Here is a 121,896-nt window from a genome sequence, read left to right on the forward strand (position 1 = left end):
TGTGGAGCCAACACCAACACCAGCTCAGCAACACGCTCAGGTCTCCATGGGGTAATTTGTGCTGTGGTGTCCATCCATGCGCTGGTCCCTGAGCTACCCCTTGAGAAACCCAACTTCCAGACCCTCAACACCCACCTCCAAGATCCACAATCACTTCAGATTCCTCCAGGAGTGTAATTCTGACAGTGTGCCCACATTAACTATTTCCCAGCAGAGACTGGGCAACATTAAAGAAAAAACAGCTAAATCACTCCATGAAATCAGCTGGAAAAAATCCCACATTTTTTGCCTTTGAGTCAGACAATTATTGTAACCTGCTTTTTGTTTCCTGGCCCCTGTTTTGCCTGTTCACCCATGTAATGCCTCACTTACAAATTGTTTCCCTGCCATGACACAGGCAGGAGATTCAGAGCAAGGAGCACAGCCAGCAAGTGATGCCTCTCCACAGCTTTCCTGGCAGCTCCATTGCTTCCTGGGAACAGAGATGATGTAGCACAACCTGCAGTAACATTCCAATGGTGGCTATGATGGACAAAGAAAATTTTAGAAGTGCAAGACAAATCTCTCTGACACTCATCACTGTTTCCCTCTTGCTCTCCTTCTCCCTTCCCACACTCACTTTCTCCTCTGCACAAAGTCACTCGTGAGCAGTCGCTGTTCCTGCACTGCTGCTGCTCCTCTCTCACACGTCAGCTGCCCTGTGCTCCTCAGGGATTCAAGGAGGGTGGTGAGCTGTGTTTTACCCCATGGCATTGGACTCCCAATATTACCAGCTTAGCCCAGAGATGCACCAAATGGAGCCCATGGATTTCCTGTGGGTACCACAACAGTAGATGGCAGAATCCTACATCCGAGGCAGCATTTCCTCACTTTTTCCCACCTTGGACTTGCAAAGCTTTCCCCCACTCCTTTCCCATAGATGTAAGTGAAACACAAATGACACAGCATGAAACAGTGCAAATGGTTTCTAGTTAAACCCTATTTAAAAATAAATGGCATCGTTGCTTTTAGTACATTAGCATCCATTTTTTAAAACAAATCTTGGGGAGGAAGCTATTATACTTTGTTTGATGCAGTCCACAGAGTATAAAGCAGTTTCTTCTTCCTCTGTCCTGCCAGGCCACTGGAATGCTGCAGCCCAGCAGCAATCCCAGCAGGCCCACATCAGTGACAGCTTTACAGGAAGCTTTGGATGTGCAAAATCCCGTAACACAAGGCAGAGGGCACTTCTTCAGCCAAAGTCATTTCAAAGAACGAGCCAGGGCTAAGGGGAACAAGGATGATGGTGACACATGATTTGCAAAGAGCAAAATTACTTTGTCTTCCCCCAGAAAATGCCTCCATCCTCCCACAGCAAAGCAATGTCCCAGGTAGCTCGAGTGCCTTATCACCCTTGGACTTCTCCTGGCCTCAGACAACTGCCAAGTATTTTAGTCTCACATGCATTACTGCATAATCACGTTTGGGAAAAAACTGGTCACTTCAGGTGTTCCAAGATCACCATGTGCATATAAATATATAGTTAGATAATGGCAATTATATAAAATTATATGAGAGTATAATGATAACATATGAGTAATGGGGCTTATAATGACACCTCTGCTGCTGAGGTCATAAGCAAATCCTGGTTGTCACTGGTGCTTATCCTCCCAGTGTGACCTCAGTTTAATGACAATTGCAGATGTGGACTGACACCAAACCCTGGGTCTGAGAGGGACTCCCCTTCCCAGAGGCGTGGAAGCAGGATTACTGAGTACCTTGCTGCTCCTTTACAGACAGACCTGGGGCAGAAGAGGTGAGCTGCAGACACACCTCCCTGCCAGGTTATGTGTGGTGGGGTCGCACACTTCCTCCAGGCCACCAGCACAGCCTGTGCCAGAGAAGCCCTTGTAGATATTTACAGCTGTAACACCCCCCCATCCCAGCCTGCATAGGCTCCAGGGTCTGCTGGAGTCACACAGGAGAGAAGGTGTTTACTGTTCATTTAGAAAAGCCACCAGTCTAGTTAAAATCAAGCCTCACCATGCCTTAGTAACACCCAAAATACATGGATGCAGGATCAGGGACACGAGGTGCTTAGGAAAGGAAGGAGGCACCACCCTCCATTCCCTTGGGTGGTGTCAGATGAGGCTGCTAGTGGGAGGCAGGCATGCAATCCTGCCAGTCTCTGTGCCCACTGCCATTCTGGGCTTGTCTCCTGCAGAGCTGTCATCCCACAAAAGTTTACACACAGGCACAAACTTGGCACAGACCCTACTGGCAGCAGTGGGACACACATGCACACATAACACTAAGCACAACCACAAGCCCAGGCACCATCAAAATCCAAGCCACAGCTGGGAAGAGTGACCAAAACCCTTAGAGGGATCATGAACCATCACAGGCTTAGAATTAGGGGCTTGCTTTTAATTAACAAATAAGTACATGCTTGATTTTTGCTGAGTTACCCCCTGTTGTTTACATACATGCTCTTGTCTTTGAATACTTTTTATTGATCCCATATGCCTCAACTCTGGTAGCTGAACCAAGTCAACTTACAAAAAATAAAAATAATGTAGTCTTACACATTACTCCCATGATGGGTTCTCCTACACAGGCATTTGCCTTCTTTTACTTAGAAAGTGTTTTTCTCTTTCTGCAGTCAGGCTTCTTTTTTCTCTGCATTATTCATTTCCAGAGGAATTTGGAAGGGCTCAGAGGAAGGGTCTTGCCACACCAGGAGCTGCCAGGAAGTACAGTAATTTCACGAATATAAGGCGCACCCTTTTGAATAAAACTTTAGTCCAAACTCATAAGTGCACCTTTATAGTCTGGTGCGCCTTATATAATGTACAAAGTTGCAAAATTTGCCAACCCGGAAGTGCGAGCTGCAAGCCGAGTCAGGAACCGCACCACCGGGCGGGGGGATGCTGGGACGTGGTGCGGCTGCCGGTCGGGGAGAAGCAGAGAGAAGCGGCGCGATCGCTGGCCGTGGGAAAGCGGCGAGAAGCGGCGCCGCCACGGGGAAGCAGCAACAAGCGGCGCAGCTGCCGACCACGGGGAAGCGGCGACAAGCGGCGAGAAGTGCCGCTGTGGGAAAGTGGCGAGAAGCAGTGAGAAGCGCCGCCGCCACAGGAAAGCGGCGAGTAGCGCTGCCACTGCTGCCCGGGGGGAAGCTGGGATGCAGCGCGGCTACGCGGTGGGAGCCGGGAGCCGGGAGCCATGCCAGCCGGCGCCAGGGGCAGGCGGGAGTGCCAGGGCCCATAGCACGGGGAGGGTGCCTGGGGCTGCATTTAAAGGCTACACCAATCTTTGAAAAATGTTTGTAAATTGAGCACCTGACAGTAATTCGTTACTTTGTTGCGCGCCACACGGCTCCTCGCTGCAAAAAAAAAAAGTGCGCCTTATAGTCCGGTGCACCTTACATGATCTACAAAGTTGCAAAATTTGCCAACTTCCACGGGGTGCGCCTTATAGTCCAGTGCGCCTTATGGTCGTGAAATTACTGTAAATGTGAGCAGAGCCCTGGAAGGTATGAGAGTCAGGGGCAGTCAGGTTTCCCCCGGGTCCCTAAACCTGCCTCCTCTTCCAGGCTCTTGGAAAGCCCCTTTCATATGCCCTGTTACAGGCCTAAGCTGGGATTCAGGACGTTGGACAAAAACCTTTTACAACCATGCCCATTCTCCTTGTGTTTCCTCTACAAACATCTCACCTTCAGCACATAGATAAAACTCAGAGTTTTACTGGCTCATCTAAGATGGGATTAGGGCATTGTTGAAAAAGTTGACTTACATGGAGAAGAGAGGTAAAAGGACCAAATTCATGACAAAACTCTCCCTTCATCTCACCATGATAGGACCCTATCCAAGTTCCCTACAAATGATGAACAGGTCCAAGCAGCAGCATAGCCCTGCAAAGGAGACATATTTACCACCTCTCACGGTGCTCAGGCAGAGAGATCCTCTGGAGTGGCTGTACCGGGTGCCAATTCAAACAATCACATAACAGCATGAACAGCTGTGCCATTTGTCTGGAGGGAGTAGGCAGAGACAAAACCCACAAGCATCACAGACTGTAATGAGGGATGGGACATTATGGGAAATCACTCATCTTCATAAACTGAATTAGTAAGAGGATCATATTTACCAGCTGAACTTTAACCAGGACACCTTTGGCTAACTAGTGCAGTGTCTTTTCCTCCAAAAGGTACCTGCAATACGCACTGAAGTCTTTGATTAAACACACATACCACCATGCCAAATGTTATACATTTGGTGGAAGAGAGAAGAGGAAACTTTTCTTACTGGCAGCCTAAGCCTCTCCTCTGTCTACCAGAATTCTCCTGCAGCCAAGAGCCCTAGACCACATATTGGGTGATGTGAAGACAACATAGCTCAGAGGTGGTAAAAATGAGTGTAAAACTCAGCCAACCCACCACTACCACAAGCATTCTTCTGGTTTCTGAGCTATCACAGTTGTATCAGGCCCTGCTGCACTTCTTTGCTCAGCCAAGAGGGACTCAGGTCTGGCTACAGCCCAGAACATCCCTGTTACCACTTTGAAACCACTGCCCCTGCAGAGCCACAAACTGCTCCCTACTGAGCCTTGTGATGACATAGGATGGAGGCCCCAGGGCGTATCACATTTTAGTTGTTTGTAGTCATACCCTGAGCAAAACTAGAAGTTTCCTTTCCATTCTGATTATGTTTTTTTAAATGACACTACCTCACTTGGTGCTGCTGCTCATGTCAGCCAATTTCAGTAGCAGACATGCCACAAGGCTTCTCCAGCTGAAAGACCATCAGGAACACTGTCCCTTCCAGGCAACGGCTAAACAGGCAAAGCACAGGTCAGCAAAACTGAACAGAGCGTAGCAGAAAACAGATAAATTCCCCTCTCCTGGCAGTGCTGAGGGCAGAACAACAGAGCTTAGTCAAGCTTCAGTATCCCAGAGAGTCAGATATCAATCCCTTGATCTTTCCCATTGCATATCTCACTGTCTGCTCTGACTGGGAATCCTAGAGAGACCAGGAGGAAAAACCTCCAAATGGGAACAGGTACAATGAAAAAATCCCCAAAGCTCTCTTAAGAGACATTCATCTGAGCAAGGCTCAAGGTACTGAGCTACCTCCTCCAGAAACCAGAGTGTTGCTTCTGGGTACTTTCACAGGGCACTCCCTGGAGTCCTCTTCCTAAGGGCCTGACCCATAGACTGCCATACCACAAAATGGTTAGGGTTGTAAGGGTCCTTAAGATTATCTAGTTCCAAGTCCTTGCACAGGCAGGGACAACTTCCAGTAGACTAGGTTGCTCAAAGCCTTATCCAGCCCAATCTTGAGCACTTCCAGGAATAGAGCACCCACAACTTCTCTGGGCAACCCAACCAAGCAATAGGATGCTCAGACACACTCACATGGGTCAATCCAACAACTCACAGAGCAGCTTCCCCACTAGCTGTGGTGCCCTGGATGAGCAGGAGCAGCTCTTATCCTTCACAGCTGGGAACCACAGACACTACCACAAGCACCTGTACCCACCTGGGCTTACATACAAATTTTTTAGCCAATACCCAAGGAAACACAATTACCTTCTAATTTGCCAGTCCTCCAGGTTTCTCAGAGTCTGACCTCTTGATCAAGATCTCAAGAAGGTGAGACTGAAATTACCGACTGTGCTTGATAATGGATTATGCTAAGAAAGGGTCAGCATCAGGAAGAATTTTTCATTTCTTTGCTTTGTGACACTACTAAGGAAAAAGACATGGGGTGCTCATGCTTAGAGGCTTCACCCTTCTGCAGACACTTTTTATAACCCCATTTTGGAAAACTGGAGATCCTGCAACCTTCCCCTTTTGGATGAAACGTGAGCACATCTTCAGGCAGGTGTGTACACAACACTTGCTTCAAAGCCCTTCCACACAGCTATTCCAGCATCCCTGCTGAATTTTAAAGTGCACCTATTGCTAGGTGCACTGTTTGCCAGCACAACTAGAGCTCAGATTAGGGAATGACCAAAAAGGATTAAGGTTTTTTTAACATTGATTATCACAGTACAGATTTGAAGGCTTGAGTTTTCCCATTGGACACCTGTGAGACTCAGCATGGCAGTGGCTGCAGACATGGCTCACTACAGAGATGTTAACAAGGTGTTCTCTGGGCTGAGAAGCTCAGCATGAGATGTCCCATGCAAGAAAAAACCCATGGCACCAAGGGGATAAAACTTCCTCTGAGCAGTATGATGTTGTGGGTGGTATGGGATGTTGGTTTGGTTTTATATTGGTTGTGGGTTGCTTTGGGGTTTTGGATTTCTTGGTGGTTTTTAATTATGCGATATCCATGGAAAGCTCTGTAGAAGGACAAGCCTTATTGTTCCAATTTTCCAAAACCTAAGAAGTTTTCCGACTATAAAAGCTGTAGACCTTGAAAGATAAAGGAGCTGCCAAGCAGGCACCAGGACCAAAGGACATTGGGAAAGGTAGTTGCAAGGGCAATCCTGAGAGGCAGGCCATCACTCCCTAAGAGGAGGAAGGATTCCCAGGAGGAGTCACAGGCCCCACAGGGAAATGTGACTGAATGATGATGGAGTGGGTGGCACCACCCACAAGGTCTCCCCAGAGCAAAAATGGGAGACCTGGAAAGGTGTTTTGAAAGGGTGATGTGGGTTGTGTCTGTCAGACTGGAAGGATGGATCACACTGAGGGTAGTGTAGAAGGGGCTGTGGGTGGGTGGAGGGATGTGCACACACAGACGTTGAGAAGATAAATTACATCTTATGTAATCTCAAAAAACATGGAGAATTTAAAATCAAGGGATTTGGTTACAAATAACTCTGAACTAAAAAGTTTTTGAATAAAACTAGTCTTCATGACAACTGCAGGAGCTGGGAGGGGAAATTGCACCTTGAAGCTGGGATCGAATCAAATTTGAACCACTGACTTTTTTTTTTAATTTTCCAAAACTGGCCGGAAGATGTTTGGGTTGCTTAGACTAGTCTGATTTGGAATTTTAAATACTGGAAATTTAGAAATGTGTATCTTTTCCTTGGAAAAGATTTGTTGGTGTTTTTCTTCAAATTTGCCAGGTGAGGAGTTGGCAGCTCACTCATCCACCAGGTGGGAAGCCGGGCAGTTTGCCCACCACTGGCAGCTGGTATGCTGGCAGGGTACCAGGCACACTGGCTGCCAACAGCTGGTGTCCATCACAAGCCTGACAGAACAGACATTCCCATCAGAAAACTGGTTCCTCAGTAAGCAGGAAGATCCTCTGAAGGAAAAGTGCTGTGCTGGAAACCTTCAGTCTGTTGCAAGTCACCACCTTTGTTAACGTGAGGACTGGTAAGTTGCTCCTGCTTTGCTGCACAAGACCAGAGCCTTGAACACACATACACTAAAAAAAAAAAAAAACCTTTTAAAAAAATATACTGTGTTTAATTGGAATAATATCAGTGCTGAATTTATTCTAAGCAATGTTGAACTCTAAGTGAAAATGGTGGTATTCTCAATCTTCATCCTGAAAATATGTTCTCAGAGGCAAAACTATCAAGACCTTTCAGATAATGTATTGAGGTGAAAAGCTTCACAGATGACACACAGAGTTTTCAAGGATGTGTCAGCCAGTTGGAAAATTCTACCTTCAGATGCTGAGTAATTGTAGTTGAGCTAGAAATATTTAACTGCAAACATTGCCTTCATGTGTGATGCTCAAAATCACAGCTGTGATTGTCTCTCGTGGGATTGCACTGTGGGATGTGGGAGCGTGGGGAACCTAAGGAGCACGGATGTCTGAAAGCGCACGGCAGGATGTAGCATTCCATTAGGTCCTTTGGAAACTTGGAGCAGGAGGTCCCATTCTGCTGCAAGGACAGGCAGGGCTGAGGGAGCAGACTTTGCTTTGTGCAGCCTGCCACGCATTCCACGTCCACTTCCTGGGGTAGCTCCAGCTCCTCACAGCTCCCAAGCCACAGTCTCCACCAGACTTTGGAGGGGGACAGATCTTTAGTAATCCTGCATCCCACCTACAGAAAGCAAACACCACTGTCTGCACACCACTGCAGCAGCTCCCAGGGCTAATCCAGACCTTGCACCACACTCTTGAAAAGGATTTTAATGTGAGTTATTATTGAGAAAGTAAATAAGAGTCAAGACTCTTGATGCCAGCTCTTTTAACTTCTTTTATCCTCAAAATTTCCATTAAACACATTTGATGTATTTAAATTCTTTCCATAAATTTTCTGTTATCTTTTTAAAGGCAGTTGAGGATTACAACAAAATGAGACAATGTCTTTACATTAATTTTTTAATGTTGCACATACCGCATTTTATAACATCAGAAGAAAAAAAAAACCCTGAAGTAAACCTTAAAGACAGAAAATAAATATAATTTTATGAATATATGCACAGAGAGAGTGCAAAAAACTGCATCTGTAAAACATTTAAATGCTGAATCATACCACAAAAAAAAATTTACAAAAGCACTTATTTCTTTATACATGTCAGCTTTCTTCTTATAAACACAGAAATATTTTAACAAATCTTACAAAGATCAAACCCTTTTGCCCTTCACCGGAAGAAAAGTGGTGAAGAAAGTGTATTACCTGGAGGAAAAGAAAAAACCCAAAAAAACAGACAAACAGAATGTAAAATCTGCAAGGGGCAGGGCAGGGGTCCGTGGCTGCTGCTGGTTCACACCATGTGCACAAACACACCCAGTGCCAGAGCTGGACACTTCCATCTACACACATTTAAAACACAGGCTTTTTCAGAAATAAGCAATGCTGGGGCAGTTAAAAGAGCTCACGACCCTTGGTGCCTATGATGCCAACACCAGTGTATGGAACAGTTCTGCTTCTCTTCATTCCCAAGCCTTGTTCACTCTGGACAAGTCCCCTGTGCACCACATCCACTGCATGGGCACCAGGAAGCCATAGAGCTCGGGCACCTTCTCGAAATTCAAACAACTCACTGCACATGTGCTGCAGCATCGCACATTCAACCTGTCTGGGATCTCCCGGCACGTGGCCACCAGAAGTTGCAGCTTCTGTCTGGACATCCAGAAGGCACAAGCAAATTACTGACATCCTTAACTTTCATCCAAGAAAAGAGAAAGTTTCTTGGGAAGAAGGGAGAAGAATGAGGTTATGTCCTCGAAAGAGCTGGTGGACCTTGTCAACCAGTATCATCTTTTATAGCTGAGATTGTGATGGTTAATACAATTCACTGCTAGGAAATTACCTTTCCTAACAATAGAGATTTGCTCAAGTCAAAGAATTAACTTGAGGGATCATAAAAAAACCTGATATAACTACAAAATAGTAGGAAACATTTACTGTAGACTGCACTAATCACAGAAATTTACCTGGCTACGTGCACCATGACCTTCTCTATGGGGAGCAGCAGAGAAAAGCCTTCCAGTAGGAATGTAATTAAAATAAATCTATCATACGATAAAGGCAATGATACTTCATCCTTAGTATTTTATAATTACTAATTATAAATTATATTTTCATTGCATAAATTATAATAATAAATTATAAAACCACATTGGTTATGAGAAACTTGAGTGTTATGACACATGACAAACCTTTGGGCTTCCTGGTCAGCAACACCATTCAGCTCTCACTTCATTACTTTACTAACTAGAGGACAAATGAAAATGAGACTGAAGTTCTCCAGAGTCTTAACAGTAAGTTAACTTTTCAGAAAACTGCAGAACCAACTCTTGCTGTTCCAGGAAAGGTATATTTTCACATCTTTATTTCCAGCCATGTAAATTACGATCTCATCCTACACACTCATGGGTGAGAGATGTCTGACAACTGTTTTAAAACTAGCACGCTCTGTTCAACTGCCTCAGCATATTTATAAGATTATCTTCCTGGGTAAGTATACCTTAGAAAGCCTCCAGAGAGTTTGAATCCCTAAATTATGAATCTATACAAGAGAATTTTTTTATTTATATAATAAAAATATGTATACAGGATGTAGATTTTTAATCCCCCCCCCAGCACATTTCCAAAGTCTGCTTAACAACAGAAGCATCTCTTCTGGGAAGCTCTAAAGTTGTAGGGCTCTATGAGCTCTAACAAAGCAGCCTTTATTTAGGTCTTACAAGAGAACTTAAGTCTCAATAAGTTTTTCTAAACAAGCCAAGTCTGGAATTTCTACCTTTGGTCAGGTAACTCGGCATCAAATTTCTTTTTAAAACCTGGGAGAAAACGGCTAGATGATTTTTATCCTCATACAAAGAAATCTACTAGCTTTGCTGTAAGAATCTTTGGCCTAAAATACAGGGTGAAAAATAAGATCATAAAAGGAACTAGCTTGAGAAAGAATGACTGGGAGATAACAGTACAAAACAGACTGCAAATTTTTAAAGCAGCAAGCACCACTACAGCACAACCACCCATTGTGGTATCAAAAAGTGGAGTGGCCAGAAGAAGATTTTATTGTCCCACTATGAAAATGCACTTGCATTGTCTACTTGCATTTATTTCTTCATGCAAATATGGAGACAATATCCAGTTTCTCTCAGTTCATTCAAGTAAAATTTGTGTACATTTCAAACTTATCTTTGGACTTCATGCTGTGTTACTGGACAGACAAGATGTAGCATTTAGCATCATTAACACATTGGGAAATATTCATTATTGTTACCCCTCGTGCCCTCCTTTGGGGTAAGTAACCCCATGCACCAAAAATAAACCAACACTTACTGAAGGGCAGCACTGAACACCCACTACAGTTCTGGAATAAATACTGCAGAGATGCACTCATGGTGTAGCTTGACAAATATCTTCTTTTTATTAAGAGATGGATTTGGAAGCAGGTATGATCATCCTTATTTTAACACAAGGACATGGAATGCTGAATGGGATCTTCAGCTGTATTTGACACAGACCCAGTGGCTGATGATAAGTGATGTGGTACGTGGCTATGAAGATCTGTGGCCAGATGCAGTACAAATCCACATTTCTAACACTGGTCTCTTAAGTTTAGGAACTGACCTTTAAACACCTACTGCCCAGTTTTCATAAGGCCTGGTTCAGAAGGAACAGAGTACTTTCCACTTCTGCCAGAGAGACATCTGTGAATGCTCTCAATGTGACATTGAAGGCCTAAAACCCCCAAGGTGTCTATCGGGGGTAAAGGTCCAAGAATAATCTGGTGATGAGTCCAGGGTGGCAATGTGCTCCTGTGTGGCACCTGCACTGCCACAGCCCTGAGCTCTCCCCTGGCTGCTGCCCCCACACCAGCCACTTGCCACAGGAGCAAAAAGAGAGATGGGAAGAGCAGTGAAGCAGTAACGTGCACCAACTACATCACACAGATGGAGCTCAGGAGGGTAGATTTACAGATTAAGAAGAGTCAGACGTAGTCAAGAGTCTTGATTTTTTTCATTCTCCCTAATTATTACTAGTATTATTTGTCATGCTTTCAGTAAATCTTCCCTAAGGTAACTTTAACGTTTCTTGTAAAATTAAAACAACGAAAACAAAACAACACAAAGGCAAAAGCCAACACTGTAAAAAGATTCCTGCTAAAATGTTTCTCTGGAAACTCTGTGAGCACAGCCAGTTGGTGCAAAATAGTTGCCTTCTGGAAAACAAAGCAACAGGGCTTTCGTGCTCCCAGCACTTCAGCACAGGTATGGCTTGATTCAGCCAAGCCAGGGTCTACTTAATGCACATGCTCAAGTATTCCCATGCAATGAAAAACCAGGGCACTGGACACAGACTTTTAAAGAAAATCATTGCTGTAAAGCTTTAAGTTCTGAAGATGTCTAGAGGTTCTTTCTTGGTCCATTTGTTGCACCTATACAGCCAAAGGAAGGGGTGCCTATAGCTCATGCTCTCCTTATCCAGTTTTAGTGTAAAGACCTCCAGCAAAAGCCTGGGCTACCAATCCACATCTAGATTTCTTGGATGCCTGGACTGGCACTGAGACTGCCAGTTAACTCCTGCATGATTAATTTATACCAGTTTTGGTACACCTGCCAGGCACCTAAACTGGTGCAAGAGAGCTGCCTTCAGCTGTGTTTCTTTAACAGAGGGAAGAACCTCATTAACAGTTTCATTAACACAACAGTATTCATGAAAAAAAGATCCAACACCTTCATTCCAATAGGCATTTTAGCAAGAACAAGCCAACAGAAAGGGGGAGAGAACAAGGAAAGAAACCAGACCAGCAAAGGATGCATCAGTCATGGGTAAGATCACAAAACATGAAAAACCCTCAAAGTTTAACATGCAAAGGATATTGGTATGTTGCAATGCTGGTTATGGTTAAAAGAGACTGTACAGCTCCTACATCTTTGTCCTTGAGGCTTTGTTAAAGTAAGACTTGCAACTTCAAGTTTATAAATAAAATGGAAATGACAGCAGTGCCATAAAGACGTAGGTAGAAAAATAGTGCAAAGCCAAGGGCTGGACACTTTAATCTGTCACAAGTACCCCAAAGCACTACCATTAGTGCTCTTCAAGAAAACACACACAGAAAACATTCTTTATTTATTATAAATGGCAGTTGCCTGCATTGCACTCTGTATTTAGAATGTACTGTCTACCGTTCTGCTTCCCTTCAAAGCCGAGGATCAAATATAGCTTTTCACACTGGAAAACACTGCCTGCCCTCCAGCCACGACTGGTAGCAAAGTCAGACAGTATTTATAAAAGGAATCAACTAAAAAGTAAAACAGACAGTATCATTTAAGGCCTCTGTCCTTGCTAGTCTGCTCAACAGACTACACTTTCTCCAAAGAAGAACACCTGCCATTTTTATTACAGTAAGCAGAGAGCAGAGTTAAACAGCAAAAAGGTTTCATTTCCAGCTGCCAAGTGGGCAGAGTTCCCGAGGCTGGGCCAAACACCCCACACAGAGGCCCTGGCAGCATCTCCGGGTGACCGCGCTGTGTGCTCGCACTGGGGCAGAGCCCAGCACCATGCTCGGGATGAGCATCTCCTTCAAAGCACACAGCCCTTATGGAAAGGGGTTTGGAATTACAACCAATTACATAGTGCAAACTTGTATCTGTTCCCACAGATATAGAATGCACAGACAGGAGTCCAGAACAAAAGCGCCACCGGCCCCGGCTGTGAGGAGCACCATCCATTAAGGAAATAAACTACAGGAAGTAGAGCCTGATCCCAGCTACTCCTGACTGAGCCTGGAGTAATTCCAGCTCTTCAGTGAGCTTTCAGTGAACTTATACAGGTGTAACTGATACCAGGGTCTGAACTGGTTTGGTGGTGAGGCACCAAATTAAAATGAAGCACTTATTAAATGACAGCCTTCCAGATTTAGAGTAACTAAGAAATATCAGTAACAGAGTTTGTTAACCCTGAGCAGGACAAAAGAAATACCCCCACCAATGGATGGAGCTCACATTTACACAGCATTTCTCAAGTACTCACTTCAGCAGGTCCATAAGGTTTTGAAGGAGGGCTTGGCTTAGCCTGGTTTCAACGACTTTTTAACAGGGTTCTTACTGCCACCTCATGTAAACTGTTGAAAAAAATACACTGACTGTCCGTATGTACTTGGTACATCTGCACCCATGCCACCACTCTGTACACACACAACCAGGATCCCAATGCTCTGCACCAAATGGGAACTTTATCACAGTCTTTCTAACAATATTACCTTCACTGTGATTTGCTACACCCATGGTACTGACAAAAGGCATGCCCAATGGTAGGAAAATATGCACATTCCTAATACTTAATGGTAGATATGTCATGTTTGATGTGAAAAAATAGCAGCTTTCTCAGGTAGTCCAGTTGCTCAAAAGAAAGCCCTATCTTATGAACAGTTTTGTTGTATTTTTAACTTCTAGTTCAGCTCAATGGTAAAAATCAAATGGATTTCAATGCTGAAAGAAATGCCATGGCAGCCAATTGACAGGAAACTACCAAACATATTTTCTTAATGGTATGTTACACATTTAACTGGACACAAGCTAGCAGACAGAAGAACCTAATCAAGCTTTTCCCTCTCCCAAAACTTTCTGAGAAATCTGAGTGTCACCAAGAACCAACAGCAAGCATGACCGTAATGAGTGGATCTGCAAAGACAGAGTAATGCAGCACCATCAAGTCATGTGCAGCTGATGGAAAATGGGAATGTTCTATCAGTCTTCAGTGGTAGATCATATTTATGGTGTGGAGTACTGAATGGTGTCCTGTTTTCCTCATCAGAAAGCAAAAACTTACACCATACGTACTGCATAATAACCTAGACTTTTTCCCCACCAGGACTGGTTAGTGATAGAGTAGCCTGTAAAGAATAGGCACTTATCCCAAGAATTGGCAAAAAAAAAGGGAGCATTATTTGGTAGGTATGGCACCAAAACACAAGCATTGTGCTTTCTCACATACAGATGTTGTACAGATGGAGACTCAAAAAGACACTGAGTTTTAGGTTGTCGGCAGGCTGGGTTTTTTCTTTTTGCTCCGGCAAGATTTGCAAATGCAACAGATGATGCATGGAGATGCCACAAGCAGCAAGGGGGAGGTCACCAATGCTATGATACCTAGTCCAACGAGGATCCCCACAACCTGAAAGACAGGGTGGTGAAAAATACATATTCAGCATGGAAAATAAAATATATGTGTACATGCATAAAGATAGCATAGGTTAAAAAAAAAAAAAAAGAAAATATGAAAATAATCATCTTAGTTCTTCTCTGAAGGGTAAAATCTCTTTGCTTCATGCATGCATGAGAGCTCTGCCCAGCTGGCTAGGAACACACCTGTGTTCTGTTCCACATCACTGAAGCCCGTGAATGGCCCAGCTTGTTTCTGCAAGGGCCTCTGTCGTAATGTCGCAAGAAAATATCATTCTGAAAAACAAAAGGAGAAGCTATAAGAGCAGGTTACAGAACTGCAGGGAGAGGTTCAAGACCAGAGTGGAAACACAACCTTCCTGGCACTGCTTCGAAATTGCCAGCTGCCAGCAGACAAGTTCACCTGTCTTCTAAATAATTACCCAGAGTAACTTCTCGCAGTTTCAGAAATTGGCATATGTTTGGCACATGAGCTATCATACGGCATCTTACCTCCTCCACTTTTAAAAAGCATAAGCACAAGAGTTTCACTGATTGCACAAGTACCTGGTCTATAATTTGGTTATGATAAAGGTGACTGAAAACAACAGGCATTTCTGAAAACTAGCAGTGTAAGGAATCATCTTCCTGAAGTATTCTACCTTCTGTTCTCCTGCTGTAACTACTCACAGTCATTTCCCTCTTAGACTTAACACGAAAATATAAAAAGTACAAAAACCCTGTTTCATTTCTCTTTTACCATTAATACTTATTAAACTACCCATTCTTTTCTTCAGAAGGTGACTCATGCCCTGCCTTACCCTCCCTAAACCATCATGCTGTAACCTGATGCTGCTTCCCCTTTCATTTTTCAGCTCTGCTCTCTGGCTTTGCAGGTATTACCTTCATCTACGCCTGGAGGTCCTGTAAGCCCCACACATTTAGAAAAGTTACATTTGAATCACACTACTACAGTTTCTTTCTCTCTTTCTCCCTTTGAACTGACAAAAACTCGATAAGGGCATGTCTGCAGAGTCTGCAAGAATGTGACACTCTTCTGGTTCAGTACAATGTTAAGCAATCACCGTGTACTGCATGTACTCTGAGGCAAGCCCTAAGACTCGTGTTGAAAAAGCACGTTCACCCACACAGAAAGGGGACATAACACTAAGGGAAACCTGTTTAACGTGCTGAGTTAAGGATGAAGACTGAGGAAGTCTCATTGTTTGCTGGCTGTGGAGTACAAAAAAGAAGACAAGAAAAGCCACACAGCACATAACATTTTATTTCAAGTGCTGGTAAAGTCCTTTTCACTCTCTCACAGTTGTTACTGATGACTGTGCCAAAAGGGCAGGCTGCCATATATACAAGTGCATTACTTCCAGGACTCTTCATGCTGCTAGGATACTTGAAGTCCACACAAGTTGAGACTGGTTTGCAACTTTTCAGAAATAGCAACATGCACTTCACAATCCATGTTGATGATCCAACGTTTTTATCCACAAGCCTAATAACCAATCGTTCTCTCCAGCAAACACAGCACTATAGATGTGACTAGTAAAGGAGACCTAGTCCTTCCTAGCAGGGAGCCCTTAAGCCACCATACCATGGAACAATCTCCTTCACCCAGTACCATACCATTTTTTAGACAGGCTGCGTCCTTTGCTGTTAAAACAGGGGGAAGACATTTATTTCCTTCACTCTCAACCAAACTGTTTTTAGCTACTGGAAGAGGGAATCTGAGCAAAATACTGCTGGAATAAACCTCCAGAAAACAACATGTTAGTCCGGTTTCCCTTAAAGAACTAACATGGACATGGCTATAACCCTTTATGGAACAAATAAAACCTACACTGATATAATTAAAAGCACTGAGTGAAAGAAGAGAAAGAAACTGAGTCAGAAGGTGAATTGAGCCAAGAAACTTGCTAGAACAGCAATGAACTAACAGCTTGCGCAGGGCCTCAGACTAACCCTAACCCCATTATTCTTCATCCTGGTGTGTTTTCTGCAGCACTTACATCCAGGTTCTGTAGACAATACCAGCAAAACGTGTGCTTGCAGTTCTTGCACATCATCTGAGCACAGCCCTCGTTTCTCTCAATATAAATTCGACAAACTGGGCACTGCTTAATTGGTGCCTCTGTCTCTGCTCCAATAAGGAATCTAGAAAAGCAAGGAAACATTCAAGTAAGATGTGAATATAACTGTTGGTATTCAGGTCCACTACCTGATGTGTACCATGCTTATTTTTCAGAGCATCTAAAGTTGTCCTAACGCACTCAGCTTCTTATATTCAGAACAATACATTGAAGTATACTCACTACTAGGTGTAAGACTGTTAATATCATATAAAAGTGAAAATCCCTTGCCTTGTTCCTTTATCCTATATAAAGCCAACACTCACTACACCCACTATTAATCACCTACAGCTTTAAAACTCAGGACTTTGTTACAGAGACCTTACACAATTCATTTAACAGGACTGGATTATGCAACTCATAGCACTGTCCTAGTCTGAATAAAATAGGCTTAAACTCCGCCATAGCCAGAGATCACACCTAGAAAAGAAAAACCATAGCAAGAGTTTTTTGGCAACTCCTATTCAATGGAGTCTCTAGCAAGCAGAATGCTCAAGGTTTTAAGTCTTTCATTTCTTGAAAAAAAAGATAGAAACTTTCAATACATGACTCAACAACCTGATTCTGAAAACAAAGATGGATAGCCAAAGACATGATATGATTTAAACACAAAAGTCTCTCTTCTACAGATTAATGACTTTTACAACCTGATCTGTAGGTTGTTTGCAGTTAAGGAAAACGAGCATAAATCAGGCTTCTCACACCAAGTGAAATTTACACTCTGTGTAGGAGTTAAGGTTTTTCAATGCAGAGAATTCTATAAATATTAAGTAGGGATGATTTCTTAATCACAGGATAGGCAAAATTTGGATGCTGAAATATTGGTATATTGGATTTTTTAGTAAGGGCACTGGTCATAATTCTAGCATATGAACAAAGCCTTTAGGCAGATTTAAAGTTCTGAAGGGTTTCACCTTTCAGCAGCATCAGTTGCAACCCAAGCTCGACAAGTACACAAATAATATTAAGTGTTAAAAAATAAAATTTATCATTTAAAGTAATATTTAGACTGGTATTTAGGAAACATCAGTCTCTGAGCTGAAGCTGTGGACCTAAAAGGAAGCTGCTCCATGAACCTGATGTGAGGCCCTATGATGAAAAGAACCAAAAAACTGCATGGCCATCATGGATTCCCATCTTACCCCTGCTCGGTTGGTACTGGAGTAGTTTGGTTTTCCTGGCACAGGTGCTGCCCGTGCCAGGGCTCCTTGCAGGAGGAGCAGAAGGTCAGGTGGCAGGCAGGGCACTCCACTGGCACCGGTGCTCCCGACTCGCTCGGTGCGATGTGGCACACTGTCTGGCAGTCAGCTGTGGGGCACCACGTTCTCTGGGGGTCCAAGTGGACTTCTGAAATGCAACAGAGAGAGAAATAAAACTCTATACAGTTCCCTTGCTGTTCCAGTGACATGTGTCTAGGTATACAACACTCAATTCTGCACAAGGGTGTGGGAGCCAAAGCGCTCCGCACCCATGCCCATGGGCATTTGGGCCCTCTCTTCTTTAGGCAGGTCTGAATTTGTGGTCTGCTAAGCAGTTGCACTGAAAGCATTGCAACAATAGAAATACACTACACAGAATGTTTTCCTTGCCTTTTTATAAGGAGGCTCAAAATATGAACCTTACTGCTGCCTGCTGAGAAGCACGTGTCTTTTGTAACATTAGGCCACTCCATATCTTCCACCTGTGCAAGCCATGCTGTAACTTCCATATAAACAGCAGGACTGTAATTACATTAATGTCAAGTCACTTTCCTTGTGTCACATGCCTTGTTTACTCTCTTCTATCTATAAACTGCAGTTCATATTCACTGTATCATATCATCAGCTCATATTCACTGTATCATATCATTACAGGAGTCAAGATTCAGGGTGTAGACGCTGAGCTACAATCATCCCCACATGGCAGAGAATGACAAATGTTGATCCTCTCTCTCACTTCCCAATCTTTATGCAAGGAATTGGGAACAAAAACCCAGCAGGGACATATTCACTGTTTCTTATTTGCTACTCGATTTCATGAGATGCAGCTGAACACTCACACCCTGCAGAGCCTCCCCAGAAAAGGGCTGTTGTGCCTGCAGGAGCTACCTTGTCCCTCCTCCTTCCCTGGGAGCTCTCTGGTACCACCACTGAAAATAAATAGATGGAGGGCATGTCTCCAAAGTCAGTGGAAATCCTGAATGTGAGATGGCAAAAGCCATTACAAGGTACCTCCAGCAGATACAATTAGTTGTCCAACTTGAAACAAAAAGCTGCACTAGGACCTCATATATATGTTCTCTGGCAAGTTCTGCTGAAAGCACATATGGATGTTCATCTTCTCTGTTGGCTGCAGGACACACAGGTACACAGCGCTCTGACGTCAGGTAATTTTTCAGTCTGTGTCAGAGTGCTCCAACAGATGTAGAGAATTTCTATATCCATGCAAAGGTTGTCACTTACCATTTAGGCAGTTACAGCAAAACACCTCTACCATCTACCTTCAGGCATTTCTTTTCTCTTATTGTCTCACACATGCTTTCTTTGCCTCCCAAAACCAAACAAACATTTTGCTTTCTACTGAATGAAAGCAAAACCAAATTAGGTCTCAGCTTCATATGTAGGGAGAAGAGAGCCATGGTCAAACAAGTATCTTTTCATATTTACATACTTTTAAAAAGTATTGCCCTGACTGAGAAATCTTTATTTCTCTAGGTTCCTCTGGTGTCTCTTAAAAGAAACCCTGAACTGGGTAAGACTGTGGCCTAGTACTTGGTATTGCATTTAATCCTTCACACAATAGGTTCTGTATGTTTTCTGTTGAAAATTCAGCTTTGGAAACCTAAATTCCCCTATCCTGTTTATGGGTGAAAGACAAGAATGTCCGGTTTTGACATCATTGGGCGGAGGGGAGCGGGGTTGTAAACCTGTATTTTATGAATTTGTTGCAGCAAGATGTAATGCATGAGACGAAACTCCCTCCTCTCCCACTTCCTCCATTTTACAAAGAACCTACAGATGGTGTTTTGCAATCCATGCTGTCTCACACTGTTTGGTTTACCATGGAGTAAAAGCGAAACCAGAAAAAACTAAAAGGGCACAGCCAAAAAAAGGAAAGTAGCATTCATCCTGCTCTGGCAAGTTGCTCCATCTCTTGGTTAGGGCCACTTCTCTTCCAAGGTTTTCCTCTACTTCCCCTGCAGCCAGTTCAGCTACAACTCCCTCCACTCTAGGGAGGAAAGCCTTCCCAAACAGTGCCAGTTTTGGGCAGGGATCTGGCCAGTTTTTATAAACATGCAAGCAAGCAGGTGAGATGTGGATTATTAAGAAAATAATTTCTGGCTCAGAAGAGGTACTCACTGCAAGGATAAGACTACGACTGTATTTCACAGAAATCTCTGTTTAAAATGGACTACTTTTGAATCATGGAGACTCTCTTAATCTACCACTCAGCCTACTGAGTAGTTGTCACAGAAACAAACATTATGCATGTGCCCTAACCACTTACCTTCCTCTATTTCTTTACTTCTGTTGACTACATCAACCCCACCCTAAGCAGACATAAAGCAACTCTTGTTTCTTCTAATAAATATGTCCACAGAAGCTGTGTGGCTTGGACCTGACTGGATGCAGAGAAGTTACATATATGCAAAAAAAGATTGTTTTTAAAAACACATTTGCATTCTACGAACACAAAACTCACAAGAGAATCGCACATTGTCAGCGCATCTATTATTAAATTTAATGATTGTCTATAGATACACCATTCTATACCAATTACTTCTCATTATGTTTTCACACAGTATTATTGGCCCATTAAAAAAAAGAAAGCAATGAAATTGAGAAGAAATATATTCTATTAACACAGCTATCACAGATGGGGGATGGGGGAAATAGCTGTTGGATATATAAGTCCTTGTTGGGGTGTCCCAAATTTTCCAAATTGAAATTTTCAAAATTCATCTCACAATGGAAAATGTCTGGAAGGGCTCTAACAATCACTTGAAGATCAGGAAGGAGTCTCTGGGCAGATTCTGGGTAAGAATTCATTCCCAGCAGATGCCATCAGTGAGGTTTACTGCTAGTTTCAGAAAAAGTGTCAGACCAGGGCAAGCAGGCTTTGCCAGGTAAGGCTCAGGTCTGAAAATGGAGCTCCAGGCCAGCAGAAGCTAATAGCCAAGTCCCACTGACAAGTGCAGAAAGGTTAGCTTTGGGAACAGCACTAAATCCAGGACAGGCAAAAGGTCTTGGCTAAGGCTGGGATTAGTGCTGGGCGTCCAGGTCAGAGCTTTAGCCAGCAGGAATCATTGTTCCCAGACATCAGTAAGCTGGATTTATTGCTGAGGCCAAAAGGCAAGGCAAAAGGGCTATGTCTAAGTCTGCTGCTTGGACACCAGTTTTATCATAAAGGAGCAAGGACAGATCTTAGAATCACAGAGAGATAGCAGAGGTGGAAGAGGATTTGTCAGACTTAGGCAAGAAAGAAAAGTAAAGGAGGATTTAAAAAATAGACAAGTTTCAGGCTTCTCTGTGTGGGAGGCAGTATAAAAAAAATATGTACAGTGAGTTAGACAAAAGATCATGAGTTCAGCTTTGGCTAGTTATAGAGGAGGAGATACCAGGAAACCAAGTTTCAGATCCTCAGTTGAAAAAGGTTTTACATAATACAGATTAATGTATTGCATGAAACTCTTTTTCTTAACCCTTTAATATGGTGATTTAACAAGCTCTGATTTCCATTGTCTAGAACTGCAGACAAGCCACCGATTGAGAGACAAGCCAATCTCTCTTATGAACTGGAGAGACTTCCTAAGGGAATTAAGAATACATAAGAAGGTGGTAAAACAGGAGAAATAAATAAAAAAATTAAAGCAAGGTTTGGGATTTTTTTTCCTTTTTTGACCTGAGTGCTTAAATATCATAGCTACAATCTGCACTTGCCCATAAACTCTGGGGCCTATTTGAGTATTTTGCTGTTTTTGTACTTTGTGGTCATTCACAAGGACTCATGTCAGATGAGATTCTGTAAAAACCCATATATTCTTCTATCCAATTAACTTTTCAAGTGCATTACTTTGCCTAATTTTTATAGTCCTCTGCATTGTCTTACACAACCCACTGCATCTAAGCAGGCATGCAGAGCACACAGTCTTTCAAGGAAAGTTTGAGAAGCTGGCAGAGTGGGGCAGAGTCTCAGACACAACCACTCTGCATGCTACCACGCACTGAGTTCTTGGAAAAACACTGCACCTTCCAGCTGAAACTTTCAAGCTGGTGACAGTCTTTAAAACCAGGAATGGGATCTCATCTTTCTGGCTAGAAAGTTTCTTCTTCAGCCTTGGCAAGGAACCATGTCTTGATGCAGGAGGGTTACCTCTGGGCATAGGAAAGCTTGGCCTCAATGAGACCTTCAGTTTCAAACTTCTTTACAAAGTAGGCCTTCCTTAGGAACGAGGGGACGTACTATTCCTTGGGAAGAAAAACTCTACTAGATGAACACACATGAGACTTCTACATAAGCAAAGCTATTTTGCAGGGATGCTTGCAAAAATTCACCTTGCATTTCAGAATATCTGTCCCCCAGAAGCTCTGAAGATCCCTATGGATGTGTACAAGGACTGTGTCCCCTGGCCTGCACCAACCTCTAGCACCTTGACAAGTTCTGCCAGTAAAACCACCTCAAGGACACAAGATGAACGTGCCATCGGAAGAACAACGGAGCCCCAGGCACACAATCTGAGAGTGCTGCCCACAAACTTGAGTAAAAGCCTGATAATTCATTAAGATGCTGCTTTTTTGATTCTGCGAAACACAGAATTTCAAATTTGTCTGTGGAGCACAGACAGACCAAGTGAATGCTCTTAAACTATTTCAAAGCAAAGACAGCATCTCTGTTCCTTAACTCACTCAACTGGCTCTGTCTCTGCCATATGTAACAGTGCTGCCTCCAACGACAAAAGAGAAAGTAACAGAAAAGGTTCACACCTCGTTCAAACTTCAACCTCTTGTACAACTCAAACTGGTCAGCCGGAACCAAACAGGCAATCTGAAATGAGAAATACATAAAATAAGCATTAGAAATATGAACTTTAAAAAGTTAATAAGCACCATGTTTTACACACCTGCTTTCCTGAGTTGGCTCTCTTTTTGTTCCTGCTTGCTTTCAGCATCACGTTCCTTCATACTCTGATTTCTTCTCCAATACTCAAAAATGTAATTCTTAACCTCCCCTATTTCAGCCACACAGCCCAGTAGTTCAGCCCATGTCTTCCTTACCACGCACACAAAGACCTTCTCTGTGGATTCTGTATTTACTTCAGGTTTCCCAGTTTTATTTCACGTTGGTTTTGTGTAACATATTGCCAGCCCTGGAGACTGCAGCACGCTGTTCATACACAAGACTATAGCTCAAATGAATGGTTCTTCGTTTATGTCTCCCAGTGTTAATGGCATGGGTCACAGCTCTCAGGAACTGAAAGCCAGTCTGGTTTCCATTTTTTATTCTTTTCATGGGGTTTGGACCAAGACAGCTAATGCCATTGCTGTTGGAACTTGCCTTAGACACGGAGCAGCCTACTGGGAACCCAAGTGAAGTTAACAAATTTAGTTGGCACAGGCAAACAGGCTTTGCTGATACATTTTACACATTACCGTAATTAAACTCGCAGCCTAAAAGGCTGAATGCTCTAATCTCCAATTAGCAGTCCACATAAGAAGACCAAGTGCCCTATTTAAAACTAATAAGCAAACCTGCATACATGGTACGGAGGGGTTTAAAAGAAACTTCACAGGCACTTCAGGAGTCATGCATTTGTCAGATTCAGAATGTGGGATCATTCTCTTTATCTGATCAATTTGTAATATTGTACCAGCACTGGAAATATTTTTCTCTTTTACTGAAAATAAACCTAGACTAATATAAGACCTGGGACCTGATAATATGAAGTACTGTGAGACAGTGTAGAACTGATAGCTTCAAAGTTACAGGCTTTTAAATCTCACATCCAGTATCCAACCACAGTCCTTTGGATTACTGTAAAGGGCAAAAGTTGCCCCCAGTGAAGCAGACACTGACCCTTGCTGTCCTCCTCAGATGTGGGGTACAACACCCATGAGAAAAAATATAATGACAAAAATCCAATATATAGTCAACATCATGCTGTGAATACATTTTCTTTCACAGATGGAAAAAAGAAAATAAATTTGTACTATAAAATACAAAATTGCTTTATTAATATCTCAAATCAATTGGACATGATTGCACACAACTGTATTTTGTAGCAGATGCTTGGATCATTTATTTAACTTAAGCCAGAGTAATACAAAAATGAAAAAATGAATCCAAATTATGTCAAGATTTAATAATCTAAAGATTCATATGGCTGTAATTAATTAATATGACTGTAAGACACAGAGATTTTTCTGGGAAACTCTTCACCTGTTCATCAGAAGTCAGCTGAAACACTCATAGAAAACACAAAAAAACTAAATCAAATGGGTAGAAAGAGTGAAGTTTAACAATTTCAGCAATGACACATCATTTCAGTTTTTCCCACTCCTCCCCAGGGCAGCTTCACATATAAATAGTTTGAAAAATGAAAAGAGTCATCTGCATTTCTCTAGCTGGGTGAGCATTGGCAACTACTTTAAATTTTCCTTCATTACAACTAAATTAAAACAGTGAGTCTCAATGCTGGAAGAGCCACTTGAGTGAATTGTTTAGTTGGCTGGGGTCCTTCTGTACTTGCTTTTTCTTCTAGCAAACAGTTTTTTCAAGAGCAGTTCTATTGAGTCCAGAATTTCCCATGTATTAAAAATCAGCCTTTTTGATTACAGTGGGAGCGGAGTTATGCATCTTAATGCAGATTTCAATAGGAAGCAGAGGTAGTGCTGAAAGCTTCCCATTCTCCTGGGGAAAACTTGAGCTTACCATGCCAGCATTCCCCACTGGCTTCACTCAGCTCCACTCTTTTTCCTGTGTATCCTCTTCACAGCTCAGCTTCCCCCTCCCTGCATGCAGCTCTGGGTGTTGAACTTACTCAACCCATCACACTGACTCCCGCAGGCTTGCAAAGACCAGGTCCTGATGGCACCCACACACAGGTCAGCCTGAGAGGTGTTCAGCCAAAGCCTCTCACGGATTTAGTGTCTTTAGGCATGAGGAAAACAATGCACAAATTCCTGCTGCCTGAATTCAGTGCCACGTGAAAGCTGTGTGTGCATACTTAATTGAAAAAAAAAAGAAAAACCAAACATGACTATCAGGTCTCCATAAAAAAACTGCAAATCCTTTCCTCAGTGAACTTTTAATCTCATTTACACCTAATCAAGGACAGTCATAAGTACAATAAGGGGATTAGGTGTTTATCTCCTCCTACTTGGCATCAATCTAAATGTTCATTTCTAGACAACTTCTCAAACCCCACCTCGGTGTCTGTCCATCCCAAACACCTCCTCTCCTGCTCAACCACCCATGTCTCTGGGATGGTCAGGGCATGGAAATCTGGGGAGGCAGCAAACCAGCAACCCAGCCAAAGGCAAAGAGCCAAAATAGAAAGACCAAGAGCAGACCAGAAAGCAGTCTTTTCTTATTCTAGGTTGTGAAATTATTCAATGTAGGAAGAAATGCAAGAGTTTGGTAAACTTTTTTTTTTTTTTAATACTTGAGGTTTTAATAAAAAAATTTCAGGCAAAAGCTCTCCTCTCCTGCAAATATCTTCATCTGAGACTTATCAGGCTGTTAGGACTTGAAATTAGTTTTCTGATTTCCCATACCCTGTAAGCAATACTTGCAATTAAAACACTCTTGCTATAGAGCACAAGAACACACAAGAGCTATTGCTAAGAACAGCAGCATTCACCTGAAGTAAAAACATCCACGGACAAAAGCAAAATTTTGAAGGGTTACTACCACAAAGGGCTCCAGCTGGACCCTTGTCAAGCTTCCAAAAAGATCATGTCATGAAATGTGTCACAATACCAGAGCCCATGAGACAAAAGAGCAAAGAAAGGAAACTGAAACAGTTAAAAATAATTTGGTTCAATCTACACAGTAGCAAACTTTTCCAGGCAGTGCAGTAACCAGGACCCAAGGAAGAACAACTCCCCTGTTTTTAAACACTGGCTACCACAGTGGAAAGGGAAAATCACTACCCCACCTATTCTCCAGCTTTCAAGGGAGATGCAAGGAGCAATCAAGCAAATTGAATAGATCTTACTTCCTTTCACACCCATATGAATCAAACCTTGATAATGCCAAGGGAGGGAAGTTCAGCAGGGCAAAAGCTTCTCCCTTTCTCACAGCAAGGCAGCAAGGACAGATCCTGCACTGGCAGAAGTTTGCAAAGGGTGGCATTGCCCACCTCTGCCAAAGCCCCACTCACAGAGGCAGTCTTGTTTTGCAAGCAGTGTAAAACAGTTTCAACAGGGGCTCTGGTTTGCTTTTGAAAGGGCTATGGGAGCTTGATCTCTATGTTGTTGGAAATTACACCCACAACTTTCTTCATCAAGCTACCATGCTCAGGAGAGTCATAATGAAATACTAAATTATTCAGGTTCTCCATTAAACAGCTCTTCTCTTTTTTAGTGACAAATAAAAACAAAATTAAGGCTCTCTCACTTGCTCCCCTCGGTTTTATTTGAAAACAAGTAAACAAGAAGAACAAAAATTTTTATTTTGACCCTGAAAAAGATAGGTCAGCCTGCAGCATTTTCTCACGTTCCTTCTCATTTTACCATTTCAATCTCTTCTGCAGCAAAATGTCAACCAATTTTGAAATTAAAAATAAAACTGATATTTTAAACCGAGTCCCGGTGGGATTTTATGTTTGGCTATGTATGGAATAAAATGCAATTAAGAATTCTAAGATCTAGGTTACTGTCCTATTTCAGCATCGCTTTACAAAGTGCTGACAACCCTCTGTCAGGTTAGCACTGGTGTGGATCACGGATTTACACAGACAGAGGGACAAAGGGCAGAATCTGCACAGCATGCAAAGGGGTAATTCTTGACAAACTTGACAGCCCAAAGCAGTATCTCCTTTACTGACTGCTGCACAGTTTTAATCCAAATCAGATTATGTGTACATGGATCACTGCATCAATGTTATAAACCGTAGAACAATACAGAAATCAGAAACAGCAAAGCACAATGCCCTAGATATTATCCAAGTGAGCAGTGCATTAGAAGTCCCTGTATGCAGTGAAGATTTACCCTGAATCACGACTGACACTGGTGACTGGATTCGCACCAAGCAAAACCATTTCAAACCATGATAAATTATCCCTCATTCAGATTAGGGATATTAACTCCTCCAAGTAAATCAAAGGAGCAAGTTCCCAAGAGAGACAGGAATATTCTAGACAGAAGAAGTCTGCATGTTTAAAGACAACTGCATTAACATAAGATGTTCCTTCTACCTTCTGTTTCCAGGAAGGAATCCAAATAATCTTTGTTTATTGTACCATTAGAGCTTGAAAGGGCAAACATTTTGTTTAACAAGACTGCTTTGGAACTTTCCTTGTTTTGTGTAATCAGCTATTTGAAAGAGAATCTGCAGCCAAAGCCATTGCCTTAGCACCACCCTCATTTATTTCTGATGAAAGACAGCTATATTACAAGCAGCTGCTATCTAGATGGAACAGGTCAAGATATGACCTAGGATTGCACTTGATTTCAAGCACTTCAGTGGAACAGTTCCTTCTGTTTGAATGTACTATTTGTCAAAACAAACAAACCAAAAAAAAAACTACTGGGAAGAATACCAGTTTCAACTAGATTTTGTTGAAGGAAAAAGAAACCCAAGCCAGAGGGGTTTCAGAAAACATATTTTCAAAGTACTGAAAAGTACAATTTTCTAGTTCAAATGACTTTTCAGTTTATGCATTTTAAAAATAAAAAATCTGCAATTTTTTTTACCAAGGTCCAGAGGGACCTCAGAAAGTAAAGCCTTACTTCCCAACATCTCCTATGCTCTATGAATGAGCAGTTTACTCCCCAAGCACTGATGAAATATTCAACTGTTTTAGAGAAACACATTCTTACTATTCACACTTGCTCGTTTCTTCATGAGACATACAAGAAGAAATCCTATTCTGTGTTTAAATTGTTAACCAGAGTTTTTGCCTCCCTCTATCCCCCAAAAGCAACAGAAGAAGAACTTGAATCAGAAATAAGGCAAGAGCTTGGGAAAGGCTCTAGTAATTTAGTACAAAACTAGACAAACTCTTCAGAATTTTATTGAGAAAATAAACAGGACTTAATTCTGATTTGTCTAAATGAAGACAAACAGGTCACTGGAAAGCACTGAAGAAATGTTATACACCTTGGATAAGGACCTTGAGGGGAGAAGAATAAGAATTTTCATAGTTATATTGTGTTATATATATACTTAAAAGCTTTGTTATTAATTGTTCCATTTCCTTAGTGAAGAAAGCTCAATCCAAAATGCACTGAAGTCAATGAAGAGGCTTTCCTTCACTCCAAATTATGCCTAAATTCACCTTTATCTCCCTTGAGCAGGCTATGACAAAAGGCATTTTAAAAAGCAAACAAAACAGCTGCTTTAGCTAACATAATGAGATGCTTTTAGCCCAAAGTATGGGAATATGGGAACCAATTTAGCACCATGTCCATGACACAGTTTGAACTGCTATTTTTTCTCCAACCTGTAACAGTACCTGATGAACAGCAGTCACAGCAGGTCTGTGTGAACTGAACATGACATGAAAAATGCACTTTTTCAAAACACTGATGCCAGTTTAGAGGAGGGGGAAAAAAGGACCTTTATTTTTGTTTTTCTCCATGGTACAGGCAACTTGTCATTCCTCATACCACAGTCCTGGTGAAGAACCTTGTCCTGCCAGAAACAAAACACCCAGACCCCCCAGAGGTGAGAAGCCTCATACTTTTACACCAGGGGAGTGTGTAAGGAATAAACTGTAAATCTAAATAGTACTTCCACGCCAAACAACAGCCCTATTTAAGCATATTCTGTATAATATGATAAGGTTCTGCTTTTTTAAGAAACAGCTTTAAAAGGTCACATTTTCACAAAGAACAGCCTTTATCTATAGAGGAAAAAAACATTAATAGAGAGTGTTCATACAAAAATCTGTAGTTTACATACTGTTCTTTTAGACTGTGAATGGAGCCAATCTATTCTTTCTGTCATTATGGGGTTTTGTGGGTGGGTTTTTTTCCTTATATTAATAGGTATTTGGTAAAATACATAAGCAGTAATTTTAAGCAGGCTGTGGATTTGTTTGCTATTCAAGCAGAAGGCTTGTATTTCAAGCCCATCGCCAAAAGGGAGTGTCAGAACATTCAGTCATCCATGGGACACTAATGCACATTTGGGCTCTTTAGTCATTCTGCTGTCAGCCCAAAAAGTACCCAAGGATTAGGCCAGTGGTCCATTAATACATGCCCCTGGAGTGTCCTTTACTAAGGGGAAATATATCTTTCTTATTTGCTGTAGCATTATAACCCTGGTTGAACAGAGCAGAATTCTTCCAGTCATTTGGTAATTTTCCTTCAAAAATACATTTTCAATAAAGGTTGGATGTCTCCAATATGGTGCAATTGGTTGAAGGACATTGCTACACCCTCTCTGTATCTTTGCAGAAAGAGGAGGAAGGCTACCTTTCACAATAGCTGGATTCAGCCAAAAAAAAAGGCTCTACCACATGCCTGCACACCATAACAAACAGCTGAAAGTCCTTTGCCCTAATTCAACTAAGCATTGCATTTCAAATATATGCTGGAGAGCAGATCCAAATTTTTTCTGGAGAAAAAGTAATTTTTGGTATAGGGAATCTCACTATCACTGATGGCATTTGAACAGGATTATCATAGGGGGTTTTTTTGGGGTTTTTTTCTGTCCTACTTGTATTCTCAGGCCCAGCAGGGACATTCCTGCCTCACAAAGCAAGCAAGCAAGCATCCCTTGGGTGTATCCCAAGAGACACCTTCCATATCTCTTAAGATCTACCTGGTGTTGTGCAGGTACCTTTCTTTCCATATAATTATACAGCCCTGCATGAGTCTATTGGACTGCAAATTGGTTGTTGCACCCCAAGATCAACATACACAAGGAAATTCTGTCCTTGCACACCATCAGAGTTCCTGCTCTTAAGAAAGATGCAAGAATTTCAGTGTTTGCAGTCGAATTAAAACTGACTGAACTGACAGCCTAATGGAGGCTCAGCAATTTTGGGATACAGGGTATTCTGGTTAAGTCACCTGCATGGGTAATTCAGAGGCTGTCCAGATGCCAAGGGAACTTCTCCCCCAAGGCAGAGAGGGAGAAAAAAAAGAGCAAAACCCTTGAAAAACATCTGTTTGTTTCTATCTACTCCTATCAGTCATGCCTCCTGCCAAAAGCTCATTAAAAGTAATTAAAGGGAGGGAAAAGTATATGATTATATTTATTATTATGCAGATAAAGAAATTCAGGGGATATATTTAAAAATTAAAAAAAAGAAGAGGGACAGAGAGGAAGAAAGGAGTATGAGAAATACAGATACCTCTGCTTCTTGTAGTGTCCCATGATTCAAGCACACCATGTCTGGACATGTGATAGGGGAACCACAACCTTCTTGAATTGCCAGCTCCATGTACTGTTTCAGACACTAGAAACAAGCAAAGAATGAAAAAAAAAAAGTTACAGCCCACATGTTGGTAACAACCAGATGTCAGAGATGCTGTGCAGTTCCCACCTTCACTGCCTTAATTGGCTGTCCTGAAGCTCCAGCACACAGCAAACATCAATTATTGTAAGTGTGAATGCTACAAGTCATTACACTGGAAAGAATGCAACAAAGAATAATTAATTATGCATGACTTCATCTGCCAGGCACTGCATTTACCTAAGTCAGCAAGTCAGACCTTTCAGCCCTAACAACCCCTACGCTGTGCTAAACTGGGATTGGAGGATTTGGCAGGGGTGAATATCTTTTATCCTAATTAAACAGGCTTTGTGCCTTTGTTTTTCCTCCTATATTCTTAATTCAGATTCTCAGCCAGCAGTCTCCATTGTCGGAGAACTCATTTACAAGAAAGACACTACTGTTCTCAGCTGCACAAAATGGGAAAGGGGTTTAGCATCTGGTTGGGAGGTTATAATCTGCCCAGAAGATGTGCAACTACCAGTTCTTCCTCTCACTCCACTCCCCCCCTGCCATAGATCAAATCATTTCCATAATTTATCACAATTTATCATCAGCTTCTACTCTATCCAAAGTCTATTTCCAGCATGGAGGCCACGTTTCCAAATTGTTCCACTGCAAAAACAGCAGGCTTCCCCTCCAAGCTCAAAAAGCCTTCTATTCTCCCCACATTTTATCTGGCATGCCAGTTTCAAATATATTCAACTTGTCTTTATAACATGTATTACAGTCTTCAGTAAAATTATGGCACAAAACTCATACAACAGACCAAACAATGGTGCTTGAATTGTTCCTCCAAATTGCACAGACAAGTAAATAAAGTCACTTCTAAATTAAACAAAACAACAAAGTCTCCTCAAAATAATGGCAAAGCATACAATAAATTGCAAGTCACCAGTAACAGAACAACAAAGCATGGACTTCTGACAGATTTTGGTACCAGCTTGCAAAGTTTACTGTAAATGAAAACAAACATATGTTACAAAAAGTAGGACTAATGTAGTTTTTTCCCTACAGTTTTATACTTCATGCCCACATTACAGACCTCCTCCCCAGTACTGCTGACTTTTTCCCTTATTGCTCCATCAATTTTCAAGAAATATGTCAAAGTGAAATATGTTTTTTGAGACCTCTGTCTTTCCACCAACTTTTTTAAGAGGCACTGAGTTCAAAAGCTAATAGGTGAGTGATGGGGAAATCACAGCCCTTCTGAGTAAGGCGGCCTTAGACTCTTCAAAAACCATTGTTGTATTATTTATAGGCATGGAGCATTCAAGTCTGTGTTAGTTTGGACTATTCTAAGAAGGCCTTGCATACTGTGGTCTGATTAAAGAAATCTCCTCATTTCCACTTTTAATTGGAAAACTGATTCCCTCTTAACCATCAGGATAATTAGGATGGAAAAGAGATTTCCTTATTATTCTGTCTGTCTCTCTACTGAAATGTCCACATCCACATTTTGCTTAATTCTGATGAGCTATACAGAGATATTACCTCAAGCAAGTAGAATCATCTTAACTTAGTGGCATTTAAATGAATTTACTTTTGATTTGTTAATATTTGAAGGGTATTCTCTTAGAAGAACATTGGGATATAACCTAACTGGTGAGCTTTAAATACGTGTCTCATTAAGCACTAATGTATTCAGATCCAGCATGCACCCCTACAAGAAAGCAGCAGAGCAGGCTGTAAGGAATTGATGGTGCAAGTAGTATGTGGGAGGCGAGGGAGATACTCACAGGTGAAAAGCAAAAAAGAAATCATGTCAGCCACTGAAGGCAGTATTAGCTCCCTAAGGATTATCAGCCCAGATTTAACCAGGAGTTATTCTTTTATTATTCTAACAGTAGTCTCAGTGCCCTGCCCCATCTTCTCGCCCACTTCTCCCAAAGGCACCGGGGCACAGTGCTTGTACACAGTCAGTTTACCCATGGGATCAAACCTCCCCCAGCACAGCAGCTCCATCACAGAGCAGTGAGCAGAAGCAGCTATGGAACCACTGTGGTGCCTGGGATTGGATGCCTGGTGACACTGGAGTTGCCCACATCTGCCACCATGGTCTGGGCAGTGGCAGCAGCTGACATAGGGAAAGCCCAAAAAAAGCATGCCCAGAGCCCAGGGTGGCTCCCAGTGCCATTACTGGTGCAGACAGAGGCTGTGGCTGACCTTCTCCTGCAGATCCATATTCATTAAGCCCTGAGCATTGCCCACACGCTTCAGCACCATAGGGGAAATGGGGCAGCAAGAGCTCACTCCCCATGCAAATTCTCTCCCTGGTTTGTACCTGTATCCAGTGCCCTCCATTGTAATATAAATATAAATAATGTAAACAGAAAATTCTGTCCTCAGAGTCCCTTCCCCAAGGCTTGCACATGCTGCAGTGTGTTGAGTGCACTTCTCAGATACGTGGGCAGAACCTCCTTACATCTCGCTCCATCTCCTCATGGGAGACCTGATTACTTTCTGGATCAAGTCTCAGGGCAGCATTTGGTGAAGGGCAAATGTTTCCCTCCCATCAAAGCATTTAGGTTGCCTTAATTCCTCAGCAAGCATGAGAGAGCAACCTTTTACTTTTGCTAAGATCCTGGGCTCCGTCTCCTCTGTGGTGCCGCCTGATATTTAGTAATTTGTTTTGACAGCATGGTACAGTGGATTTGTATTCTGGGGGCAGCTCAGGTCAGGTGGCTACAGAGGGAGGACAAAGCCTGAGAAGTTACTGCAGGCCCAGCAGCAGCCCAGAGGCTTGTTCTTAATTTAGACTCTCAGGACAGGAGCTCGGAGCACTGACAATTACGCTTCTGTACAAGGATGGGCATGAAGCTCTTAAGGAGCTTCGATCCACAGCATAGATTTTGCAATCAGTATCCATGTGCACTAAGTCATTAAGGGTACCAAGCCAGGAGAACAGAGGTTTCTGAGGATTGCTAATGGATCTTCTAACCCACTGCTTGGCTCTAGGTGAGTGTAGGTGGGCAACCAAGCCTCCTGTGGTTCTTTTAGAGTTGCTGTGTTTTCAGCTTGGAGAGATTTTCTAATTGGGCTGTGCAGTACCATGAATCTTCAAGTATTTCCCAGAAAATCTCCCCATTAAATCATTTTTATAGATATTAAATCTTTTGTCTTGACTTTCTGTGCTTCGAGAAGGTGCTTTGGGTGCAAGACAAGAAGGGCTTAAAGTTGCTGGGAAACTTGAAGGAAGCATTTAATATTTACTGCTGAAGGATGAAGATTTTTACCAAAGTATGTACATGGATGAAGATGTGAATTTCTTGTTCCCTCTTGGCACCAAAGAAGAAACATTGGTAAAATCACTAAAATTTTAAAATATACCCTAACTTTGCAGTGAAACTGTTTTCAGAGGGGTTTTACCATTATTTACAGCTCAGCTACTAATTTAGCTGCTTACTTGAAAAGTGGCAATTAAGTCTCTGAAAAGATGCAAGTCAAAAACGTGATGAAAAGATGTTTCCATGTCTGTATAATGAATCACAACTGACCTTCTCAGCAGTGTGTCCTCCCACACTTCAGAGAATACATTATTACAGACATAAGATGACAAGATTTTTTGTGCATTCTGTCTACAAAAATCATCAGTATCTCAGGAAAACTGCATACACTACATATGCTACTTAATTGCTCTTCAAAGTGAAGGAAAAATCAAGATGCTCTGCCTTCTGTGATACAAAGTGTTGCCTGAAAGGGTTTTAAATCTTGACATCCAAGATATCATGAGATCTGGGCTACACTCTCCCACCAATTTCCCACAGTGTGGTGACTTTTGAGCACAGAAAGCATTCAGTGGCTGGAGCGGCCTCAACACAGAATCTGTGGCTTACAGTGACATTAATGCCATCCTCTTACTTTCCATGGCCAGAGCCAGCAAAGTTTCCATGAATGTGTCACGTAACCAAGGCAGAATGGTTGAGACAACAAACTAAAAATCGACCAAGGTCTTGCTGAACAGGCTAGAATCCTTCTGACTACAGATCACACACTGGAGGTTTGATTCCATTATGTTCACCCCTCAAATAAAAAGCAGACACCAACACAAGTAGTTTTAATTCCCATACCTGCAAGTGTGCTCCAATCAGTTACATTCGGTTTATCCGCAGAGCAACTGAAGGATGTACATATCTGTGTTCTGGGAAACAGGGCATATTTTGTTCCTGCTGGACTACTACTGACAACTTCAGTCAAAAGAGGACTACAAATGTTTTTTCTCTGCCTGAGATTCATAATGTATAATGACTTTTTTTCCAATAATTTGCTAAGAGTTTTGTCTTTCAGGCTACCACCTTCCTCTATTTAATAAAGTAAGATCAACATCCAGTTACCTACTTCATACTCATGAGTATCTAGTAAGTTAAGGCCTATAAAGTACCTGGATCAAATGATCATACAACACACCTGATTTTTTTTTTTTTTTTAATTTATCTTGCAATACTTGTAGGAAAGATTATGATTTAGGCAAATTCTTACAAATGACCCAAGTACATATCCCTCTCCTGGAGATGAGGGTTTGTTGAAAGAGTACATTGAAATGTGATGGAATCATCTTTAAAAATACTCTGAAAAGACCAATCAAGAAATGCACAAACTAGTAACACAAAAGATTCCTTCTTCAGTTATAAACACAAGTGCTTTCCATGGTCAGCTTTGAACCCAAGAAAGAAAATTCTCTTCAGGTTATTCATGGATTTTTCATTTCAACACTTCTGCATGCTGCTCTAACTGCAGTATCTTTTTTCCCCCAAAGTATACTGTACAGAGGGTATTTTTAATGTACTGACCAAGAAAAAGATACGTTTAGTTATGTGTTTACTCTGCAAAGGAATCATAACAGTTCTGAATTTTAACATAAAAATGAGTTCAAAGTGTAACTCCAGTGTTATGTTGCTAGGTAATGATGTGACAAAGGCACTGTATCCCTTTCACTGTGAAAGCTGAAGTTTCTATTCAAATCCACTTTCAGATAATTTATGTATCAAAGACAAAAGATGGATCTCAATCATTCCTACATACTGCTTTTCACGTACCCAGACATGTTCCATTACCTTGCTTCTCTCTGACCAGCTTGCAGCTCTTCAGCTCCCAAAATGCAGCCTCATTAGTTTGGATACAAAAGCATAAAAGAAACCCCATATGGGATATGACAAAACTGAACAGGTACTTTTATCAAGAAACATGGAGGGAGGGCTAGGAAGAAAAAAGAAACTGAAAGCATTGGCTTATTTTCCTGTCAAATACCACCGATACTGCTGCCAGTCACTGTGTAGCAGTTGGTACAGGATAAGTAAGAGCATTTGTCTTTAATTCAATTGTGCAAAGGTAAAGAACAGATCTACAGTATTTCCCAGGCAATACTAAGCCATAATCTACATTAAATGCGAAAATGCACAAAATGATTGAAGGTATCTTGCCAAAACAAGAAGGTCTTTCCTCCTAACATGTAACTTGAAGACAATTTCCATTTAAAAAAAAAAAATCTCAGGTCTCTCTCTTAAAATCCACAGGCATGACTTACCATGCTAAATCTCTCTTCCAGATTTGTCCTCAAAACAGTATTTGTTTGGGGTTTGGGTTCTGTTTAGCCTAGGCTTTTTTACAAACTCCAAGTTTGGGGGCAGGGCACGGAAACACTGTATAGGGAGAGAATCCTTAACTTTACAGTTGACATTCCAGAGTGTCTCATGATTCAGAACAGATGAACACACAAGCATTTAGTTTTTATTTTAGTTCTGGGCCATGGTTATGTACGTTTTATTCAGTAAGACATAATGTTCGTTTATTTCTTATCCTTTAGAAATTTTACTTGTTCTTCAGTGTGTACACAATCTAGTATTACTACTTTTGGTGAGACAGCTCATGTCAGAACTCTGAATTTAACCACCTGATCTACCCAGGATCTAATCAATTGTGTACTAAGATAAATATACCCCCCTAGACAGTACTCATGGAGCTTATGGCAGATCTATATAATGTTTAATGATATGTTCATCACTGCTGTGACATCTGCACTTCTGCATGTTCAGTCTCCAAAATGGATCAGTCACTTTCAATGTGTGGCACTCAAACTCCTGCAGTCTCTCAAGTATCTCTCAGCAGGTATTAAAACTAGATGAAACAAGTGTGATGGCAATTACCTTGGAGGCATTTGCACTTCACTTGGAAAAAAAAGTGAGGTTTTTCCAATACAAGTTTTTAGAAACTACACGACAAAAATAGTAATTTCTTAATTTGCTACAGATGAACTTATGATAGGTTTAAAGAAAGAAACAAAATTCCAGTGAAATATGCATATTGCCCCAACTCTGTTTTAACTGCTAAGGACCAGATACAGTGATAAATGAATGGCTAGAAGACCAAATGGATTGAGGATCAGGCCACATAAGAGCCTTATCAAGAAAGATGCTTGAAAGAAGGCGAAAAAAATGCCCCTGTAGCTTCAAAGACCATACAGTTCATGGCTCAGTACAAGGGAAGGAATAACAACTAATATGAATTTGATTTTGTCACAACCAAGTGAAAATACCAAGCAAACCTGACAATGGACCAGAATATAATTGCCTCCTCTTGGTCCACAAGCCTATTTTCATGGGATCATTCAAATGTACCTGAGAATTGTATCGTCTTCAGCTTTGTCTCAAAATATCCACCAGTGATAGAAATTCTGCTCAGAAACACAGCCTAAAATCAATTTACTCACATCCTGGCAGCTTTTCATAAAAAGCAGGAAAGACTCCTGGTAATAGTTGCCCTGAAGTGGTACCACCAAACAGAAAAAGACCAAAGAACAGCACCAGAGAAACTCACCCTTCACAAAATGGAACCAGCTGCAAATAACAGCTTCTCTTGTCAAAAATCTGTGTTAGACCAAACCTGGCCTTGGTCTTACCACCAGCTACAAAACAGACATGAGCATGAGGCTGATGTCACAGTCTGGTTCAGTTACTGTGGCACTTCAAGGCACTGACAACTTACTTCACATCGATTTCTTAATTGGTTAAATGGAGATAACACCAACTGCATCGATGCAATGCCGTCATTAAAACATCAGTTCTCTCTTCCTCCCATCTTCCCTTGGCCACCATCCAGAGGCTGCCACCTCTACTCACTTCAGTAGCATGCAGTCCCTCTTCCTGAATAGCAGTATCCATCAAAAGTCAATAGGTATATCTGTACTCTTTTGGTACCCCAACTCTGCCTTTGGTGTTAGTCTGCACAGTAATACATGCAAGAAGTTCTTAAACCATCTGAATTGCTATAGCTCTGCGTTCAGTGCCAATATTAGCAGGTGTAGGAATTCTCTTTTATAAAACTTGAAAAAAAAATTATTCTGAAACATCTCAGATGTCAAGCTAGGAAAAAAAGAATCCCAAATGTCAACACTTCCAAATGGAAAACAACCTGAGCTTTATATAAAGTGGGGCATTGCAGCACAAGGTATATTTAGGAAGAGGAGAAGGTAGTGAGTGTTCTGGTGCAGTTGTGAGAAAGTGTCTCACAGGATGGGGAGAAAAAGAGGAGAATAAACCCCTTCTTGAAAATGAGCACAAAGAAACAGTAGTGATACTAAAACCCAGTGTTGGCTGGATGATGGCAAATCCAAATATTCCCAAATATTCCAAATATTCGTAAGTTTGACTAAGTACCATTTCAGTGGATTATTCATACAAAGTTGTTTCACTTAGCAGGTATCCCATTCTTTTTGCCATCTGCCTTCTCCTTGTCCTTGATCTACTCACTCTCCTCTGCTCTCAGACTTTTCTTGTTCACATTCTTTGCAAAGACCCCTCACATTAGTTTTCCCAGTTTTCCAGTGCTTCACTTCACAAACCAACTGAAACTTTACAGGGCTAAGGGCAAAATGTCACTATTCAACCACCCAAAGGAGGCAGGACAATGCACAGCTGTTCTTGAAAAGATTAAGGAAAGCAGAGGAGCTTTAGAGCATCCTGTTGATGAAGTACTAACACAGAAATTCCTATTTCTTTAAGAGTTTCTTCTCCTCTAGTAAAAGTAGCCAGCAGCAGCCTCTTTCCAAGGCTGAAGCTCCCCAAGGCCCAGGCAGGCTGCTGCCCACAGCACAGCCCACACTGCCCACAGCAGCAAAGGAGCCTTCTGAGCCCATGTCGAGCCCTAGCCTTGCTGTCATACACAGCTACAGCAGAAAATCTTGTTCTCCAATCGCCTTTGAAACACCTTCTACTTGTACAAGCACAAGAGCACATAAGCTACCTGGGCTTGCATGCTGACTTCTCATTCTCCTAAGGATGTATGAAGTTTAATCTCATCTGTACTGCATTGTGTGTACCAAAATAACAATTATGGTATTTGTTTTGCACATTTTGTAACCAGTTGCCTCACACACTTCTCAGAAGTACAAGACTCAACAAAGAATTTGCTTGGGAAAATAGAAAAGGGTGAATCATGCTAGTTCTGCATAAACCTCTGTGTGTGTGCCAACACAGAATAACATACTTGAAAGCATCTTCCGTTTTCAGTTTGTCACACATTGTCTTCAACATCTCAAACCCTGTGCCAGTAAGTAGCACACAACATAGACAGACATAAGCTGCTGCTTGACATAAATAGCAGCAATCCCATTTATTGCTCACCTGGGGCTTATTTGGGCCCTGAAATGCTTATGGAGAGGGGAAGAAAAGAGGAAAGACAAAACCAGAAAGAACTGGTGCGCACGGAGAGGCCAACACTGGGCTTTTTACTGACCCCTAAGACCACGTTTCTGCAACAGCATTGCATTGGTTCCCTCCTGTCACCACCGACACCAGGACAATTTTACCTGCTAGAACCTCATTTCCACAACTGCTTACAGGCTACAGACTCACACCAAGTCTTCCACAGGGCCCTTGGTATTTCCAGTGTTACTGCTAGTCCAGCACTCCTCTCTAGCACTTCCAAATAGTAGAGTATGCTGTGCCACACACACAGGCGTTCCTAGCCAAGGGGATGTGAGATGCATGTGATCACACCACTCACTGTCTCTCCCTCCTGCTTTCCCAGTTTCAGCCATGTTTTGAAAAGGCAGGAGTCTCCTAGATGCACACTTTCCAGACAGTGTAATGAGCACCAAAGCCTGGGCAGTACCCAGTGCACTGTGCAAAGGCAAAGTGAGCAAGGTGGCCTGTCCATTCCTAGCACTGCCCCACCAGAGCACTCCTGAGCCTCACCTGAGAAGGCACTGCGAGAGTTCTCTGGGCATGGAAGGAAGGAAAAGAGCAAACATTCAGGAACTTTTTATTAGAAATAAGTATACTATTCAAAGTATTATTCTGTAAGTGGATCAGTCAAGAAGTAATTAACATTAGTTTGCTTTGGACCTAGATGCATTGAAGTGCACCAAAATAATGTATTTTTTAACACTACAATGGTGTGGACAGACAGTGTATAATTATCTCACATATATATATATGTGAGCACCATGACCACCATGGGGGCAAAAACCTGAGTAGCTGCACATCCAAGGAAATAAAAATTGCAACAAAAGATCACTAAAGGACTGCTGATAAGAAGGACATACCCCCCAAATATACAAGGATGAGTGAGAAGACAAGGAACAAGATGAGCAGTATCAGGAACAGATGAGACCTCCTCCCCTTTTGGGAAAGGGACAAATAAAGGTGACAAAGGGACCATAAAATCATGCAGCTTGAGTAGTACATACATTGCTGAATATCCGTATATAAAAGTGTGCACCACATCATGGCACTCTGCAAAGGTTTTATAGACACAGGAAATGAACCGAATAATGTAAACTGCAGTTCTCTAAAATTTTCACAGATAATATACATCTCACATCCCTTCCCAAACCTCTTCAGAGATCAGTCTTTCATTCAAAACTAATATAAATCAGAACACAATGAAATCAAGTCATTAGGTACACTACAGCCATTTCCAAATTCTTGGGATGTGTAAACGTGTGCTTTATCTCTCACTGCAGTGTATCTTATGCCAAGTGCAACACATGTTGAAAAATACAGGGCTGATGCCTCTTCAGACCTTACTGAGCTACCAAGTAAGATGGCAAGTATGTTCTGCAAGCCATCTGCTTTTTCTGCTGAGAACAGAGAGAGTAAAACTGTTTACAGTTATTTTAAAAACTCCTGCCCAATTAGCAACATTCCACCAAAATGCAAACATACACATTCTAAAGCACAGTTTACTCCTTTTGGCTGGAACACAGCTTTTATGGGGTATTTTGTTTATTGCAAGAGTTTCTTAGCTGAAAAAAATAGCTATACACAATTCTAAGTAGCTTGAATGCCTTGGTTTTACAGGCTACAAATGGAAAGGAAATATAACCTCACTCCCATAGATATCTAAATAGTAACAATTTCCAATTATTTCCACAGTCACAAGTGCTGTGAAAAACAATCATTGTTGCAGCATCACTGTTACAGTTAGGAAGAAAGAAGAAAAAAAAAAAAAAGACTTCACACGCAACAGAACAAAAAATTAACAAAAGCAGTGGTTTCAGCTTATTGAGCAGAACCTATTATGTCCATGCCAAGCCCTTTTCTATTTCAAGTTTAATGCAACTCCTGTGTCTATAAAATTACCCCTAGTGACAGAAGAATAAGCTATGCAAGCTGGGACCATTGTTAGCTGAAAAACTGCAAAACTCATTGGTGCTCAATCCCATAGCTCACAGAGGGTGCTCTTACCCAAAACCTTTCTTAAGTGTAGTGTGAAGGTATCTAGCCATCTTAGCATGGGTGAGAAGAAATTTAGGGCATGGCACACCAGTAGAGCTGCTGCAGGCTGTGCCCTGAGCAATCCCCCATGCAAGTGCTGGCACTCTGCGTCAAGCCGCTCCTGACACCGCTTTTTGGAGGCTGCCCAAAAGTGCAACTCATATGGCCTCCCAGAAACTGCTCTGGCTTCAAGACAGAAAGCCATGTAGCCAGGTTAAAAGCTTCCAGAGCCTTCTTTGTTATAGGATGCAAGATCTACTTGTCTGGGCATGCATCAGCCCAGACACATCCAGGGAGGATGTTGGGACACAGACAACAGTCAGACAAAGGCTGGACTTGGAGCATAAACACAACTGAGACCTATTATGCCCCCTGAAATAAATAGGGCATGTCTAAAGGCTTCTCCCAGCTGCACTCGGGCTCACTCATGGCTGGCTCTTGGTTCAGACCAAGTCAGTGAAGTTTGCACAGATGCCAAAGGACTGTGACTGCACCCTCCCTGTCGCTGTCACAGCACTGGAGCACCAAGCTCATAGTGGCCAGGGAAGGAGTGCATGGATGTGGTGGCAGCTGTAGCACTAACAGGCAACATGTGGGCACAGCCCATCCCCAGCCACCCCTGACCTCTCCCTTTTGGCCAGCGTCCTGTTGGAGTGCAGAGTCCAGCCCTGCCTGGCACAGTCCTCAGCTGCCCACCCTTCCCTAAGGGTTACTCTACCCAGCTGACACTGAGGTTAATGTACCATTAATGATACTAAATCAGAAACACTGCGTTCTTGGACAGGGGTGGGACCACTGTGAAAGTATCAGCTTCTCCAGTTTTCTTTTTTTTATTTAAAGCAGTATCTTCATACTGACCTTTTAAGTATGTGTTCTTGAAACTTTTGTTACAAACTAAAATACAGAAATGTTCCCTGCAAATCGGTATGGAAAACAAACTTCATGAAGTTCAGACTGAAATATATAATAATTAATCTTATCCTAGTTTCTTGAAACACACAGCTAGGTTCTCATCCTGTTTAAGCTACCCTGAATTCAGCATAAATGAAGGCATTCTCACCCTAGTTGGCTTCACAAATATCAAATTTCTTCATTAATTCAAACTATCAAGGGTAAAACTTAAACATATTTGCTTGATGCTTATCCACAATTTGTTTTTAAAAATAAAACTAAGTACATTTATTCCGGAGTTAAACCCCTCCCCCCAAAAAAATCACAAACCAAAAACACAAGCAAACAAATTAAAAACAAACAACAAAATAACACCACACCAACATCCTCCAGTGACTTCTGACCTGTTTTCAGGTCAGGTGTATTAGTTACTGTTAGTGAGGTACATCAAAGTCTCTATCACCACAGGAAACTAGGTCCATGTTTCCCATGCTGACAAAGAGACCACAAGAGTACTACTATATGTAGGGTTTTTATCATCAGCTTATTCAACCTCTCCCTCTATCATTTCCACCAGCTTTATTTGATCTGAATTTGCAGACCAAAATGTCCTTACTGACTACTATAGGCAATGCATGACCTGGGCAACATCTCTGCAGCATGGAGGCAAAGGTTGAAGAGGTCATTTTTGTTTAGGTTTTCTGATTGCCCTTCAAAGTTACACAGAAAGTCTTAAAAGGTCTCTGGGAACTCAGAAAAGGATAGCAGGGAATCAAAAGCTCACAGATATCCTATGATGTTTCGAGGTTTTGCTTCAGAAAAAGTAAATACTGAGATTGCATGCAGACTGTGTATGCTCTCTAACACTCTTAAACTGCATCTTTTTCCTTTTTATTACTGGGTTTTACTAGGTTTGCTCTAGGAACATATGTTAGTTACAAATTATCAAAAGCAAAATGACAAGAGAAATCTTTTAAATAAGGCAAGACAGGCTAACACCAAATGCTCTTTAGAAAAGCATCCTGTCAGCATGGGTAGCAAGTGCTTCTGGTACAAGACAAGAAGTCCCATCTCACAGCTCTGTCCATCTCCCATTGCCCAATTGTAATGAAAAGGCACTGACAGATCTTACCGCTGTACAAAAGATGCAGCTGCATTCCTGAAGAGTGGTCATCTTATCCAAGGAATATTCACAGAGACATAGCTTGCAAGTGAGGAGAGGCTCCAGAGCTAACTCTCCAGCTTCTGACTCATCAGCTGTCATGGTGTGAGGACAAGCCTTCCCAGCAGAGCCCATTCAGTCATTAATGGTGTAACTCAGCCTGAAAAGAGAAATCGGCAGGTGAAACATCGCACAAGCCATGCAGTCGCTTCCATTGCTCTGAGAATTTACATCTCAGATCCATAAAATGACCTGCACACCCAAATGTGTCACTCAACATCTTGGGGCCAGTCTCAACCTCAGGCCACTCAAAATTTACAAAGAGAGCACACCTCCTCAAAAGACCTGAACTAGGCTGGGTTCTCTGAGAACACTCATCTTGCTAGCACAAACCACCTCAGTCAGGCTGCTTAACATCAAAATAAAGAAAAAAACCACACAAACATGAAACACAGATGGGGCATTATACACATATATGTATACACACACACATACACACATATATATCACTCTGTCTTTTCAAATTAGTTTCAGATTCATACTCCTCCTACTCAAATGGGATTCTTCAGTCTTCACTACACCCACACAGCTCCAAGTGAATGTGGCTTGGAAACTCCCCTAGGCAGTGCAAGACAAGAACAGATTCCCACTTTCTAGGCAAGTACTTTAGACATTTAGCCTGTAATGTAGGTGGTGGGCACCATGAACTCCACCTTCTCCATGAGCTGTCACTAAGTGAGCTGGCACTCCATTGCAAGAGGAGTGGTGAAGGCATCTAAACCCAGGAAAGGGCTTCAGTTTTCACGTGCTACTTCACACAGGGCTGGAGCTTAAAACCAAATGAATATTTCACGTGCAGTCCTCTTGTTTGCATTGCGTTAATGATGCCAAAAAGTAGCTTTTGTGCATCCCACTTCCTGCCATCCAGCTCTTCTATTAATTTCATTAGGCCCCTGAGTCATTTAACTGATGGGTGTGAACCAAGTGCACTAGCACTTTGACAGAGAGATGCTCACCAGAGCCATGTTTTCACTACACGTCACAGCAGTGTTTGGGGATGAAATTTCTCTTCTTTGACGAACAGCAAGTGGAAATGTCATGCCTGCATGAAATGCTTTCTGGCCTAAGTATCTGAAAACACTGCACCATAATCATAAAAAAAATCTCAAGACCCTCATTCTTACGCAGTAACACTGAAAAAGGAATTAAAGAGAATATCCTTGTGCTTAAGCTGAAACAATGCAAAGCCTATTTGTAGATTTTCCTCACCTCCGCAGAGACCGTGGGGTTGATTACAGTATTTAGGGCACAGGAAAATCTATCCCCACCTCTAAGAAACTTGGTCCAACTTCCACAGACCTGCTTCTGAATACCCTTTGCTGATGACAAGACAACCTTCACACATATATTTTACAAGCAGAGACCTGATGGCCAGCTGACCACAGCTGCTTGCAGCAGCACCAAGAGTGCAGCTCTACTAAATCTGAAGAGCTGCATCACAAATGAAGCCTGCATGAACATGAAACTAATCAAGACCTAGTCATGTGCCTGTCAGATCTGACATCTCATGAGGCAAACCAGAGATTTGAGCCCTTTGGTCCTCTTCTGCTGGCCTCCCCTGCAGTCCTGGGCACCTTCTGGGCAGGGCTGTCAGGTCACATTTGGCAGCATGTCCCTAATAGCACTCTGCGCCTGCCAGAGGGGCCAAGGCAGCTGCAGACCATCAGTGCATGCGTGACAGTGCCTGCTGAATTCCTCCCCAGGGGGAGAATGATGGGGATCATGGAGTTTGTGGAACTTTTCTCTGCAGCTCCCATCTCATAACCTTACTCACAGCTGAGCCCATCCCCAGGCCTGCCCCCAAAGCCTCACGCTCTGTGCTCCCACAATCTGCAGGAAGACACTTTCTCTTCAAAAGCCACAAAACCACAACAAATCTGGGTCAGAGAACATTTACCCCTTTTTAATTTTAACACTTGGCAGTTTCTTAGCCTAGCCTGTCAGAGAAGCCATCAGATTTGTAGCTTGGAATGCTTTCTTGTAAGCACACAGTTTTAAGAGATATGAGCATCATGGCCAAGAGTCTGGCAACCAAACTCCTGATCACAAATCCAAAGCAAACTCTCTTTTTACGGCTTGCTACCACTAGTTCATAATATATACTCCCACATTATCCTTGTTGCACTCCTGGGGCCTGCTACCATGATGCCACTCACAATTTGCTCCATATAGCAGCAGAGCTGGAGCTCTAGCATGGTCAGAAGCCTTAGGAGGAAACCTCCCTCTGAGTCAGGAATTGCAACCATCTTCTGTAATTACTGCAGTGGGGTGGGGGGGAACACTGAGTCACTGGAAATGCTACAGCAGATCAAGAACTACCTGTTATTTAAACCTACGTGCTAGACATTATCTCAGTATTTAGGAGAATTTTAACACATTTACTCTGCTGCATCTGTACAGGTGAGCTACTCACCCTCACTCTGCACTGATCTGAAGTTTCTTAATTGACACAGTAAAAGGCGGCAATGTTAGAAGGATGGATGCACAAAAGAACAGGTAGGAATATTTCAGGACGTGGGAATGGATATAAAAGGGATACAGCTGCTTCAAAAGTCAGTATTCTTCTTGTAACTAGAAGGGTTATGACCCTGCACGCAGGCAGCATTAAGGCAGCTGTAGGAAGATTCAGGTGTATGATTGAGGTTTAGGGCTAGAGGCTAATTTTAGATGGCCTAAATCCAGCTCTCAGTGTAATAGCGAAGAGCAGGTTGCTGATACACCACTCTGTGCTAGTAGCAACCTAATGCCACAGTATGATGGCTGTAGGGACTCATTATGATATCCCATTGTCATTGATGATAAACCTTGTCCCTAAAGACTGTAGATTAAATTCAGTTTTGCTCCCTGTCCCTCCACACATCCGTCATTCCCTCACACCATGATGCCAGAGCACAGCTGAGGTTCTCCCTAAAACAGGTAGAGCACCCTGTGGAAATCTCCAGCAGACACCACCAAGCAACCCTGGCACATCCAAGGATTCACCCCTAGACAGCCCAGGCTGGCTCACCCCCCCTCATTAACTCCATCAGAGTTCACCAAACGAAGCGGACAGGATCAGAGAACACGGAGACAGCTCCATGTCCTGCCTGCTCAGCCCTGTGCCTACCAGGAAGAGCACTCTTCCCACAGTCAGCTTGGGAGGCCAGCTTGTCCATGAGCACCTCTCCGGGTCAGGCTGACACAGGCAAACCCATCCAGTCAGTGCTGAACACTTGCCTGGCCAAGGGAAGTCCCATTCAACAGCAGCTGGGCTCTGAAATCAGCTCTGGAGGGGAGGTTCATTCTCACCATCACATCAGATGGTGGCAACAATGGGGAAAGAAAACACATCTTCCTCCAGTTCCCAGCCTCTGCCCCTCCTGTTCTGCCCCAACACTTCAAAATGCATTGCCCTCTCTCTAGCTCTCCAGCTATCTTGTCAACTTTATCAGCCCAGCAGAACTGACTTTTCCAGGTGCTGCAGGGAAGCCATGAAGCTCCATCTCAGCTGATCTGAATTTTTATGGCTTTCACTTTGCTATGCTTATCCCACAGACTGTCATTACTTAATTACATATCCATCAGTCCTCTTTACAGAGGATTAAAATTCCTATTGTAATTACAACTGAATTGCCAATAGGTTAGATTGAAAATAAAGCATCTTGGGTGTATGTGTTGTGCAGGGGAAGAGGGAGTCACCAAAGAATGAGCTGGGAACAAGAAGTAAAAGACCATTCTATATTTGGTTATATGAACGAAAGTGATTGTCAATAAAAGAAAATGTTAAGTTTCTGAAAAACAATAGGCACTCATAAGTACAACACATTGTTAAGCAGAAAATTTCATGCTTACAAACGCAAATGACCTGTTGAGGAAAGCATCCCTAATAAAGCAAGAAATGTGTCACTGAAACTGTAGTGCAGCACCTCAACTCCACAAAAAAACTCCACTGAACAGCAGCACAGGATCCATGAGACATTATGGAATATGGATAAATGCTTCTTAAGGGCATTCTAATCCAGAGAAATATACTGAAATATACAGGGTGAGTCATGGTAACAAAGGGTCAAACTGGCCCCAAGATGCGTAAACACACAGGAATTCTGAAGATCCACTTTTTTGTCTACTTCTATCAGCCCATGTACACGCACACACACACACGGATCACACTCCTTTCACACGGCACAGGATTTCCAGGAAATTGGACATCTTTCCTCATATTGTACGCTGCTCATCTCATAAGAAGACTCATACTTCCCTGGCTGTGACCCTGGTGCTGACGCCACAGGATAAGGCAGGAGCAGAAAGTCTGAACCAATGTGAGCGAGTTACAGAGGGTCAGCCCTAGTGAGGTGTGAACTGCACGGTCACCAGGACCACGGCTTGCCAAGCACTCAGACCTGTCAACGTTTCCATTTCACTCATCTCCTGTGGACACTTTCGCTTTGTCTCTGGGAGGTGACAAACCTTTGTGCTTTCCTGTAACCCTGAAACATCTCAGCACAGCCCATAAGCAAGAAAACATCAGAGCGTGCTCAAAGCAGAAAGGGCTGAGAAGGGTAAGTACAAGCAGAAATACTAACACCAAAGCACGGAGATTTTGTATTAAATATTAAAAACAGAAGTAAAGCACTGGAGGAAGGAATGCAGAACTTGTCTGCCTTCAGGGCCTCCTGACACCACAGTGTCTGATGTCTAACCTTGAAAATGACTTCATAAAAACAAGTATCTGCAATGCCTGCTTCTAGCCAGGTACTCATTGCAAATCCTGGCATTAGTATCCCAAAAATGAAACTACAAACTCCCTGCGATGGGGTCAGAGAGCAGCTGGGTGGGTGTCTGAGAGACAGCCAAGGTCAAGCCACCCCAGCTCCACAGAGGTATCAAAAATCAATGCAACCTACTGCTGAAACTTTCCCTGTAAGCAGGAATTTTAAGGTAACATCTTGTTAGAGTCACACAAAGGCTCACTTGAGTCTGCCCAGCTGCCTCAAACCATGACTACTACCAAAGAACAGAAGTTACTCTGTGTATGCCATAGAGAAAACAAGCCAGGCAGTCTCCTGCAACATCAGGACATTGTTGGCATGCCTGCAACCAACTCACTGTATTTAGTAAAAAAAGTGTCTGAATGTGATTTTTACCACTTAGAAACATCACATAAAATCATTAAAGTCTCCTGCACTGAAGCTGGAGGAGAATTAATGGAGTACGTTCAGCACCACAAGTTCTGCTTTCATTTTTTCACATGCTGCATCCAATTGCAAAAACAGAGCTCTTGGAGAAGCTACTTCAAGTTTTGTGTTTAAAAACAATTCTGCTTAAGTTAGCCAAGCTGTATGCTTTTACCTGCAATTAGAGTTTAACGGAAGCCAAGAAATGCACAAGTATGAGACACACTGCTCTGGGAAACATTAATGGAACAAAAAGGGTTTTCCCCTTTGGGCTGGCAGGTCCATCCTGTGGGCAGAGAGAGACCTGAGAGGCCCCTCTGCCCCAGTATATCTATAAACCAACACTCAGGCATGTGGACTTGCATAAACATGGTGAGATTGAAAAGAGGTATAAGGATACATATAAGGATACCCAACACAGCACTTCCCCCTTTTACAAAAAAACCCAAAAAACTTAGCATCAAAACAAACTCACAGCATGTGTGCTATACTCCTATTTAGTGTACCAGGTATTTACTAAACTCTCTTGGAGGAACATTTGCAAGCACTGCAAGTTCTTTCTCATGCCTTAGAGATTTTTCAAGTACTCCACCCATTATGAAATTACTTCAGTGCCATACAAAAACCTGGTTTGACATTGTTCACTCGGGATTCGGTTGTTTCCTGTAACTAAGGTTCCCTCATTAAAATATATAAAAAAAAGAAAACTACCTGAAAAACATGAGTGTTGAAAACCAATGCTAAAAATCAGGCCCTTGGGGAAAAAGAGCAATTACCGAAAGATTTAAAAAATAGAGCGGTATTAAGATAATGGGGTCAAATTACAAGATATAAACTGAGCTATGAAATTACGACTTGTGAAGACAGCTGTCAGAAGCCCACATTTCTATCAATTTCCGTGAAACGCCATCATTAGCAGTTTTGGTTACAAGTCCTCAGCTGTCCCAACTCTCTCAAGATAAAGTCATTCAAAATTCATTACAAAGACAGCTTTTATAAACTCAGCATTTCTGCTCAGAGAATTAGACCAAGTCAAGTGCACTAGAGCTTCTGTGGTCTTATAGACAGACCACTAACCCACGGTGCATTAATTTCTCCTTATGATATGCACTGCCTACACAGAGCTACTTATCCAGCCCATACAGCATTACTTATCAGGCAGTGATCCAGTAAAACGTATGATTAAAGCCCCAATTTAAAAAAGCCTTCATCTTCAAGAATGACATTTAATCATATGTTTAAGTGCTCCTGTGTATCAAAGCCTGAACGTTCTGCTTTATTGCGATGAGGTTATTAAGAAGTTAAACAAGTACTTAGATTTTCTGAAATCATGGTCTCAAAAAAAAAGCAACCAGATCCACAAATAGAAGGTTTCATTTTAAATACATTTTTAATATATTCAGAATTACTGTATTACTTCTGAGCTTTAAAACAGCAAGCACTTGATTACATGCATGTATGAGGAGTACTCATTTCTGGATTACCATAATATGCTACCAAGCTGAAGCATTAGAGAGAATAAAAGCATTTCAATATCTGTTCTCTTTGAGCAAGGTTTATGAAAAGTCAGATGTATAATATTCCATGACAGCTTTCTACACGGTAAAATTTTTATTGTCAGAAAACTTGTTTAAAGCACAAGCAGCCTAGGTAAATGTGCTGGTACATGAGAACACACCAAAGGCAATTTCTCTCACTTGTTTTCATTGGAATGCCTGGGGAAAAAAAAACCAAAACCTTGAGCTGCTGTTCAAGAAGCAGTAGCTATATAGAGTATTTTCCTATCATGCTAGCAACCAAAAAATAAATATATCAAATACTTTTAAAGGAATGTAGTGAGTCGAAAGCCTCTTGCACATTAAAAAAGAAAAATGTTAAGGGACTGACTATACTAATTGAGAATATGATCCAGATTTCTGCCAGGAATTTTTATACCAGCACTCTGGGATATTTAAAATACACATTGAACACTTTCCCAAACATCACATGCACTCAATCATTCCAAAACATTCTAACAAACCAAAACACTGCTAGGACGCATGTATATCAGTCTCCACAAGGCTTTGAGAGTTGTTGGATAACTTGTCTACTGCACTTTAAATACTGTGAGGTACAAATAACTTTTAAAATTTGGAACACCAGTTCTCCACAGGAGCTTCTTGTGACTCTATGTCAATATGCCCTCAGTGAGATGGGTTTTATTGCAAAAAGACCATTGATATTATCAGAATATAGCAGAATTTTTTTTTTCTGAAACAGATGTGACTCTGCAATTGTGGGAGTTATTTACAGATTTCCTTGCAATTCTGCTTGAGAACAGGCAAGAGGGAAAGAAGTGGGGTTTTCCCCTTCCACTCTTAAAAGTCAAGAGAATCCAAGAACAGGAAATCTATGAGCTAATGGTGAAATAAATGCTGCTACTCAGTTGAAGTGAGCTATGAAAAGCACTTTTGGATCACTTAAAGATAAAAAAATGTCAACCAAAAGAGAAATAACTCAGCTGGTTACTAAACTGAAAGTCAAAACATGGTATTTTCCAAAACTGACAAGAGCCACACAATGGCAATACTCATTGAATCCTCAAGGTTGGGAGCAATCCATTCTGCACGGGATGAGGTCAGACCATACTGCAGAAGCCACCACTTTCACTCAGTTCTGTGCTTGAAGCTAGGACATATCAAAGTTCAGGACACAGCTCTATCAACACTGGCAGGCTGGAAAGCCGCAGCTTCCTGCACCAGATCTACTGGATGTGAGTCCTGGCCAGGCCTGGGGGTTTCAGTCTCAGGGTGACCCAGATGTACCAGGCTTACCGTGCCTGAGCAGTGGGATGGTGCTGGCCCCAGGCACAGGCTTATTTATGGTGACAGGTTTGGTCCTGCAGAAGGTCAACAGCAGGATTCTCCTAAGGTTTTACGTTCATCCTGGTCACAGAGCTCAGCGAAGCTGATCAGCACAAAATGCAGTCAAACGAAGTGCAGTCAGACAAGAGAACTAGAGTGTTTTGGCATCAAACATTTCCAAATATTTCCAAAACATATTCAAACAACAAAATTATACCAAGTGGAATTCCAAGTACTGGTTATCAGGTCTGAGATTAAAATCTAAAGCTTTTCTAAATAACATCCTCTGTTCTTAATGACACTATGCAACATACGTTAATGGTAAGCTGCTAGGAATTTCCACCCAAACTAGTTCGGTGCACTTTACTTTTAACATGCTGTTGACAAGAGGTAATATACCACTATTAAATAAAAACACATTCTTCAAAATGACAAATGATAGATCTTTTTTTCAGACCACATGAAGGCTTTTGGTAACTGTGGCATTTACTAAGTAAAAGGAATCGAGCTTTTTGGAGGTCAAACGTGTTGATAACTTGGCTAGCTGTCCCTGCTGAAACAGGAATAGGAAGTCAGATGTAACAATTTGCCTTTGACACAGAAAAAATGTTTATTTTTGTTGACTGGATAACAAAACCTTGGGATGTGCTAAATCTCTGAGCTGGAATGTTGACAGTTTACATAGGGTGTGTTCAGAAGACATTTGCAACATTGGCCTGTTCTAAAACAAGGACTTTTAGGAAATATTTGTAAACATACACTGTTAAAGTGAAAGCAGTGGAAAACAGAGGGATCAGCTTCATGTGATTGCAGTTTGCAGTCTTCGTCTAACAAGAAACTAAATGGGCTCTTGGGGTCCCCTGGCTGGAGACTGCCAAAGCTGGGTCTGGAGCAAGCAGTGTCCTGACTGCAAGGCAAGCAGATTAGGGCAAATAGAGATGCGACACAAAGCCAGGCCTCCAAAGGGCCAGCAAGAAACTTCTTGATGTCAAGAGAAGCATGCAGAGTTTGCCAGAAGCCAAGAAACAACTCAAACTGACAGGAACAAGGAAACTGATCCTGCACTGAATTCTGCAAAATGTACTGAAAGCCATCTATTGGAAAAAAAAATTAACGTGTGTTTATTTTTAGAAGAGGTGATCTGAGAAATTTTCTTTCAGGGCTTGCAATAAGATGATACCTTTAATGTCTCTGTCATTTTGTTTTGTCAAGCCACAGAAAGTGCAAACCTGAAAGAATATGGTCCTACAGACTTTTGTCACGGCAAGCACTGAAAAGCACTTTTAACAATTTTAGATTTACGTCAACAGAAATAATAGAGTAAGTTGATTTTTGTTCTATAACAATTTTTGCATGACTGCTCAGTGAATAAACATAACACATACAATATTTTAATCTGCCCCTATGTAATCTTACAGTCAAATACAGTGCTCATTACTATACAGTAAATATGCTATTCGAGGTAACCAAAATTAAAACAATTAAAACATCGAAAACTGCCCTTGATCCAAATGTATCTCAATGACTTAGAAAGCTTACTCAGTGGAAACTTTTAAGCTTAGCTACAAGGACAGTCAGTGAATCAAAGACAGGGAGACATATCTGAGGATTAGACCTTGGGGAAGTCACTATCTCTAACACAAGCTTTACCATTAAGAAAACAACATGAACAACTACTGACTTGCTGAAATTTGGCAAGAAACAATAATAGAGGTTTGGACCCGGACATAAGGCTGTTTTGAAACTAAACACATTTACTGAAGTACCTATTACTGCTTTTCATGACTGGTAATTAAACTAGTCAGAATGTATCCCTAAACCACTCCTCTGCCAGCTCCTCAATGAGTCCTTCCAAAGGCAACTGGAGATGAGGAAAGGACAAGTTCCAGCTCTGGCCAGATCTGCAGAGGCAAAAAGGAGAAGTAAATGCCAGTAACAATCCCCTGACTGAGCATCTCTCTGCTTGTATTCACATTTCATCTCCCTCTTTCCAAGGTAAGAGCCAGGCACGCTGGGAGAGAGATCCTGGGAGGAATTCTGCTGCAGGTAATCCCTTCCATATTGCCTACTGCTCCAGTGGGGAGGAGCCCCACACGCCCAGGTTTGAATTTGGGGCACCTCTAACCTCTGATAGGCCTCACGTACATGCTACTGAACAGATGTTGCAAACTATTCTGGAATAGCAAAAATACCTTCAACTACTATTAGTCTTACACTCTCGAGCAACTTTAACAGCCACGCATTTTTAACTCAACTGTATATTCCCATTTTCATAAATAAACATTTTAAACACACATTATCTATTCTGCTCTGCATTTTATTAACAGTGTAAGACAAATATGACATTTTCTTAAACCTGAGTAAAAAAGCTGTTTGACTGATGACACTGTCTACCACACAACACAACCTTGTCTCCTTGCTGCCTTGCCCCCTCCCACCCTATTTTCCACATCCCCCTTCTGTCACTGTGGCTTCAGGCTGTACTGTGCCAAGCACAGGGAACAGAGTTTCTCAGGGGCTAGATGCAACTACTTAGAAATCCAGATGTTAGTATAAGACATGCAATAAACCAGAAGTGTCCATGAAACGCAGTTCGAGGTTTGCGTTCATCACTCCCTCACTTCAATTTCAAATTTCAACATTCATTACAGAAATAATTACAAGGGAGAACAGCAACCTGTAAACATATGAGAATTCAGCCTCAAGTGCCTCAGCACCTGGTAACAACTGGCTAGTCTCTACACGATCCATGCAAAGTCCTGCCAATGGGAGTGTTTCCAAAGAAGTATTTTTCAATGGACCTGTGCATTATATGTGCAAAGATAAGCAACTGGGAGCTTATTTTTGAAAGAAGCTGCCCCACCTCCCAAACTCTCAGAAAAATGAGTAAGTAGAACTGAAAAGAACTCAATAGACTTGATATATTATAGGATCACAGTCCTACAGAAACCTTTCTAGAAATTTTCTGCTAGCTGGTCTTTTAATTATGACCATGACAACTGATGCCCATAAGCAAAATAGGCATTTTGTCCACATTGCTGCAGAACTTGGAGAAGACAAGTGTATGTTTCCTTAATTTGTTGGTCCATCCTCCCAAAATGGGATAAGCAAAATTAACAACGGGGTTGAAATTGCTCAAGCCATGCACACTGCTTGGGTATTTGCAACAAAAACACTGACCAATCCAAAAAATACATTCCTCGCAGTAATATTGTCTAAATTATGTACACGTATATGGCTTCTACTTCACTCCTGGCAAAGGGCATGACTGCCTTTCCCACAGATTTTCTGTGGAAACTGTGATGAAGAATCCCCACCACTGAAACCATGAGTGCAACTGTGGAGAGGTCAAGAGGGTGCAAGATTGCATCTTCTCTATTGTGAAAAATTTCAGCAAGCAAGTTATTGCTGGCCCTGTGGATGTTATCATAGCCCTAAAATGGGCAAATCCCATGGGGAAGAGTTCCAGTACCAGTGGTTGGCAGAGTGCCTGCTGCTGTGAAAAATGTTCCAGTGAGTGCAGTGGTAAACAGCCCACAGGATCAGCTTGATTTCCCCAATGACTACAGCTTCATAACCTTTTTGAAGGGGGATGGGGGGGAGGAAAACTGGCTTGCTTTCCTTCATCATCTCCCCACCTCCATCTGAATGCTTGCTTCAAAAATTAATCACAGGAAGAACACATGAACTCTCCCGTCTACTGTTTAGACATAACCAGTGCCAGCCTGCGTGTCACTGCTTCTACTTAATTCTGGAATTTTCTTTGCATGCAAAGGATTAGCCTGGATGCTAGTTGTCAGGAAATGTGTTTTTCCTTCTATGTACATAGGGATTTAGAGCGTGCAATTCTGAATTATTTGCAGCTACATGTACACATGTGCAAAGAAATCTCCCCCCACACCACAGCAACATGCAGTCCATAAGAGTACATAAGCAGAGGTACCCTGAAAAGAATCTTTCCAGTCCCTGAACACAGATACAGTTCTTCTGTTTCAGTGATTTTTCATTTCTGCAAATATATACAACACATATATGTTTTCAAATCTGCTAGTTTTGTTCCTGCCTATCTGAAAATTCAACAGTTTGTACAACCAAACATGAGTATCATCAAAGCCTCTGTCAGATACCCAGACACAGTCCACTCCTTGAGTAATGACTCACGTCTTACACTTTCCATCCTCTCCTCATTTTTAAAACAAAGCAAAAGGCAGAAAAGCTTGCAACAGACACAAATACTGACAGTCTCAATTAAAGGGCAGAAGCATGAGCATGGTAGTAAAATGGTAATTTTTCCTTCTTATAAAAAGTGATTCTGTATTCTGACTCCTAATCAGTATCTGGACAAACTAGAGAAGTGGGTGCTTAAGAACCAAATGGTTCAACAAGTCCAAGTGCAAGGTGCTGCACCTGGCTCAGGGCAATTCCAGACATGGGAACAGAATGTGAGAACTCACTGAGAGCTGCTCTGACAAAAAGGACTTGGGGGTTCTTGAGGATCAAAACTTGGACATGAGTCAACAGCATCAGTTCTTGCTGTCTAAAATGCCAACCACACCTTGGGCTGCATGAAAAACAGCGTGGATGTGAGATCAAGGGAGGGGATTCTGCCCCTCTACTCTGCTGAGGCCCCATCGGGAATTCTGAATCCAGCCCTGGGGTCCTCAGCACAGCAAACACATGGCCCTGTGAGAGCACAACTAGAAAAGGGCCACAAAGATGATCAGCAGGCTGGAACAACTCTCCTTCAAAGACAGGCTGAGAGAGCTGGGATTGTTCCGCCTGGAGAGGGGAAGGCTCCAGGAACACAGGTGTGGCATTCCAGTACCTAAAGGGGGTTTATAAAAAAAAGGAAAAGTAATTTTTGCGCAGACAGATAGTGATAGAAAAAGCAGAATGGTTTTAAACTAGAAGAGGGGAGATTTACATTAGATGCTAGGAATAAATTCTTTCCTCAGAGGGGTTGTGAGACACTGGAACAGACTGCCTAGAGAAGCTGTGGATGTCTCATTCTTGGAAGGCCAGTTTGGATAGGACTGTGAACAACCTGGTCTAGTGGAAGGTGCCCCTGCTCATGGCAGGTAGGCTGGAACTAGATGGTCTGCTTTCAAGGTCCCTTCCAACCCAAGCCATTCCATGATTCTATGCTCGCCTGTGTCTCCTTGCAACAAAAATATTGTATACCAAGTACCCATGATGGCTGTGTCTACAACAAGCTCAGGAAATACACAGGAAGAAACTCCATGCAGGGAATTTGTCCTAGTGTGCATGAACCCAAAAGTCAGATTCACGTGTCCCAAATCATTGTGCCGGGTGCTGGCTGGCTCTGGGACTCCAGAGATATTGACTCACTCAGAAGGAGCAAGGATGCTTGTAGGTCCCATAGCTAAGATAGCCCAAACTCCACCAAAGCTGGAACTGTACTTGCAGGAATCAAGGACACTCAAAGCAGAAGGTAAACTGGTGACCCTTCTAACTACAAACTATAGGTTTTCTCTTGAGGCCTGAGCAGATTGCCCCAGAAATATAGGAAAAACTCATGACATTTTTTCATTATTATAATAGAATAAAAGAAACCAGGAATGAGAAACACATATGTGATTGTGCACAAGTACCAATACATACAAAGAGATCTAGGAAACTCCAAAAACAGTGTTCTTTCACACAGCTATACTTTTTATTTGAAAGTGTGTTTGCAATGTAGTTAACCTAGTTATGCTCTCAAGCCTAGAAATTTCTACTTGGCATCTCTGTTCCTCCTGGAAGACTAGGAGTTGGAAAAGTCCTACTTAAGCAGGAAGGGAAGGAAAAGGACCTTTGTAATCTGAGATACCTTTTTTTTAGTGTTTTAGTATCTCCTAGCAGTGACCTACTTTATGGATGTAAAGCCCACTCAGTTACCACTGAGCCGGAACCATTTAGAAGAGACACAGAACGATTACTGAACACTATTTTCTTACTGATCAGCACAAAGTTATTTGGCACAAGCATCTCTGTAAATGTTTGTCCAAGACTAGGTAAATTTGCAGTGCACGATGGCCCTCAGACCCGTGCTTCTGTCAAGTGAGAAGGCTCATAGTCTAGCACTGGAGCTCAGCTATGCTTCAGCAGAAATACAGAATGCTAGAGGCTGAGCTTAATATCATTGCTCTCTTTCCCTTTGGATCTGCTTTGTTGTTTTTTTCAATGTTTCCCTTTGCATACCAAAAGAAGATTAGTTTGCAAATGGAATGAATGTAAAGAGCAAAGAAGACAAATTAGTGAAGTGCATTATACTGGGCTCTGCTCTGGCATGGCGAAACCAGAGGAAGAAAAGGGAACTGTACCCAGCTCTGGGCAAGTACCAGGGGAAAAGCACAGCTCCAAAATCACTTTCAGCCCCGTGAAGCTGAAGGTAATGTCTGCTTTAGCATATGCAAGGAGAACTGATGGACTCAGCTCACAGCAACACTGGCAGCTTGCCACAGTATTCTGTTCACGTGTGCCTGAGATATCCATGGGCCCAGAGCTGTAATTATGGTCTCAGATATCACAGTACTACTAGCCCAGGAGATATTTATGGATCTGACACGTACAACCTATAGGCACTGTGAAGTTTCAGGCACATTCAAGAAAACTCTCCACTCCAGAAGAGGGACAGCAAGTCTGTAGCAGCTCTTTTGAGCTACATCAAAGCAACACACTCCACTGGGTCTCACCACTGAAAGTCACTGAAAGGTCTGAACAGGGTGAACTGCAGGCACAGGGCTAAGGCTCACACCAGATATTATCAGAGATATACTAATGAGCTGTGAACCAGGTTAAGCATTAGCACTGCTTGTTTCCCTCTGGAGTGGCTTGCTGCTCTCACAGTTGCATTTTAAACTCACAACAATAATATGGACAAGGACATACTTTCCTCCACTAAAGGGGAAAGGCCAGACAACCACTTCCACACTGTTTATTTCTACAAAGCTTATGAAGAATTTAGAGAATAGAGTGCAATCCAAGAACCTAGCTAGAGAGAAAAAAACTCCATACTGTTTGCTATTTATATTGCTAACTTTTGCCCCAAAGCATACTATCACACAAACAGAGTCACCAAAATCTGCAGGAAAGAAGCCCACAACCACCAGCAAGGCACATGCAGAATATACCTCAGCATGGGGAACAGACACTACTACAGGTTGCCAAATGCCAGGACCACATGAAGCCTAGGGAGTTTCCGGTGTCTTTGTGTGAGCAGACAGGATTTTGTGTGAAATACCCCTATCAGACAGTAATATGCATGGGAGAAAAGGAGTCTGATTCTCATCATACTGGCTGGGCTCTGGAGTAGCTCTGGCTTATTTTGAAAGAATAACTCCACTTTACTACAGCTTTAGACGATCTGCAAACTCACACTTCTCAATCCATAATCTAAAGCATTACTTCCAGCAGCATAGCTGCAGCCATGCCCTTATCCATGTGCAGTACTTTCTCCAAAATAGCTTACATTCATTGATGGAAGGGTTTCAGTCATTTTCGTGTTAAAGCAACAACCCAGACACCCACTCACTCACATTCATGCACAGACAAGTTCTATACAGGACAAGAATCAGGACAATATATTTGTTCTGAAAAAAAGTACTTAAGGACAGGATTTTGAAACTTCTGTTTCTGTAAACACTGGAATCCCAAACCCTGTGCCTGCCCTTAACTGAGACCACTTGCCCTTCAGGCTGAGGGCAGCCAAATGTATCAGATTGCTCTGCCTGCTCACAGGCAGCTGGAAAGCTGCATGGGGGTATTTCAGTGACAGCCTGTACCTCTGCTAAAATTTACTTCTTTAAAGCATTCAGTGTCTTTTGACCAAGGGGATTCGAAGTCACTCTGCAATGCTTTCTTCACTACAGTAATTCTAAATATTTTACAACTTACAGTGCTCTCTGAAGGAAGATATTTGATATCGCTCTATGCAGTTAGGAAGCAGAGTGCTTTTGCATTACAGAAAATACAGAGCTTTAAAATAAACTAGACTGAAACATCTTCATTACTAAAGCTGCTTTGCACTGAGAAAGCCTTATGATGAGAAAGCAGTGCAAACATTCCAGCAAATGCAGTTGTCTATTCTTAGTGTCAAAAATATTTTAAATGCAAACTAGAGAACAAAAGTATGGTATATTTTGCATGTGCTTACATAAATGACATAACCCTAAACCCTGAGCAGATTAGAAGTGTACACTAACACGGATTAGAAGTTAACACTTACAATACAGATGAATGCATTTTTTTTTTCCTTCCTGATACCAGCTGCACGAGACTGGCAGAAGAAATGCCTTTAAAGCAGGAGGAAGTATCAGCATTTTAAACTCAGCCTTCCTCCAGCTTAGTCAGGTATTTTTGCAACATGAAAGAAGTTCTATTTAAACTAAAACATACTGACAAGTATTCCATTTTAGCAATTGCCTGCCACACAGATATCTCCTAATACTGCAGCATTTTTTGAACACTTCACACAGATATTTCTCCGAAAGTTACACTGACAAAAGTCATTTCACCCTTTGGGAAGTATGTGATGTCTATTTATTTTCAGTCTTTAACAGGAGACCAAGGTTCCCTTTCTGCCTCAGCTCTAGGCACCACATAGTGTGATTTTAACCAAATCACAAATAACATTATTTTAGCTATTCCATCATTCTAGTCCTTATCTCAAAAAAAAAAAAAAAAAAAAAAAAAAAAAAAGGAAAAAGGAAGAAACAAATGCTGGCTTTCTGTTCTTTTAGGGTATCCTTATGAAAAAACAGACAAGCTGTATTCCAGCATACCTCGAAAGGAGGGTGGCTCTCGCTGCCAGCTGCGCGACTCCTCAGCGGCGGCGCTCGGAGCGGGGCATTCCCAGGGAAGCAGGATGTCACGGACCCGCGAGCTCGCAGCAATGCGCGGAGCCGATCGCTCTCGCACGCCCCGGCTCTGCCCTGGCTGGGTGACAGCCGGACACTCTTAAGGGCTGCCGCAGGACCCGTGTGCCAGCCCCCGTGCCGCCCCGACACACCATCCCCTGCCTGCTGCCATCGCACCCCGACCGCGCCACCGCCCGCATGCAGCGGCGGTGGGAAAGCTGCATTTATTTATACAGGAAGCTCGAGCGCAGCACTTCCTACTTCCCATCCCAGACCCGATCCAGCCGCAGGTGATTCCTTAAGCCCTGCCAGCTCCCAGCCAGTGCACACACCCCGGCGTTCTGATTTGGGTCTCTGTGCAGCTCTGAACCACAGCTCCCGTGCCAGCCCTGGCCAGGGAAAACTAAACCGCAGCAAAGCATTAGATGTGACACTCATCAAAGCCCTCCCGAATTAACCTGTTTGGGGAGAGCTGTTTGCATAGCAGCTCATGTCTGTCTGAAACCTTGCTGGCTTCTGCTTATGAAAAATGTCATCTAAAAAGTGATTTCTTCACGTTGGAGGGAAAGGAAACAACAAAAAAAAAATCAAAAGTAAAGTACCTGTTTAATCTCAGATCTGAGTGTTTAATGATGACGGGCTCATCTTATTCTGTCAATACAAAAATTTTGCTCTTTAAGCTGTCCAGGTGTGCAAGAGAGGTTGGGAATCCTGCAGTTCTGTATTCCAGAGCTAAGGGTGTGATTCACAGCAGGCAAGTAGCAGGAGAATATCTAATTGTGCCACATGATACCAAACCCACAAGAACTTTTCCTGCTGTAGGAAATGCACCACACCCACAGATAAGGAATATAGATTTACCAAGAGTGCAGAGGGTGCAGAAAAACAGACGGAAGTATAAATGTTAATCTACAATTTTCTTATGATGAAATAAATTTTCTTTTTACTTCATGCATTCAATGCTGGCGTTCTGCCTTCAGTACTTTCCTGTGAAAAATTATATTATAAGCATTCCTTCCAGGGTGTATAAAAGCTCACAGCTGAGCTTTTAGTTATTTTCAGAAAATTGTACTGCATCAGATTAATTTAAGGAAAGAAACAAAAAAAAAGCTTGTGCAACTTTAATTCAGCCTCCTTGCTGAATTAGTCCTTTATATTACAGATTTGCTTGAATTACCATCATATAACTCTTTTCCTCTTAGAATAAGTACAAACTTAGAATTTATCTAATTAACACTGGTTGTTATATGTAATTTTACATATCGTTATATACTATATATATACAATTTATATGTTTATATATACATTTTTCATATATTTATGTATTATTTATATATATTTAGGGAGGGAGAGAATAATACCCAGAAAAAATATAGCTGTTCCAACATGTGGAATCTTGTTGATCCCTATGGTGCTCATCAACAGGGGTACAACAAGATTAGGCAAACTAGAGCCACGTCACATATACTGCCACTTGAGCTAGCAGAGCATTTCCCAGCAGAAGCAGACATACATATTACCAGCAGTGGCCAATCTAGACAGGACTCAAGAAACATTGAGGGCTCAGAGCTATTTTTTTAGGCTCTAGAACAGTACTGAAAATGTGGAATTCTTTGGAAAACTTTACAAGTAGAAAACGATTCTCCTTCTGGGGTTAGATTTTTATCCTGCGTGTTCTGTTCTAGTATGAAATAGCTTGAGCCTCTATCACTACTCTATTTACAACCTTCCCTTTGCTTCCAGCTCCTATATTTTCTTGCTGCAGCTGCCCCCTGTGCTACTCTGCCTCCATCACACAAGTATTTGATAGGCCACAGAAGAAGCTCAGCAAGAGAACTCTTCCTGTTCTCAGCCCCTGTGCTCAGCACCAGAGCACTTGAACAGCAAAAGGCAATTACCTCAAGGAGGAGAGCGGTGAGAGAGGGAGGATGAAGGAAATCAATTCATGCAGGCATAGGGGAAATGGCAGGGCAGTAAGTTCAGAAGCACAGCAGGGCAGCTGCCAATAACAGAGTAGCAAAAGTAGCATCTGGTTTGGTACTTACTCCTTGCTGGCACAACAAAACAAAAGCAAGCTTCATTGAAGTAGCCTCCACTAGTGAAGAGACACAACTACAACAAAGATTAGTCATCTTCCCTTCAGATAAATGATAAGGCCAGCTTGTGTCTAGGGTGGGTGTTCTTTTAAACTATTAAAACTAGATTTAGTACATTAAAATGCACAAAAATTCTGGAAACTTCAGCTACAAGCATCCCATTGTATTTTTATCCCGTTTCCTACTGTCTCCATGCAAGTTATAATGTGATTGCATAAATGCGCAAAACTGCTTACAACAAAATTATTTTCCCTTAGACATCACAAAATTGGTAAGAAAAATCAAAAATCTTTCTCAAGAGATTTAATTAACTGGAAATGTTAAGATATGCTTGTTCCAAGCGCTCCACTTCTTGCGTATCAAATCCTAAACTGTGGAGCTCGGATTTACACACTGGACAATCACTTACTGATGCTCTGTGGACAGCTGGCTATGCCCTTGCTTCTGTCCTCTCTTCATTATTTGACCCTACTTTTGTGCTTATCCAGGATCTCCACAGCAAAGAGCAGCTGAAGGTGACGTGGCACTGTGCAGGAGCTCAGGCTACAAGGACTTGAGATGATCAATACTGATGATTCTTTCAATTGCCATCACCACAAGACGTGAGCTGGACTTTTATGAGCTCTTCTGTCAAAATGATTTCTCTTCCAGCTATACCTCGAGCCCAGGTACTTCACAGTTTCACAGAAGCACATCTTCTTGGCAAGCTAATTTTGTGAAGTGTCATGAGTCATGCTAAAATTGCTACCCAGCTCAAATCCCTGAATCTCTTAACCCAGATTGATTGGTTTCCTTTCTGAGCCAACAAATAAAAAAGAAGTTCACATTGTCACACAATTCCAGACAAGGCACAAGCTAAGTTCTCCCCATTTGCTTTCTTCCTGGATAGCAGTGATGCAAAAGTATAAAACTGAGAGGGTCCAAGTAATTTTTTGGACACTCTTAACTGATGCTTTTGTACCTCTAGGCTGGGGGAATAGCTGAGCCTTTCAGATGTCAAAATGCAGCATCACTGGAAACTTTTAGTTGAGTTACTAGCCAGAATAAGAATAAAGGCTGGCACAGTTAATTACTAACATGGCTGTGTCATCCTTGCAGTGACTTGAAATACTTCAGAAATGACTAAGCCACTCTGCATTAACTGAAATTACTAATTAATTTTTGACATAGATGGGTAAAAAAGTAATAGGTGACCAGTGAAAAGATCACTCACATCCCCCAAACAAAATACCATTAACAGCAAATGAAAACACTGAGTTAGTGTATAACTAACAGTTTAATTGTAATTCTACATAAAGAAATATGACTTGCTTATGAGGGGAAAAAACAAAAAAATTCACTACCCTGTTTCGCAGTTTTCAACTAACAAAAACCAAATAACCTGAAAAGTAATTGCTATCCATAAGTTTTATAACAAGCTTTTTAAAATCAGAGCCTAACTTTAAAAAATTAGTCTTTATTCATTTTACTTAGTGTACATGTGAATAATCCATTTTGTTATGGAAAAATAAAGTATTTGTAGACGTAAGAGAGACAGTTTCACAACAAAAATAGATACTAGTGAGTAACATAACCAAAGCTGAAAACAAAACAGGAAGGGGTTTTGCACAGGGAGTATACATATATTATCTGAACCTGCAAGTGTGATGCCCCTGATGTCATGAACTATTAATAGTTGTCTTCAATGGGGACTATTCTAAAGGGAGATTACACCATCAAAAGTCATTTGTGGTACCTTCATAAACCAAATGTTTTAAAAAGGAATCTCTATTCCATATATGTATTTTTATCATCATACAGTGCTAGAAATTAGTGTCAGTGGAGAAAAATACAGAGCTATGTAATATTTTGCATGCAAACAAGTTTTAATCAGTATAGCTACAAGAAAATCAGCACCATATATTTTCCTGTTTAAATAACCCTATTATTCTATAATTCTGAGTTGGTATGCAAGTCACTCAGTGACAAACCAGGCTTGAAATCTTCATTAATCCCTTTAGCTAAAACATAAAACTTTATTATAAGGAGTTTTCTATTGGAGTGAAATAAATGAAGTTAAATTATTTTGAAAGAATAGTAGGTGCAGTGTAAAGAGCTTTTTATTTTACCATAAAAAAGGGAGTGGAATGGCACACTGTTTACTGAACATTTATGATTATGATCTCAAAATGTGTGGATTTGTCTCAGACACAAAGAGAAGTGGTAAGGTGACTTACACTCATCCTGCTCCTACCAACAAAGCAAAATGCAACATTCATTAAGCTTTGTTGGCATAGTGGACCATCTCCAAACAAAATCATATGGCTTCCGTAAGTTCTATATTTCTTCTCCATCCATATTTTTTCCTGTGTTTATACTTTAAACTATCTTTTGGTATTTGATCCATACAGAACAATGCTAGAAGGAAAAAAATACAACAGGGCCTCAGTTGAAAACCATGAGAAGTCAGCCTGCTTCCCCAGTGGGTGGGTTTCAGGTGCTTAGAAATTTCAGCTTAAAGATCCAGCCCAACAGCTTTGACAGTGTATTACCGGAATTTATTCCCGGAATTCCAGTGCAGTTTGTCTTCTTGGGACCTGGAAGCACCGAGACAAAGTGTACTTGCCTCCACAGCAAAACCTACTGGTGGCAGAGCTCTGCTGGCAATACCACCAGGAGCAGGCATTTTGCCACTGGCAGCCAAAGAGCTCTGCAACAGCTCCACAGAGATTTTTGCTTAGGCTAGCTCCTTGCTGCTCACTAAGTGTACGCAGAACCAGCATGCACGAAGAAAACAAGCTACGTTGCTGTGAGCCTGCCATAAATAAGGCACTGAGGAGCTGCCACTGAGCAGCAGACATTCAGTCAGAGCAGCACGCTCAGCCCAGGGCACGTCCTCAGCCACCTCCTCGCAGGCTACTGTCACACTGCCCCTTGACCTTCTCCAGTGACACGAGGCGTTCCAGCCATCGTCTCCCAAGGCAGTCGTGTCCCTCCCCGGCCACACAGTGATCATCAATGAGGTGACAGCACTGCTCCTGGAGGCACTGCAGCCAGGGACACGGGATGCCTCCTGGGCTCAGAGGCCACCCTGTGCAAGCAGGTCCCATCCCCCAGCTGGACAGCAAATGTAGCTGCCCCCAAACCAGCAACACCTCGTGAACTGACGATAAAAAATAAAATGGAACCAAACAGCTTGCTTTGTTCTCATATTCTTGTGTTACACATACAGAAGTGGAGTTGCTCAGTTCCTATGGGTAACAGGTGAGACTAGCTGTAAAAAGAGTAATTTATAAAGCAGCATTGAAGGAACATACACATGAAAGAGGAGACGGTGAAGTTGTCCTCCTGCCTTCTCTTAAAGTTAGCAAACATTTTTAACAAGAGTATATGAAGATTGCATGGGGATAACTTAAAGCTCAGATAAATTAAGCAATTTTCTATTAACTGTGCTTATAGCTAACTTCAGAGCATGGCACAGACTTTCAATCATGCACAGGTATTTTTCTTCCTTTTGATTGTGTGCCCAAAATGACACATTCTGTTGACTTTTAACAGAGTGTTTTGGTAACGCACCTGGAATTGCTGTAATTTCAGACATCAGAATCACCATCAGTTTAAAAATTGAGAGGGGAAAACCATCCTGGCAGCCAACACAGAAAGCTTCCTCTGTAGCAGAGGAGGTCATCAACCTGTCGTGTCATGAGATAAAAATGTGTACTGTTTTCATGTCTCTGATTCTGCTGTGTTTTCTGTCCTGCCTCAAGCTCTTAACTGCTTTTTTGGGAAATATTAGGAGACAGCTTTATTCCTTCCAACCCAAGCCAGTCTCTTAGGTAATGGCTTTGCCTTAGCCTAATGAGACTCTATCTACAGGTTTAAAAGACAGGTAGAATTTGGAGGGGAGGGTGGCAGGGAGTACCTTATAATACATTTCAGCCCAGACCTGGTTGTTTTAAGTAACTTCTGAAGTCAAGGATGGGCAGGTCAGAGATGAGACAGAGCTGAAGCACTTCATTTTATGGCTATAAAAGCCAACAATAGGACTTTCACAGACATCTGGCAGGAAGACCAAGGTGTGGAGCTAATGTATGTTTGATTCATAACTTTTCTTTAGTATTTAAGTATGACACATTTAGTCTTTGGTTGACTTAGGGTGAGAAATAGTTTCCAAGAAGGGTTGGAGAGGGGTCACTCCAATGAACTGGCTATGCAGGGAAATAATGGAGCTGAAACATACCCATAGGGAAAAACCAAGAACTTGTCCCTCTCTCCCATCATCCCTCTCCTGACTCGGCTTCCAGGAAGGGTCTCCATGCCATTCCCCAACCCTTTTACAGTCTCCTTCTCCTACCAGAATTTATATCTCACCCCTGAGACCAGGTATGAAAAGGTTTGTCCAGATCCACTTTTCTCTCTGTGGAATTTAATCATGTGGTCAGATAACACAACTAATAGTTTCTAAGGATTTCAGCCTCTCAGTGCACCGCAGCAGGGCTGTTTGAGTGAGCCTATCTTCTCCCTGCTGCTTTAGGCTGGCCACCTTTGCAATGGCAGCATCCAACAAGGACACAGTACCACTTCCCAGATGAGAAGCAGCAACATGTTAAAACACGTGCAACTGTTTGCTGGCGGCATTCTTATCACATCACAGCTGTAGTAACAAAATCCAAGATTGCTTCACATCCCGGTCTCTCATTAGGATAGTGATAAAACTTTTTCCCCTCCTCTGCTCAGAGCAGAGCAGACAGCAATTACAACAGTCTCCTTGAAACACACACCAGCTAGCAAGAGTTGTTAAATTCAACAATCCCAAAATTAGGAGAGTGGGAACTCAAAGCCAAGCACATTGCTTGCTTTGGTGCAAGTGACGTAAGGATTTATTCAGTTGCACTGAAATAATCTGGGAGAGGTTTACTTAAGGTTGTTTATTTTTGTATCTGTTACAGTCAACTGCCAGGTAACTTCATTAAAAATAGGTGCTTTTAACCGAGTAAGGTGTTTAAGGCTCATAAAATTAGGGATAGCCAGTTGGGCAGAGAGAATATCTAGGAAGAGAAACTTGAGTTTTACAAGACTGATCAGGGCAGAAGGGCAAGAGACATATCAAAACCTTTGGTATTCCAAACACTGCTAAAATCCAAGCAAATAGTGTTTTCTGCTTCAGTACAATCTGCGGTCATTGAGAAAATGACAAGTGAACTCATCTTTTTGTTAAGCTTGACTTCATGTTTGAAAAGCCCCTGGCTCCATTTAACTGCTCTATACTCAGCAGGAAGAAATTTAAACAGATCAAGTATTTTCTCCAAGTTTTGATTTCATACACGTATATGTATTTCCTGGGACATGACAAAACACAGACAGGGCAAAATGCATCAATAAATCTGTTCCCACGGAGAATTACTTGGCATTATACAATATAAACAAAGCTCTGAAGAGTGAACTCTGAATTTTTAGTTTCTGTGAATTCTATCTTACAAGGTGAAGAAATCTGTTTAATGACTTCTGACTGTGAGTAAATTTTTCTAAACTAAGTGTTTCCTTACGTTATCCTTAGGATAACTCTCCACATGCTTGCAATTTACACATCTTGGGAAAAACAGTATCCTAAATCACAGGGAATGGAAAAGCTGCATTGTGGAAGAAGAGAAAGAGACTTTAGACAAAAGGAGAAACAACTGGCCTACTTGCAAGGAAGTCCTGACACCTCTCTCACTTACCAAATGAGCAAAGCTAGGTCAGATCCCACCTGCAGAAGGGATGGGCAGAAACTTCTAGGATCTTGAAATCTGCCAAGGAGGTATGAGAGAGCATGAAGTTTAAGGAGGAACTTAACATGAAGTTCAAGGAAGGTTTGGTGGATGAGAGGCTGGAGATGACCCAGCAATGTACACTTGCAGCCCAGAAAGCCAATTGTACACAGGGCTGCATAACAGGAACCATGGCCAGAGTGTGAGGGAGGGGATTCTCCCCCTCTCTGCTCTCGTGAGACCCCACCTGGAGTGATGCTTGCCCCTCTTGGGTCCCACACACAAGAAGGCCATGGAGCTTCTGGAGTGAGTTCAGAGGAGGACCACAAAGATATCAGAGGGCTGGAGCACACCTCCTACAAAGACAGGCTGAGAGAACTGGGGTTGTTCAGCCTGGAGAAGAGAAGGGTCCAGAAAAACCTTATAGCATTTTCCAGGGACCTACATGAGAGGGAGAAAACTTTTTACAAAGGCAAGTAATGACAGGTCAAGGTGAATGGCTTTAAACGAAGAGTCAGTTTAGGTTAGATATTAGGAACTGAGGGTGGTAAACCCCTGGAACACATTGCCTAGCAAGGCGGTGGATGCCACAATCCTGCGAATGTTTTAGGTCAGGTTGGATGTGGCTTTGAGAGATCTCATCCAGTTGATGATGCCCCTGCTCATTGCAGGTGAGTTGTATTAGACGGGTCCATTCAACCCAAAATGTTCTATGATTCTAACAGAGGCCAATGGCAGGGAAACCATTTGGCTCCCCTAAATATGAAATTAACAGCATGAAGAGACTGAGCATAACACTCTCCAGTCTTTCTGGTTTTGGTTCACGAATAGAGTACATTTGCTATACTGATAAAAAGGCAAGTGAAAGGGAAGAAGAATCATACACACTTACAGAATATTTCTAACATTGCATGGAAAAACACTAAGACCTTTTAGCTTTGTATATCTTCATGGCTTTTGGAACAACATAAACAAAAAGATGACAAGCAGACACTTCTCAACAGCCTTGCAGAGAACAAACTCTGTCAGAATCCAGACACGTAGCATCCCCAGCACCCCTGTTGGTGATCACAAACATCTCACATTCTCTGGGTATCCCAGGGAGCAAGCTGCCACAGGCCTCAGCTGGAAAGCAGCACAAAGCACCTCTCTGGGCTGACAAAACTAGAACAAATAGGCTGCTTCCTACTGAGCAAACCTCAGAGTAATTATACAGCACAACTTGGTAAGAACCAAGAAACTCCACCTGAGATCCTATTGAAATATGGTGATTGCCACACTATGCCGCAGAAACAGGGTTTACAATAATGGTTTCTTGCCTTTGGGTTAAAAATAATATCAGATCATGATGTGAGATGTAGCACTCAAACTTTTACGTGGAAACAGAATTTGGACAGCAGGAGAATGTAGCTTATTTCAGCTTTGGATTTATTCCTGATAATACTGATTTAAGGATTTGAAGAATTTCTAGCAGTTATGTTAAATTGTTTATTTAAAGATAATTGTTTCTCTTTCCCCAAGAAAAATGACAGGAAACATGAATCAAGACTGTTCAAAAACTAAAATAACAACTTCCTTTGTCTTTATTGATAGCATTTTTGGTTTTGTGACCTGAGTGGGTATTTGTAGGTGTGTTTACTGTGTGAAATCTTTTTGCAATGAATCATTATTTTGATGCAATATTTTACATAAAGTCAGCAGTTGATGTCTGGGTAATTTCTTTTGTTGTCAGTAGGATTAGGAAGGAGAGAACTGAAAAACACGCAGGAAGAATAATAAAATTAATGTTTTACAGGAAATCAGATGTTCTCTGGATGTTCTGCTGCAGTTAATTTCCACTAAACACAGCAGAGTATGACGGGAATGGAGATAGTGACGGTGAAGGAAAAATTCCAATAATGTGCTTTCATTCTTTGATTGCCTTTCCAGGAAACAGAGAAGTTGCTTCAGCCTCCTTCAAATGGCAACAAGTGCAAAATAAATTTTTTATCTCTTAGTGATAAAAAATACGCAACACTCCACATACCAAGATGTTTTGAGTTTCAGTATTATTATGGGCCACAAGGCCCATCCATCACTCTGTCTAGACCACACAAAGTCTGTTATTGGCACTGTATGAAGGTTTAAGATTCTCTAACATTAAAACATCCCTAAACTGACGATCAAGATCTCTGCTCTCTATACCATCCATTGCCAAACAACTTTATTTTTTCTGTTGAAAAAAATTCCAAAAAGCTTATGAATTTAAAATAATGAACACTTGTACAACTGTTTCCAGCATGTTGCCGAAAAACACTCAGTGAATAAATTATCTTCATTATTCAGAAGGCATTGTAAACCATGGTCTTCCTCAGGAATGAAGGTTAATTAATGTGGTAGATTTTATGCTCCAAACTTGTCTATGGAGAAATGGTTGAGCAGCAAAACTGATGAAGCCTGGTTTCTAATTATTTGTGTGCCTTAACACTACTAAAACAATAACCCCAGTTCCCTGATCACTTCCAAAGTGTCCCTGGAGCAGTCACAAAGTACACTGCCTCACATGCACACCAATCAGTGAGTCTTTCATGCAATGTTGGTTTTTTTGAATAGATGTACCAGACATGTACAACAGGGTAGTCCAGCCTGGCTTTTTTACATTGATGGCTCAGAAAGTTGTCAAGTTTATCAGCAGAAAAATAGTGTAGTCCATTTCCCTAAGAAATTCAGTTAAGGAGGAGACTTAAATCAGTTCAAACCTTTAAGGATTAGGCTGATCATTTCACAAAATCATAGCAAAATCCAGGGCACGTTACTGGGTACTCTTCAAATGTGGGACTACGTACAGACTTTCAGTTTCATTATACACAGTAGGAAGTAAGAGGAAATGCTTTCATTTGACATTCTAGTTTTGACCACTGGAAGTCAACTTCAGAAGTTTTGCAATAGGCTGTCCAGCTTTTTAACAAAAAACACCTGCAGCACAGATAAAAGGTTTAGATTTTGGTTTTTTTTCTTTTTCTTCTAGGCTTTGCCACAAACACCCTCTGACCTTGGAAAAGCACAGTAATTTTATCATCTGTAACATAACAAAAAAACCTCCAGAACTTTACTTACTTGTATACAAAGTACACATCACATGCCTCAGCTATCCCGTATGGTTTGCTACACACTGTAAAGTGCCTTGCATTCAAGGGCCAAAGCAGTGAAATAAGTTTTCAAAGGGAAATCTGGAATGAATGAATGAATGAATGAATGAATGAATGAATGAATGAATGAATGAAAAGATGAAACGTTAGTCCCTATAAAAAGAAATTTTCTAGTGAACATCACTGATCTGATGAAGTATATTTGTTTGGAAGATAATACAAATGATCATTCAAACAATATAAAGTGTCTACATGTTTCTATTAATCCTGCCTTAACTAAGGTAGAAGAGATAAATGCCATATAACTCTATCTGCCTAAATACTAGATGCTAATACAAAATAAATACAAAGTGCCTGCAGAGGAGCCAAGGGGCCACTGACACCTCTCATTTCTGAATCTCTTCCTGTATTCTTCCCCCCACCTTCCCACCATCCTCCCTTTGACTCATGTCCTTTCTATCTTGTTACCTCAGCCACACAAAATGTTTGGCAGACAGTTCCTAAAACTTCCTGAGTTCCTAAAACTTCCTGCACTACCTGTTTGAAACCTGTCTGAAACTACTCCAAAAGGCTAAAATCTTTGCACCTCTTCTTTGGAGTAGTTACTTCCAGCAGTAAGCGAAATCCCAAATATCCCACTGTGAATACAGCACTAGTTCATGATTTTTTGTACCTGTAGAAGTATTTAATGTGCTCCAGTGTGCTTGATCTTGTTTTTGCCTTAAATGCCTTCTTGTGAAATGTGTTGAACAAACAATTTTTTTTCTAGTATTTACATCTGGGTTCCTGTGTTACTGCAAATGTAACGTGCATGACCATGATATTTTAATGTTTGTCATTAATGTGTGCATAGGATTATCAGAAGGCAACTCCTTCAGGTAACACCTATTTGACAATTCCTAACTGCTAACATTTCTACTTTTAAAAGTAATGATAAGAGGCTGTACTTTGTGAGATTGTGAAGTAGCCTGGGATCAATACTTCTTATGTTACAGGTTTTCTGTACCCTACTTCAGACTGTGGTCCCCGTGCAATGCATCACTCAAGCACACTGTCAGGAAGAGTTCACAGTCTGAGCTGAAGTCAGAGGCAACCAGAGGAAGAGTTGTGAAATAACATGAAAAGTAAGGCAGGAAGACTGTGACAGGAAGAAGATACAAGATACCTTTGTACACAATGAAATCAGTCAAAACATTTGACATGTCTTCTTCAGCCTCCTTTCCTCCTCCTCAAGAAAATAAATAGCTACAATTCTTGACCAGCATTAACTAGTCATCACTGCTGGCTAGCCACTGTACAAGTCATAGAGGAAGCAAAGAAGCTGAAAGAAGATTATGTTTCCTTTATGAATAATAAGGCAAGGTGATTTTTTTAATAGATGGGCCCACATAAAAATTAGTAACAACACAAGCAAGGATGACATCGATGGCAGAAGACAAGAGAGCAGCGAGTTGTGGAGGACCAGAAAGCCAGGGAGCAGAAGCAGCAATCCTCCCTGCTGACAGGCTGTGGGAGAGAGGGTTCTCAGCACGAGCCACACGTCGGTGTAGGGACTGAACAAACAGCTGAACAGCCACAGCTGGCACCACAGGATGTTTGATGGTAACACCTAATGCCTGAAAAACACTGAAAAACACTCACAACAAAACCACATTTCCTTTCACTGTTTCCAGAATCCCAACAAAATCCTCAAAACAACAACAAACTTTTTCAAGGAGATTTTATCCATTGGCAAGAACACTTTTCCAGACTCGAGAGCCCCATAAAGCACTCCTGCATCAGTTGATCTCAAACATGTTATCACAAAGCTGACAGTCCCTGCCTGGACTGAATGATTTCTCAGAGATTTCCCCTTTTCAGCTTTCCCTAGTTCATCCACCAACCCCTTCCCCACCTGCCTCCCTCCCTCTCAAAAAATCCTCACTGTTTCAGACAGGTCTGTGAAGAACCTGTTTTAGTAATCAGTAGGGTGCTCCAATTACTTCATCATGACACAAATATTGCCAACACCTCAAATGCGGAGGTGGTTCTGGCAGAGTTTGTGTTTTGCCATGTAGCCTTCCTCCACAATGGGAGTCACCTTAATAAAGGAAGACATTTTGCTGACATGCACAACTAAGAGTAACTTTCCCTGGCATTTGTAATTGAAGCCTCAGTCACTCATTGTCCTGAAAAATTATACAAGAAAACTATTCTAGGAGGGATTAGCTCTTAGTTAGGAGACAGAAACAAAGCAGAGTGTTTAAATGCCATGAAATCTAGGAGTGTTCCACAGACCACTCTGGAAGAACAGTTCTGTGTGGCTCAGCTTCCTGAAAAACAGACATAGAAAAATGCAGAGACCAGGCTCTAGAAAGCTTGAAAGCTTCTGTTTGTCTGTCTGTCTGTCACTGGGGTTGGCAGTAGCCAGGCAGACAGGTTAGTGATCCCCTGACTCAGCCCCCCTTGCAGTGTCACACAAAGATTTGCCTTTTCTCAGATACAAAGTCCCAAGCCCTGCTGACAAAGTCAGCAAGGTATCAACTATCCCAGTCCTTAGCTGGACACGTTTCTCTTTTCAAAGTCTGTTTGAACTATTTAATTATCATGAATGCTGTCTTTATCAAGCCTGCCTCCAGTCAAGTGGCAGATTCAATACTACTCAATACTGTCTGGCAGAGTAATTGAAACCCAGTGTGTACAGAACAGGACTGTGCTCCCCTGAAGCTCAGATAACTCGAGCATTGCCTTGCCATGATTTTACACACTGGGAAAGATTTTTGCCTTTGAGAAACATCATGGGCTCCAGAGCTCCTCCCCCATTTCCACCTCTACTTCAAAGTAAGAACAATCAATCTTGTTTACCAGCCTGACCCAACTGAACAAGCTCTCATCTTTTTATATACATATATTTTTCAGTCCCTTCCCTCCACATTGACACCCATTACAAGAAAACAGTATTGGCCCATTCATGCTCCCTGCAGCTATTCATCATCTTCTAGGTTGTGTTGTATTTGTAGACTTCCTCTCAGGATGACTGCTCCATGTTGAGTAAAACTACAGTAAAACAAGAAACACGTGGCAGAGGAGTCTGGCCTGAAAGTCAAAAGGTTCCCACAGCATGTTACTAACATCTGGAGTGTTGGACAACCTTTAGTCAAGTGTTTTGATCATATAATTTCATTATTTGTCTTAATATCATGCACAAAAGAAGCCTGATGGTATCTAATGAGCTTTTCAACTTCTGCAAAAGGGAGAATCATTAATGCATACTAGCACTGTGTGTGGATTTCCAATAAGGTTTCCAAGAGGGGAAAAAAAAGGTGATAAAAGCCCTCTGCTTCTGTACCCCATCTCCTGCAAAGAGCTGCTGAGCAAAGTGCTAAACGAACATGAGTCACCTGAAAACCAGCTCTGACCAGTTATTCAGTGGTTCTTCAAGAACAAAATAAATACTGAACACTTCAAAATGCAGGTCATAGTTATTATTTACTCTAGCTTAAAAGGGGAATAGTCAATAAAACTGAAGACTACTTAGTCAAAACTTCTGCAGTACAAAAACACAGAAAACATTAAAGAGAGAATGCAAATTAAGAGCTGTGATAACTGGATAGTGTTTGGCACTAGTAGACTGAAGAAAAACACATTACTGTGTAAAAAATGAATAATATATGAAAAGAAGTGCACTTAGGACCAGCTATCACAGAGTTTAACACATTATCTCCTCAGACTACACCAAACAGGTTCATGAGGATCTTTGTTAACTGAAATCAGATAGATGCTGCTGGAGAAGGAAGTTATTGGTGTTCCCAGTGGCTCAGTTTCAGGATAAATGCCTTTGAGATCCAGAGCACCCAACAGTGCACCAAAGTACACTTCACCTTTTTTGTTTGTTTGTTTTGCCACACTGACTGCAGCTTGCTCACTAAGCTTTATTCACTCCTCTTTCTCCCTTCCTTGTCTTTTGTTCTGCATTACAATGTGAGGGATAATGTTGTTAAACAATCACATTTGTGCATATTATGTAAAAGTATGCTTTTGAAATAATTCAGTGGGAATCAGTAGAAGAGTTGCACACAAGGACCAAAGATTATTCCATCCCTTATTCCATCCTCTCCAAAACTGTGGCTTGTCAGAAGTGCTTGAATTTCCCTTTTGATGCAACGACACACCAGTCTCAATTTTAAAGATCCATTTCAGAAGTACTGCCTCTGCATTCTCTTAAACTATTGTGAAGAAATATGAACACAAAAAGATCTATTTTTATATCAATATTCTAAAGGCACATAAAAGGGAATCTAGCTTTGTCCTCATGATTTATACTATCAATAGAAAGCTTTAACTAAGTTACAGTAATATTATTCAGTTGGATTTGGTTTTTTGTAGAGCAAGCATATGGGAGCTATAAATCTCAAGAAACAAAAAAAAAAAATCTATTTAGCTGTAGGCGCTTTTATATCACCAGCAGGCTTAGGTATGCTTTCAACATTTTGTCTGTTCAACGCTAATGGCAATGGATTAGGCAGATTAGATATGCCTACCAGTGCAGCTCCCCGATAAATTACAGGCTTTCTATCCACAGCAGGCTCTCAATAATTCCATTTTCGGTAGAAATGAAAATGCGTCTTTGGAACAAAAGAAAGTACTCAGTCTTCCAGCCATTCACAGAAAGTTTTGCTGGTATACAGCCATATGTCAAAGCATGCCTACTGTTCTGTAAGTCACCCTGGGAACAGCAGGACTAATGAAGCCTGGTTTCCTAAAGAATCATGTCCTACATTTAGCACCCACAGTGTAATGCAGTGCCTGAGCCCTCCAGTGCAACACAGCTGTATTCCCTGTGCTCCCTCACAGCAATCTTGCACAATACCTGAACTCCTCCATCACACACAGCTCTGCCCGAGTGTCCTCCCGCAGCATTTCTCCACTGCCTCCTCTCCATGCCCTTCCCCTTCCTACAGTCACCACCCTCATCACTCCTCCTTCCCAGCTCCTGCCAGCCTAGTGCTACATCTGCACTTGCGGGTGACCAGCAGCAGCAGAACATAATGAACTAGACCTGAACTCTGTCGCCTCCAACCTGGCAGGAACCTCTACAAGTTGGGCAGTGAGTCCAACACCATTAGAGGGAAGATGGACAGACAAAGGGATGCATAGGGTGGTTGCACACACTGTGTTTTCTTTGAAAGCAGAAAATCTAGTCTCCTGAAAAGGCTGCTGAGATGCTCCTTGGTGCTCCTTTTCAGGAAACACAACAGCATGACAAACTTAACAGAAAATTCACTCTTCAAAAATGTCCTGAGATAATTATTTTCATTGCACAACTTCTGCTTCTGGGAGTTTATTCACACAGCTAACTCAAAAGAGAGAAAATAGTCAGTGTTATTAAGTTTTATGCATTTTATTGAAGCCATTAAGAAGCTGTCTAAAAAGATCAGTACTGCTGCCTCAGACTGAGGTTCTCAGCCCTATCTCCCACCTACAGAAAGGCCCTGACATGACAGAAGAGGATGCACTATGCAATTCCTCAAAAAAGATGAACTTGTGGCAAGGTTTTCAGTTTCCTCTAGCTGTGAGATATCAGAGCTGTATCAGCAAGAGATTTAACAAGGTCTTGGCTGCTGTGTTATAAGAGAGATCTCAATAGCAGACAGTTTTTATGTTTTTTGTATTTTTAAACAGTGCCATGGAGCCTACAGCAAGATTTGCTCTGTGGAGCAAATGTGCAATTGGAAAAAGTATGAACTCCTGGCAAAATGAACATGGATAGTTAGGACAAGCCCACGGGATCCAGTCTGTCTTTGTGAATATTTGGACAGGTTGTCCCATGAAAACTGAATAAAAAGCAAGACTGGAAAGACAGGGACACAGTCATGGATACACTGAGTATGTCTGTATGCCTTGGATTGCAATAAGGGTTATTTTTTACCACCACCCACATAAAATTTCCCACTTCCAGCTGAACTTCTCAGCTGAAAGCTGGGAGACATCCATTTGAGATAATGGGTAGAGAAAAAGATATCTGCATACCTATCACAGAAAAGTATTGAGCTGTGATTATAGTCGCCAACACCCACCTTCTGAGATTATGAATAAGCTGCCTTTATATGAAAAGCTATTAACATTAATTATATTGCTTATATGGCTTACTAAATATCTGTGGGTTTTATAAACTTCATCAAAATCACAGACCTCTTCAGCATTCCCACCCCTATCACCAGAAATCAGGGCCTAACATTAACATTTCACTTTCTTCCCTTCCTTCCTTTCACTCCCTCTCTACAATCCAGGATGACATTTCCTCCACAAACAGCCATGTTTTTGAAAAACAATATTAATATAACTTGTTATAAACTAAAAGAGGTATTGAGGCAAATAATACTACACATGAAAGAGGATTCCCCACATTTGTTAAAATTCCCAATCCCCATATTTTTTAAAATTCCCAATGGAATTTCTTTCATCAGAAAGACAGGGTTCTAAATGTGCCTTTAATTCTTGATTTCTTTATTGATGATTAGGCTTGGCATAATTACTTATTTACAAAATGTCAAAATTATACATTTCATTAATTTTCCAAAATGTTTTTACCAGCAAGATAGTCAAATGTTGTCTGCAGCAAGTTTCTGCTTCAGAATTTATGTAATACAGAACAAAATTACTCTCCTTCAAAGAGTCCTGTCCTCAGACAAGTAAGCATTTTAGAATTACTTGATTCTTTTAAATATAGGCCTTTATCTTCTAATAATGTGAAATACATTAATCTTTCGTGACTCTGTTTGTCACAATTTAGTTTCCTCCTGATATGCTGCGATTCTTGGCAATTATTTGAATCTTGCCCTAAAACTTAGAATTGAAAAAGCTAAAAATATTACAAGACATTATTTCAAGTAGAAATTACATATATGTATCTATTAAGTCACATTAGCAAAAACTTAGTAGAGCTAGGAAAGAGCTCAGGCTTCCCAGAATCACAGTATTTTGCATTCTATTTTTTATTCAAACAAAACCTAGTCAAATAGAACTGACCATGGCACAGAAGACTGAAATATTTTTAAAATACATTATGTTCTTTTCACTGAGCATTCAGTCTGTTCAGCTTAGTGCCAACACAGACTCTCCTTAAACCATAGACTGCACTCATGGGATAACCTGCTGATTATATCAAAGGAACCTTCTCGTTGCCAAAGTATTTGATACCTGGCTGTCATTTTCCCTAGGCAAGTGTGTTTTGCAAGCTCTATGAACTGTGTTGTAGCTTATGCTATTTTGGTTCTATGATAGTTGGAAGCAGCAGCTGAGACAGATCCAAGCCTGTCATCTTCTAATCTAAGTCACCACATGCATCATGCTTCATCAGTGATGAAAAACAGAAATATAGCAGCCAGACATGTCTTTGGCCATAGAGTGTCCAGAAGACATTTTAATGAAGTCTAATGTCCATAGCTTAAACTCACTTTGTGTGTAGCAAAGTGAACTACACAGATAGGGCATTCATCCTCAAAGAAAACTGAAATTACTTTGATTCTGGTGATTGTTAGGTCTAATATTAGCAGTGTTTGGGGAAAGAGAGCTATGCTGTCCTCCATGGAATCACTTCAAGGCACATCAGCAAGATGGATAAAACTAAATGTTACTGCCCTGAGGATGAGAAGAAATTAAGCACTTCTGTCCTCATTCCTGTGCCAGCAATACTTGGAAACAGCAGCAGAGCAGGGGTATAAAGAGAACAGAGGTGATAGGAGTGGGGTTATGGAAGGTGGGGAAGTTATTGGACTGCAGTGGAGAAAGGGTGAGGACCTGAAAGAGGTCTGGAGGGATTCCCAAGCGGAGTGGGTACCAGCAAGGAGTGCGAGTGTTCTGAGAGGGTAGAAATTTAGGAGCAGTCAGGGATGATTTGTGCCCGTACCAGGTTTTCTTCACCTCCTTTCCCCCTTACCTCCCCACTCCTCCTCACAGTCTGACCTCAGTACAGCGAATCCCTCAGTCTATTGCTTTTCAACACTGTTATCTTCTTTCCCTACCTTTTTCCCTGGCAGACAAAGTACCCCAATTCTACTTCCATCACTCTTACATACCCTTCTCCAAATACTCTCTCTCCCACTTCCTCCAAGAGCTTCTAGCATGTAAGAATAATAAAGTGAGCTTTATTATTCTTGAGACTTGGAGGAGGGAAAATTATAAAATGGACCTCAATGTTCTTGTCTTGCTCTCTCTGCAAGCTGTTTTGGTCAGTTAACACTTCACTCAACATCAGTAAGAATCTTTCCTGACTAGGAAAGATTCCTTCTTATAAATTCACAGCCCCCTTTTAAACAATGGATGTTTTGAATCACCAAGTCTCAGGAACCTGAAAGAAAAGCCAGATGGGAATAGATCACTCTGATCTTGAAACAGTTCAAATAGACCCCCTGTTTTTGGGCCCACTACATCATTACATTTCTTTACTTCCAAAAATTCCATTTGGAGGCAGAATGTTTTGTACAGAACACCACCACCAAGGGCTAAAAATAAGTTGCATATACCTGTGACTGGAAACAGTACATCAGGGCCAGGAAAATCCAAGAAAATGGGGAATGTCTGACAGACAAAGAAAGTGTCTCAAGTAAAATTATCCTGCTGCTGCCAACATTATTTAAGACAGAAAAATCTCCACTGGTTTCTAGGACATTGGTCCCACAAATAAACTATCTCTCAGCCTTTATTTAAAGTCCCATTTGCTGCTTTGATGATTGACTTGCTATTGGGAAAAAATATGCCCTTCATTTTTCTAAATAAGCAGCCTACTCATTGTTCTCTACAAAGTCTTATTGAAACAAGTGTACATTTGTGTCTATGTAAAAGCTTTACATTTGAAAGCACAGTTGTATTAATTTTGGTTCATCATTTCAGGCTTCACTCTGACAATAAAAAATTATGCTACCTAGTGTGATGTAAATTAGGTACCATAATAACTAACTCAATTTTTAATGTCTCTCCCTTTCTCTAATATCAATTGCCTTCTGCAACACCTCGGTGTCCTTGAAAAACACTCAAAGAAATTATGCAAAAGAACCACTATTCAAGGAAAAATCAAGAGGATGTATGAAAAAAATATATCTGACTACAAAGACTGGGTAAACCAAGGCAACGAGACCACTGTTCCCCTACAGCTTATAGACTGGTCCTCTTTTATGGTTTTTTTCCCCAACAGCATAGAGTAAGTTTTACAGCTTCTCCTCTCCCCCCAAATGGCACCAGTTAACACTGGAATAAACACACTCAGTCCACATACCAGCCAGTGTAAGATGGCAAAGCCTTTTTAGGCTGCACTAGAAATTCAGACCAGCTAAGAATAATTTTTGACATTCATGAAACTTATAAAGTTTTGCCCTTTTTTGAAAACCAAGTTCAAAGAGATTGAAAAAGACTTCCAAAGAAGCATAGCTACATTTTATATTCACCTATATGTACAGCAATCACATTTATTAGATTGCAAGGCAGACTTGGGTTTCATAATACAGGGGCTTTTACAAACTAATCACCATGCATGGAAAGACATCTAAAGGTGGACAGACAAGCAGAAAAAAACATAAATCATGCACATAAGTTATCTTAAAATAAACCACTTGGAAAAGGAACTTGAAAAAAATCTTCACTGATAGTAAAAAAATATATATAAAAATTTAAACCAGTAGGATGCTTACATATAAAGGCCATGTTTCTCAAAAATTCAAACACTTGTTACATAACAACAGGCTATACTCCTCTCCTTTCAAAGACATTGATTCATTTTTTCTTGAAAAGGGAAGATTTACACTATTCAAATGGAAACAGTGGATTTGATGATTTAATTCAAAATACCAAAACGCCTCAGACATATCCTTGATGATAAACATGACATTGTATTCTTTTGCTTTAGTCTAAAGAGCCCTCTAGTGCTCACTAACAGCAGTTATGATATATTATTTCTAATAAGTAAGGAGCTTCCTAGTAAATCTCTGCCTATTACCTCTACCAGACACCTCCAGCTAAGGGAAAGAAAATGAGTTTGAGGCACTGGGTGATACATCTGCATGAAGAAAGTAATTTAAATCCCATAGTTAAGACTGTTATTTGGAAAATATATTTACTTTGCTTTCTGTATTATTTTAAAGGACTCATGGGTTTAAACAATATTTCAGTCATCCACTAATATTTATTAATACAAGTTTATATATAGAAAAAGAGCCTTCAGTTTTCAAAATTATTCAGCTTTCTCAGTCACCACTGATGAAAGTCAATGATTAATGGGTCACACTGCAATTATCTCCAGAAAGAGGTTCTATTCAGGTAAGTTCATGAAGGACCACCCCATTCCACTTTAAACGATTAATTCACTTTAAACAAAAACCTTCGGATCATATTATGAAGAAAAGGTGCTATTAGCTTAAGATTCCTTATTCATTCACATGCCCCACTCCCTTATCTGGGTCAACAAAACTGCCTGTGGAGATAAGCTGTGAACCACAGCATGACACTCCTCAGTGCTACCACAGGCTGTAGAAAAAAAACATATAGAGAATATGACTTCAAGTTCACTATCCACCATCTGAGAAAGGATTTTAACCCATTCCTCCACTGAAAAGAGCTGCAAAACAGAGATGTGGCAACTCATAAAATAGGGAATCGAGACAGACTAATTTGATCCACTTTGTAATCTCCAATATCTTGAGTCCCTGTTCCTAAAACAGTTTAGTTTAGCAGTAGTTGTTACTGAATCTTCCAACACCTGCCAGTAACAATCCCACAATGGCTTTACCAGTGAAGGTTGGTTGCCAGCTATCCCAGAATGAATACCATTCCCATTTTTAAGCAGAAACTGATTATTATCCAAGCAGTTGTAATATCAGAATGAAGTTAGTACAAAATTGTAACTAATTTCCTTTTCTTATCCTAATATCAGCAAGTTACTGTCACTTACACTTTAGAAACGCTGAAGTCACAATCCAGATGTGAAAGAAAAATACATTCTCTGCACTTCAAATTTAAGTAACTACTTGTATACCTACAAACACATGCCAGAGAGTTATGCTTTCACGGTGCAAGCAGTATCATACAAAATTCCATACCCAGACTCTGCAGGAAGCTTTCAAAAAAAATAAAAACCAAACCAAACCAAAAACCAACCAACCAACCAACCAAAAAAAAACCAAAAAAACCTGCGAAGCCCCCCAAAGACCCAAATCTCCCCTTTAGCTTAGCTGAATGCCTATTTATCTTGTATTTACAGAGGGACAGACAGAGCCTTTGGCCTTACCAACAGCAAAGGGTTGGATGTAACATTGCCACACGTAGAAACATGAAACTTCAACAAGGGATTATGAGGTTACTTCAGCTTTCACAATTCTCCTAGACCCCAGAATGCATCCAAAATTGTCCAGGACAAGGTACCTCTACTATCTATGCCAGGAGTATGAAATATATGTGTCTAGAGGATAATGAAATGGCAAAGACAAAACTACTGTGCTCTTTAAGCTGTAGAAGTGCAACTTGTATGGACTGAGTGTTTACACTGGTACTTCTACAGCACTTTAACTAGCCTTGATACAGCTCTTGAAAGTGAGTTTTCAGAAGTTTCTGAACCTGAAGGATCCTTGTTGTCAGCAAGAGAGGCAATTCTTCATCTACACCAAAGCATTTTCTTTAGGGAGATGATGCAATAAATGTCAAAGTATTATGATATTTTATTCCTGATTGTTCACGATTTGTAGTAGTTTTTTAAATCCAGAACATGACTGCAATTGAAAAAGGGCTAGAAATGTACTGCTGGGGTGAGATAAAAGCTACCATATTAACTACTCTTACAAAAATATTAGATTTCTATAACTTCTTCATTTTTAGAAAGACTGTGCAAAAATTTTGAGAATAAAGTTTGATAGCAAAGATTTGCCCTCTGACTAAATTGATACTCATCCTCAAGATGTCATTCCAATGTCAACCTTTAGATTTGCTTTAGTACAATGATATATTATGCACAATCAAAATCATTGCTGAATTAACAGGATTAGGAAGTGCAACATCAGCCTTTGTCTGAGCCCTGTTAGGTAAGCTGGACATATGAAAAGTCATATAGTGACTTCTTGTTCACTCTTCCATTAGCAAGAATATAGAATCTGTAACACAGTTTTAATTCCCATATGTTTACTTACAGGATTCTTTCTGCAGGAACTTGAAAGGATACTTCTGTGCTGCAGTCACTGTAAGAACAAGAAGTGTAAATTATTTTAAATATGGAGTGAAAATGTCAATTCACTTACCTCAGTTACAGAACACTTGTGCAAAAGCTTTACAAATATTCATAACATCCTAGAATTAGCACAAGCTGGTTATCTGAAAGTAAATGAAATTTATGCTTCCTGTGAGATCAGTAAAATTATCTAGGAAGTATAAGAAAAATGAAAATATATTAAATCCTGTAGTGAATGTAAGTCTATAGAATGATTCTATTGAGGTCATTAACACCAACATCAAAGCACATACAACTTCACCAAGAACAACACTACCAACGAAAACCTTGTTTTCCCAAAGGAAATTTACTGCTACTTTACTATTATTATATTTTCCCATGTAAATTAGAGTTCAATTCTCAGTGTCCTGGTATGATTTCCCTCTTCCTGTAACCTCCATTAGAAAATGAAATGCAGCATGAAAGAAAGCAGACTGACACTAGAACAAATTAATTATGATGCTCTGACATGGGGGATTGGATTGTTTTATTGTATTAACGATAACATAGATTAATTTTGAAGAACCCTACTGCTCCTAATTCAGAGAAACTAGAGATGCCACAAGACTGTTTTTTAAAACAAGCAATAATTTCCAAGGTCAGGAAAGAACTTCGTATGCCATTATTTGACAGGAACATTTTCAAATACTTCCATGACTCAAAAACATATTTGACAGCTGCTCTCAGGTCAACTGTCACAAACACAAGCTTTTATTTTCATCCTGACACAGCCAAAACTATCAAGTAATCTATCCCCTGAGAAAGACACAATATACCAAATTCATTCAACATTTTTTCTTCTCCTCCATGAAAAAAGGTCAGTGTAAGGAAAAAAATATGCCCTACAGATCCCTATTGAAAGATGACTCTGTAAAGGTCAACTCAAGTAAGCAAGCATATTTTCTTAATCTGAAAATTGAAAACCATAGCATGAATATGCATCTTCTGCAAATGCTTTAAAAAGAACTGTAATTCTGTAGTTACAAAGGTTACAAGTGGTTCTGTCTTCGTCTTTTAAAAGTACATTGAACAAAAATAATTTGCAAGCTGTAACTTCACACTTTCTGTTCCATGTTTGATTAATGACCTATTTTTCTCTTCCACTTCTCAGAGAGATTTCAGAAATGATTGCATCTTCCTTCTGCAATCAAAAAGGTTTATGGATCTCATAAGACTTCACACTGATCTCTTCAAATGCCTGTCAACATTACATGCGAAAGATGAAGAGATTTATATATTTCCCCGAGATGCTTTCAACCCATTTCAAGTGAAATAAAAGTCAGCCATTAAAAATTTTACAACTGTTTCATGTAAAGTCAAGTATGAACTGAGCTCCTAGTTGAAACTGAAGCTACTTCAAATTGCATGGAACCCAGAACAAAGCAGGGAGCTGCTGCACAAAGGCAGTACATGCAACAGCAACCATCCGGCCTGGCAAAATCAGTTTGTAGCCCTGTACTCAATGTTCACTTCCAGCTTATGAAAGCTTTTAAGAGAGCAGCCACCAATCCTTCACAGCCTCATACTGGAAACTGGTAGAATTATACAGACTTCAGAATGGTGTGACATTAAAATTCAGCACTACAGAGCAGATCACAATTGTGAACAACCAGAAAAGCAGCCAAACTCTTGGACCTTCCAGAGGCAGCTGGAGTGCTCACCTCTCAGCAGTGACTGCTCTTCTGGTCCAGCTGTGCTGTTCCAAATACATGTCCAGGGGCTGCCTGCAGCTGTTCACAGACTTTAGACAAGTGCAGTTTTGATTCCCTGCATTTACAGCATTGTTCCTCATGGTAACATAGCACATGATAAACAATAATGGGCACATAAATCTCCAATATTTAAATAACATTATAAACCCTGATTTTAATCAGTTTTTAATCAACTATTGTGTCTGCAATTGTCTTTCCTACAAAAATACATTCAAACCTTTATAGTCATGCCTTCAAAGCTCAAATTTACCAACACTGACATAATAAAAAAGAAAAGAATGTATTAGAACTCAGTTCCATACATTAGAAACAGCAAGTTTTCTCTTCTAAAATAAACATAATTTGGAAGGCAACAGGATTGGGAACTTTTAAAAGTGTTCTTTGCAAAATTCTTTTTCTACATTTAACTATTTGTTTAAAGTTTAATGGAGCAGTCGGGGGGGAAAAAAACAACTGCTCTGGAAAGTTGTCCGGCTCCACATTGCTTCACTGTGTACTTTAATATCTGTGGCTCATATGGCATGGTTGAGCCCTCTTTAGGTACTGGGAGACTGTTCTAAGGTCTACCCAGAGCCTTTTTCAAGCTGAACCACCCCAGTTCTCTCAGCCTGGCCTCATATGGAAGGTGCTCCAGGCCTCTGATACTCTTCACGGCCTTCCACTGGACTTGCTCCAACAGATCCACATCTTTCTTATGCTGGGGACCCCAAAGCTGGACACAGCACTCCAGGTGGGGTCTCACCAGAGCAGAGCAGAGCAGGGGCAGAATCCCCTGCCTCAACATGCATCACGCTTCTTTGGAACGCGATAGGCTTTGATATTCAATTTTTCATCCAGCAACTCCCCCTAGACCTTCTCCACAGGGCTGTTCTCAATCCACTCATTACAACCTGTATCCATGCTAGGATTGCCCCAACCCGGGTGCAGGACCTTGCACTTGACCTTGCTGAACATAATGAGGTTTGCACAGTGTGGTAACTGAGACTGATAGCACTGTAGATTTATTTAATCAGCATATGCAGTTTGATAACAAAGATGCCTTGGCAAGAGCAAACAGAGCTTTGAAGATTACAAGAAGATTGGATCACGTCTGGTTGACAGGAAAGAAAATTCAACTAAGCAGAAATGTAAAGTTTTGTCTGTGTAATGTTTAACCCAATGAATGTAGTAAAAAATTACTAGCCTTCCTGAAAATGGTATATAAGCAGATGTAGCTCACAGTAAATTCAGATTCTGATCACAAATCAGTAGTCCCCATCTCTCTCTCTCAATCACTGATAGCACAGTCCCACCTCTCAGGCCTGTCCAGGTTCCTCTGGATGGCATCCCTTCCCTCCAGCCTGTCGACCTCACCACACACCTTGGTGTCCTCAACAAATTCGCTGAGTTGTTTTTGCTTGTACTACTCAAGTACAAGCAGTAGTCCTAAAATAATGTTAGTGAACAAACAACCCACTGTCTTCTCAGAACACATCCCCCCTTTCCCTTGTTAATGTCATTGAGTTGTCTGAGTTGAGCTTGAACTAACAGCTTTATATCCCAAACTCTTCTGTCAGAGGGCCAAGGGAAGAGAACGGATAATGAATAGACAAATGACAAATGATGAAAGAGTGCTCGGTGGCACTCATCCAGAAGAGGGATGAAGAGAGACAGGAACTCAGTAATTCCACACACACCAATATTCTGGATGAGGGAGGTCCTCAGGGGCCATCAATTCCCTCCTCCCACCCCAAGGGTATCACCATATACACGCTCTCAATCCCTCTACACATTGTGCCAGTCCAGCTTCTGCCTGTGCTTTAATTCGTTGGAGCACCCTTTCATTCACTAGCTGGATCTCCTGAGCTGATGGACAACAGGACATCACAGCTCCCTTAATTCCCAGGCACAGGACAAAGTAGAACATGCATGTGTCTTCTGAGACTAAAGAACCAGGATACAAACTGCACAAGGGGAGTCAGAGGTAATGAGCATATAATCAGTGTTGAAAGGCACACCGCACACTCTATGACTTTTTTTTATGCCTGCCTTTTACAGCTTTTGTAAATTAAAACACTTAGCAGGCTAGCGGGAATCTGTGTGATCTGTAACAACAAAATCAATGTATTCAAATGTTAAAAACAAGCAAGTATAATTTTCAAGTTTTAGGAGATATTAGAATTGTAATTTTTCTTTTGCTAATAAAAATATGTAAAAAAATCTAATGTTTTATTCAAGAAATAAAATTACTCAATTAACTTTTATTCATATTACTTTACATTTGGTTTTAAGACCCAAGTCAGCTAATCTCTGTGGATACTACAAAATCTGATGATTAAGACTGACTTTATTAACATACAGAAAAAAGAGAAACATTTTATAAGAGTTAAAAACCCCCAGAAGCATTCAAAATAATTAAAACAGTGGCTTGTTTTGTTAATGGCAAAGTAGTTCTAATTCTTATTAATTCTTTCCCTTCACGACAAAGGACCAACTTTTTTGATTCAAAAGCAAATCATTAGAACTGTGAGGACAGAAAGAAATGTACCCACAACTGAAATTTTACTCAAATTTGTACTCTGTTATTTTAAATATTTAGATGTAATATGTCTCCAGCATCTTCCAGTCTGGTGCAACTGTGGGCTTCCCCTGAAAGAAGAGGTCCTACTTGTCTCCTTCCCCCTCACCTCTCTCTTCCTTAGCTTCCTCTCCACCAGACCTGTAACTCTGCAACCACAAAGTCCAGCTGACTCATCTGACAGAAGATTTAGTCAGTCTTCTGCCAACCTCCAAAAAGAAAAACCATTTTCGTCAGACTGGTTTACTGGACTTGCCCCAGGAACAGAGGAAGTGCATGAATTGGCACAGAAATATAATAGAAATTCCCTTCTTCCTATGGGAATGGCAGTTGTACTAGACAGCATCATATCCAGCCACATGCTCAGGGCATAGTTTTAAGCTAAAACTCATCTAATTTCATCTTACTCCCCAGAAAGAAAGAGCGTCTTGACTTCTATTTGTGCCAGAACAGCAATGGTGTAAGCATATGATCTGTAAGGTCTGGGCACTGAGCAGAGCCTTAAACGACAAAAAACCTGATCCCTTTCCAACTGGTCCATGTCTATTATCCAGTTAATCATGCGGCTAATAAATGCTAGAAGTAGCATAAAAGAGAGCGGCACCACTTGGTGAGTGGCCAGGAGAAGGACAGAGACAGGAGCACAGACTGAAGGTATTTCTGTGCAGTCAAGGGCAAGGCAAATTCCTCCAAGGGCACAGAGCAAGGTAAGGAAGGAGAGGAGCTCCACCTCGTGAGGCCAACAGGCACCAACTGGCACATTCCTTCTCTGTAATTCTTGTACAGTCCCTTGCAATGGATGAATAGCCAGGCACATGAGAAACCTCCTTGTGTTTGAGTGGATTCTACAGTTTTTCACATCCTCCCACTCCCCAGTATTGTTCATTTTCTTCTGACAGTTAAATGATCGACAGAGTGATCCTACTAAAGCAGCACCACTTTTGCAATAAATAAATAGGAATTCTCTTCCTAGTCCACTACTATTTTAATAAACAAATAAACCAAATCATTGCACTTAAGCTGGGGGTTTTTTGTTGGTTTTTTTTCTTCCAATCTTATTGTACACTGGAAGGATCTGGAAATCTACAATAACTGTACATGCACCATTTGTTTGTCCCTTCACCCCTCTCCTCATCAGCTATAAAAATCAATTAATTAATTTTTTCAACTACCTGCAATTTGATCCTGAGACTTGAATTCTATTATACTTTTTCAGATGTATCTGAAAATGCCAACTGGCACAAACAACTGTAGACAAATTTCCGTATCATACTATATAAGCCAGAATAAAATGCAATACAGAAAGCAAAATGGGCCACTACTCAGTTCTGCAATGATGACAGAATGCAACTAAGCAAAAAATCTGTATTCCAAAACACAAGTTTTAAAAGTCTCAATATGCTGTAAGGATGAAACATTTAATTTACATGAGCAAAATACAGAATAGAAATAGTTGCAAGTCTATGAAGACGACTTATACCAGCCTTTACAGAAGAACTCCAAGCACCAAAGATACCCAAGATACCCCAAGAACCCCAAGATACCAAAACCAGGTATCCTCAGAAATAATCAGAAACCAACACCTAGTAGTAATTCCAAAGAAACTGCTTCCAAATGCTCTGAACTGTTTCAATTGATTTTCATGACTGTTTCTCTGAGGTCAGGAGCAGAGCCCATGCCAAAGAACATGATCTGTTTCACTAGTCAAAAGGGAGTATTTGGTTTGAGAAGCACCAAGACTGTTTAAGAGAACATATTTTGGAGCTTTTAGCAGGTTACTTACAGGGAAATTCCAGATAATTGAGTTTAGATTACTGGAGAAGAAAGTGATGTGAACTACTTATTGGTTATAAAGAAGCTCAATATGCATTACTCCACACTAAGTTTGAAAAGCAGTCAATGTTCACAGCCAGAACCACATTAAGAAGAAAGATTCCACATGTCCATCCAAATCAATCTGTACAGAATATAATCATTACTCCAGAGAAGGAAGCTTGCCTTATCCCACCACTAACTGCATTCAGAGTTTCCTCTTGCACAGTTTCTCCAGGATGGCCTCACTGTGTGAGGATCTTTGAAATCAGGAATGTCCACATGAGAAGCAGACTTTTGTACTGCTTGAAAAGTGTGGAATACATTCAAAAATTGCACGAATGAAGGACTGTTACATCTTATTTACACAAAGAATTTACTCTGTATTAATTGAGGGTATGAATATACAGTACAAATTCAAACACTCAATGACAACTTCCACATGCAATGAGTATTATAATTCAGCATAATTGACACTGAACAAGAATATTTAGTAGCACCCAAAACTGGAGTCAGTGTGTAGCAATGCATGTTTTGTATGTTCTGCTTTTTTCCCAGCAAATTCCCTTGGAAGAAGCGTTTTCAGTACCAGTTTGTATTATAGACAAAACAACAACAATAACAAAAATCAAACAAGCAAGAAAAAAAAAAAGGCACCAAAACCACCTCACTATACAGTTTAACTTAACACAGATTTCCAGGAAAGAGCACATTCCTGCTTCACTGTTTGTAGATATATAATTTACAGAGATGTTGCTACTGACGCAAGTTGTGCCAAAACCTCAAACTGAAGATGTCAGGGAGCAATGACCCTTTTTGCTGCCTGCCCCACTTTCTGCAGAAGATGGCCCTTGCTGCAGCACAGTAAGCAATCTGTCCATGCCTCGTGCCTCCCCAGCTCACACTCCCCCGTATTTGCTTTCTCTGAATGTAAGATTGTGTTATGCACCATCTGTGAACCACCCTGGCTGCTCAACAAGTATCCACGCTCTGCTGCTCTTTGTCCAGCAGACTGAGGAGAGGAGCAGAACAGAGACCCAGACATAGTAACCTCTGCGACCACCCTATCACAACTTAGAAGGGTTTATTAGCTAGACCCCTCAGGAAGATTAATTTGAAAAAGCTTTTAAAACGTATTAGTTAAACCATAACTAAGGTTTAAAAGTTACTGTAAAATGCTCTTGTTTAATTTACTTAAAAAGTAAATTTAACTTAATTTACTTTAGAATTCACAAACAAAAGTCACTTCCAAATAAAAGAATCCATAAGACATTTGAATGTGATTTAATTGATAAACTTTTGAAGTTAGCTCAAATTGATAATGCAGAATGTCCATGCAGTAATTTAGAATATTTTTCCTGAATGTTCCTACATATGCAAGCTTAGCAACTGCTATTCATTTTTTCTGAGACAGAAAATGCAGTGAAGACAGAGGGCTGTGTTTAAAACTGGGCAGGAAGGTAGCTATGAAGAAGTGTGAAGTGAAAGCATTTCAAGTAAGTATTTTTGTAAGGCACTTGCAAAAATGACAAAAATGGCTCTGTTGCCTAGCTCATTTTTCAACTGAATTACTTAACCAGATGGAAAGCCAAGATATGTGACCTTCTGTGCCAAGTAAGGTCACATATCTGGGTTTGGGGTTTTTTTTTTTTAATAAAGTTTAAAAGTAAAAACTACTCTGAAAAGACAAGCAAAACTTTTTTTGAAAACTAAAGGTGAATGCATTTTCTAAAGGATAATTGCTTAGTCAATGAAACACACAAAAAAAGAAGTAATCTAACACCACTCAGAATTCTAAGAAAATATATATATGATACCACCCCTGTATTGTTGACCATTCTGATGAATAACGCAGGCCAAATTCTACCTTAGCAAGTCACCTCTTAAACACACCAGGAAAAAAAACAAAGAAAAGAAAAAACCCCAGAAAATTACATATATATGCACATTTTAAATAAGAAATAACCACAACACAACTAAATTCTTTACCTTGATGAGAGTCACGGTATTTCAGTAAGCCTTAAGTTCTGTAGTTAATACTAGATCCTGCTTCAGTTTCCAGTATCTGCATTCCCCTCACAGCAAAGCCTGCTGCAGATTAGATGGAGGCTTAAACTTACAAATTGAACTGACATTTACAAGTCAGAAGTGACACACAGGAACTGCAATTGAATCATTCAGTCAGGGTACACTCTCAGCCGGTTTCAGTAATACAATACATCAGATTGTAATTCACCATGGACAAGAAGACTTTTCTCACAATTGCTACATCCAGGACTTCGTTAAAACGTTGGAAAGATTTTACAAGGCTTTAGGGTCTGGCAGATCTTATAGCAAATTTTAAAGAAAATTAAGCAAATTGTTATAGTGTTTTAGACATGTTTACTTTTAAAGCCCAAAATGGGAAGTGTTATAGAACAATCAGACCTAATAATATTAGGTAGCACAATCTTATCTAAAGCTTTAAAACTTGTTATAGACATGTCAGCTATGTTACATTATTAAGGTCTACAATCCTGCACACAACTGCAGAAACCTTGAGTATGTGAATAATCCATCGTTATTTGGTGAACAAATCAGGAAACCACTCTCATAGGTACTTAGAGCATTGGGGTTTCAGGACCTATTTCTGAGAGGCAGGCTTCTTCCAACACATCAGAATGCTTGGGTTATAAAGCTCAAGTGTGATCAAGGATCTTGTAATCAATGCTGCAATCCACCACCAAAAAGTCTAATTCTCCTGAGCAATAAAAGCTGCTTGACATAGCAGGTACTAAGTGTTCCCCTTAAGGCCTACCTAAGCATCCAAGGAAGCCTCTTCCCACCGAAGGCAGCAGTAAGTGTAGTTGGTATTTAATAATTTGTACTAATTTACAGCCATTTAAGAGCACAGTGGTACAAGCCTCACCCAATGGTAGTAACCAGGGTGCAAGTCTTTCAATACAGCATAAAGCAACTAAGAGTAAACTAGAAACAGAAACCAGAATTTTAAAATACTTTTTCAATCTTTTATTTCCAAAATAATTAAACCCTCAATGAGAAATAGTCAGGCTAAAACTGTCAAACTATACAGTTGTGTTTATACAACACCAGTCTCTTTCTCCAGCTACATTTCAAATGGGAAAAGCATACAATTTTTTTTTTAATCAAAACCAGCCAAAGTATTTTCCCATAAGCTTTCCAGGAAACCTCTGGACTAAAACCAAACATAAAACTTTCATCGGGAAAGGAGAATATTTCATTAAACTGTGAATATGCAAAGACAACATTCAGACATAAAACGATAGAGAAAATTCTTACGTAACTTTCCACTTAGCAGCTACTACAGACTACCACCTATTATAACAAGAACATAATATAATAATTTATTTTAAAAAACTCAACTGAATTCAAGGCACAAGCTTGAACTGTGTGTTCTCTACTTCTGTCTGATTTTTGTACACTTTTGTTCAGCATCAGGAACAAATTATCAGAAAGCACGAGAATAAGTTCTACTTCACAAAGCTACTTTTGTCTGGATAACTATGCAAATTATGTTCCAAAAAGCAGTAGATAATTTCAAAGAATCACAGAATTTTGACAAGTTTGGTGGTTTTAATTTTTCCAGTATTAAAGACTTTTAGCTTATTTGTAAAATAATTACTTGGAGAAGCTGGGATATTTATTTTGAAATATGTATCACCTTCCTCTAAAGTGAAGAAATAACAAAAATACCTGCAACAACAAAGGTTCTGTAGGAAGAAAAAGTCTGAAGTGTCCTTTATATAAATAAAATTATTTATATAAAAACTATAGAGTAAAATTTGAAACATTCCAGAAACTTTTGCAGAAAATGAACAAACCCAAGGTCTATTTTATCAGTTCTTAAATATTTTAAAATTATAGCAATGCACCTATCAGTGGATATTCACTCATTAGTAAGATTTAAGTGAAACAGTTGTTCTACGTAATGCTCTAAATAATGCACCATCTTGCCCAACACATTAAAAAAATACCAGTTTTGAAGTTGATTTGGCATTTCAAGATCTACCTTAAAATCTGTTCACAATGTACATAAAAATGTGGGAGTGAGAATACAGGAGACATCAGACCTGTGCATACTTTACTCTCACTAACTCTCTCCTCTTGGCACCTACAGTAACAGATGTTTGGTTGCTTCGTGCTGGAATCCTGCAATCACAAACAGCCAAAGTTCTAAAGTCACCCTCAAAAACTGACAAAAATAACTGTGTTACAGTTTTTATGCCAGCAAAACATGCATCATAAAACACATACATATTCACAAACACTGAAAAAAATATTTGGAAGTGAAAAGTCATCAGCTTATATCCAGTATATGTTCGGGTTTCTGTCCTGAATCCCAGCTGTTTTCCATGAACCGTAACCCAGCATTTCATCCTAACACACCGAGCTATAGAGCATGGTGAGGCTGCTGCTTCATAGGCAGCAAAACCACCAAAGGAGACAGAATGGGCATCAGAACCATTTCCAGAAAAACTGTTCCTGTTAGCAATTAAAGGTCCTCTGGGACTGTACAGCTTGATCGGTTTACTCTACCCTTTTCTACTGACTTTTCGAAAAGATGTTGTAAATTTCCATTTTCTTTTTCCACTGCCCACACAGTATGGCTGGAAATCAGAAAACTTGCAGCCTATTTCCAGTTCTGCTATTAAATAATATTCATAGTATGTTAATCCTCAATTAACCAAGTCATAAAATGGAAAAAAGAAAAAAACACAATCGTCCAAAATAAAAAAAGGAAAAAAACCACTGACTTTACCTGAGAGGCTAGTCCAAATTTGCTGGTTTTAAGGTGGTTTCACTTAGAGACACTAACTGGCAAATTTCAACTAGTTTAAGAATTTTACCTAGCTAGTCTGTGAATTTTCTGGAGAAGCTTAAAAGCTTAACCAACTACCCACAGATGCATGTGGGCAGCAATGTGATGTTATTCCTGGAAAGTCTATTTGTAATGTCCACATTTCACATGTGGCATCACTCATCTTCAGGCAATTCATTACACAAATTCTGCCTTCTGTGACAGCCTTGCAATAATTTTGACTTGTACCAGGATTGCTGTAACCCAAGCATTTTACAGAACAATCTAATTTTTAGAATACATCAAGTAAAACAGTGTATTTCTATCATCTGCAAAATAAAAAGGATACTAAAGTACTGATTTCCATATAAGTGGATACTCTTGTGTTATTTTGACCAGAAAGGCTTAGCCCAATTTACAGGCATGACTTAAAATACAATATACAATTCCATTAACCGTTTTCAGAACTTACATAGTTTTCATTCACTGGGCATAACACAATGTTTCATTTTTTGAGCAAGCTTCAGAATATGCCTGTTAGAGCATGGTGATAAGAGCACCAAAGTTGTGGACTCTATCCCCATGTGAGCCATTCACTTAACAGCAGGGCTTGATGATTCTTCTGGGTCCCTTCCAACTCAGAATATTCTGTGAATCTGTAATTTTTTACTTCATATTTTACCGACAAAGCCCAGGCAAAGAAACCTTCACTAATTTGTCTTTGATGACAATGGATTTGACTATCAGATTCATACACATAGGACTTGCCACTTGTCTTCTAGTTTCATACAGAAAAAGCCTTTCCACTTTTACAAAGTGAAGATTTAAGCAGTATTTGGTAAAACATTTTTAAGTCTTAGCAAATGTTTTCTTTATCCATCAACACATGTAAATACACTACTTTATACTAGGAATGTATCTGTTATTGTCATGTGAAAAGGACTGAGATAAAAAAAAGTCTTTTTAAAGGAACAATAATAAATGTATGATTACATGCTTCTCTTCTGTACGCAAAAAAAAAAGCTGAGCAGCCATTCAATATCAGTGAATTTAAGTCAGTGTCTTTCTCCACAAAGAATGGCTGAAGTCCTAGGCATAAAATTTGGGAGAAATCAAATTTTGAAGAACTGGTTCCAGCTTTTGCATAGTAGCATCTCTAACCACTCCTACTCCAGCATCTTCATTCTTTTATACCATACCAAAGTAATGAGTGTCCTTGAATTTTATTCACTCCTGCTTGTTATAAGCAAAATTATCCACCTGACGTTTAAACATGGGGACTTTTCTCTTACCCATTGTAATTCCTGCATGCCAGATCACTTTATCTAGTAATTACCAAGGTGCAGTCTTTATTTTAGGCTCTGGTAAGAAAGAAATTTTTATCACCATGTCCACAGCTGCTAATCAGGAATGATTTGTTTCACATCATTTGAACGCACTATACAGTGGCACATTTCAGAATGATGAGCTTCTTCAGCCAGTACCTCCACTGGAAAGAATGGTGAGTGATTCATTCATCTTAGCACTCTCCCTTTTTATGGTTTTTCATAATCATTACTGCATATGGATACCTCTTGGAATTATGGAATGTGTTCGTATCAGTGTAAATCTATCATGCTCTAAACTCTAAATAAAACTCATCAATTGAAGTTTACTTGGAAAAATGATAAATGAGAACGCAACAGGGTGGAGAAATATAGTGACAAAAACTGCAAACTTCTGCTAATCTTTCTATAATATTTAGATTAGGCTACAGCTCTGCAAAAATTTCAGAAAAAACTTTCTTTTAACTTTCCCCTTCATGTAACAACCAGTTGAGTTTCATATACAAAATTAGGTATTAAACGATGTTTTCTCCAAAATAAGGATACTGCTATCAAAAGTGATATTTCAGGTGTTATAAAATTTGTTTCCACTTAGAAGTATTGTGACAACATTTAAGTAAGACTTAGACAATCCATTTCAATTAATTCATACTTGAATATCAAATTTCTGTATAATAAATGAGGCATTTTCCCTTTACGTACTTTAATAATTTTAAATATGTCTTTCTAGGTTCTTATACTGAAAACTAACTTTACCAAAATGCCCCCTTAAATATGTGTTAACACAGAACAAGAACAAACCAAGAGCTGACTGACAAAACAGTAAATCTTCTGTCCTATGCTAAATCCCTGCAACTCTCTACAGGCTTCTGCAACTTTCCTTGGTGTCCTAGGCCATGGTGGAGCCCACCTTACACTAAGAGGAAGCCAGATGCACAAACCAGTGAAGCCTCTGAAGTCTAGCCACCAGAAAGGAAAATATGAGATTCCTACATTTAAATTGTGTCTCTTGCAGAATGTAATTGCAGAAATTCTTGTAACACTTTAAGAGCCTTTCTCTCAACTTTGCAAGTTTATTTATGTGTGTACACATAAAATACTTTCTCTAAAGCTTCCCTGAAGCCTTTAGTTCTTTAATTCTGCCACTAAAAAGTCATCAGCTTATAACTTTTAGCCACACCAAACAGCACTGCAGTTTCTTGTCTCTACTAAAAGCGTATTTCCAATTCTGCAAGTCCTAGTAAAGAGGGGATCAATTAAACTGTTCATTATCAAATTTACATACAAATCCTGTATTACAAACTTCGACTTGAGGTGGAAACAGACAGAAGCTATTAAACAAATTCAGGGTCCAGTTACAGTCGAGTAAATCTGTGGCGACAGCTCTGAAACAAATAAAGTTATTATGGTGTAAAGTCTGAAGTAGCTGGGAACAAAACTTTGTCACCTGGTATTTTACTTACTTCACTAAACCTAAAGCCCTGCAAGGGTCAAACAATGAATAACTACATAATTTGTGAGAAGAAATGCCTAGAAACCCAGGATACAGAGGTGAAATGAGGATAAATGCTTTGCTTCCGTAATGAACTTTATGGCTTTTGTTAGTCTAAGCCAGGCCATGGATATTGCTTTAATATGCTATGAATATTTTCAATGTAAAATTACATTCATTTAAAAATAAGGCATGATTCATGCATAATTCACATGGAATTTTAAAGTCAGATGTATTATAACCTTTAAACAAGTTCAGTTAGGATTTATTTTTCCAAATAATAAATCCATTTATTTCAACCATGGACTGGGACCACTTGGATGCTTTAATATTTCTTTGTGCATCTAGTTGATCTAGCCAATATCTTAGTAAACATCTCAGTATTAACTAAGGGCCTGAACCAGAAAAGTGTGAAGATTAATCACAGCAGTAGTCTCTTCAAGCGTAAGAAGCTTTCGTAGAGTTGCACTTACACCTTACATGTAGCACACCTAAAGGAAAGGTATGTGAAAAACAACCTAAAACAACTGTCAAAACTACCGAGAGAACAGCCTTAAATTAATGTTATTTAAAATAAAAATGAAACCTCAATTAAGCTTCAGAATATTACTTTTAAGGATGCAAAATTAAACCCCCACCAAATGGTATTATCCCATTATGTTAGGCCCGGAGCATACTTGCATTCCGAAGCTTCCAGTCGAGAGAGGAATCCCAAAGCAAACTTCAGTTAAACTTTAAAAGTTCACCTCTTTTGCAGAAGACAGCGCAATGAAGACACATGCCTCGAGCCAGCAATCCCCTCCTCTTCGCCTGAAAGGTGGGGGTAGAGAAGCTTCGGGAGAAGGAGGGAAGGGCCTCAGCTCCGTTCCCCGCGCTGGCAGGTGCCGGTCGATGCCTGTCCGGGCCCCCGGGGCACAGTGACTCCGGCGCTGGGAGCGCAGCGCCTCCCGCTGCCGGGGCGCGGCGGGACGGACAGTGCTCCCTACCTTTCCCTGGCCGCGGGTTTCTCCCGGCTGCGGGGCGGGAGGCACACGGGGTATCCCGCGGGAAGGCGGGCAGGGAGCGGCTGCGTCGCGCATCTGCCTCCCGGCCCGCGCAGGCACCGGGGCTGCTCCGGCCACCGCAGGGGCTGCAGGCACCGGGGCTGCTCCGGCCGCCGAGGCCGCTGCCGGTGGCGGTCCCGGGCGTGCAGCTGCAGGCGGTGCCGCCGCCGCCTCCCACAAAGGACAAATTCATTTTCCACGTCTCGAGCGCGGCGGCGGAAAGGCTCAGTGCCGGGTGGGTCCCACCGCTACCGGGGGCTTGTGGGGGGAGGACCTCGCTCGGGAAAGAAAAGCTTCTTGTCTTCTGGACAGCGTCGAATTATATCATGTTAGGAAGCAAGTTATTACCACGATCACCTTAAATTATTAGAAAGCCACAGTGCTTTCCTTTTCCTCATCTTTGGTTCTTTGGTGGTTTTGTTTTTTTTTAATAGAGTTTGCCAAAACCTACACACAATGTGTGTTGAAAACCACTGATTTCACTTCGTTGCACAACTTGCTGGGCTAAGTGTAAACTCATAGCCCCAGCAACGTTTTCCATTTACAATACGTTCAAAAATGTTTAATTGTAAATGAATTGTACAAATACCTGTTGACTTGTCAAGTAGAAATTTACAGACTCAAACCTTTAAGGGGTAAATGAATGGACAGTGTTTCTTTTTCCAAAGTGTGAGTTACATAACATTTGCATAGTTCGCTGGCACATCCACGCACTATTCATTGCAACGCTCTCCCAAGGTAGCAGGAGGCCGGTGACTGAGTGAGCATTCACCGCGGGTCAGATTCTGTCCTTGCCATGCTTTGCTCTGGAAACCATCCTGTGAGCACAGCTCCACGGAGAGAAGCGGGTGGGACACTAATGCAAGGGCCCTTTTACACCCCTCTCCTCGGTGTCAACAGCAGAGCTCTTCAGAGCTGTCGCCTGCGGGAGCTACAGGCCATCTGTGCACACTTCCCAGGCTCTTCCTTCTAAATACCAGATCTAGCAGTAGATCTAAGTACTTCGTAGAACACATAAAAGGTATGCTTGCTTTGACTGAACACAGAGTTGTAGGTGTTCCCAAACATACACAAAGTGGCAATTTTCAAACCCTGCAAAGTAAGATTGGACTTCAGGGTAAGTGGAAGATAAACAGAAATGCCCACACAGACAGAGCTCAGTCTGACAACACAAGATTGTTGTCATTCAGACACAGATCAAAAACGTGCCTCTAGATACTGCTTTGATTCATTGTTTATCTCTGACGTGTCTTTGTACTTTACAATTTTGTTGAATCTTGCACCTACTTAACCTGAATCACGGCACAAAAAGGGATTTCTGAAGTGTAGTGAAACTATTTGGATTGATTTCATACTGGTTGCACATTTCATGTTTGTATTTGTATTTACTAACAACTCTTTAAGCTCCTTAAGGCTCAGGCATGACAAGCCTGATGATGGATGCAACAGTCTGCTAATCCTGAAACACTTAGGTGCCGTATAAAAAATGAAATGAATGTAGAATGCAGAACCCCCTTAGGAAACACTGTGCAAATTGAGTGTTCTTGTCAGCCAACGAATGTAAAATGTGCAGTGAACACCTGATGATTCTCAGTTTATGTTATTGATCACAGCTTAACTGCATGCTACTCAAATAGTTTTCAAGTTTTTGTCTTTTAAATTATATTAATTAGCACAATTATTGGTTCATATTTCGATTCCTGCTTTCAGCAGCAATTAAATAACCCTTACATTCAAAACCCTTACACTGCTCCTAATGTTAACAACTATATACTTGGCATTTGCACAGAATTGTCTCAGAATTTCACAATTTTGACATGTTGAGGAAACCTTGTCACATGACTGTTAAAAAAACTAAGTGTAGACACACACACATATATTTATTTAAATGACTCATACAGGAACACAGAGCAACAGTACCTACATTACTAAAAAAGTAGCATCCCATCATTTGTTGCTGCGGATAAAATTCCAAATGAGAGGTATTTAATGTCTACTTTGATGCACAGCACTTTCTCTGCAATCCACAGATGACCTTTTCTGTAGTTTTGCCCACAGACTTGCTAGTTTCTGTCCTGATGGCAGGACACTGCAGTAAACAGGCCACTTTGGAAACAAAATAGAGGCAACCCTGGGGGACTTTGTAAAGGAAAGCCTAGATTTCTGCTCCCAAAAGCTTCTCATACATTGTTTTATGCTCCATACCAAGAGCCAATGAACATTGCTTGCTAATACAAGCTGCTCTGAACTAACTGAAAAGAGCTGTTTTTATTAACAGTGGCTGGTGGTCATGTTTAAAACTGCACTGCCTGGTGCACTTCAGCATAAAACACAAGCTTGTAATGTATGCTGAAACATGTAACTGCCCTGTTTTACAGCCCCCTCAAACCAGTTTTCACCATTAAATGCTACTGAGTTATGATGTCTAAGAAATGTACCCTTTGATATCTAAAAGTGAGCCCCAGGTATCTCCAGGAGATCTACATTTCACAGAACTCTCATCTGCAGATGGAGCTAGCTGTCAAAACTCAGTATGTCCTTAACATTAGGACTCTTGACAGTAGAGGAGCACCCTCTCTGTGATGGAGTAAGGAGAGGAGGCTATAGGAAGCAGCTCTAAAAAACTGCTTAAAATTACTTATCCCTTTCCAATTTGTCCTTCTTCCAGTACCGAGGCCTTTACGTTACATTTAGAACCTTTCATTATACTGTTTAAACACCTTAGAAAATGCTAATATTTTATACCAATATCATTATCTCATCCAGGTCTTTCAAATCTCAGCTAAAATAAGTAAGTGAACTTCATCAGATTCAGAGAAGAAATCAATATAGAAGTGTTGATACAGCAAACCATCCCAAAGTAGTAAACTGAGAATCAGCATTGTTACTCATAGTCAAAATGAGAACATAACCAGTTTCAAACTATTTTCTTGAATTTAGAAATTTCCCTTTAAAACATATCTGATTTTTTTTTCAAACTGATCCCCTCCTTCTCCCAAATTATAGCTTTGCAAACTTTTTCTGAAGTCTTCTTAACCCATATTGTCTTAGTATATCAGGGAGATGCAACAACCAATTATTAAACTGTTGACAACATAGTGAAACTACTCCACCAAGCAGTTTACTACTCTGTAAATCAAAAAGATACTATGAAGGGCAGAGAAGGTTTCCAAAACATAATCAAGAGAAGTCATCATAGCTGTTGAAGTTCCACCAGAAAAACCTGTGACTGAATGAAATTTACCTACACCTAGTATATAAATTCCTAAAATACCAGATTTGGTTTATCTTTAAGGGTCTGTCAGCTACTAAAGGATCAATGAGACCATTATCTTCTATTTCTCCTCAAGATGAAGGTGCATCTAATGTGGTATGCCTAGAATATCAACATACGTAATTTAGGCAAATCATCTCCACTGGGTAAATACATCCCTCTTTACAAAATGACAATCTAATTTATCATCACAACCTGAAGCACAGCCTTTGGATGTCTTCTGTCACAATTCTGAATTAATCCAAACCTATTCATCTTACAGGAAGTAGTTTGTTGTCTTCAAACATCTGTCTTATGCCATTTGTGTAGCCCATGGCTCAATAATATTTTTGTCTCCTTATTGTGTGTTAACAATTAGCTTGTCTAATTACGTATTGTTGGTAAATAATTTACATTTTCCCTTTTGAAATGACCACCATCTGTGATTGCACTGGCTTTAAAAAAAGCTTTAAAATAAAGAATCTGCATCTGTCTTGCCTAAATTGGGCAATGATTAATATACATTCCCCAAACTTTCCTTTTTACACAGTATATAGATTGCACTATTTTCGAATATGTTTATTCTACATATTCTACAGATTGCCTGGAGCGGCTGTGGATGCCTTGTCCCTGGAAGTGTTCCAGGTCAGGTTGGTTGGGGCTCTGAGCAACCTGGGCTAGTGGAGGGTGTCTCTGCCCTTCCCCCACTGCCAGGGGATTGGCCCTTTAAGGTCCCTTCCAACCCAAACCATTCTGTGATTCTAAATATTTTGTAGTATTTGTGTTACACGTATTTCCTGGGTTTACTCCCAATTCTACGGGACTATGCTTTACATGCATCTAAGATGAACAACTCACGGAAGTGGGACACTCAATCTCATTTCCTCTCATTCACTCTCCCTTTACCTGGTCCATCCACCTCCAAATCCTCACACCAGCCAAGAAATTGCTCTTGGGATAACGCGGCTTTCAGACAAGTCACCTGCACTGGCTAGTTCGGGCTGCTTTCCTTCAACATACCGTCTGTGCACTCCCGACTCCCGTTGAAGGCAACGTGCACACCAGCCTGGCCTCCTCTCAGGCGCCAAGATTAAGTCTTAAACTTAAGAACTGAACTCGGGCCACAGCGCGGGGAGTGGGACTGGCCCTCGGCTCTTTCGGGGGCCGCCTGTGACCCTACATTTTGCAGGAGCAAGGAGGCTCCTGCCTCACTCCGCAGCCGTTCCCCCCCGTTGGCGGCAACCCCTGGTCCCGCCGCGGCCCGCGCGAGGCGCGGCCGTTGGAGCGGCGCGGGCCCGCCCGGCGCCGCCGCAGGGATGCGCGCAGGGATCCCGCGCGCGGGATGGCGGCAAGGAACGGGCGCTTTGCACCAGCCCCCGCGGGGAGGAGCCGCGCTGGAGTAACACGGAGTGGGAAGTATGCCACGCTCCTGGGAATTGTTCCTCGTAGGCGCGCGTGAAGCATAGTCACGTAGAACTGGTAGTAAAAGTAGGATATATGTGTAACACAAACACTGCTAAATACTTAAAAACGTAGAACGGCGTGGGTTTGAAGGGACTTTAGATGTCATCTAGCCCCAACCTGATGCGGCCAGGGACATCTTCCACTAGCCCAGGCTGCTCAGAGCCCCATCCATCCGAGCTGCAACACTTCCTGGGATGAGGGATCCACAGCTGCTCTGGGCAACCTGTGCCAGAGGTCTTGGGAAACACTACCATTCACATACTGTGTACGAAGGGAAAGTCTGGGAGCGTATATTAATCACCGCCAAATTTAGGCAGGGTAAGAGGTGCGGATTGCTTACTTTAATGCCTTTTTTTTAAAGCCGCTGCAATTACAGACGGCGCCAGTTTTAAAAGGGAAAACGCGGCCTGGCGCCCTCACACCCCCTGGCCCCCCCCCTCCCCTCAGCGGGAGCGCGCGGTCACCGGCGCGCGCGGCCTGACGTCACCGCGGGCGGGCGCGCGTCACGCGCGCCCTCCCCGCGCCGGCCGGGCCGCGGGCGCTGATTGGCCACCGCCTTCCCGCTTCCTCCTCGCCGCCCGAGAACCCGCCATTTTGAAAACCTTGTTGATTCCGGGAAGGAGGGAAGAGGCAGAAGGAGAGGGAAAGGGCAAGAGTGGCTGGCGGCTGTCGGGCTACGCTGCGGCGGGGCGTGAGTGCGTCGGTGCGCCCGGACCCGCCTCGTCCAGGAGTAACTGCTGCCTTCAGCTGCTGCCGCCGCCGCGCCTGAGGAGGGAGCCGGGAGCCGGGGCTCGAGCTGAGGTGGGTCCCGCCGCCATGGCCGTAACGGCGCCCGAGAGCGGTCCCGCCTCGCCGCGCCCGGGCCGAGCGGGGACGGACTGTGACGAGGAGAAAGGAAACGCGGCCGCCGCGCTCCCGTCCCGCCCCGGGGACGCGCCGTGTGCGGGGCGCTTGTCGCCGGGGCCGCCTCCGTCGCGGCCCCTGCCCGGCGTGTTGGTGGGTGCGGCGGTGTCCTGCGGCGGCAGCGGGCGGGGCGGTCCTGCGCCCGGCGGGAGCGGGGGGGGCGATGGCGCCTTGGCCGCCGGCGCCACCGGGCGCTGCGCATCGCCCTCGCTTTGCCCCGGCATCCAGCTTACAGATCGGGATGGGGGAACAGGTGGGAAGTTCCCGTCTGAAAAGGGCGGGAGACCTTCTCCCGGTGAAGGTGAATCTTTTGCTAAGCAAAACGTGGTCTCGAAACTAGGTGGTGGAAAGCTACGAAGTCTCTTAACTTTTTCCATTCTGTTCCCGTTGAAAGGGGAAGGCAAGACAGCTTGAAGTGTTTCTCTTGCTTTTACTCATGCCTTCAAGTAAAAGTCGGTAATTACCGTGAAAATGCTAGATTTCTTATTACAAATGAAATACTGGTAGCAATACCCTGAAATATATATTTTTCAGTGATTCAGCCAGGAAACTTTTACTTTTCCCCGTACGATTGATAATAGATATTAACTCATGTTTTCTGCTATTTGGAACATGACTGATCTCTGGCACCTGCTAATGCTACATAGCAGCAGCAGATTTAAATGTTACTTATTGCTCCTGATCTCTTGCAGATAATACTGGCTTTAATATTGCAAAAAAGAAAATGGTTAATTGTGTGAAACTCTGTTCCGGATATAAACGGTGAAAATTTTGAAAGCTGGAATTTTAAAAAAATGGAACATATGGTTATTTTGCTCTATTGGATAGGCGTTTTCTGTCAGTAGGGAAATGGTACACGCATAACTAAGATATTTTAAAGTTTATATGTAGGCCACTTCAGATACTAAGAAAAGACTCTTAAATATGCTAGGCATGAAGCATTTATTCTTTTTTGTTGTAGATCTGCAAATTAAAACCAGGAAGTATTTTCATGCCCAAAGATGCAGCAGCTGTCTGGGTTATGAAAGCAGTGTTAATTCTTTCCTGAATTGCTTGCAACTTTTTTTTTAATGTTTCTGTTCCCATATCCCACCTAAGTAAGTAACTTGTTTTAAGTTACAAGGAAACTTGCATGCATAGTTAACCATGATCAAAAATAAGTATGAAGTCTATAGCAGGGTGCAGTAAAATGGTGATATCTTAAAACACTGCAGTTTTTAATAGATAACAGTATCAGCTGCTTTGAATGGGTGTTTCTGAATGCTTCACAAAAGCAGCTTGAAGAACAGAATTGTGTGAATAGAATTTACAGCCTTTTAAATGGCTCTTCCAGAAGGGATGGCAACTTTTTCTGAAAAGTTGTGTGTATGTTGAACACCTTAGTGATCAGTGAATGTGAATAATAGCACTACCAGCACGCTGCTTCTGCTGCACAAGAAGATCATTTTTGAAAGCAAGATTCCTGTGGTTTTCATGGATGTTGTTCTATTGATGATGGTTTTCCCTGACTCTTTCTGCAGAAACATACACGATGTCTTCTGTTGAGTCATCAAAAGAAGACACAATGTCATCAGAAAAAACAGATGAGAAACAACCTGAAGCTGAAAACAAAGCTGAGGAAAGTGATGAAGATGAAGAAGAAGAAGAGGAGGAGGAGGAAGAAGAAGAAAAGGGTACTTGTTTTTCCATTGAATAAATCGTTCTTTAATGAATGCCAAGCTGTTGAATGCAGTTTCCTGTGATTTTGGCTAATTGTACAATTATTGAGGAGATTCCATGGTGCATCTGTCTCACGGGTCGTAATAGCTTTCCAGTAGGCTGTAAGAGGCAATGCTAAAAACAGTGCTGAAGAAAAGATTGCCAGCGTCCTGGACTTGTGTACTAGGGATTCTTTTGTTCTTGTATAAATTTATCTATGATTATAGGAGCTAATATCTCTTATCAAATTACATTTTACCAGTACCACTCTGAAGTGATCTATGTTTACAAAGGAGAAACTTTTAAGTTTGTGGTAGGTTTGGAAGCAATATGGATGTCTGTGCTTAACTACAGTGAATTAATTTTCTGAGTATCTGAATGTAATTACAGTAATTTCACGATTATAAGCCGCACCATTTTGACTAAAATTTTGGTCCAAACCCAAAGTGCAGCTTATAATCAGGTGCGGCTTATATATGGACAAAGAACAAAAAGTTGCTGTTTTAGTTTGGAGGACAAGTGTCTGCTGAGAAAGGCAGGAGCTTCTCTTTGAAATGGAGAATGTAAACCCACTCCCTCCAAATTATTATAATTTTGAAATCAAGGGGCTTTCAGGCAAAAATATGGGAATTAGGAATAACAGTTCTTTGCTAGGGAAATTAAAATAGAAATACAGTACTACAAAGAAACAAACTCCAAACCCTGACAAAGTCAGAGTACAACCTGACACCCTGTCAGGCAGGGTGTTGGTAGCAGTCCCATTAAATGGTGGCTGCATCCTCCTGCAGTGACAGATGTGATTCAGTTGGAGCAGTGCTCCTGTAGAAGGTGCAGTTTCCCTCTGGAGGTCCAGTGGTGATGTGGAGAAATCTGGTTTTCCTCTGGAGTCCAGTGGAGAAAGGACTCCCTTAGTGTCCCAAAACCTCTGTTTTTATCTTGGTAAGAAATGTTGGGCTCTTGCCCCTGGCTGGAGCAACTTCCAATGGGATGCAGTAATTTTATCAGTCACACAGTGGGACTCAATGGCCATTAGCAGAAAATGACTCGCTGGAGGAAAGATGGGTTGTGAAAAGATAAAGAACAATGCCCGACCTGGTTTCAATGGATGGCCCATTAGCAGAATATCTGCTGTTGAGATAAGGATCACTGTCCCCACCCTCAACAGATGGTGATAGAATAGATACCTTTTATCACACTCTGTATTGTAACATGCGGCTTATAATCAGGTGCGTGCGGGTTTTGTATGGACAAAGAACGAAAAGTTACTGCCACCCGGAAGTGCGGCTTATACTCAGTGCGGCTTATAATCGTGAAATTAGTGTATATTGGGTCAGCAGTGATTCCTTTAGACTAATTTTGGTAATGAAATATTGTGGCAATATGGTAGGATGACCAAGCAAGGCAAGTTTTTTGTTGTGGCATGTAATTTAAGGTAGTCAAGGAGAACAAAACCAGAACATTTTTTGCATAGTAGTTCCTTGATAATTTCTATTGTGAAGTCTCCAGGCATCTGTCTCCATCCATCTATTTCAAAAGGAAACCATTCATGGAAATAGAGCTGTAATGTGACACAGTGAAAAACATGTCACTGATCTCTTGGATCCTTGAAAGAGATGAAGTTTGTCTTTAGGAAGGGTAGTAGGAAGAAGACAGATTATTTGGAAAACAGTGGAGTAATTAGCATTGGATTTTCAGAAAAAAATTATTCTTGTTCTAGTTTTGGTTATGTTCATACAGGTTTTGAAGCTGCTTTCAGATGTTAAAGCCAAGACAGCCCATCTGTTTAGCTCTAAGGATAGTATTATTTGAGATCAAGTATTTTAGTATGAAATGTTTAGGTGAAGCTTTAGCTTTTTATTTGGAGTGGTATCATTAAATTATTGATGTGCAGGGTATATGTAAAACAATTTAAATGTATTATTAGTAAGCAGTACCAGAATTACTGAGAATAATGTTCTTGTAGTATTAGTGACACTTGTATTGTGGCCTGCAGAGCATTTTTCTCTGTACCCTGGGATGTGTAGTACAGTCCCACTGCACTTGTGCTTCTGCCTCTCCTGCTAAAATGTGTGGTTTCTCCAGTCCAGTAGTGGGAAACAAATCTGTGTGCAGGCGTCCTGAACCCTGCTTTTGCCTATCTGGTGGTAGTGTTCTTCACAGTGCTGTGTGTGTATGGAGTGCAGCATCCAAGGAGAATGTGCAAACAGGGTCAGTTTGGTACCTGAAAAAGGCAATGAAAGGAGAGAAGGATGGGTTTCTGAAAACATGTAGTCTGCAGTCTCCATCATGGTGAAGTTACCTTGAGGAAATGCCCAGATTTGTCTTCAAGGTTACCTTGGATACAGGATTGTGGTGAAGAACTAGAGAAACTTCTAGTTATCTATGTGCAGCTCTGCAGAACCATGTTGGCTTATTAGCCCAAGGTCTCATAGTGCCATAGTACCTGGTTGTATCATCATCTGGTTTTGATTTGCTGTTTCAAAGTGTCAGTGTTGTGTTGCCTGTCACTTCAGTCAGATCTGCAATGAAGAATATTGTCTTTAAGGAAGCTGTCTTTTGCAGAGAAGAGCCTCATCGTTGAAGGAAAAAGGGAGAAGAAGAAGGTTGACCGACTGACCATGCAAGTGTCCTCACTGCAGAAGGAACCTTTTACAATTACACCAGGTAAGCTTGACTTCTCACAAATTGTGGGTGTTAGGAATGATAATGAAAACTCTAGTAAAATGAAATTGCTAATTCGTTGTAGGTGAGACCTAATTTATGAGTCGTGATCCTTTTTAAAATAATAAGGCTATCATATGAAAACCCTCTTTTATTCTGTAGCATCAGTTTAAACTGTAAAAGTTACATGATGTTTAAACTTAATTGGAATAGGATCTTCAGTACCTCACCACTACTAACAAAGCAGGAGCAGCCAGAATAGAAAGAAATGCCAAATCCTTGTACCTTGTAGTTTCAAGTAAGGCAGGTAAAGAGCCTGTCAGGGTGCTGAACTGATAGGGAAAGGCCTGCTCAATGTTTGACCTATTATAATGTCTAATGCTGTTTTAAGTAATTTCTTTACTTTTAAAAATAGGCAGTAGAAACTTTAAGTTAAAAGCACATAGGTAAATGCAAATGTGATGAATAGAATAAATGATTTTCATTGTTACAGGAAAAGGACAAAAACTCTGTGAAATTGAGAGGATACAATTCTTTCTGAGTAAAAAGAAGACAGATGAACTTAGGAACCTGCACAAACTCCTCTACAACAGGCCAGGCACTGTAAGAATTTCAATCTTACATATCCATTAGTTCTCCTGTATAGTGAAAATGTTTGTAAGGCAGTTTTTTACGTTTGCACATATGGATCTCTTTCTGAAGTGCTGTTTATTACAAGCTACTTAGAAAATGGGTATTTCCAGGACCAGTTAAGTAAACCTTGTCCTTTTAACTCCTATAAACTCTCTTCCTATAAAAATCCTGTGACAGGGTGTACTAAATCAAAAGATTCTTGAATGTAGATTTGATTTTTTTTCTCTTTTAATGGGGGAATGGTGGATTATCTTGCAAAGATGAGTTGAAAGTAATTTATGGTTCACATGGTAAAAACTGCTGACATACAGATGACTCTCAAAATACTCCACATATTAATACATTGCTGCTTATCTACTATTCTTCTCTTTGTTTGCATTAAGCAGTAGAAAGATAAAAGTGATAAAAATCACTATTAAGATTTTCTATAGGAAAATTTTCCTAAGAAAATTAAAATATGATACTGTCCATTTTATATTTAAGGATGATACTTAAAATATAATGGCATATCTTTCTTGGAGTGGTTTATGTATCACTGATTGTGCCTTAAATGTCAGAGTAAATATGACCCATTTTCCTTGCTAATGGAGACAAAACGTGAAATTGAGGCAGATTAAACTGAACTATTTCTATACGTTTACTATAATTATTGCAACTTTTAAATTATCTTTATGTGTTTTGGAGACTTGAACAGCTAACATAGAAACCAGAAATTGAATAGTACTAGTACAGATGCGTGCTAGCTCTAATTTCTCTGACCGCTGCTTCCGATGCAATGTTTGTTTAAATAGCAAAGAATGATCTGTTGCCACAAGTATTCAGAAAAGGGATATATCAGTATGGTTTCAGTCAAAACTATATTTAATCAGTTTTTGGCAACTCAGAATGCTGTTTAATATAGTGAAGGCCAGATCTTGTCTTGTATGCATGTATTTATATGTGCCTTTAATTGTAATTAGCATTTTTAATAAAACATACCAATACCACCTGCAAATTTTCTTTAGGTGCAGGACAAAGCTCTTTGGAAAAGGAGCTCAGGTTTGATAACATCATAAATTAGTGGAGAAACAGCAGAAGCAAAATAGTAGAACTATTGAGCTATTGAAAGCTAGTTCAAATTATTCTTGATAGTCTCAGAAGACTGAGAGATCTGGGGTTACTTTTTGACTCCTTTTACGAAAAAAAAAATAAAAAGAGAGATGAAGTGAAAACAAGAACTTAAATACATTTGTGATCTTGATGGGAGCAATATTCCCGCTGTAAGGGCTGTTGCAATGGAAACCAAGATCAGACATCAAGTTTTATGGTAGAAGTTGTAGATTGGGTGGTAGGTAAATGCAAAAATTTGTCCTGCTAAATAAGTTCAAAATATAGTCATAATCCTGTATAAGGCTTCAGAATAGCTAGTAAAGCAGATCAGCTTTAGCATAAAAAATAAAATTCCCTATTTTGTAACAAATTACAGGATACAAAGTGTGCAACAGGCTTCATAATGTAGTTTTGCAAACCTGTAAGTCATCATATGGTACAGTCTAAATGAACTTGAAATGGCAGGTGACTTTATTTAGTAAGTTGTTGAAAGTACCACAGTCAGAAAAAATTGAACTTAATTGTTGTAGTTTGTTGCAAGTAAAGACATGATCCATGTAGGTTGTAACTTACAAGGTGTAGCTTTGTGAACAGAAAGTTAAGTGGTAGAACAGATTTTTCTTGTGTGAGAGGTTAACAGTTGTTGGATGAAATCTTTTAAACTGCTTGCAATGAAAAGTAATCTGTGTGTTCTGTTCTAGGTTGCATCTTTAAAGAAGAATGTGGGTCAGTTCAGTGGGTTTCCATTTGAAAAAGGAAGTGATCAATATAAAAAGAAGGAAGAAATGTTAAAAAAGTAATGATCTCTTGATACTTAACATAGCTTGATTCATGATATGCACTCTATTATTTCTTCTTTTATTCCAAAATTTTACTTGAGATTAAATTTAATCTAAAAGCCAGGCATCTGTTTACTAGAGTTCTACAGTTTTTTTCTGAGTTCATTTTAATCACACAAACCAGTCTTTTAAGACAGCTTGAAATGTACTAAGAGTTAAATTGTGAACATTTTATTCATAATTCCTACATTCCTGGCTTTAACTATTGCATGCTAACTAGTAGATTCTTCTGCTTAGTGAGAGGAAAGCATTATTTCCCCAGGGCAAGTATAACGTTGTGAACACATTGTACTTTATTCATGGTGCAAACCTGCATCCTTTTATACCTCAAAACCTTATTCCTTCAGAATCAAGGCCATTTCTGTTTATTATATATTAAACGTACTAGAATTGCTGTTAGCAACTGGTCTCAAAAACCTTTTTTTTCTTTTTTACTGTCTCCCTTCACAAGTTGCTTTTCCATCAACAGGAGAAGCTGCTGCAACTTAGTTTGGGCTGAAAGGGTTTAAAATGCCCTTGCATATTTGTGTAGCTAGTTGTAACACATGAAAGAACTAATAACATCTACACAATGTATTCTAAAACGGGGTGGGGGGGCAGGGGTTAGTGCCTATTTGCTGAAGCCTTCTTACATATGCAGTTTTCCCAGGAGTATGGTTTCTCAAATACGTGAGAATCTACGAGACAAACTGTCTCCTGATGGGAGTTTTGACCATTTCCCAAAGGTTTAATTGGATAATTCCCCTTATCAAAAAAAGGCTGCAAAATAAAACATGAAAGAAAGTGCAAAATTACTTTCTGTATGAAACAGCTGCTAGTTTAGTCTTCTGCAAATATTCTGAAACCTGGTTGCATACGAAGGTGCAGAGCCCTGTGTGCTTGCCTTACTGTGGCAGCTTCTGCTGCTGTTTGTAGCTGTGTGGAACACAAACTGTTGCTCAGTTTGTTAATTTGTTCTGCCTCTGTGGTTGATTTCTGCCCAGACTTTACACTTGCATGTCATATTTTAACATGCAATAAGCATTGAAAAAGGTCAACATGTATTTTGCAGAACCTTACTATTCAGGCTATAGATCATAAAGAATGTAATACTTTTTTTACTATCATTCCTTAACTTTTTAAAATATCCTATTATATAGACAGATAGATTTGGGAATTCTGTTTTATTTTGCTTTATGTAACATAGTGGTGATTCTTTGCTTAACCATAGATAAGACTGGAAGTGTAGTTGGCTGTGTATATATATTGTCAGGCGGCTGGCACAAACCAGACAGCAGCTTCTACCAGTCAGATGTTGACTGTTTAGGATGTGATACCGAATCTCTTTTTTTCTTTTATTTTCTTTCCCCCTACAGATTTAGAAACGCAATGTTGAAAAGTATCTGTGAAGTTCTTGACTTGGAAAGATCAGGAGTTAATAGTGAGCTCGTAACCAGAATATTAAACTTCCTGATGCATCCAAAATCTTCAGGCAAGGTGAGATGCAGATTGCTATGCTTGCTTTTATAGCTCTGTTCTGATGGAAAATGCATGTCTCCTCTATTGCTCATTGCTTGCTTGTTTCCAGTGGTAATACAATTACTGTTCTAACTTGCTGAAGTAGGAATGACTTCTTGAAAGAGAGTAGTTCTACTACTGTAGGCATCCATAATGTAGTGAGGACTTAAATAGAAATTCTGTTTACATGTGGGTGTACCCATTGCACTCTGTTAGAGCACAGAAGTGTGAGTTCAACACATGGAGCTAATTAGGATATGCATTCCCAAATACCAATTAGCCTCTTCTTTGTGGGTGGAGGAGAATAGATACGTGAAAGGACATGAAAATCAAGTGTCAAATGTTACCTGTGTTTGCTGTCTTTGACAAATGTATAAATTATCACATTTGGACATCACCAAATAAAATTTGTTGCAGGGTACAAGGAATTGGATTTAGCCAGTGCACTAGATTCAGAGTGCCACTGCCAATACTGCTGAATTCTGTTGTGAATATTCTTGGAGTTTCAGTTTTTAATTTAAAAGTAATACTAAAATAATTGCACTGTTGCTCAGGAAATTGAATCTATTACCAGCAAACACTGGGAAGTGATGTGAATAAGGGGTCAACATGCTGCTTTAGGGACACAGGTACTGAGTTGCAGCAAAATGCAGGTTTGCATAAGATGTGACAAAATTCTTTCCTTTAAGCCTTGTGAGTAGTCAGCTGACTTGTAACCAACAGAAAAGGCTTGTTTTATGGATTGGTAGGTAAAAGAACAATCTAGAAGTAACTTTTCTTGCTTCCCTCCTCTAATGCCCACTCTTTAAAGATTTCTTTGCTTAAGGAAGGGGTGCACTTAGCTTAGAACTGAAATTTCATTTTGCTTAGCTCTGTCTCAATAGTGAATATTTGCTTACTGAAAAATATTATGACTTAACTGTATATAAAATAGTTTTGGGTTGTGTTAAGGCGCCTCTATATCTATTTACTATTCTTTCATGTATTTTGAAAGAATTTATCTTTTTTAAATTCTCTTTTGTATTCCTATTTGGGTTACACACATCTCTTGTCTCTCAGCCATTGCCAAAGTCCAAAAAAACACAAAGTAAAGGTGGCAAAAAAGAGCGCACTAGCTCTGGAACAACAAGAAAAGCAAAACGCGCCAAGTACCCAGAGATCTTGTCAGATGAATCCAGTAGTGAAGAAGATGAAAAAAAGGAAAAGGATGAGTCTTCAGAAGAAAAAGAAAGTGAAGATGAGGTAATGAGTTGTTTTATTTGTTTTTCAGCATTGCTATCAATTGGTAACTCTTGGAACACAGAGTTGGGGAGTAAGTTATGTTTAACTGAAAAAAAAGGGAACACATCTGCAATTTATAAGAGGTTTTCTTAAATTCTTGGTGTGTCGAATTTAGAGAATCATTTAGAGAAAAGGCAAAAGTTCTCGTTCTTGGGTGCATGTATGCACTTTATAAAACCATTTGCTATGTGTTGTTTTGGGGCAACCAGGATTGCTAATGTAATTGATTGTATTTCTTACATCATCTTGTGATGACTTTATTGTAATTTCATAACGCAGTCTTTGATTTGATACCTAGGACTTGACTTTGAATTCAGGAGAAGTCACTGACCTACCTGACTGCATTGGTTTGGGATCTTGTTTACATAGTCCTCCTGGATTTTAATCTCTCTTTTCAGGTTTTGTTTCTTAAAGTAAGCAACACAGTAGGCAGCCTTAGAAAAAATCCCTGCAGTCTCTGAAGTGTCTTAAAGAAAACATGAAATACAATGAGATTAAAACTTTGTGCACACCAGGCAAGAAGCGTCAAATCATGGAATACTTTGGGTTGGAAGGAATTCTTCAAAGGTCATCTAATCCAATCCTCCTGCAATGAGCAGGGACATCAACTGGATCAGTTTGCCTCATTCAACCTGGCCTGGAATGTTTCCAGGGATGGGCATTCACCACCCTCATTGTAAAAGAAATTATTTCTCCTCTAAATCACCCTCCTTCAGTTTGAAACCATTATGCCAGATCCCTGCAACAAAGTGCAATTAGTCAAACTGCTAGTGTCAGAGCAAGTTTTTTATGGAAGCTATGAAAACCTTGGCTGTAACATAAGGCCACTGTTTACTTGGGTTACATTCTGCCTGTTGAAGTGAAAGTGTGACAGGCTGTTAGGTTAATAGCCTGAGCTATAGGAAATAGTAGCAATCTTTTGTTGAGAGGCAATTAATGTAACTTTGCAGTTTGTTTGCTTGATAGGTGTTGGATTTAATGTGAAAAGATGCTCCAAGAAAATTCCTGTTCCTCCATGAATTCTTACTGTGCTTTTTTCTTTCCTTATAAATGGCAATTGAAAGAGGGCTGAAATAATAAAAGTTGATATATATGTTAATTTCCTCAGGAAAACGGTTTCTACTGTGAGGAGAGGAATATCTGTTTCAGAGGCAAGAGTTGTCTTATTTCTGAGAACTCAGTTATTTTTTAAAAAAACCCCAAATCTAAAACTGTCCAAACAAAATTCTAACAAACAAAAAGGCCTAACAGTAAAATTCATTGATGTAACTGGCTCATCTTTGCCTTCGTTCAGACTGTAGGAGTTCGGTATGTCTGCAATGGCTGAGTGGACTAAAGTCTTCAGAAACTGAAGTTTAGGTGCATGGAATAAAAGCTTAATTATTACAAAAACACTGGTTTGTCAAATTAGTTTGAAAATAGGACCTGCTGAAATGGAGAATGTGTTTGTACAGCTTTAAGATTGAAACATTTTTTGAAGAGTTAGGTTTATAACAGCTTTTGATATACTACAGGTAGAAGGCTTTCGGCAGTGTATCTGTTTTGTGCACCAGCTCTATTGGAAACTTAGGCATGGAGTGGCTGGAGTAAATTGTCCTCAGAGTGGGAACTTTTCCTTTAAGAAAAAGGGGTATGGATTGTTCAAGTAATTAATCATTACTTTAATTTTCTGATTTTCTTTTTATAGCCCCCTAGAAAAGCATCTAAAAGAGAAAAATCTAAAAAGATGACTTCTAAAACCAAGAAAGCTGTGAAGGGTGCAAATGTCAAGAAGGCAGACAGCAGCACTACTAAGAAAAACCAGAATAGTTCTAGAAAAGGTAAATGCTTTAAATCTTTCATCATACATTGCCTCGTAGCTTAACTGGCATGCTTATTAGAAAGCAAGCTTTTGCACCTTATTGTGAAAGAAAAGGGAATTTTGTAAATTGTCGGTGTACTTGATGTTTCTTTCCTTGAAACAGTATTTAATAAAAAAGCTGTTGTTTTGGGTGTATTTCATGTATTTCCTGCTGTGTGTACATGTATTTTATTTGCGTATAAACTGACGGTATCAGGCAGGTTCTCCATTTTGCTGGAAGCATGTTGATAAAGTTCTGTTTGGGCCTCTACAGTGGCTTTATACAACTTTTGTAATTGATCCAAGGGTGTGTATCCCATGTGTGTGTCTTTGGTTCAGCAGCTTGATGTGGGTTTTTTGTTAACATATATGTAGTTTCTCCATGAATCCTTTTGCAGTTGGTTTTCTCATGTCTCATGATGTGCATGAAGAGCATGCAGACACTGAGCTTCCTAATAGCTCTGTAAAGATGGCAGTAGTGAGGGTGGGGACAGTGGTGTCTTGCCAAGCACATTTGCCAGTGAAGAGGTGCAGGTAAACTCTTAGACATAGAAGTGTGCTAAATATCTTTCATAGCCTTATTTCTCAGCAGAGTAACTGGCCTGTGCTGGACATAGTGTATATTCAGTTTGACTTCTCAATGTGGCTGTGTTGCGTGTACACCTTATTCCATCATCAGCGTGTGTGTGTGTATATATATGTATGTATATTTACAAATGTTGTATATGTATTTTTCCTGTAAGTTACATAATATATTTGTAATTTCTTATTTACTTCTCTTGCATTTCTGTTTCCAGGTTATGTTTGCAGTACAAAAATGTTAAGTAGGTCATTCTGTAGGGTCATTATCTAGTTTGCTTGGCATCTGCTCTGAATTTTGTCTTGTTGGCAGTAGAGGGACTGAGTGGATGTTGCATTCATTCAGTCTAATTCCTTTTCTGCTGGAAAAGATTGTAGGAGTGTCCTGTGCTCCTTCACTAATCTTCAGTTACAAAACTCTCCTTACTTGTTCTCATGGTGTTTCTAATAGTAAGTTTACAAAATTACATTGCAAAATTACAGGATCCTAGTGCATGGCACTGCTAGGGGAAAAAAGGAAGAAAACTTCTTTTAAAGGAAGTAATTTTTTATTTTCTTAGGGCTGAAATACCTGAAATTAGAATTGTTGTAATAAATCTTTTTCATTAGTTTGATAGATGAATTTAATCCCACACGTTTTAGAGTACTTGTTGATTTGTAAACTGATGGTTCATCAATAATTACACAAATTCATAAATAAATGTAGTGCTGACAGCACTAGCTTTGTTTTTAAATGGATGGTCTAGCAAGATTTTCTGTTTTAAATGAAAACATCTGGATTGGATGTTTGTAGAAAGTTCCGATGGCTTCTGTTTTTAAGGAAGAAAACAGACAAACTGACAACCTATTACAGTCCAATTTGTTCTTCATATTTAGAAAGCGAGTCTGAGGATAGTTCGGATGATGAACCTCTAATTAAAAAACTGAAGAAACCACCCTCAGATGAAGAACTGAAGGAAACTGTCAAGAACTTGTTGGCTAATGCAAACTTGGAGGAGGTTACAATGAAACAAATCTGCAAGGAGGTAAGTAAATACAATTTTGCAGACTCTTTATAGGAGGTGAATTGTTTGTGGACTGACTTCTGTAATTTTAGAAATCGAAGCTTGTACTCTGCACTTTTGTTCAGAAACTGAATAGTTTTGCATTGGTTTATTTACTTGCTAATAGCTATAACAACAGAGCTTTAATCTTTAGATGTGCAACACTGATACCAGCATCAAAAGGGAGATATTAAAATTAGCTACCTAGGAAGTAGCAGTTTTATCTCCTAACCAAGTGCTATGTGTGACAGTGAAAATATCTGACAATTTACACAGTGCAGCAGCTTTGCTGCTGTCCATAGGGGAGGGAGGGCTGTGTCCCGTGCTCTGTACATTTCTGCTGTCCACCTTGCCACACTCATTCTTCATATGTTCTAAGTCCATTCAGCTGTTTCCTATCAGCATCTGTAGAATAGTTCTCAGCTGAGTTAGTGAGTCAATTCAGCAAGAAATCCATTGTCAGAGAGGTGGGAAAAGTGGGGAAAAGTGACCAAAACATGAACAATACAGTTATCTTGATATTTTCTGGTTAAGTTTCATATTTGGTTTTCCTGGTAATTTCAAGAAGTTGTCTTGAGAAAACTAAACCAGAAGTTACTAGAAAACTGTATGTAACTTCTTTTCATATTTATAGTCATTCTAGAAGTGGGAAATTTAGTATGCTGAAATAAAATACTCTGACTTGGTTGTCAGTGTTGGCATCTGTTTTTTATTTGGCTGGTTCTCTCCCCACCCTGTTAGCCAAAGAGTAGTTTTACAATAGCACTCAAATATGTTGACTCTTCTGGTAGTCTCATGGAAGCATCACAGTTTTACTTATTCTCAAATACCAAGGCTTATTAATTTTTCATTAATTGTTTAGCTTCCTACACTAGTGCAGTGCTATCTGAGTGCTTAAGAGAGCATTTAAAACAAAAATTGGAGAATTCTTACTTGTGTGACTTGGCAAGTTAGGCATTTCAGTTTGTTGATGTGAAAAATTATAGTACTAGTTTAGTCAGTGATCAAGCATAAAAGAGTACGTGCATTCAAATATTTATGTGGTCAGAATAAGGACAGGAAAATAAGCTTGGTCTTTCCCTAAGTAACGGGGCATTTTGGCAGTTGTAGTACTAGAAGTACCAACATCAGGTTTTGTCCTAATTTCATTTAAGCTGCTTCTATTTGTACAGTCCATTGCATGAAAATAATTTGAGATTTTTGTGATGGTTTTTTTGTTTTTACTTTTTTTTAGGTGTATGAAAAATATCCTAGTTACGATTTATCTGACAGAAAAGACTTCATTAAAAAGACAGTCAAAGAGGTAAAGACTTTAACATTTACACAATATTCTGGGTTGGGGTGGGTTGGTTTTTTTTCTTCAGCCTGGCATGGCATCCTCTTACACCAGTTTTAATAGTTTCTTGTGTAATACTGAAAGTTTAGTGTTTGCCTGCCTAAACCTAAACCTTTGATGTTTGGTTAGAGGTTTTTTTTCCCTTGTGTTTCCCTCTTTAAAAAAATAATTGCTTCAGGTTCTTAGCATGCCACTACTACTCTTATGCATTTCTTTGGTAAGCATAACTAGAGTTAATGTTATCATTCTTAATGAGTTGTACTCTGAAAGCTGTGAATTTGCTTTAAATTGCAACCTTAGCTGCAAGATGCATTCTAATTCAGGCACTGGCCACATAGGTTCATAGATAACAATGCATGAGATTGTACAAGTTCTGCAGACCTGTCAGCTCCAGCAAAAGGGAATAAATAAAGACAGATAACTTTTCTCTATGTGCTCTTGGTAGTACAGTTACCATGATGTTGCATTTGAGTTTGCTGTGCTGAAGATCAGGCCTTACCTACTGTACTTACAACAGAGGGTTTATTGTAAGAAAAAATCAGGTTTCATTACTCTTGCTTGCCCTGAAACTAAAAAATGGAACTGTAGAACTGAGGTTCACTTGGTGGAGTTAATAAAGTAACTTCATTTTCTTGTGACTCCACTCAGATGTTGATACATGGCTATCTATAATTGCCGTGTCTATGTCTTGTGCATACCTGCGTCAGTCTCAGCAAAGGCATGCAAGAGCAATTTGTCTGCTCTAGGGATGTTTTTGAGGTTTTTGTGATAGCAAAAGGAGAGTGTATTTTTGTGATAATTTGATACAAAAGGAGAGGTTATATGTGATTGGATTGAGAAAAAGAAGAAAACTAATACACTTCTCTTTTCAGTTGATTTCATGATCTGATTTTACTGTGGCAAATGAAGATTCCTGGGTTTATGTTTCCATGGATTTGAAGATCTGATAGGCACCAGCAAAAGGAATGTGGTATTAAGTCAGAGCTAATTTTTCTGATAAGAGCGTTAATGTAAATTGCTTTGTGTGTTATTTTGTTTTGTTTTTTTGAAACAGAACTGCATTTGATGCAATTTTTAGTTGAACATAGTTTCATGAAGTTTCATGCATGACAATAAATGTTTCCTTTTTTATAGTTTTGTACATTTTGAATTGCATTGTATAACTAGATTCATTAGACCCATTGTAGCTTTTTAACGTGGATTACCAGCATACAGGAGATTTGAAAATTGACTAAGATGAAAGCTGCTTATCTACATGTCTACATGCAGAGACTGGAATATTGCAGTATTGGTTACAAAGATATTTTGAATACATATTAATTCTGAAAATAAGAGTTAGTCACATATTAATCTCTTTTATATTCTGATACATTCTACAGATACAGAATTATTCTGAATCTAGATTACAGTCTTGCATGTGTAGGCACTGAAAGAACTATCACAGCATGGTAACAATTGGCATATAGATGTTATTTTTGTACTTTTAAAAGGCTTTTTGTTGTGTATATAAAGTTATTTCAAATTTCTTTTGTGCAAATCAGTTTTTTAATCTTTATCTTTGAAATTATGACATAAAATGTCAGTGTTCAGCAGTGAGGCAGTGATAACGTGGTGTGCAGAAGTTTTATAAAAATGGGGTTTCATTATGTTTGTCTCATTTTACCTTGTACAGAAACTAAACTGTAGGTTTATACCTGTGGTTTAACTTTATACAAAGACTACAGACATTGTTTCAATGTCTTGGATGTAGTAAATAAAACCCCTCCAAAGGCAAAAGGAAAACTTCTGAAGTTCACTTTGCAGAATATCTTTTATGTTGGTGTCTTGACCTGGTGGCCTAGCATCTCAGAAGTGGGTATCCAAGATATACAGCTGGAGGCTTGTTAACTTTGAAAATCCACAAGTAGGGCTTCCAAATCAGGCAGCACTGATGTGAACGTGTGTTTGTAACCTTCTTCTGTGTGGGAGGGCTTTTCTAAACCTGAGCTTCATTGCCTCAGCATGGAGAGTGGTACTTGTAAGCCTATAGTCTTGAACTTTGGCTGGCAGCTTGTAGGATCAAAGTGAACTCTTTGCATAAATTTTTGTTTAGGTTTTCCCTTCTCCATACACTTTGTTTCAAATATGGGAAGTCTTACACGTAAAATCATAAAACTAAGAGCTGCCGAAGTGTGAGCACAGAATCCCTCTGACTAGAATTGCTGGAAAGACAAAGTGTATTTTTTTTTAAATTTTATTATTGTACAATTGAGAAGTAAGGATTCATAAATTATCTAAATTCCGAAAATGTTCAGCCAGTTAGACTGTTCATCTTACACACACTTTTGAATTTCTTTGCGTGTAATCATTTATAAGGCTGAATGTAATGGGGATTTTTTGTATTCAATAAATGTCTTTCACAAAAATGTAAATCAGTTTTAATTAACATTTGCTTACAGGAACAAGATTGTTTGTTTTATCTCATCTGCTAGAAAGTATTGGCTTCTCTGCTTTAGAAGACATTTGCTGAAATGTATATCCTTGCACCAGAATTTTGTATCATCTGTGAGGTTGATTTGTGTTTTGGTTTGTTTTTTTGTTTCTGAACTGTCTTAGCAGAAAGAACACTTTTTAATTTACAATTAAAAACATTGAAAATTTCCAAGTCAGTCTTAAGAGTGGAAAGTTACTTGTATTAAGTTTTGATGTTTTACAAATACTTGAACTATCTTTTGATTTTCATGTAAATGTACTAGCCAGTTTTAATTATATGGATCAGGACCAAAGTATAAACATTTTTTTAATAGTTTAAATTCTAATGAAAACTTAGAAAAGGATAGCATACTTCTATTTATTGTATATATGCATTAGTTGCCGCTGTGGCATTGCACAGATGGAATGGAAATGAACTTGACAAACTTCAAATGTTTTGTTTAAATCTCTTAACAAATCAGCGTTAGTCCTCAGCAGAGAAGAAATGTGTGTTTCCTTGCTAATCCATACCAGTCTGGCTGCAGCTGATACAGGATTCCAGTTCTTTCTGCAACTGAGAGAAAGGCTGCAAGACAGTACTGAAAGGTAAATAAAATGTCCTGCTTATCCAGATGCTGTTGGATTAGAAGCACATCTGATCAAGGATCTAAATCCTGTTCACAGAGTCTCATAAAAATAGAAATGGGTTAACTGGATAAAAAATAACAGAATCACTTGTACAGGCATGTACCTTCCAGATGCTTAAGGTAATGCCCTGACCATTGTAGTCTAGAGAAAAATAGTCTTAGCATCTGTATTGGTTCCTCTTTTTAGTTAGCTTTTTGGTATTCAGTATTTTGGTTGGTGACTTGCAAAACCGTAAGTTACTCTGAACCATTTGCAGGTGTAAACAGCTGTTCTTACAAGTGCTTATGGCAACAGTGTATGGGGCCTGTAGGAGAAGGAAGATGGAGAGGGCTAGGTGGGAAGGAGCTCAGCAATTTGGAGTGAAGTTATGTGCATTTTAAGTTCTGTGGTAACCCATGGATTAGTGGTCAGGCATGTCTAACCAAGATAAAATTACAAAAACACAGCTGTAAATTCCAACTCCCTTTTTTCCAGAAGCTCTGGACTAACAGCCTTCTTGGACCTGAGCAGGCTGTTTATAGGTTGTGTGGTCTTTCTGTCTTATCCTGTTATAAGGCACATGACAGAGCAAGATCTAAGAGTTTATATTAGCCATTGCTAAGCTGTACTTGAAAAATAACCCTTTTGGAGGCCAGTACTTAATCAGGACAAATAAAGCCCCTGGCTGTCAGCATAGTGATTCTAGTAAAGCTTATTTTTAGTTCTTCTGTTTCAGAGAGAGGGTGGCTCATGACCACTTGTTTTCAAATTACAAAGT

At 40.5% G+C, this 121,896-nt stretch overlaps 2 protein-coding genes across 6 annotated transcripts; one reads left to right on the top strand and one right to left on the bottom strand.

Annotated features, from left to right (window-relative positions):
* Positions 1 to 13,435: 13,435 nt before the first annotated feature.
* RNF144B (ring finger protein 144B) lies at positions 13,436 to 97,644 on the bottom strand. 5 transcript variants are annotated; one of them, XM_033071605.1, is made up of 9 exons: positions 97,628 to 97,644; positions 83,088 to 83,135; positions 43,042 to 43,231; positions 30,163 to 30,267; positions 22,621 to 22,681; positions 17,800 to 18,004; positions 16,538 to 16,682; positions 14,724 to 14,813; positions 13,436 to 14,529 (listed from the first exon to the last, which is right to left on the bottom strand). In XM_033071605.1, the coding sequence occupies exons 3-9, from the start codon at positions 43,204 to 43,206 to the stop codon at positions 14,389 to 14,391; spliced, it is 912 nt and encodes a 303-aa protein (XP_032927496.1). In that variant the 5' UTR covers positions 43,207 to 43,231; positions 83,088 to 83,135; positions 97,628 to 97,644; the 3' UTR covers positions 13,436 to 14,388. The 5 variants fall into 5 exon arrangements, with proteins under 5 accessions (XP_032927496.1, XP_032927491.1, XP_032927517.1 ...); XM_033071600.2 differs by lacking the exon at positions 97,628 to 97,644 and adding an exon at positions 97,559 to 97,575; XM_033071626.2 differs by lacking the exons at positions 83,088 to 83,135; positions 97,628 to 97,644 and adding an exon at positions 59,911 to 60,228 and having other exon boundaries at positions 13,436 to 13,477; positions 14,350 to 14,529.
* A 5,559-nt stretch (positions 97,645 to 103,203) lies between these two features.
* DEK (DEK proto-oncogene) lies at positions 103,204 to 120,684 on the top strand. Its single transcript, XM_033079317.1, has 11 exons — positions 103,204 to 103,442; positions 105,065 to 105,217; positions 107,805 to 107,906; positions 108,397 to 108,506; positions 110,327 to 110,421; positions 111,820 to 111,940; positions 113,021 to 113,203; positions 114,930 to 115,062; positions 116,538 to 116,686; positions 117,939 to 118,007; positions 118,913 to 120,684. The coding sequence occupies exons 2-11, from the start codon at positions 105,076 to 105,078 to the stop codon at positions 118,922 to 118,924; spliced, it is 1,116 nt and encodes a 371-aa protein (XP_032935208.1). The 5' UTR covers positions 103,204 to 103,442; positions 105,065 to 105,075; the 3' UTR covers positions 118,925 to 120,684.
* Positions 120,685 to 121,896: the final 1,212 nt, after the last annotated feature.

Source organism: Catharus ustulatus, chromosome 1 (assembly GCF_009819885.2).
Source record: "Catharus ustulatus isolate bCatUst1 chromosome 1, bCatUst1.pri.v2, whole genome shotgun sequence".
NCBI lineage: Eukaryota > Metazoa > Chordata > Aves > Passeriformes > Turdidae > Catharus > Catharus ustulatus.

Bases quoted from the DNA above. Each gene is read 5' to 3' on its own strand.
- DEK (XM_033079317.1), top strand. From the start codon at position 105,076: ATGTCTTCTGTTGAGTCATCAAAAGAAGACACAATGTCATCAGAAAAA. The intron at 113,204-114,929 runs GTAATGAGTTGT...TTCTTTTTATAG, and splicing joins AAAAAGAAAGTGAAGATGAG to CCCCCTAGAAAAGCATCTAA. The intron at 115,063-116,537 runs GTAAATGCTTTA...CTTCATATTTAG, and splicing joins CCAGAATAGTTCTAGAAAAG to AAAGCGAGTCTGAGGATAGT.
- RNF144B (XM_033071605.1), bottom strand. From the start codon at position 43,206: ATGGGCTCTGCTGGGAAGGCTTGTCCTCACACCATGACAGCTGATGAG. The intron at 18,005-22,620 runs GTGTGAACCTTT...GTTGCATTTCAG, and splicing joins GAGGTTGAAGTTTGAACGAG to AAGTCCACTTGGACCCCCAG. The intron at 14,530-14,723 runs GTGTGTTCCTAG...CCTGTCTTTCAG, and splicing joins TGATGTGGAACAGAACACAG to GTTGTGGGGATCCTCGTTGG.